This window comes from Mesoplodon mirus (genome assembly GCF_964341445.2).
Source record: "Mesoplodon mirus genome assembly, chromosome: 7".
In the NCBI taxonomy this organism is placed as follows: Eukaryota; Metazoa; Chordata; class Mammalia; order Artiodactyla; family Ziphiidae; genus Mesoplodon; species Mesoplodon mirus.
Genome location: NC_138983.1, coordinates 95,577,330 through 95,703,100, shown reverse-complemented (window position 1 = coordinate 95,703,100; position 125,771 = coordinate 95,577,330). Strand labels below are relative to the sequence as shown.

At 46.0% G+C, this 125,771-nt stretch overlaps 1 protein-coding gene across 1 annotated transcript; it reads right to left on the bottom strand.

Annotated features, from left to right (window-relative positions):
* Window positions 1-17,723: 17,723 nt before the first annotated feature.
* Window positions 17,724-97,990, bottom strand: LOC309808890 (forkhead-associated domain-containing protein 1-like; the record flags this gene model as incomplete). Its single annotated transcript, XM_082629462.1, has 15 exons — window positions 17,724-17,919; window positions 18,456-18,676; window positions 19,100-19,195; window positions 22,109-22,233; window positions 22,920-23,043; window positions 24,925-25,026; window positions 28,773-28,877; window positions 29,905-29,994; window positions 32,247-32,377; window positions 36,279-36,387; window positions 48,544-48,780; window positions 51,877-51,986; window positions 61,356-61,626; window positions 77,723-77,929; window positions 97,898-97,990. The coding sequence occupies 15 exons, from the start codon at window positions 97,988-97,990 to the stop codon at window positions 17,724-17,726; spliced, it is 2,217 nt and encodes a 738-aa protein (XP_082485588.1).
* Between the last annotated feature and the right edge of the window lie 27,781 nt (window positions 97,991-125,771).

Here is a 125,771-nt window from a genome sequence, read left to right as displayed (position 1 = left end):
TTTTGCGTTACGCGGGCCTCTCACTGTTGTGGCCTCTCCCGTTGCGGAGCACAGGCTCCGGACGCACCGGCTCAGAGGCCATGGCTCACGGGCCCAGCCGCTCCGCAGCATGTGGGATCCTCCAAGACCGGGGCACGAACCCGTGTCCCCTGCATCGGCAGGCAGACTCTCAACCACTGTGCCACCAGGGAAGCCCATATATACATGTTTTTTAAAACAAAAATTTCAGTGACTTCAGCTGGTTCCAAGATGTTGATGATAATTCACATGATATTGGAATTCTGATCCATCTCAGTGCCATGTCAAACATAGTCTCTTTTCTTTTTTTTCCTTTTTTTTTTTTTTGGCTCTGTTGGGTCTTCGTTGCTGCATGTGGGCTTTCTCTAGTTGCGGCGAGCGGAGGCTACTCTTCCTCACGGTGCGCAGGCTTCTCACTGCGGTGGCTTCTCCTGTTGTGGAGCATGGGCTCCTGGTGTGCAGGCTTCAGTAGTTGAAGCACGTGGGCTCAGTAGTTGCGGCACTAGGGCCCTAGTTGTGGCTCGCTGGCTCTAGAGTGCAGGCTCAGTAGTTGTGGTGCACTGGCTTAGTTGCTCCGAGGCATGTGGGATCTTCCTGGACCAGGGCTCGAACCCATGTCCCCTGCATTGGCAGGCGGATTCTTAACCGCTGAGCCACCAGGAAAGTCCCCAAAGTCTCTTTTCAACTGAAAGGTCACTGAAGTGTGAAGTTGTTAAACTGTGGATAAAAACAAAAATCTCTAGGTCTGACTGTCGAGGGTCTCCTGTCTGGCTCTGCTTTCCATCAACATCTCCATCATCATTCCATTACTGAATCCCTACTAAGTGCCAGGCACTGGGCTATCCTTTTACACACATGGCCTCTTTTCACCCTCAGAACCACCCTGCGAGGCAGGTGTCAGTATTGTCCCGCTTTACAAATGAGGAAACTGAGACTCAGAGAAGTTAAGGTCACACAGTAAGTAAGTGTGTGACAACTCTGAGCCTTTGCATGTAACCAGTGTACAAACCTCCATTGCTGCTGGTGGGGCAGAGTAGGGGTGGGGGAATTGCACTGTCTGCTGACACTTGGCACATGTAATAAAAGAAAGTCCTTGAAACCAGCATTCTATCCTCTGAAAGGAAGACGAGACCCTACCTGGGGGTAAGAGAAATAAAAATAAGCAGCATAGTTTATATTTGTAAACTTTGAGGCCTGTGGATGTCCCACAAATATTGATGCTTTCAGATAATGAGAAATACATTTGATTAAGTTCGCTGTCATGTATACAGGGGAAAAGACATTTCCTCTTCCCAAAGAACCATGCTCTGCTGCCTTCAGTTATTAATCTTCAATTGCAGAGGACCATGTTAGCACGCAACACATTCAAGTCTAATTAAGCTAAAATGGAAACTTCCAAGAAATGTCTCTTCTGCAGGAAAACCACAGGAAAAGCCACTAATCTAAAACTTAAACTTGGATTATGCACATATTTGTTTTTTAGCTCTCACCCCAGACGTCCCCAAGGCTGGGGTCTTCTCTCTGCTCAGACGTCCCCCCTCGGGGCAACCACCTGACCACTCTGGCTAAAGGCACCCTCAGTCATGTTATTCCCCTGCTAGTTTTCCCCTGCTGTGTTTCCTTCCTTGTACTTATCATTCTCTGACATGTTCTTGTTCCTTTCTTTAGTTATGCTTGCTGTTGGTTTCTCTTTCACTAACATATATGTTCCTGGAAAACCAGAACTGTGTTCATTTTGTTCAGAAGCAATTCTTCATGGGTATGTTGTGTTTGTACCCATCTTCAGAGCAAAGGCATTGAAAGATTTTGTCCTGCACTCACTTTCCGAGGATGCTTGTATGGCAAACAGCTTGGGAGGATACAGGTAATGTTTCTAATAAAGATAACGGCTCCTTCTGGGGCAAAAGTTGGGCAGGTTTGCTAGCAGCCCCTTTCAAAGATTGCAGTTTCCTGAGTTTGGAGTTCCTTACCTGGGACACAGACCCACTGTGCGCACAGCATCCACACTGGCTGCTCTGCACCACCCCGAGGGACTTTCAGGGCAACAGGAACCAATGCGCATATGCAGCTCTGCTGCCTGTTATGTCATCGGCTGTGCTGTGAGTAATCAAGTTCTTTGTTTCTGGCCCAGGAGTCTCTTGTCTTCTGCCAGGAACTATAAGCTGGGCAGGCTAACTTACTAACTTTCAAACAGGGTCAAATGTCAGACCCTTTGCAGTTCCTGCCAGTTCTGTGCATTACCCCTTCTCCAGGGTAGGGGGCGGCGGGGGGGCAGAACCTGACATATAGTAGGTGCTTGGGAAACACTTGCTGAGTGAATGAAAATACAAAGGACACCTCAAAGCAAGTCAGTATAGCCAGCTGGCTAGGAAGCTTTGATAGTAACTACCTTTCATTTTTCCTGTCAGTATCTAGCTTAGATGACTCCTTGGAAAACCTAAATTCTATCTCTTTAGCTTTTGGATTGGACAATATTTCTCCACCTTCATTTTGCCCTGTGCATCACTTCCTTGCGTGAAAACACTGTCAAAGTAATTTGAATGTGTGGAGCTCTGTGAATTCGTTCTTACTCAGTGCCATGGAGCACCAGCCACAGGAAAGAGCAAAAGGGCTTCAGTCATCTGCGTTCCCCGACCACTTTGGATGGCTCAGAATTGGGCTATAGGAGCAAACTTTCTTTTGAGGTTTACAGTGGCCTCAAAGTTCCTTAAAGAAGGGGAGTTCAGGTAAGGGGCGGGTGTGTGTGTGTGTGTGTGTCTGACCATTGGGTGGGTGTTGTCCATAAATCATGGGAAACAGGGGTTCCTCTCTTAATCCCAGCTATACCCACAGGACATCCAAGAGCTGGTGCCCAGGAGAGGCTTAAAGCTCCCGTGCCGCCTCCCTTGGGGGGCGAGGTAGGGGCTGCACTTAGGAAGGAACGGCTGGTGTTGGGGCACCTTTTCTGGGGTGCTCCTGGCGACCCGAGCCTGGATCAGAGAGTTCGGACTCGGCTGGCGCCGGGTCCCCTGCCCATCCCAACACCCTTGACCTCGCAGGGCTGGCCTCCTCCGGCCCAGGTTTCCTCCCGCCGCCTCCTCGCGCGCCGCTCTCACCTGGCCTGAGGAAGAAGCCCACGCCTCGTCCTCTGCCAAGAAGCCCTGACCTCCGCTCTGCCGCCCTCCCGCGGAGTCTCCAGGCGACAGCCCGCAGCCCGTGCGCCCGCCCGGCCTTTGTACGAACGTCGCCACGGCAACGCCATTCTGACGGCCGAGCTGGGGAGGGGCGTGGCGTGCGCGGCGCCCGAGGATGAGGGGGAGGTGCGCTGGCAGCACCCGGCCAATTACAGCCCGCTGCAGCGCTGCGAGCCCTCCCCGACCTGCCCCCTAGAGGTCCCCAGCCCCGTTTCCAGGATGGGGAAACAGGCTCAGTGTTCACAGAAGTAGCTCCAAGTCTTACAGCGGGGAAGGAGCAGACTCGAGAATCCTTCCTACTGACCTTAGCTCTAGGCTCGGTGCGTTGAGGAGGGGGTGGTCAGGCGTGGGAGGGTAATGGAGCTGAACCACGAGAAGCCTGGAGGTTGGTCCCCCCCGTCCCACCCGAATCTCTAGTTCTCTCTGTTGTGGAGGAGAAAACAGAGTAAGCTGGGGGACCATCACTTCTGGGGATGGGGGTGGAGATGGGAGATGGGTGCGGTGGAGGGAACGCTTCTGAAAGAATGGAAGATTCTCCCACGTGCTAGGGAAGGGGTATTTACAAGCCCACAGCCTTACTGTTCCTGTCCTTCCCTGTCAAAACTCGCGTTTATTCATTCATGTGTTCTTTACTTCTACAAACATCACCTGAGTCCCTACAAGGTCAGACGGTGGCCCCAGTGTTGACCTGGATCAGATCCTTAAGAAATCCCCCCGCACCCCCCATGGGCACGGGGCTGGGGGGATGGAGCGTGTGGAGAAGACATGCAAATGCCAACTATCTCCCCTCACCCCATGTCACCTCTTTTCAGATCAGCCCCTTCTGTCTGGGAGCAGAACAGACCTGCTGACTACCTACAGAATGCCTCATTTCCCTGCCAGGAAATGACTGACAAGGTGCCCCAAGACAAACTCAAAATATTCATCTGAGAAAGATGAAAGATGGCAGACTCCACTCTAGTCAATTAGAAGAAGATATAAGAGAGAAAAATCATGGAAATCGATATGGGATGGAATATATGGTAAAGATGCTCCCACATGCCTAGAGGCTCTTAGAAATGCACATTCCCTGGCACAGACCTCAGAGATTCTGATTAGGCAGCTCTGGAGCATGGTCCAGGAATGAATTTGTTGCATTCTTGCAAATTCCTTGTGCATTTGTTAAAAGCTTGGCAAAACCTCAGGACTTATTCAACCCTGCAGTTGAATCGCAGAGCCCTCCCAGCAATTTTCCCTAGAAATCTCTTCCAGGCCCTCAGTCAGCCTGGAAGGTTCTGCCTGGGTTAGTTCCCTTCGACCAGAAAGACCTTAGGAATGTATGAGGAGTGACCACAGAGGCCGGGGCCCTGAGTGGTAACTTCAGAGGAACAGAGAGGGTCAGGCTCAACTCTCCAGGCACATTTCTGCCTCAGGGCCTTTGCAGTTACTGTTTCTTCTCCCTACCAGGCACTTCCCCCAGGGATCTCCTTCAGCTCCTTTAGATTTTTACTCAAGTATCACCCTATTTAAAAGGGTCTTGGAATTCCCTGGCAATCCAGTGTTTAGGACTCAGTGCTTTCACTGCCCGGTTCGATCCCTGGTCGATCCTGCAAGCCCCATGATGCCACCCAAAAAAACAAAACAAAACAAAAAACACCCCCCCAAAAACATGAATAACAAAACAAACACCTCACTCTATTGCTCTTCCCTTCATCTTACCACTCCTCTAACATGCTATTTATTTAGTTTTCTTCTCTTATTTGTTGTCAGTCTCCCCACTCCCAACTCCCCCCTGCCCCCAACTTAAGCTCCATGAGGGCAGGGATTTTTTTCTCTTTTGTTCACTGCTGTATCACCAGTACCTAGAACAGTGCCTGAATGAACGAATGAGTGAATGAACAGGGGCAGCCCTTGCCACCTGCCCACAGCCTTGCCTCCTACTCTTGAGCTGCTGAGCTGAACTGTCCTTACCCCAGGACCTAGGCTTCTGTAGCCTTGGCCCTCCCCAGCCCCACCCCCATCTCCATGCTTGTCTTCAGTCTCATCAACATGAGCACAGAACAGCAACCCTGCTCACTGCCAGCCAGACCCTATGGAGCCCATTCAGGCCAGCCTGGAGCCGGAGCCGCTCATGGCCCCCTGATAGGCTTGGGAGAGCATATGTTGCCATTAGTCCATCTCTCGATGAGGAAATACTAAACGCAGAACAAAGCTGACATTCAGGCTCACTGGAGCAGAAATTGCCAAATCTTGATTGGATCCTGCCGCTCCCCACAGGATACCACAGTCATCTCAAAGGGTGTGTGAAAGTCTAAAAACCCAGTTCCATGTCATCCACTTAAATTTCAAAAACAGAAACTAAAATACCCCAATAACTCATGGCTTTATCATAGCATGTCCTGGGCTGAGTGAGAGTTGTACTTTGCAATGATAGGGTGATCAAAATACTGCACCTGGGGAATTCCCTGGCGGTCCACTGGTTCGGACTTGGTGCTTTCACTGCCATGGCCCGGGTTCAATCCCTGGTGGGGAAATTAAGATCCCGCAAGCCACACGGCATGGCCAAAAAAAAAAAAAGAGGTTTCTAGCTTATATGGGCTCCTTGGTGATGCCTGTAATCAATCAATCTTATTGAGCTCTGGGTGGCTACCAAGGCTGTACTGTATCTCAATCAACATCAGGATGCTGGTGTCTGAAAGGCCTGGGTCCATGTCCCAGCTTTGTCATTCCCAGCTGTCCTCCTAATACTGGAGCGAGTGATGTTAACTCCGGGCTTTCCACCCGCAGGGCACTGTCCCAGTCCTTCCTGTGGATCATCTCATTTAATCCTCACCATAACCTGGGGCAGTAGGTGTGTATGAAACACCTGGAACAGGGAGCTCTGCAGAGAAATGCTCAAAAATGTCGTGATGGGTAGTATTTCTATCACATCACTCCCACTTGAACAGGAAAATAAGGCTCAAGAGACATGGAGGTATGTGACCAAGGTGACACAGCCAGAAAAGGATTTGAATCTAGATGACTGTGATGGGAAGGTATTTTCCCCGGGGACCACAGGTGACAGGTGTCACAGCCACGAGACACCCATGCTCACCACCTGCTTTCCCTCAGCCCTGAACAATCTGGGCTTCTGGCTGTCCTGAAGTTTGGGCAGTGCCTGCAGCAAGAGGGGGAGGGAGCTGAGGCCAAGAGGGCGTAGCTGGGGCTTGCCAGGGACCTCTCCTGCCACCCACTGGGCTTCTTTCCTGCAGGAACTCTGCCCCATAAAATCTCATTGGGCCACAGTTACCTTCCCTGGGCTGTCCTTGACTGGGAGAGCCCATCCACTGTGCCCCCTCCTGAGATCTGCTTGTTGTCCCCTGCATTCCAACAAGAAATGAACGCTGGCCTCCTGCCTGGAAGAGGTAGGGAGCTTGCCCAGCCTTTAAGGGGTAAGAGAGAGCCAGGGAAAGAGCTGGAACAGGAGAAAGGGAGTGTAAAAGAGAGAGAGAGCTCTCGAAGATCAGGAAGTAGCTAAGCTGTTGAGTAGGTGTCAGATGGGAGAGCAAAGGGCCATTGGAGGCTCCACAGTCCATTCATAACCTGACGCTATGGGCTAAGGAAATGCAGGTTTTTATACACACACACACACACAGGTTCACAAAAATAAATTCAAACCACAAAATCACAGCTGGTCACTGAGGCCTTCTGCAGCCGTGCTCACCCCCTTCCCCTGTCAGAAAATGAGAAATCACCCAGGTGTTTTCTCAGATAGAGACAAGGCTGGTTGGGACATTCATCTCTTGCAAATCAGAGCTTTGCCGGGGGCTTCCCTGGTGGCGCAGTGGTTGAGAATCTGCCTGCCAATGCAGGGGACGTGGGTTCGAGCCCTTGTCCGGGAGGATCCCACATGCCGCGGAGCATCTAGGCCCGTGAGCCACAACTACTGAGCCTGCGCGTCTGGAGCTTGTGCTCTGCAACAAGAGAGGCCGCGATAGTGAGAGGCCTCTGCACCGTGATGAAGAGTGACCCCCGCTTGCCACAACTGGAGAAAGCCCTCGCACAGAAACGAAGACCCAACACAGCCAAAAATAAATAAATTAATTAATTTTAAAAAATTAAAACAAAAACAAAAAACTACTCTCTCTAAAAAAAAAACAACAACACAGAAAAAAAGCTTTGCCAGGGAGGTCAGTCTGTATGTTCTGTTTGAAAGCTGCAGATGAAGGGTGCTGATCCCACCTCTGATCGGCCTGGTTTCGTTTGTTTGTTTGTTTTATTCTGTCTGTACCTCACTTCTCTCACCTGTAAAATGGAGGTAATAACAGCATTGACTGTAAAGACCAAATGGGTTAATATGTGTGAAGTAGTAAACTGTGCCCGGTACCACAGACTCCTTCTGTGAATGTCCGCGTTGCTGTCTGTCTGTTTGCTTGTTTTTGTTGCTTTCTTGATGATGTGGGAGGACAGCACCATCTCAACCCGATCACAGCCATCCTGGGGAGAGCTTTGATTTGCATCATCTCAGTCCCAACCCAGAGCAAACTTGACCTCAGAACACTCGCATATCATCTTGCTTGTTGCCCAGGGACCTTTCTGGGTGTGGGTGTCAGAGGCAGGCTGAGCTCCCCTGATCGCTGCTAGAGGGATTCAGAGAATCCAGCTGGTCTCTGTGGGGTGGCACCTGCAGGACAACTCCATAAATTCGACTTCCAGGCATCCAGGCAAATCAACCTCCACTACTTCTTTTTTTTTGAGATTAACAATGAACCATTATGAATGAGGTGAACCAAACTAGCTAATATTTATTGAGGCTTGTTAGGTACCAGCTGCTATGCCATGCACTGTTTTATTTAATTCTTAGCCCAACCCATTTTACAGAAGCGGGCTCAGAAAAGTCAAGTAACTTGAGCAGTTACAAATCTTGTAAGTGATAGGTCCAAGATTCGAACCCTGGCTGTTTGACTCCAGCATATTGTCATTTTTGTAAACTTTTGTTTTCAAAACATAATCTACATCTCGAAAAGAGCACAACTGATAAGTGTACGCTTGAAGAATTTTCACAAAGTGTATGCACCCAACCTAACCAGAACCCAGAACAAGAAGCAGAACATTACCACCCGCCCCCACCCCTCCGAGAAGACTCCCTGTGCTCACTTCTGGTTAGCCCCTCCCGCTTGTCTGACTTCCAATCATAGATTAGTTCTGCTTGTTTTTGAACTTCATGGAAATGGAATCTTACAGATTCCATTCGCTGCCTGGTTTCTTTCACTCAACTATGTGAGGTTCGACCATGTTGTCTGATGTAGCTGTGGTTCATTCTTTCTCACTGCTGCATTGCTTTACACTCTGTTATCTATTCCTGCAGAACAAATTATGGCAAACTTAACGGATCCAAAAAACACACACTTATGTCACAGTTTGTGTGGGTCAGGAATCCGGGCACTGCTTAGCTGGGTTCTCTGCTCAGGGTCTCTCCCAGGCTGCAATGAGGGAGGTGGCCAGGGCTGGGGTCTCATCTGAGGCTCAGCTGGGGAAGGACCCTCTTTCCAGTTCATGTGGTGGTTGGCAGGATACAGTTTCCTGAGGGTTGTTAGTTAGTCTGAGGGCCTCACCTCCTTGCTGGCTGTTAGCCAGAGATCCTGCACTGTTTCTTGCCATGTGGGCCTCTCCATAAGGTGGCTTGCTTCATCAAAGCCAGTGAGAGTCCTTAGAGAGAGTCTCCAGGCAAGATGGAAGTTACAATCTTCTGTAACATAATCACAGAAATGACATGCCCATCACCTTTGCAGCATCTACTGATTAGAAATAAGGTACAGTCCTGCCTACTCGCAAGGGGAGGGGACACAGAGGTGTGAACACCAGGGATAATTGGGGGCCGTTGTGTATGCCTTTTGGTCTGCACATGTGCACATATCTCTTGGGTATATATCTAGGAGTAGAATTTCTGGGTCCCACATACGTCCTGCTTTACGAGATTCTGCCAAACATTTTTCCAAAGTGCAGGTACCCTCTACACTCCCTCAGCAGGCTATGAGCTTCCCAGTTAGAGCACATGCTTTCAATACACTCCTCCCCTCTCTCCTTACAGAAGGGGTGTTTGAGCTGGGGCTCTTCGGGACGACAGGTCCTAATTCTGGGCCCATGTCAGAATCACTGAATTCCCGGGCCGCTTCGCCAGACATTCTGATCATTTGAGGGCTCAGATACAAACTGGAAGGTCCACTCCATAAGGCGAGGATCCCTGTACCCTTGGTGCCCGGAGCAGTACCTGGCAGCAGTACCTGGCAGGTACCAGGGAGCTGGCACTCAATAAATGTTTTTTTGATTAAGTGAATGAGTTTAGGAACTATTGTTCAAGAGATGGGCCCCAGGGCGGGTATAAGCTGCTTAAACGGGAAGGAAACTTTGTTGTGACTGAGGCTGTGTTCATTTTTCTGGGAAGAGGGCTCAGAACCTCAACCAGGTATGTCCCCAACAAAGGTTAAAGGCCGCTGTGATTGGATACTGTCCGGCTTAGGTATTTTATCACATGAAGAAAGAATTGGTCCCGGGGTAGGTGGCATGGGAACTGTGGACAAGGTCCCATGGTCCTTAGAAGTAAAAAGCGAGACAGTGCTTGCCTGGGGTGGCTCATAAACTGAGACCTTGCTTGTTTTGACCTTTGACCCATGGTAGCTCTTTTGGTACATCTAGCCACTGCCTGGCCTCTTGGGACCCTCCCTGTGTCTGTCTGTTGAACAGAAAATTCCAGAAGGCCTCGGTGCCCTGAGTTTCCATCAGGGGCAAGCCAACATGAGCCCTAGCTTTTGAAAAACCCCTTTCAATCCATAGAAAGCCTCCCAGTTTATCTGGTTTGAGATGACCTCATCCTTTGTCACCTTCTCTCTTGTTTTCTGGAGGTTGCTCAGCGTCTTGCTGCTCTCTGCATTCTTTTCTCACGTGAACAGTGCACCTATTTTGGGCATTTTGTCGTTGTTGTTTTGGGTCATTCCCATCACACATTTTTTGTATTCCTTTCCAGTCAGATCAACCTCATGCCTCTCTAGACATTTCTTCTCAGGTTTCCTCTGAATCATTTCGTTCGGTCTAAATATGTCCAGTGTTTCCTCCTTCCTCACTGCACTCCACATAGACCCTCTCTTTTCCCCGGAATAACTGTTCTTTTCTTTCAAATCCCTGACCCAAATCCTCATCTTTCACCATGTTATCTGACTTCTCCTAAGAACTGATTGTTTTTTGAAACTTAAGCCTCAAATATCATCCCTTCTAATCTGCGTCTGAATTTGGATCACGGTCAAGAAGCAGGCGAGACAGGAATGTGGCTGGGTAATTAGGATCCTCAGCAGAAGGGCTGAGTGTTCATCGTGGGGTCAGAGGGGCCTGGGGATGGAGGGAGAGGTATCTTCTTCTGCCTCGGGTAGGGCTTAGGGTGGGGTGGTCAGGAAAGCGCTAAGAAAAAAGGACCCATTTGACTTGAGTTCTGAAGGAAGAGTAGGATTTCTGGAGGTAGAGCAGGGAGAGCAGAGGATAGTCCAGGGAAGGAGCAGTGGGAATGGAGGCTAGAAGATGAGTCATCAGAGATGCTAGGGACAGGAGTACAGAAGGAGAGGGGTGGCCAGGTGCTGAGACCGCACACTGAAGGTCCATGGTCAGCCCTCAGATATGTTTGTCTGGCTTTCCCAACGTGTTAAAAGACTTTTAATTAGTTGCTGAAGGAATAGGCCTCTTTCTGTGGAGTGACAGAGAAACCTATTCAAATTGGCTTCAGCATGAATGCAAATTCACTGGTTACCAAAAATGAAAATTCTAGAGGGAACCTCTGGGTTCAGGCTCAGATGATTTCATGAGGCCTTGGCCTCTCTCCAGCTCTCAGGGATTCTTTGTACCATGTGGACCCAACCTTAGACAGAATCTCTGTATAATGGTCACAAAAAGGCGGCCGAAGCTCCAACCCTTACATCTTCTCAGCTTTAAATTCCATAGGGAAGTATAGGAGTCTTTTTCCTAAGCTTCCCCCAATGGCCTCACTGCTTCTCATTTTCTCTGGGTGGGTCACAAGCCCATTGCTGAGCCAATTATTGTGGCCCAGGAGACTGCTCTGATTGGCTGAGCTTGAGCCAACATGCCCATCCCTGCAGCCAGAGGTGGAATCAACAGCGTCTCTGAGAAACTGGAATGAGACTAGGAGAAAGGTGTTGTCCCCAAAGGAGGATCATAACGCCATAATATTTTAGAAGAGGTGAATTGTTATTAGGTGACGAAAACCAGATGTCTACCACAGTAGCCAACATGTACAGATCATTAACATCTGGATTTATGCCTTTTTTTGCGAAAATGGGAATATCTGGCAATACCTGGACTCTCTTCTTGTATATAGATCAACAATCTGCTGGGGATGAGTAGAGGCTCCCTCTTTAGATACAGCCTATGTTCTGCCTGCCCAATGCACTGCTCATATTTCCTCTCTGGCTCCTGGAAGCACTTGAATTTTTATTGCCAGCATAATTTGATTCTGTAAAGAAATCTGTTTTTCCCACCAGAATGGAAGAGCCAAATGTACAGGGGTCAAATAGCTCTCCTGTGCTCCCACAAACTCCTGAGGACAAATGCCTGGCCATTTTTAATAGTCTCATTCCTTGCTCATTTTAAAAGCCTTCTTTAAAAAAAAATATTGAATACATAGTGATTTTAGAATCTGTTATCTGATAATTCCAACATCTGAAGTCTTTGGGTGGGAGTGGCAGAGGGGTGGTGTCTCAATGTCTTGTTTGTTGTGTCTGCTTACTCTGGCTCATACTGACTCATTGCTTGGATGTTTAGTAATTTGACTGTGATCTCATTCTTGATTGAACTTAATCTGTGGGAATCCTGAGGGGTCTGATTCCTGGCTGCTTTGCTCTCGGAAGTCTTTTTTGTTTGTTTCAGCTGGATGCCGGGGATGCTAATAACCTCTGAACACTGACATTTATTTCCTCAACTTGGAGTTTTCCCACTGAATACATGGAGTATAAACTTGAGCCCCAGACCCACGTGGTTACAAACCTTCAGGGTGATCATCATCATCACCAGTATTGTGGCCATTATTAGTTTTCCCCTCCAGAGCCACATTGAAAACTACAGGTTTTCATAGGCTCTCCTTTCTGAAAGTCCAGAAAAAAAATTTTTTTAAGCCCTCCTCTTGCCAGGGTGTGGAGCATCTTTGAGGGTGCCAGCTTAATACAGGCATCTTAGACTTGGTTAGCTCATCTTGCAAAGGCCCAAGGCTTAATCTCCCTTTTCCTGCACTTACTAAAGGCAAATGGCTTCCTCATTTGCTTATGCTTTGGTTGTAGCTCACTCTGTTTGTGTGTGTGTCTGTATGTTCCTTTGAGATTGCCTACATAAAAATTGTTTTTTATTCTGGGATTTTGGAAACACACACAAAACTAGAGAAGCCTGCGATTAACTCCATGTATTCATCATCCAGCTTCAACATTTTCCCAGTGTTCTCTCATTCTTTTTTCTCCCTTTTTGAGTTTTTTTCTAGGTTAATTTAAAGCAAGTTGTGTCATTTCACCCATAAAGACATCCTAACTGAAAGGACTTTTTGTTCCTTTACATTATCCCCGCCTTGACATGATCACAGCTAAAAATACTTATAATCATTCCTGAATATCATCTAATATTCAGTCCATGCTCACATTTCCTTGATTCTCTCAGAGATATCTTTTTTACTTTTATCTTTGTTAGAATCAGGATCCAGACAAGGTCCACACATTACACTTGGTTGTTATGTCTCTGAAATGTCTTTAATTCTGTAACAGCAACACCCCGCCCCTGACCTTTGTTATCCCCCAGCCACTGATTTGTTGGAGAAACTGGGTCTTTTGTCCTGGAGAACATTCACATCCTGGATTTGGCTGATCACTTCTTCTTGGTTTCAGTTAACTTGTTCCTCTTTTCCCCATGTTTACTGTAAACAAATAGTTAGATCTAGAGGTCTGAGGAGATCAAAGTCTTTTTGTTGTCCAGACGCCTTCATAGGCGGTACTGTGTGATCCATCCTGCATCACACAGTGAGCACATAATGTCTGGTCATCCTGTTTTTAACGATATTGAGATTGAATGGTAGGTCCAGTGCTAACAGACTGAGCCATCCATTACAAAGTCCCCAACGGCTTTTTTTCCCCCAATAATTAACATTTTTAATTATTCATTATGGTAAAATATACATAATATAACATTTACCATCTTAACCATTTAAAAATATACAGTTCGGGCTTCCCTGGTGGCACAGTGGTTGAGAGTCCGCTTGCCGATGCAGGGGACGCGTGTTCGTGCCCCGGTCCGGGAAGATGCCACATGCCGCAGAGCGGCTGGGCCCGTGAGACATGGCCGCTGAGCCTGCGCGTCCAGAGCCTGTGCTCCACAATGGGAGAGGCCACAACAGTGAGAGGCCTGCGTACCGCAAAAACAAACAAACAAACAAAACACACAAGTGGCACAGAGGAAGCCAGAATCTTGAGAATACCTGGGCCCAAGGAAATCTTGGAAGATAGTGAGTTAAAGAGAATAGTGAGGATAATGACGATGGTAGGAGAGCATGTATGCTTTGTGGGCCTATGTACTAAGGGTTTTGTATACAAGCTCCCATTGGGAAGGCTATGAGCTAGGTGCCATTTTTATTCTCATCTTAAAGAAGAGGGATCTGAGCTAATTAAGCAGAGGGAAGGTTAGGGGCTTTTCCTGGCTGAGACCACAAGACAAAGCGGTGGTCACGCCCCCTAGCCAGGACTTGATTGGCTGGAGATTTGATTGGCAGGAGAGCTGAGCGGCTTCTCCTGCCAGAAGCAGCCGCTGCCCTTCAGCCTTTCTTCCACTTCAAGCCCTGAGAAAGGGCTTGCGTGCTTCCCAAGTGGCAACTTCTGTGCATTTAAAAATTTCCTCTTGAAAATCCCAGCCTTAGCCCATTCACAAAAGGTATCTGGGTCCTTTCTTGGCCGTGGCCTAGTCGTATTCACCAAAGAGAAGAGCGCGTCCCATAAGAGCTGGCGGCTTTGGGAGGACCGGGGAAGGCGTCAGCTGGCAGGAAGCTCCCTGAAAGAAATAGAGGAATCCCCACCCATCCATGAGCTGCCTATTCTTCACCCTTAGAAACGGGGCTTGTGATGTGCCAGGCACTGCAGGCATTTTGCCATTTAACCCTCCCGCTGCCCCACGGAGTAGGCCCCTTGCTAACAGTTTTGGTTGCTTTTGTTGAGGAACCTGGGATACAGAGGTCAAGCCACTTACTCAGGGTCATTCGGGGCAGTGGTGGGGCTTGACCCCTATTTGTTTGACTCCAAATCTGGCCTCTGAACTCTGAGAGACACTGCCGGCTTCTCGAGTGATGTGGGAAGTGGATTCGAGTGAGCACGGCCTGGGCAGCGGTTCCCGTCCCTCTGCCACATGGACAGAGCCACAGACCCAGTTCGCTGTGAAGGCCCAGCATCTTATACCAAGTCTCATTTTCACAGCCAGAGATATTAGTGTGGAAATAGGACTTTTGATTCTTGAAAGGTCTGCTTGGTGAAGAGATGGTCAAACATTTAAACTACAAACTCCATTTTTTTTGGGGGGGGGCAATTCTGAAGCTTAAGATGTGTAATTTCATCTCAGTGCTTCAACCTTGCCACCTCTGTGAACGGGTGAAGAGTTTCAAAGTTTCATACAGGAGGCTAAAAAACTAAGGCTCCTTGTGAAAATACTAAGTGTAAAACTTAGGAAAGAGGAATTCTACTTTCTGTTCTTTTCTGCTTAAAGACAACGAAGATATACTCCCTGGAAGGAACGGATGCCAAGACAGATGTATACAAGTGCCCTTTAGGATCCAGCAAAACTTTCAAATGTATTATTGTTTTCTTCCCGACAAACAGGGATTTCTGACGACATATTAACAACAAGCATGAAATGCAAACCTGAGTCCTGGAGTGAAACCCCCAGGAGCAATGGTGCGATGTATCCAAGGGGGCCACCCTGGTAAGGGAGACACAGAAGGAGGGGGTGTGGAAAAGTGAACATGGGCGGGGGAGGGCAGCAGGTGGGGAGGGAATCCTGTTTCTGCCACTTAGTAGCCAGGGAACGGTACCCTCTGTCAACTCACCTTTCCCCTCTCTCTAAGGGGCTGACACTTGCCAGCATCCCTTGCGGGTTGATGGGAGAGATGAAGCATGTGCGGTGTGGAGCAGGTGCCTGTCCCTTGGTAAGTCTTTCCCCCAGTTGTGAACTCCACGAATTTGAAAGCTTCTAGCTGTAGCTCTTCTGGGGACCCTGACACAGGTTCAGCTTGGCCATTTCAGACCCTTCTCTGCTGAGGGATGTCCAGCGCCAAACAGGCTGGCATGTCCCTTGCGTTGTGTGTGAATGATGCAGCCCAGGAATAATGCATGTGAAACCTCATTATGTAAATCCTCAGGTTTTCAGTACATGACAATGGCTTTTTTGGGGCCCTTCTCTGTCCCATTCTGTGGTCTGGTGTCTCTGCTTTGGGACCTAGTCTGCCAAGCCCTGGGGGCGGGGGTGGGCACCTTGGGGAGGGGTGAGCTCTCCAGAGGGCACATCAAAGGGAAAGTCACAACTCTGTCACTGGCCCAGCTCTCCCTGGCATTGCTTGGTGTGAAAGGAAACTGTCCTCTGCCTGAGGCAGCCCCATGTCACACACAGACTAAGGCCTGTGATGTTTAATTCAGAGCAGTGAGCACTGGAAACACTGCATCCAGGCTCCCTCAGAGCAGGACAGCCACTTTTCATTTCTGGGGCTCTAAGCCAGAGAGCCTGCTGTCTGGAAACCTATTGCCTGGAAGGTTCGCAGGATGGAGGGCAGGCTTCTGCAAAGAACTATCTGACCATCACCTCCTGGTTGAGGAGAAGGGCACCCTTCTATGACCTTGGCCTCCTTAGAGCTCATGCAGGCAACAAACACACACATACAAATACACACACATGCCAACCCACAGCACATACTCACATGTACACACATACACGCAAGCATGCGTGTACAAATACACAGCCCCAAGTCAGAAAGACTGGAGTACTATTCTGGCTACTCAGAAGAGGAAACCCAAATCTTTATTCTCAGAGAGCTTATTCCTCGGTGTATCCCTGGCACCTGGCAGAACAATGAAAATCAGAAGCGCCGCCTTTAAAAACACTCGGGCTGTTCACTCAACTAATTGTGGTCATCTTTTCAGGAGGCAGGGAAGTCAGATCATGATGCTGGACACCCTTAAGCTCAGTACAGTGCTGTGTGTCAATTATGTCTCAATAAAACTGGTAGAAAAAACAGTTATCTGGATAGAAAGAACAAGATAAAATACACGAATTATCAAAAGTTAAAAAAATACAGACGAGCTAGACTATGAGTCTCACAAAGCACTGTTCACAACAGCCAGGACATGGAAGCAGCCTAAATGTCGATGGAGGAGTGGATAAAGAAGATGTGGTACAAATATACAGTGGAATACTACTCAGCCATAAAAAAGAATGAAGTAATGCCATTTGCAGCAACATGGATGGACCTAGAGACTATCATACGATGTGAAGTAAGTCAGACAAAGACAAGTATCATATGATATCACTTATATGTGGAATCTAAAAAAAAATGATACAAATGAGCTTATTTACAAAACAGAAACAGACTCACAGACTTTGAAAACAAACTTATGGTTACCAAAGTGGAAATGTGGTGGGGAGGGATAAATTAGGAGTTTGGGATTAACATATACACACTATTATATATAAAATATGTAATCAACAAGGACCTACTGTATAGCACAGGGAACTCTACTCAATATTCTGTAATAACTTATATGGGAAAAGAATCTGAAAAAGAATAGATATATGTGTATGTATAACTGAATCACTTTGCTGTACACCTGAAACTAACACAACACTGTAAATCAACTATACTCCAATATAAAATAAAAATTAACTTAAAAAAAAAGAAAGTTTAAAAAAATAGAGGCAAGCTAGACTATGAGTCTCAGAGAGGTTAAGCTGACATATATATATAGAATCTAAAAAAAAAAAAATGTTCTGATGAACCTAGGGGCAGGCCAGGAATAAAGACACAGATGTAGAGAATGGACTTGAGGACATGGGGAGGGGGAAGGGTAAGCTGGGACGAAGTGAGAGAGTGGCATGGACATATATACACTACCAAATGTAAAACAGATAGCTAGTGGGAAGCAGCTGCATGGCACAGGGAGATCAGCTCAGTGCTTTGCGACCATCTAGAGGGGTGGGATAAGGAGGGTGGGAGGGAGACACAAGAGGGAGGGATGTGAGGATATACGTATGCATATAGCTGATTCACTTTGTTATACAGCAGAAACGAACACCACACTGTAAAGCAATTATACTCCAATAAAGATGTTAAAAAAAAAAGCTGCCTGAAGCCACACAGTAAATGGCAGAACAAGAGTCTAAACCTAAGTCTGCCTAACGCTAAAGCTATTCTGCCACCTTCCTTTGCAATGAGCGAATGCATTCTGTGCTGCCTGGATCCCACTGGGACCTCAGTTGGCTGTTTCTAAAGGGAGCTGAGGGGCAGCCTCAGAGGCTCTGCTCCGAGCAGGGACCTCTCACCTTCTGCTGCCTGATCGCCCTGGTGACCCTCTTCTCCTGGTGCAGCCGCTCTTCCATGTGCGCCAGGGCCTCCTTCAGCGGCGCCTTTTCTTCGGCCTCTCTGAAGATGTCCTTCAGCTTTGCCACCTGTGACTGGTACATCTGAACCGACACTTTGCTCTGCCTGAGCACACAGGAGAGACAAAGTCTCTTTTCTCCTCAGCTTTCTCACTCACCACCAATGCTCCCGACCTGGGAGATCCTCAGAACACTTCCATATACGCTTGGCTTCGCGGTTTCCTTACAAGTTGGGGGAAGGCTGAAGATGTGGGGACTAGAGGGCAGAATAAATAGCCCATTGGCTGTGGACGTGCAGCATGAAGGGGGCACAGGTTATGCTACCAGCCCCTCCCAATTTCCCAGAGAGGGTGGGGGAACGGATACTACTGAAAATAGGATGGAATTATGAAAAGCACACACATGGTGAAACATCAGACACATTTATAAAAGGTGCACCTTATTCCTTAACAGTAGGGTACTCTAACTGCTGCTTTCTTGCCCAGAGACTTGGGTCCATCAGGCCCTGAGTCACCATCCCGCCTCCCCCCTCCACACCCAGGCCTCTGTCCTCTTGTCCTGGTCCCTACGGGTCTGCAGCTGCCCCGAGGTTTAGCCTGGAGAATGGAGGCCTGGGCCTTTTGCCGGGGACACGGGCCATACTTGAGCTGTTCAATGTCCTTCTCGTATCGTCTCAAAAGCTCCTCTTTCCTCTGCAGCTGGTTCTTGAGTAGGGTGATCTTATCAAACACCAGGTACAGGTCTCTTTGTCGAAGCTGGTGGACTCTCTCCCTCTCTTTTGGGGAGAGGTGTTTCATGGACACGTGACCTGACATATCTTTGATGTTCAGCATAGTCCCGAGGGTTTTGCTCATATCCAAGTACTACGAGAAAGCGTTTCACAGGTAAGAGGCCTGGCCCAAGACCGCTGGTGGCCACTTTGAGGAGGCAAACGTCTAATTCTGTTTCATTCATTTTCTGCAGTTGCAGAGAAGAAACACATGCTTTGCAAATGAGTGCATTTGGGGCTTTTAGTAGGACTTTCATTTTCCCCCGCATCCATTTACACTATGCCTTTTTGAGAATTGGGGGGAAGTGGGGAGGGGGAATGACAACAGACATAAACATTCATTCTTACTACCCAGTCTTCCAAGGAATTGGGCTCTGCAATTTCCAGCCCATGCTGGGATAGGAGATGGGTCTCGTGGAGCTACTGTAACAACTAAACATGTATGTGGCGTTGGTTTTAAACTATCTGCAGGGCACACAGGTTTGGACAGGAGGGGACTGATGCTGGGTATACCTACCAGCTTTTCACTAAGATCTAAAGCCTCAGCCACATCCGTTTTCCCTAACTTCTCAGTGGCCATGATGGACCCTGGGCTGGAAAGGCCATTTTGAGGCTGAAATAAAACAAAAGAAAAAAACTCACTTGGCATTCCATTATGATTTTCTACATCCAGAAGAATAACCCAAAGAATAATGCAAGAACTGGAAAAAATAATTTGAGAGAGTTGATTTTTTATATCATCTTTATTGGAGTATAATTGCTATACAATGGTGTATGTTCGTTTCTGCTGTATCAAAAAGTGAATCACCTATACGTATCCATATATCCCCATATCCCCTGCCTCTTGCGTCTCCCTCCCACCCTCCCTATCCCACCCCTCTAGGTAGACACACAGCACCGACCTGCTCTCCCTGTGCGATGCAGCTGCTTCCCACTAGCTATCTATTTTACCTTTGGTAGCGTGTGTGTGTATATATGTCCATGCCAAGAGAGTTGGTTTTAAATCCAGTCTGACTCTGTGAACTGCTTTCTATATGACTGTGTTCCTACCCCTTCAGAGCACGACTGCCTTTGAAATGATGCATCACTTATGCCGTTCTTTGGCCACCGTCTCGTCTGTCTTCCCTTTAGGCCAGTGGTTCTCAACCGGGGGTGACTCTGTCCACCCTACCCCCTCCAGGACATTTAGCAATGCCTGGGCACATTTGTGGTTGTCATAATTGCTGCTGGCGTCTAGTGGGTAGAGGACAAGGATGCTGCTAAACACCCCACGATGCATAGGGCAGTCTCCCAAACAAAGAGTTACCTGGCTCAAAAAATCAGTACCGCTGATGTTGAGAAGACAAGCTCCAGAAAAATGGGGACCATGCGGCTTTTGCTCACTATCTCCCTCCTTGTGCCCAGCATGGCACCTGGCACCGAGTGGTGCATAGTGGGCATGTTTGTGGAATGAACGAATGAAGGTTAAGTGGAAAATAGCCTCCCTCCTTTTTATTAAAGGAATCTCATTTCTGTGCAGCAGAAACCATACCCTCACAAAATTTGGCCCAACCTTCTCCTAGCTCTGGAACCTGGTGGGTGGGCATCCCTTCAGAACCTTTCCAGAGACAATGCAGATAGTGTTTGCAGCTGCATCTCCCTAAGACCCCAACCAGCCAGCTGGCTGTTGGAAGCCCAACTGACTGCATGGAAAGGCCACCAGACTGAATAGGGGACCTGATCTGAACGACCACAAATAACCATAATAAGACTCCTTAAAAAATAAATTGGCTTTTAATGCTTGCCATGAGCATCTCTTAGCCCTAGCATTTGTTGGCACTACCCTGAAAACCTCTGAGATTTTAAAAAAAACAACTACAAAAATATAAAGGCCCCCAAGTGACTGTGATAGACAAGAGTGGACATATTTGTCTATGTATCTATGGAGATGAGAATAAAAGAGGGTATCTGAAGATGAGAATAAACCGGGCAGATCTGCTGCAAAAAGAACCTGAGATGCTGCTCAGTGTCTTCAGCTACCCTGAGCTGCATCCTCTGTACCTCTCCAGACGCCCCCTCTTTTCCTGAGGGGAGGGTCACTAAGGAAGAGCCTGGGCTACAGGATCCAAGCACGCAGTCCCCACCCGGTCTCTGCAGGCTAGCAGACACACCACCAGGGACACACCCCTGGTGTGTCTTCAATCATTATTCTGTGACCTTGGGTGAGGTACTTGACCTCCTGAAGCCTTACTTTTTCTTATCTGTTAAATGGGGACAATAATAGTAACTATGACACAAGGCTGCTACGATGGTTCAATGACATAAGGCATGGAGCCGGCTGAGCTCAACGCCTGGCACACAGTAAGCAGTTCACAGATGTCAGCTATTCTTCCTCCTGCTCTTTCGTTTAATTACTGCCAACCTTGGAGGATTGAGAGTTAGGAGGTTTCCTGCTCTGTGGTGTCAGTGGTGGAATGAGGGCTTGTTGCCAAGGGGAAGGTCAATCTTGGAAGCAGGACCATCAGGACATGAGATCCAGCTGAGCTCCCCACCTGGAGACGGTCCCTCCACTCCCAGCCTCAGAGAAGGAAGGTTCGATTTTATCAGGAAAACCAACACATTTCTGAAGACTCACATCTCTAGAAGTGTGAGCAAATGTCTAGAAAAATTGTAGGAGAAAATGCTGGTACAGAGAGGATGGCTTTATTATGTTTTCCCAAAGCTGGTTTAGACCAGCTGCCGCAGCAAGCCACGCTGATCAGAGCTGTCCACTGTCATGTGTCAATCAAACACCCGATCAAACATCCATTTAGGATACAGGGCACCTTCAACCTAACAATCAAATTACTTCTGAAAATCCTGGAAAACACAAACTATGCTCCCTAAGAAAGGAAGGTTTTCTTGGATAATACTCTTTAAATACTGTTTGACAATAATAACTATCATCTATTAAAGTGCTCGCTATGAGCTAGGCACTGGGATAAGCACTTTACATAATGATCTCCTTTAATTTTTCCATCATCATTTTACAGCTGGGAAATTGAAGTCCCAGAAAGGTTAGGAGGCTGCCCAAGGTCACAGAGCTTGCAGAGCTGGGATTAGGACACAGGTCTCTGATTCTAGAACTTGTGTCTTCTTAATCATCATGGCTCCCTTCTGCTGCCCTTTATGTGTTCATGTTTTTCAGTTTATAGCAAAAAGCAAATGTTAGGCAAGCTCATGACATAATGTTGTACATTAGCTTGTTGAATCTTTTCTGCAGAATATAACATGTGATGTGAAAAGGAGGGCCCAGAGATTGTCCGGGCCAGCATCAGTGCAATGTTATATCATGCTGTACACGATGGGAAGCCGCCTTTCTATTCAAACATTGGATCACTGGTACGGCCAGGCACCAACCAGTCCATACAGGTGTTAGCCCATCAGGGAGGACCTGGCCTCGAACCAATGATGTATACAGTGGTGCCAGGGCACACGGCTCGTGTCTGTCCTCATGCCCACCCTCCCCACGTGTCAGTCAATGCAGAGACAAAGTTTCTTTGGTTACCGTTCGGATCTCTACTCTTGAAAAAGTTGGCAAGTCAGGTTTTGCATCCAATATTTTCCGAACATTTTTTTCCATCCCGAGGGTCTTTAAGTCTAGAAATGATTCATCCATGTGGTCCTTGTGATCTATAAAAGAAATAATTTACACTCAAAAGAAAGGCTCAGGAAGAAGTTACTGCATGTAAAAGTCACAGCTGCTATTTACTGGACACTTACCCCAGGCCAGTACTAATTAGCTCACCATCCTCCCTTGGCAGGTGAGGCATCGAGGCCCAGAGAGGTGACATGACTTGTCCAAGGCCACACAGCTCATATGAGGCTGCAGCCTCCCAGGGCGGGGGCACTGAGGGGGAACCTTCGGCCACAGGTGTGAGGATGGACTTGAACCCAGGCTTCTGTGTCCTAGCCCAGGGCTCCACCCAGCAGCAAGCTTGGTTTCTTGAAAGCCCTATTCCCTCTAAACAGGGTATTTATCCTGGGAAGTTCCCCAAGGTTGCTCCTTGCACAGCATGCGTCTATGAAAAAGTTTCCACTGGGCCACAGTGAAATAAGAAAAAGAAGGACAAGGTTCTGAGTTTTTCATGAAATCCTGTTTATTTAATATCAAGGCCTGCTCTTGACTCTGAGCTCATGCCTACACATCTATTTTTTTTCCTGCCCATCTTTTTTTTATAACTATGTTTTTTTAGTTATGAAATGATGGGGATAGAAGATGGTGGTCCTGGCAAATTGGTTAGTCCCTAAAGTGAACCCTCAAGTCTGGGGCCCATGGTTCTCAGCACAGAGGGATGACTAAGCAGGAGGAAACTTACTTGACAAGCTGGCCTTCTCAAGTTCTTTAATTCGCGCACGAAGCTCAGATAAGGCCTTTTTCTGACACTGAATGACTTCCTCATGTCGGGACCCTTTGCACTTGGCTCCTAGATCACTGAAGGACTGCTCCTGTGGCCAGAATGGTGAGGACAGCAGCTTTATCAGTGATCACAATCTCACTCTCTTGTATTTGAAGAAACATGAACAAATCATGGATTAGCAGAAACCCTGTCACTTACTTAGTACCTTGGAAAATATCATTACAGGGCTTCAGCAGAGAAGGAATTTAAAAATTTCATTTCGAATACAAAGTCACATCTAGGAAGATTTCCAACTTTCCTACCTACTTAGCATCATTATAAATAAGAGATCCCCCCTATGTTCCCTCCCCATGTTTTATTTCTTTTTTTCTTCTAATGTTCTTCTAAGCTTGGGTTTCCACTTGTTGTCATTCTGGTCTCATCTCTGAACAATCACATCAAATTTGCTCCTGGAGGGGCTTTTTTTTTTTGCCTGCACCATGAGGCATGCGGGATCTTAGTTCCCTGACCGGGGATCGAAACCGCGCCCCCTGCAGCGGAAGCACAGAGTCTTAATAACTGGAACACCAGGGAAGTCCCTGGAGGGGCTTTTATTTATTTATTTTTTTTCTGCGTTACGTGGGCCTCTCACTCTTGTGGCCTCTCCGGTTGCGGAGCACAGGCTCCGGACACGCAGGCTCAGTGGCCATGGCTCACGGGCCCAGCTGCTCCGCGGCATGTGGGATCCTCCCGGACCGAGGCATGAACCGGTGTCCCCTGCATCGGCAGGCAGACTCTCAACGCACTGCGCCACCAGGGAAGCCCCAGGTGGTTCTTATCGGCCAACTTGGGGAAAACCTTCTTCTCAGACTTTGTGGCTGAAAATGTAGTCTGCAGAGCTGTGCTATCGGTACCAGCTGGGAGCTGTTCAGAAATGCAGAATCCCAGGCTCCCCCCACCCGAGACCTGCTGAGTCACAATCTGCATTTCAACAACATCCCCATATGATCCGTGGACACCTTTGAGTTGAGAGGTGCCACTGTAAAGTATCCTCTAATTGGCTGGTTTCTGGAAAAGTAAGTAGCAGTTTTGGCCATGTGTTTCCCCTGATATGCATGAAGAGAAAGACTGAAATACTATTGGTTGGTCTTGCACACACTTAGACACAAACCAGGAGCCGCAGTAACGACTGGGATTTGTATCAATAAAATCAGCTGCGGTATATAAACAAAGTACCATTTCTAGACATTTCAATAACCTTGCCTCTTCAAGTTGATCTTCAAGTTGATCTCTGAGTTTTAGGATTCAAGCTTCATGTTAATTCCTCCTACATCATTCACCCTCTTTAATTAATTTAGTTCCCAACAAGGAGTTGCTGAGATTCCTCCATCTAAGTACATGCCCTCTGTTTCTCATAGGAAAGCCCATTTCATCAGTTTCCAGTAGTAAAGAGAAGGACGGGGACCACCTTACCGATTCCTCTGCCATTAGCCGCTTGACTCTGGCTTTCAGCTTCTCCTCTTGCTGCGGTCTTTCCTCGGTCAGCTTCTCCTTCTCTGCCAGATGCTGCTGTAACTCTTCTTGCAGCAAATACTGCTGAGTTTCCCGAGAACTGTTGATCTTCATCTGAAATGAGGGGAAGGGGAACTGCAGCTGATGGGGGACAGGACTAACACAGGAGTCATTTCCACTACCTTTGGGGGCGGGACAAAGGTTCACGAAACTTTCTTCAAAACACAGAAAAATGATGCTTAGCTTAGTAACTAATAGCGAAGTAGTAGAGCATCGTGGTTAAAAGCTCAGACTCTAGATCTAGATAGAATCTCAGCTCTAGTTCTTTCTAGACACTTCTTCGTATAGAAAATAAGCGGGTGAACTAAGGCAGGCCGTCTTCCTCCTCATTCATCCCTGCCGGCCGCTTGGGTGCGGGATTCCGTGGAGAGCATGGGCCCGTGAAGGGGCTCTGCAGCACGCCTACCTGACCTACTGCCCTTTCCAAATTGGCTTTAATGAGGTTTGCTCTGTTCCTCATTTCTTTCAGCTGAAGCAATTTCCTTCTGGAATCCTGCCGAAGCTTCTCTTCAACCTGAAAGGATGATGAAACCGAGGGCTTGCTGCTAATGTGATCATCATGCCCTCTGGGGAAACTCTTCTAGGGGGGCTAATGGCAGTGGGGGAGTCCCTGAGGGGTAGGGACAGCTGCAGCCCAGCAGCAGGGGTCACAGGCATGCACAGGGTGGAGGCAAACTCACAGGGAGTTGCCCCCTATGGGAAAGGGCCGAGCTCTGCACCCGGGCCTCAAGTATGTTCTACCGCACACTCCCATCCCAGCTCGGTCCCTAACCAGCCGTACGACACTCGGAAAGTTACTTCACTGCTCCGTGACTCAGTGTCCTCATCCATCAAATGGGGATGATGATACTAGTATCACTGCATAGAGTTATTGTGGGGATTCAATGTTTGGAATAGTGCTTAAGGGCTCTGTGAGTGTGTTAAGTACCGTTGTAACCTATGAAAGGTGGACGGGAATGTCCGCCGTACAGTCTCGTTCTAATAACTCGTGATGGGTACTTGGAAATGTTATGATTGGGTTTATTATCATAACTGTTTGTCGTCACCACTTTGAGCACACTCACTGGTGGTAACCGCTCTGGAGGCTTGCCAAAGCAATGTCTATTAAGAATTGCAGCCTGCCAAGGAAGGCCTTTAAAGTGGAGAAGCTTGCCTACTTTTCCCCCCTTGCTTGGGTAACAGTCAACACACGGTAAGCTTGGGCGTGCTCCACGCTACCCTTGGCTGGCCAGTGTAGGCCTCGCAGCTGCTCAGTTCTTGGATGCACCTGCTGAGCCCTGGGCCCTGGCACTAACAGGAAATGAGGCAAACTCTCGTAAATAAATGGAAAGTTTTTGTGCTGAAACAAATTCACAGGCTGTGTTTTTAGGGATCTGAAGAGGGGGATCACAGGGATGTAATAAAAGACCCAGAAAAGCCCTTAAGAGCTTTCTTCTGAGTAGTGTGGTCCAGTGGAAGAGCCTCTACCCAGCTCCGTTACCTTGGAAAAGTCATCTAAGCTCTCTGGGCCTTAGTTTTCTCCCAGGTCTAAACATGCTCTGACTTCTATGTCAGCAGCCTTTTTCATATGCTGCAAAAGCCAAGTCCAGCCTTGGACTCTGCCCTTATCTGTGCTCTGCATGAACAGCCCCCGTTCCCGTCCCCAAGCCTCAGAGTCACCTTCAACAGCCGCCCTGCTCCCTCTCTCACACTCGGGGGTCTCACGCCTGTCCTCCAACCCCTCTCACATGCAAGCTGGACTGTGACAAGTGGCCTCCTCGCCTCGAGTTTAGTTTCTTCCAGTGCAATCTTAACGGTACTGTGAGAGTTACCCAGCTGTAAGGCAGCTCTGTCCAACAGAACTTTCTGCAATGATACAGGTACTCTGAGCGAGGCTGTGTTGTCTAATATGGCAGCCACCAGGCACATCTGGGGATCGAGCACTCGAAATGGGGATGGTGTGATGGAGGAACTGAACTAAAAATTTTAGTTAATTTTCATTAATTTCAGTGTAAACAGTAGCATGTGGCTGTTTGCTACGCCAGGGTCACTGAAGTCAGACAAACCTGGAGTCAGACAAAACCGACTGTGCCATTGGGCTAGTTACTTTACTAGTAACTAGTAGCCTTGACTTTCTCATCTGTAAAATGGAGAGGATGATTTCTAGATCACAGCGCTGTTGTGAAGATGAAGAGATGAAATGTTCAAGGTAACTCCTAGTACGTGAGAAATTGTAACTACCATTTTCACCCTGATTACTGTCCACGAATGTCATTGCATCAGTCACTTGTTCAGAAGCCTTAGTAGCTCCCCACTGCCTGTGTGGTACAGAGCCCAAGCACCTGAACTAAGGCAAAACACCAAGCCAGGGATTCAAGAAGCCCCTACGAACTCAACGAGGTAAATAAAACTGAATCCACACCTAGATAAACCATAATAAAACTGCTGGAAATCAAGGGAAAAGACAATCTTAAAAGCAACCGGAGAAAAAGACAGATTATGCAAAGGTACAACAGTTAGGCTTACAGATGACTTCTAAATAGAAATAATAGGAGCCACAAGACAATAGTGACATATCTAATGCTGTATCTAATGTGCTGAAAGAAAAGAATTGCCATTGTAGAATTCAATACGCAGTCAAATGTGTTTTAAGAGTGAAGGTTAAATATACATCTCCAGACAGACACACAGGCACATTTGAGAATTTGTCATCAGCAGAGCCACAATGAGGGAAAACATTAAAGGGTATTCTTCAGACACAAGAAAAATGAACCCAGGTGGGTGATCAGAGATGCAGAAAAGACAAGCAACAGTAAGGGTAATGTGTGGATATGATACTGACTATAGAAAAACACTAATAATGTCTTGTGGGGTTTTAAGTATCAAGAGAAGTTTAGAAAATTACAGCAATGGCTTATAAATCTGGAGGGGGTAAGTGAAGTTAAGGTGTTTGAAACTCATTGCACTGTCAAGGAGAAGGGCATAATTATCAACTACTATTGCCTTTTGGTAAGTTAAGAATGCAGGGCTTCCCTGGTGGTGCAGTGGTTGAGAGTCCGCCTGCCGATGCAGGGGACATGGGTTCGTGTTCCGGTCCGGAAGGATCCCACATGCCACGGAGCGGCTGGGCCCGTGAGCCATGGCCGCTGAGCCTGTGCATCCGGAGCCTGTGCTCCACTACGGGAGAGGCCACAACAGTGAGAGGCCCGCGTACCGCAAAAAAAAAAAAAAAAAAAAAAAAGAATGCATATTGTAGTCTTCAGGATGACTACTAAGAGAATAGTAGAAGAGTGAAAAACTTAATTAATGTGTGATTTTGGTGAGTCAAGGATGAATGCTATTGTCTTACTATTACTAAAAGAATAGTAAAAAAGTGAAATATTTCCAAGCTAATAGAGGGGGAAAGTGGAATAAGAGAAAACCATCCACTCAGAAGGAGGCAAGAAAGGAGAGAAAAAGGAACATACCACAGATGGTACATCTGGTATTGAGCAAGAAGGTAGATTTAAACCCCAGTACACGAGTAATTACATAATATAAATGGACTAAAAGTCAAAGATTGTCAAACTGGATTTTGTAAAAATGATACGCTATCTGAAGGCATATGTCTAAACCTTAAGACAAAAATTGACAGAGAACATATGAAAAAGATATGGTATGAAAACTCTAACAAACAGAAAGCCAGTGGTGAAGCTAAATGACAAAGGAGACATTAAGGGAGAAACACTACTAGAGATGAAAAGGGATATTTCATGATGATCTAAAGTTTTGCTCTACAGGAAGTATTAGGATTCTAAATTTATATGCACCTAGTAACACAGCCTCAAAATATATAAAGCAAAAATCGTTCATATTAAAAGAAGAAACACACAAATTACAAACATGTTGAGATTTTTAAAAACATTCTCAATGATGGAACAAAAAGACAAAAAAAAATCAATATGAGAATTTAAGTTGGATCAACATCATTGGCAAACTTGATTTAATGGATCAATTCTTTCTTAGATAATTTCACAATTAAGATCTGAAGGCAGTCTAGGGTTGTGGTTACACACAGGAGCTTTGGAGTCAGGCAGACCTGGATTCAAGTTCTGCCACAACTACTTTATGCAAGTGAACTTGGATAACTTCCTTCACCTCTGTGAGCCCCAGTTTTCCCGACTGTAAAGTGGGGTTAATACCAGTATAGACCGCATGGGGTCATTGTGAGGATGAACAGAGATGATGCAGGTGGAGTGCTGGCCCCAGAGTGGTTCCCAGGCCGACCTGTCCCTGCCATACCTTGCTCTTTTCCCACAGCGTCATAGAGATCAGGCTCTGCTCGGTACTGCTCATTTTCAGCTCCACCCTGAGCTTCCTCATTTCTTTTTCCATGTCATGGATTTGCTGAAAGAGTTCCAACAACAGGGAAGTCAACTTCACAACTCATTTCATCCGGTTCATTAAGGCAGAAACCTAGTCTGGGATTCGCTTAACTCCTTCCCTTGGGGGACAATTCCACGTATTTGAGGCAAAGTAGACTTTCTTTCAACGGATGCAATGAAAGGGCTGGGTGAGGGAAAATTTGAGTTTCTTTTGAAGATCAGCATGGATCCTGGATTAAACAGTACAAGATACCTATCCACTCATTAGAGTCTCTTACCTTGGGGCACATTTTTGAGTTCAATCTAAATAAGGGCTGTTTGGAAGACACAATGGGCACAGTTTGGAAGAAAAGAACAATGACATTTTTCTTTTTTCTCATTTGAGGCAGAGAAGTGTGCTCCTGACAGAGAGAAGAACACATGTCTCCTGCTCCCGTCCCAGGCACCGTCCTTCCCAACGGATGGAAAACGTATGCCTGGTGATGTGCACGAGGGTTCGGGCCGGTACAGGGGGTGAACATTTACATTGAGTGGTCATCTTTTCATTGTATTCATTTTTATGTTCACCTTCCATACAAGGCCAGTGATACATTTGCTTTTTATTTTGTTTTTATGAATTGTTGTAAAATTGAATGTATTTAAGTAAAAATACTTCAAGAAGAGTTGTGTTAATAACAGTGCTCAGGGCCGTGATAAAACTTGTGACAGTGGATCATGAAAGTCTGGGCATCACAAGTCCAGGGGTAGGGACCACGGTGAATTTCTAGCAGCATATGGTGGCCACCTCCCATCCCTTTCCCCAGGGGAAACCTGATGAGGGGCCTTGAGCCAACTGCCCAGAAAATCTGGGGAGAGTGTGTTTTCCATGGTCTTTTCACCCATCTCTTTGAGGCCAGCAAATCAAAGAATTAGGAGACTACATTAACAGACAAACACCCAGAAAGCCCCAGAGCTTGTGCTAGCTAATGGGCCAAGGAACCCCTCCAAAACCCTCAAGGCCACAATCTAGGCTTTCAGTGGACACCTAGGGGTCAGGAGGTTCAACGCACGGTTTTGCAGAGTTTTAACTCTTTCTCTTGGGCTTCCCACTTCTCCTTCTGGGCATCTTCCTTCTGTAACTCTTCTTTCAGCACTGAGCACTGTGGAGAAAAAGGACAAGGCCACGGGGGCTTCGCTGGGGGTCCCAAGTACCTGTGTTCATGCCCAGGAGTGTTTCCTGTTGTATAACCCAATCACACCTCTGAATTCTGAGAGGCGAGACCATTTGTGTGATGGGAGCATGGGATCCTGCAGTCCTTCCCAGTTCACCCCTCTCCTGAGTTCTGAGGAATAGAGCATCTAAGTTCCTCTTCAAAAGCCAGCAAACTTCACTGCAGGGGAAATCCAGCTTTGTAGAGTCTGGGGACTTAGGGTGCAGGAATTGGGATGTTTTCACGCTGTGACCAGTGAGGGCGGAGGGGGCTGAGCCAGTGAGCTCAGGTCCATCTTAGGGCTATTGTGCAGGTTGCATCTCAAAGAAACAACTGCCCCGACTGGTGTGGAGGGGTAAACGGAGCTGTCTTGCCCGAGGGCGGCTTGGCAACAGGCATTAAGGGCATAAGGATGGATGTGCCTTCTTTTGACCCAGCAATTCCCACTTTAGGAATGTACCTTAAGGACAATGACTGGAGAAATAAGTAAATCTGTAGTTTCAAGGATGCTCTTCACAGAATTGTCAGTAACAGTGGAAGAAAAAAAAAAAAGAGGAAACAACCCAAGTGTTGTTTATAACAGCAGACCACTTTATAACACTGGGTACATCCAGGAGAAAGTATGTAGCTTTTAAGACGAATGATAAGAGCGTTGATTTATTAGCACGGGAAAATAGTAAGCATTTAAAAATTTAAAAAATGTGCATAGTATAAATTAACTATAAAATGATTGATTGATTGATTTCTAGGCAATATATAGAAATAAGACTGGAAGAACATACATGAAAATATTAACACTTATTTCTGAAGGTAGCATTTCCTCTCCTCTCTTTTTATTTTTTCTTCTCAATGTCATCTACTTATTTTTCTAAAATTAACACACATGATGTATGTCATTAAAAAAAAGGCATCTCAAATGTTCACAAGAGCAGTACCCTTGGTGATGACGAGCCCTTGTGCTATTGGCCAGCACAGTCTAGAGGAGAAGGGACCTCATTCCAAGGTCAACGAGGAAGGGGAAACGGGGACATAAATCATCCAAATGCACTTCAGGAGGTAGAAGAGCCAAGCAGGTGCTGTCTTTGCAGATTCCTTCTACTTAGCACCAGCTCTGCATCCCCTTCCCGTCCCCAACACACACACACACACACACACACACACACACACACACCACATTAAACAGCTATAGCACATGCCTGGGAAGTCACCCTGCTTGGGAGAAACGAATGCAGAGGGCTTGGCCAGGCAGCTGACCCGGGGCAGAGGCAGAAGAGCACAACGAAAACCAGCCTCCCACTTCTCAGAAAACGATTTTGTCATCCCCATTTCACAGTTGGGGAAATGGAGGCCAAATAAGTTACAATAAAAGAAAGCTCTGGGGTGGGACCCTGGTCTGTCTGATCCCAAAGCTCGTGCAGTGCCTTTCACCAGCTCCAAACTGGGTATGGTACTACGTACCAGGTATTACTTACTGTGCCTTTTCCTTGGAACCTCAAGATCTGTTCTCACCCCACCGCCATGCAGACCTAGCTATCGGGTAGCCTCTGGTAATCTCTGAGTTGCCACCTGAGATGAAAGCTTTGAGGTTTTACCTTGACTCACAGAAACAGGCACATCATGCAAATACTGAGAAATCTTATCCTATAGAGGCAGGATTCTAAAGTTAGCATTGAAGGCAAGATTTGCAAATAGTCAAAGTTACATGTAAAAAGCTCTTTGCTTGCCTACCACGTTCATCTTCCATAGAGACATTCCACACACTAAAGTCTAAGGAAGAAATGAGCGTCTGCGTGTTTGCATCTGGATCTTCAGACGTTCTGCTTTGAAGACAGTTATGAGAACCAGCGGTGCTGGGACCACGATGCAGCCGTGTGGTCATCCTTGCTCACAGGGAGATCGTATTCTGTTTAATGTTAAACTTTGTACTGGCAGTATATGCTCATAGGTGGGTTTGTTGCTGGGATTAAACAAACTCATTTATAATAGGGGTTAGAAAATGTTTGCTGGATTTGAAAATCTATTATGCTTCTTCTGAGCCACATACACGCTGTCCTTTGAAAGGCTTCAGAGAAGTTGGCCACCTGCCCAGCAGCTACCCTCCCTGTGTCCTTGGGCACTGGCCTCATCTCACCACCGTGTGTCATGTGACTCCACTGTGTCTGCTTTTCGCAGCTACAATTTGCTGATGACCCGACACTCACTCTGGAGCTGAGGGCTTCGAGCTGGTGATCCTTTTCTTTGTTCTCACTTTTCAGTTGATTCACCTCCTGTTGTAGTTGTTGAACTTGACCATCCTTTACTAACACGTCTCTTTGCAAAGATGACACCATCTCTGTAAAAGAACCAAACCAAACCAAAACAAAAGACTCATGGAGGTCAAAGAGGCAAGAAGGATTCTTGGCAACACCATGGCTCTCAGCCAACGTTCGGACAAGACGTTCCAAACCCGGGCCACCACCGGTGCCCGCCTAGAACTGGGGGGCTTTTTGCAAGGGTCCCAGAGCAGGAAAGGGAATGAGAGCAAAGTCCACGGAACAGGGTTTGAGGCTTCAGTGAGAATAAGGGGCAGTCAGCACCAGCGAGAGGAGAAGCCTTTGGGGGCCCCTTGTGGGCACAGGCCAGGCAAAGCCGGGAGGAGAGGCCACACCATGGGCCTGGGGAACAAAGGCCCAGCACAGGGAAGGTCCAGGAATTCTTCTCCAGAGGCCAGGAGACAGGCGTGTGGCAGAGGGAACTGCTGGACACTATTGATGGGGTGGGTGGTTGGTTTCACAGTCCTCTGAGTTTGGACCCCTCTCTACCACTTATTAGCTTGGTGGTCTTGGACAAGCTATTTCACCTCCCACTGTCTGTCCCACACAGAGTTATTGTAAGGGTCAAATGATGTGGTATGTCCCAAGAACACAAAGTGGCTAAATTATGTTTGTTCCATGGCGCCTATGATTTTTCTCGGCAGCCAGCTTCCAAAATGGGCCCAATGATCCCTACCACCTAGAATTCATGCCTTGTGTAGCCCCTCCCACCCTGAATAGGGCTGCCATGGGTAACCAATATGATACTGTGGAAATGACGGACTGTTTCCTCTCAGGCTGGGTCATAAAACACACTGTGGCCTCCTCTTTGCTCTCTCTCCAATCATTCACTCTGGGGGAAGCCAACTGCTGTGTCGTGACGACATTCAAGCAGCCCTAGAGAGAAGCATGTGTGCTGAGGGACTAAGGCCTCCAGCCAATAGCCACATGAGCAGCCATTTTGAAGGGGGATCCTCCGGCTCCCCCCGAGGCTTTAATTTTTTTTTTTTTTCTTTTTTTTTGCGGTATGCGGGCCTCTCACTGTTGTGGCCTCTCCCGTTGCGGAGCACAGGCTCCGGACGCGCAGGCCCAGCGGCCATGGCTCACGGGCCCAGCCGCTCCGCGGCATATGGGATCCTCCCAGACCGGGGCACGAACCCGTATCCCCTGCATCGGCAGGCGGACTCTCAACCACTGCGCCACCAGGGAGGCCCTCCCCCCGAGGCTTTAGATGACATGACTGATGCCCCAGCCGACATCTTGCCTGCAACTCATGAGAACTAAGTCACCCCCCCCTCAAATTCCTGAACTACAGAAACTGGGGGAGATAATAAATATTGGTTGGGGTTTTATCCATTACATTTTGGGGTAACTTGTTATGCAGCAATAGATAACTACTCCATTACTGTAGTATCATTTTTTTTTAACATCTTTATTGGAGTATAATTGCTTTACAATGGTGTGTTAGTTTCTGCTTTATAACCAAGTGAATCAGTTATGCATATACATATCTCCCCATATCTCTTCCCTCTTGCATTGTAGTATCATTTTGAATAAAAGTGGGAAGAAGGGTGCATAAATGCAGTGGTATTGGGTTATCTCCTACGGTTCTTTTCTTGAAAGAACATCAGGCCCAGTTTTAGTGGTAGGTTTCAATCAAGAATGTCTATGAAATAAAGCACAAAATGCTCCAGAATTTCATTTTAAGAATGAGCTTTGCCTCCAGGACACAGTTCAGTTACTTGGAAATCCCTCTGGGGCTTGCCACACTTTGAGTGGGTCCAGCCCATCTCAAGCATTATCCCAACCCAGGTCTGTCCGACTCCCTGATCGGAGAAGGTGGGATCTGAGACAGGCTTGATGCTTGGATGAGGTTTCACTGGCCGACATACGGGAGGAAGGTGAGGACCAGCGAGTTCATCCTTCCATTCCTGGTGCCCAGAACAGCACCTAGCCTGGGGGAGGTGCTCAGAAAATATCTGAGGACATCCCAAGTGAGGGAGGAGAATAAGCAGAGACCTGGGGGCAGCAGGGGGTGGGGCTGGGTGTGATTAAGTTGCAGAGTGAGGCAGAAGAAAAGCACAGATTCATACAGAGATGGGGATTCACGTGTGACTCAGTGCTGTGCCTGGCTTCTACAGCTGTGGGCATGTTTCCTGCTACGCGCTGGCTGCCTTCAGAGTGATGTGCCCCTCCGAGGCTCACTGCCTCCTCCCTGTCACCTGCTTCTCTCCCTCCCCTCGTCTGTGAGTGGTCCCATCCTCTTCAGGTCTCTAGGCATGTCAGTTTCGGCTTAAAAAACTCCACTGGATTCCCAACACCCTTGGAATAAAAACCCAGACCCCCCGACCCTGCCCAGCCCCACAATCCTCTGTTCACTCCACGCAGCCTCGCTTGCCCTTGGCTTGTCCTTGCCCACCTGAAACAGGTCCTCTCTAAAAGAAGGACATAGCCGTGGAGGATACAGCATAAACTGGTTAGAATCGGCTAGGTCCAACGGGGCGTAAGATTCGACTTCCAGGGGAACTGGAGCCCCATTACAGGCTCATTGTAATACATGAGCAAAATGACACACGCACCAGCACCAGGACTGTTCCGAGGCTGACCATAAAGGTCAAAAAGTGGGTGGTGGGGCTTCCCTGGTGGCGCGGTGGTTGACAGTCCGCCTGCCGATGCAGGGGACATGGGTTCGTGCCCCGGTCCGGGAAGATCCCACATGCCGTGGAGCGGATGGGCCCGTGAGCCATGGCCACTGAGCCTGCGTGTCCAGAGCCTGTACTCCGCAACGGGAGAGACCAAAACAGCGAGAGGCCCGCGTACAGAAAAAAAAAAAAAAAAAAAGTGGGTGGTGGCCCAATATCCTGGAAATCCCCGCCTCTTCCCCAAAATATTAGAGTTGTCCCAATCCTCCCACTCATTAGCCTATAAAATTACCCAGCCCATAAAAACTAACCGCCCCATATTTGGGGGCCTCTAGCCTTCTGAGATGGCCCACACTCTGTCTGTGGAGTGTGTTTCTCTCTAAAGAAATCCACTTCTTACTTTGTCTCTCACTGAATTCTTTCTGCAATGAGACATAAAGAACCTGAGCTTTAGTAAGTCCCGAGACCAGATGCATGATCTCGATTAAAAGATAGTGGGTTCTGACTGGGTTCGAGTCCCAGCCCACGGGTTCAAGTCCCACCTGAGTTCCATGGTTGCACACCCACTAAGCTGGTCCCCCTTGGCCTCCCCCCTTGAAGCGCTGGCCACCACGACACACAGTTTATTTTCTCCACAGCACCACTGCTCTCTGAAGTGGGCTTGTTTATTCATCCGTTTACTTTTATTGTCTGTCACCCCCTCCCAAATCTGTGAGTACAGGAATCTGACTGTCTTGCTTGGCTCTCCCTCCCCGGAGCCTGGAACGGGGCCTGACACCTAGAAGGAGCTCAAGAAACATGTGGAAGCAATGAAGGAATCCAGGGAATCAAAGCTCAGTCACAGCTGTGCATTGGCTGCCCCTCTCCCAACCCAAGCCCTTTATCAGGGAACCACCTCTGATCAAATTAGAAAATGGTTTCCTTTGGGCCCAAGTGCACTTGGCTGAAATGGGTGAGACTATGGGTGCCTTAAAGGAGTGACCCCATTTTGTCCATGCTCTAGTTTGCACTCAGGCTGCTTTGTGGAACCACCCAAGCCACAAGGCGACCTGTGTTCTCCCTGGTGGGGCCAGTGCTCAGGAGACCTTGTAGCCAAGAGATACCATTCTCTCAAATATTTACCAGGCCCTGCCCTCGGAACTGGGTGGCAAGAAACCTCCACTGAGGGAGAACTCTAATGCACCGACACGGGTGATCCCTGAGGCTGCACCCGTGTCACGGGCACAGGTGCGCTGGTTGACTGGTGATGTCTGCAGGGGGAGGGCAGAAGCTCTGGGGCCTGAATGCAGAAGGGCCTCACCTGACGTGATTGCGGCGTCCCTCCTTAAGTTCTCGGCCTCGTGCTTCAGGGAGGTGATTTCTAGGGTCTGGCTCAGCACCTGGTTGTAGCCTTGCTGTAGGGCACTGATCTGTGGAAGGAGGCAACACACAGTCAGAGGGGGTCAGCCAGGCCTGCAGGACACGCCGGTACTTCTCCAACGTTGGGCAAAGAGTCGGGCTGATCTTGGATCGGGGTGTTGGGGAAACCAAGGTTTTCAGTTGTCACTAGTGGAAGGGGCAGGAGGGGCCTGTTCCTTCAGTGACCACCATGTCATCGGTCCTCAAGACACGAACCTTATCTTTGTGGCCACCCAGGGGCTCCGGTGCTGCTGTCTTCCTATGACCTGTGGGTTTTCATCCATAAATAGACCAGCTGTTGGTTCCAGATCATCCAGCACTGACTGGATGCACAGCAAAGTTCAAGAGCCGGGAGCAGGTTATGAAATGAATTCCCTCTAATGAGAATAGAGGGTAGTTTATACCTCACAGAACACTCCAGAGTTTACAGAGCCCGTTCACACATGCTACACTGATACTCGTCACAGCGTTGCTGAAGGCTGACGTTCCCATTAATGTGCCCATTTTGCAAGGGAGCCAGGTTGAGACTCAGAGAGGCGAGGCCCCCTGCTCGGGATCACGCGGCTGGTCAGACGTGGAGTCTGATTCAAACCCAGTCTTTAGTTGCCTGGTTCCTCCTTCCCAGGTGGCTCTAGGAATGAGCGTGAGAAGTTGGAGGCTGTAAAGCATGGCATGGACTCGGGAGCCGGACTGTGGCCTTCAAGTCCTGTCTCTGCCAGTTAACGGGCTTTGTGAGCACAAGGAGGACACCATATTCTGTTTCCTTTTGTTCAGTCTGCACGCGGGGTGATGGTAGTCCCAACCTGATAGGATTGTTAGAAGTATTTTAATAAGTTAACATGTGTACAGGTGCTCAGATCAAGCCTGGCACACGGCACAGGGGGATGAGCTATGACGGTCCTCTCCTCTGACTACCCACGGGGTGTTTTCTTTCTTTTGTTTTGGGTTTATTTTGGTTTTTTTTTGCTGTATGCGGGCCTCTCACAGTTGTGGCCTCTCCCATTGCGGAGCACAGGCTCCGGTCGCGCAGGCTCAGCGACCATGGCTCAGGGGCCCAGCCACTCCGCGGCATGTGGTATCTTTCCAGACCGGGGCACGAACCCGTGTCCCCTGCATCGGCAGGTGGACTCTCGACCACTGCGCCACCAGGGAAGCCCTCACGGTGTGTTTTAGCTTCAACTTCCCTCGTCCGTCTCTGGGGAAGGTAGTTGGTAATCTTTATGTGTGCATTTGTAAGCCTTGCCAGGCTCACTTAAACGCCAGTGTGGTTGTTATTAAGAGGAAATACAGGGGCTTCCCTGGTGACGAGGTGGGTGACAGTCCGCCTGCCGATGCAGGTGACGCGGGTTCGTGACCCAGTCCGGGAAGATCCCACATGCCGCGGTGCGGCTGGGTCTGTGGGCCATGGCTGCCGAGCCTGCGCATCTGGAGCCTGTGCTCCGCAATGGGAGAGGCCACAACAGTGAGAGGCCCGCGTACCGCAAAAAAAAAAAATAATAAAAAAATAAAGGAAATACAGGAATCGTGGGTGGGAGCACCACAGGCCGGCTCTATCTATGGCTGCTGTGAGCACCCTCTAAGTCCATGGCTCAGAGCCCCCTCAAGGGCGGGCCCCCCTCCAGGGGTCTAGGTCTACACGTGGGGTGCGGAAGGCTCTCCATCAAATGCAACGTTGGTAAGGGCCCGAAAGTAGCTGCCAGGCCTCGGCCTCCACAGAGCAGGTACCCGAGAGGCCGGGAAAGAGAGCTGGGCCCAGAACCCCCTCCCTCTCGGTCTGATGTGGCCAGACTGCTTGTTCTGAGTGGCCCGGACATTCCCACCTCAAGGTGCACTGTGGGCCTTTGCCCTGTGATTTTTCAGATGTCAGGCCTCAGTACTCCCACAGGGACACGTTTATTGGGGCATAAATGTCAAGCAATCCGTAGACAGGACAAGAGCTAGCTTGTTTTGTTTTGTTTTGTTTTTTTTTTGCTGTACGCGGGCTTCTCACTGTTGTGGCCTCTCCCGTTGTGGAGCACAGGCTCCAGATGCGCAGGCTCAGTGGCCATGGCCCACGGGCCCAGCCGCTCTGCAGCATGTGGGATCTTCCCAGACCGGGGCACGAACCTGTGTCCCCTGCATCGGCAGGCGGACTGTCAACCACTGCACCACCAGGGAAGCCCCAGTAGCTTGTTTTGATAGATCAAAATGGAAGTGACAAGGAGAAGGATGCAATTTCTTTTCCTTTTTTAAAAATAAATTTTATTTATTTATTAATTTATTTTTGGCTGCGTTGCGTCTTTGTTGCGGTGCATAGGCTTATTGCGGCACCTTCTCTTGTTGCGGAGCCTGGGCTCTAAACACACGGGCTTCAGTAGTTGTGGCACGAGCGCTCAGTAGTTGTGGCGCACAGGCTTAGATGCTCCACGGCAGGTGGGATCTTCCCGGACCAGGGCTCGATCCCGTGTCCCCTGCACTGGCAGGCGGATCCCTAACCACTGTCCCACCAGGGAAGTCCTGGGTGCAATTTCTTTGTTCTCCTAAGGTAAGGTTGCCAGATTTAGGGGAGGAAAAAAGGATGTTCACTTAAAATAGGATTTCAGATAATGAATAATATTTCAGTGCAAATGTGTCCCATGCAATATTTGGGACACACACTACAACGAAATTCTAAAATTCAAATTTAACTGGGTGTCCTTACTTTATCTGGCAACCCCACCCGAAGAGAGTTCCTAAACTTCAGTCATTCATATACCACTTTCACTATTTTTCCCATGTCTCTTGGCTAGTCCCACTATAATTTCTTAGCGTTTTTCGTAGAAGCAGCTCCCTTTTTAAACTTAAAAACGTGCATTAAATTAAAAATAACTGTTATAAGAGTAAATAGAGACTCAGTGTCTTAAATAAAAATAATCCCTCCAAAAGAAGAAATACAGGAATTTCCCTGTTTACCATCAGACCAGGTTGCGGGCATCACGCTAAAAAAAAAAAAAAAAAAAAAGATTGGGGGGAGGTGTTGGGCATGCCCAGGTAATGGAGTTCGGGCGTGCTGATATGGCCACCAGATGGCGCTCACAGCCTTTGGTCTTGGTTTGTGTCCTTGGAAATCTTGTCATTATTACTCTGGTAGAATTAACAGAACCGTCAAGGTCTCACAAGTTTTCTGACTCGTTTCATACACCATCATGGTTCAGAGTCTAGGACATTTGGGGCAGTTACACTTACTTTTTCCCTGGGGCACCTGAGACATTAATGGGGGGGGGGGTCTATGCTAGAAGTTGCGGGGACACAGGCCACTCTGACCCCCACTCTCCCCAAGGCTATACTTTTGCATGTTTGTGCTTTGGAAACTTTGAGTGAAAAAATTCTTTCACATCTTACTTTTCTCTGTTGGGGGGAAATACAACTTTTCCATAAAAGGTCCTTGGAACACTGAAAGTGTTTGTAAGCTCTTCTCAGCTTAATGCTTTTATTTGCATGATACCAGAGATAGAACACACAGAGACAAACTTCCAGAAGGGAAAACATACGTTCCCCTCTAAGACTCCAGTGGTTTTGACAGATTGAAAATATTTCAATCTGAGTGTCAGAGTTTTAGGATTTCGGATTGCTGGAAAACTCCAAAGAGTCTTCAAACCTCTTTGATACTTTTACTATCAAAGTAAATATCCATATTGTTTGTAATGGCATAAATTCCAAGATGTTTAATGTCTGTTAAGCTGTGTAATAAAATGGGCACTGAATCATAAGAAAGTTAAGAGTGCTAGGAGGAGTGATTGTTTCAGGATGATAATTTGGTTTCTAATTAGCACAGGCGTATAAGAGCACATGGAGGTAAGAATTTTCTAGTGATACTGTAGCAGATCGAAGATCTCTGAGAGCAAATCATTATGCACACACCTTCGGGGACCAGGGAAAACACATAAAGTAATCAGAACCATAAATCAACCTGCCATGTGGCTTACACTTCTGGTGGAATGCTCTGCAGGCAGTAGAATAGTTAAGAAACTAAAATGTCAGTGGTTGAAACTCGATTTGAGTTCAAACCGATGGAGCCTCTGGTTCATATATGCCTTGCTATAAAATATTCTTCTTCAGTTATAAGTGAAGCTCCAGTGGTAGGGGAGGCAAGAGCATGATGCATCAGTGTAATTATTTCTAGATAATTTCTTTGTAAAAAAACATTTTTTCCCCCAGATATCGGCAGCCACTTTAAATAATACTCAAATTGGGACCGGCTGATATTCAAAGATATGTGGAAATTATATAATATTCTATGTCAAATATATTTCAATTATTTAAAAAAAGGTATGTGGGGAATTCCCTGGCAGTCCAGTGGTTAGGGCTCTGTGCTTCCACTGCTGGAGGCCTGGGTTTGATCCCTGGTCAGGGAACTAAGATCCTGCAAGCCGCGTGGTATGGCCAAAAATAAAAAAGGTATGTGGGAATAATTCAGCCTCATCCATGTACCTGAAAAAGACATGTCATTTTCTCAGGAAACCTGAAATGGGAGAATAACTGAAAGGAATATTTCAGCAAAATTGGGTTCAGTTCAAGAAAAAGATGCTCATTAATGTGTCAGCTACATGTCAAGGTAGCTGTTTGCACTAATAATTCCTACAGGACCTGTTACTTTCATTGTTTTTTCAAAACCAGGTTTGAAGGAGAGTCATTAGTTCATTTAAATATTAGAGCATGTATTTGTTAACTTGTTTTTTCTGTCTCCCTCACTAGAGCGTAACAGGGGGAAGGATCATGTCTGTCTTGTTCTCTGCTGAATTCTCAGAGCCTGGAAGAGGGCATGGCACGGGATAGGCCCCCCAAAATATTTCTTTGGATTAATGGACGGATGGGTGGATGGATGAATAAAGAACAGACAAACAGACACGGTCCTAACAGAGTTCTAGAAGGTTACTGGGCCCAACCTTTGCCTTCATGGAGCTTACAGTTTCCTGCTAGAATCTCCTAGGTTCACCATACACAATCTGTGTCCTTTCTAGAGCACCATTTCTAGGATTGAAACTGTGTACCTAGAATCGGTTACAGAGGGAAAGACAGTAAACAGAGAACAAGAGAACAAAGGCCCCCAAGCATTGACTATGATTTTTTTTTCCTCTCTCCTTTTTTAAAATGTTTATTTATTTATATTTTTCTTATTAGTCACCCATTTTATACACATCAGTGTATACATGTAAATCCCAATCTCTCAATTCATCATACCACCACCCCCACCCCCTGCCGCTTTCTCCCCTTGGTGTCCATACGTTTGTTCTCTACATGTGTGTCTCCATTTCTGCTCTGCAAACTGGTTCATCTTTACCATTTTTCTAGGTTCCACATATATGCGTTAATATAGGATATTTGTTCTTCTCTTTCTGACTTACTTCACTCTGTATGGCAGTCTCTAGATGCATCCACGTCTCTACAAATGACCCAATTTTGTTCCTTTTTATGGCTGAGTAATATTCCATTGTATATATGTACCACTTCCTCTTTAACCATTCGTCCGTCGATGGGCATTTAGGTTGCTTCCATGATCTGGCTGTTGTAAATAGTACTGCAATGAACATTGGGGTGCATGTGGCTTTTTGAATTATGGTTTTCTCTGGGTATATGCCCAGTAGTGGGATTGCTGGGTCCTATGGTAATTCTATTTTTCGTTTTGTAAGGAACCTCCATACTGTTCTCCATCGTGGCTGTATCAATTTACATTCCCACCAACAGTGCAAGACGGTCCCCTTTTCTCCACACCGTCTCCAGCATTTGTTGTTTGTAGATTTTCTGATGATGCCCATTCTAACTGGTGTGAGGTGATACCTCATTGCAGTTTTGATTTGCATTTCTCTAATAATTAATGATGTTGAGCAGCTTTTCATGTGCTTCTTGGCCAGCGGTATATCTTCTTTGGAGAAACGTCTATTTAGGTATTCTGCCCATTTTTGGATTGGGTTGTTTGTTTTTTTAATATTGAGCTGCATGAGCTCTTTATATATTTTGGATATTAATCATTTGTCAGTTGCTTCCTTTGCAAATATTTTCCCCCAGTCTGAGGGTTGTCTTTTCATCCTGTTTATGGTTTCCTTTGCTGTGCAAAAGCTTTGAAGTTTCATTAGGTCCCATTTGTTTATTTTGGTATTTATTTCCATTACTCTAGGAAGTGGATCAAAAAATATCTTGCTGTGATTTATGTCAAAGAGTGTTCTTCCTATGTTTTCCTCTAAGAATTTTAGAGTGTCTGGTCTTACATTTAGGTCTCTAATCCGTTTTGAGTTTACTTTTGTGTATGGCGTTAGGGAGTGTTCTAATTTCATTCTTTTACATGTAGCTGTCCAGTTTTCCCATCACCACTTATTGAAGAGACTGTCTTTTCTCCACTGTATATCCTTGACTCCTTTGTCATAGATTAGTTGACCATAGGTGTGTGGGTTTATCTCTGGGCTTTCTATTCTGTTCCATTGACCTATATTTCTGTTTTTGTGCCAGTACCATATTGTCTTGATTAGTGTGGCTTTGTAGTATAGGCTGAAGTTAGGGAGTCTGATTCCTCCAGCTCCATTTTTTTCCCTCAAGACTGCTTTGGCTATTCGGGGCCTTTTTTCTCTCCACACAAATTTTAAGCTTTTCTGTTCTAGTTCTCTAAAAAATGCCATTGGTAATTTGATAGGGATTGCATTGAATCTGTAGATTGCTTTGGGTAGTAGAGTCATTTTCACAATATTGATGCTTCCAATCCAAGAACATGGTATATCTCTCCATCTGTTGCTATCATCTTTAATTGCTTTCATCAGTGTCTTACAGTTTTCTGCATACAGGTCTTTGTCTCCCTAGGTAGGTTTATTCCTAGGTATTGTATTTTTTGGTTGCAGTGGTACATGAGAGTGTTTCCTTAATTTCTCTTTCAGATTTTTCATCATTAGTGTATAGGAATGCAAGAGATTTCTGTGCATTCATTTTGTGTCCTGCAACTTGACCAAGTTCATTGATTAGCTCTAGTAGATTTCTGGTGGCATCTTTAGGATTCTCTCTGTAGAGTATCCTGTCATCTGCAAACAGTGACAGTTTTACTTCTTCTTTTTCACTTTGGATACCTTTTATTGCTTTTTCTTCACTGATTGCTGTGGCTAGGACTTCCAAAACTATGTTGAAGAATAGTAGTGAGAGTGGACATCCTTGTCTTGTTCCTGATCTTAGAGGAAATGCTTTCAGTTTTTCACCATTGAGAATGATGTTTGCTGTGGCTTTGTCATATATGGCCTTTACTATGGTGAAGTAGGTTCCCTCTATGCCCACTTTCTGGAGAGTTTTTATCATAAATCAGAGTTGAATTTTGTCAAAAGCTTTTTCTGCATCCATTGAGCTGATCATATGGTTTTTCTTTTTCAATTTGTTAATATGGTGTATCACATTGATTGATTTGCATATATTGAAGAATCCTTGCCTCTTTGGGATAAATGCCACTTGATCATGGTGTATGATCCTTTTAATGTGTTGCTGGATTCTGTTTGCTAGTATTTTGTTGAGGATTTTTGCATCTATATTCATCAGTGATATTGGTCTGTAATTTTCTTTTTTTGTAGTATCTTTGTCTGGTTTTGGTATCAGGGTGATGGTGGCCTCAGAGAATGAGTTTGGGAGTGTTCCTTCCTCTGCAATTTTTTGGAAGAGTTTGAGAAAGATGGGTGTTAGCTCGTCTCTAAATGTTTGATAGCATTCACCTGTGAAGCCTTCTGGTCCTGGACTTCTGTTTGTTGGAAGATTTTTAATCACAGTTTCAATTTCATTACTTGTGATTGGTCTGTTCATATTTTCTATTTCTTCCTGGTTCAGACTTGAAAGGTTATAACTTTCTAAGAATTTGTTCATGTCTTCCAGGTTGTCCATTTTATTGGCAGAGAGTTGCTTGTAGTTGTCTCTTAGGATGCTTTGTATTTCTGCAGTGTCTGTTGTAACTTCTTTTTCCTTTCTAATTTTATTGATTTGAGTCCTCTCCCTCTTTTTCTTGATGAGTCTGGCTAATGGTTTATCAATTTTGTTTAACTCCTCAAAGAACCATCTTTTAGTTTTATTGATCTTTGCTATTGTTTTCTTTGTTTCTATTTCATTTATTTCTGCTCTGATCTTTATGATTTCTTGCCTTCTGCTCACTTTGGGTTTTGTTTGTTCTTCTTTCTCTAGTTCCTTTAGGTGTAACGTTAGATTGTTTATTTGAGATTTTTCTTGTTTCTTGAGGTAGGCTTGTATAGCTATGAACTTCCCTCTTAGAACTATGGGATGCTTTTGCTGCATCCCATAGGTTTTGGATAGTCGTGTTTTCATTGTCATTTATCTCAAGGTATTTTTTGATTTCCTCTTTGATTTCTTCAGTGATCTCTTGGTTATTTAGTAACATACTGTTTAGCCTCTATGTGTTTGTTTTTTTTACAGGTTTTTCCCTGTAATTCATTTCTAATCTCATAGCGTTGTGGTCAGAAAAGATGCTTGATATGATTTTAATTTTCTTAAATTTCCTGAGGCTTGATTTGTGACCCAAAACGTGACCTATCCTGGAAAATGTTCCGTGCGCACTTGAGAAGAAAGTGCAATCTGCTGTTTTTGGACGGAATGTCCTACAAATACCAATTAAATCTATCTGGTCTATTGTGTCATTTAAAGCTTGTGTTTCCTTATTAATTTTCTCTTTGGATGATCTGTCCATTGGTGTAAGTGAGGTGTTCAAGTCCCCCACTATTATTGTGTTACTGTTGATTTCCTCTTTTAGAGCTGTTAGCGATTGCCTTTTGTATTGAGGTGTTCCTATGTTGGGTGCATATATATTTATAATTGTTATATCTTCCTCTTGGATTGATGCCTTGATCATTACGTAGTGTCCTTCCTTGTCTCTTGTAACATTCTTTATTTTAAAGTGTATTTTACCTGATACGAGTATTGCTACTCCAGCTTTCCTTTGATTTCCATTTGCATGGAATATCTTTTTCCATCCCCTCACTTTCAGTCTGTATGTGTCCCTAGGTCTGAAGTGGGTCGCCTGGAGACAGCATATAGATGGGTCTTGTTTTTGTATCCTTTCAGCAACCCTGTGTCTTTTGGTTGGAGCATTTGATCCATTCACGTTTAAGGTAATTATCGATATGTATGTTTCTATGACCATTTTCTTAATTGTTTTGGGTTTGTTTCTGTAGGTCCTTTTCTTCTCTTGTGTTTCCCACTTAGAGAAGTTCCTTTAACATTTGTTGTAGAGCTGGTTTGGTGGTGCTCAATTCTCTTAGCTTTTGCTTGTCTGTCAAGCTTTTGATTTCTCCATCGAATCTCAATGAGATCCTTGCTGGGTAGAGTAATCTTGGTTGTAGGTTCTTCCCTTTCATCACTTTAAGTATATCATGCCACTCCCTTCTGGTTGGTAGAGTTTCTGCTGAGAAATCAGCTGTTAACCTTCTGGGAGTTCCCTTGTATGTTATTTGTCATTTTTCCCTTGCTGCTGTCAATAATTTTTCTTTAATTTTTGCCAAGTTGATTACGATGTGTCTCGGTGTGTTTCTCCTTGGGTTTCTCCTGTATGGGACTCTCTGTGCTTCCTGGACTTGGGTGGCTATTTCCTTTCCGATGTTAGGGAAGTTTTTGACTATAATCTCTTCAATATCTTCTCGGGTCCTTTCTCTCTCTCTTCTCCTTCTGGGACCCGTATAATGTGAACGTTGTTGTGTTTAATGTTGTCCCAGAGGTCTCTTAAGCTGTCTTCATTTCTTTTCATTCTTTTTTCTTTATTCTGTTCCGCAGCAGTGAATTCCACCATTCTGTCTTCCAGGTCACTTATCCGTTCTTTTGCCTCAGTTATTCTATTGATTCCTTCTAGTGTGTTTTTTTTTTCAGTTATTGTATTGTTCATCTCTGTTTGTTTGTTCTTGAATTCTTCTAGATCTTTGTTAAACATTTCTTGCATCTTCTCGATCTTTGCCTCCATTCTTTTTCTGAGGTCCAGGATCATCTTCACTATCATTATTCTGAATTCTTTTTCTGGAAGGTTGCCTATCTCCATTTCATTTAGTTGTTTTCTGGGGTTTTACCTTGTTCTTTCATCTGTTACATAGCCCTCTGCCTTTTCATCTTTTCTGTCTTTCTGTGAATATTGTTTTTGTTCCACAAGCTGCAGGATTGTAGTTCTTCTTGTTGCTGCTGTCTGCCCTCTGGTGGATGAGGCTATCTAAGAGGCTTGTGGAAGTTTCCTGATAGGAGGGACTGGTGGTGGGTAGAGCTGGCTGTGGCATTGGTAGGCAGAGCTCAGTAAAACTTTAATCTGCTTGTCTGCTGATGGGTGGGTCTGGGTTCCCTCCCTGTTAGTTGTTTGGCCTGAAGTGACCCAACACTGGAGCCTACCCGGGCTCTTTGGTGGGGTTAATGGCATACTCTGGGAGGGCTCATGCCAAGGAATACTTCCCAGAACTTCTGCTGCCAGTGTCCTTGTCCCTTGGTGAGCCACAGCTGCCCCCCGCCTCTGCAGGAGACCCACCAACACTAGCAGGTAGGTCAGGTTCAGTCTCCTATGGGGTCACTGCTCCTTCCCCTGGGTCCCAATGCACACACTACTTTGTGTGTGCCCTCCAAGAGTGGAATCGCTCTTTCCCCCAGTCCTGCCAAAGTCCTGCAATCAAATCCCACTAGCCTTCAAAGTCTGAGTCTCTAGGAATTCCTCCTCCCATTGCCGGACCCCCAGGTTGGGAAGCCCGACGTGGGGCTCAGAACCTTCACTCCAGTGGGTGGACTTCTGTGGTATAAGTGTTCTCCAGTTTGTGAGTCACCCACCCAGCAGTGATGGGATTTGATTTCATTGGGATTGCGCCCCTCCTACTGTCTCTTTGCGCCTTCTCCTTTGTCTTTGCATGTGGGGTATCTTTTTTGGTGAGTTCCAGTGTCTTCCTGTCGATGATTGTTCAGCAGTTAGTTGTGATTCCAGTGTTCTCGAAAGAGGGAGTGACAGCATGTCCTTCCACTCCGTCATGTTGAACCAAATCTGACTACGGTTTTAAGCAGAATTATGCACTGAGGCCAAAATTCATCAATTTCCAATTGCTTTTTTATCAACGTTGTTGAGATATAATTTATGTACCAGATCAGTGGCCAATTTTAAAGTAGTTCTTTAAAACTTAAGAAAAAAATTTTTTTTCTTTTGGATTTAGTTTCAGGAGGAAGGAAGTTGACTGGTAAATCCAGACATTCTGGGTGGAGAATTTTTGGTGAAATTCCCTATAAATGAACCAGCAGCTGCCTTCAGGGTTTGATAAAGGCCTCAGTGTTTGGAACACTGTGGGGTTCCTTCTCCCCATCTCCAGCTCTTTCTGGCTGGGTCCGGGTGGGTGTGAGAAGTGGTCACTGAAGCGACAGGAGTTGGGTGGAAATGCAAAGTGGGTGTGAAAGCATGAGGTGTACAAGGTGGCAGAGCTGAGCCCAAATCACATCACTGTCTCTCACTTGCTGTGCAAGCTGTAACAAGCTCCTGGGCATCGCTGAGCGTGCCTCAGTCTCCTCATCTGTAGAATGGCATGTGTCAGAAGACTGAGGTTTAAATAGCTAATGAGGGGACTTCCCTCATGGTGCAGTGTTTAAGAATCCCCCTGCCAATGCAGGGGACAGGAGTTCGAGCCCTGGTCCAGGAAGATCCCACATGCTGTGGAGAAACTATGCCCGTGGGCCACAACTACTGAGCCTACACTCTAGAGTCCGTGAGCCACAGCTACTGAAGCCCTCATGCTGCAACTACTGAAGCCCGCGTGCCTGGAGCCCATGGTCTGCAGCAAGAGAAGCCACTGAAATGAGAAGCCCATGCACCACAGTGAAGAGTAGACCCTGCTCACTGCAACTTGAGAAAGCCCGTGCACAGCAACGAAGACCCAATGCAGCCATAAATAAATAAATTAAATTAATAAATTAAATAAGTAAGTAAATAAATAAATAAGCTAATGCACCCAAAGCACCTGCACCGGGGCCTGAACATGGTAGGCACTTAATCAAATCTAATATTGTTCTTACAAGGCTAGAAACTTGCCAACCCTCCACTCCCTGGAACTGTACTCCTCACCATGCTGTGCTCACTGCCCATTTCTAACTACCCGGGTGGCTCCCCCCAGGCTCTACCTGAGAGCTGTCACCCTGTGTTGTGACCCCAAGGCCCCGACCCACTTGTCTCTGAGCCCTACCTGGTTTTTCAAGCTCTGGATCTCTCTCTGTTGGGCATCGTCCTCTTCATGCAGAACCTGAAACTTGGGCGGGATCACCCTCTCCTTCTGCCTGGAGGCAGCTGTTTCCAACAGCTTCTGGCTCAGGTTGGCCAATTGGTTCTGCAGGCTTGCTATCACGGTGTCTTTGTATTTAGATTCAAGTTCAAAATCGGAGAGACGGCTGACTTCTTTTCCCAGCAGCAGAATTATTTCATCCTGGGTGGAGGCCAGATGGGAAATTTACTAGGTGTGGGTCTGGGTGTAAGGCTGAGCTCATTTAAAGAAAGACAGGAAAAATATGGTATCATTCTTTGGGAAGGTGAGGGCAGGCAGGGAGGGAAAAAGCAGACTTTCAAGGCTATCTCTGTCACTTCGAAAATCTCATAGAGACAAGAATTGGGTTAAAATGAGGTAACTGTATATAGACTCTTGTAATGGATGTCTATACCTCACAGGTACGGAAACTTTCCTTTCCCCGAGAATTAGACTTTCATATTAAGAACAACCATCCCACTTGGGAACTTTTGTTGCTAGAAAGTTTACTTAGAGTGTTTTCATTTATAATATACAGCCTAGCACACTGGGGACCTAGGAAAGGTAGTTAGGAAAACAACATTCTGTTTGACCACATTCTGCCTATAATGAGGGTTATTTGTTTTAACTTAAAACATTCTGAACTATTTGTTTTCCCTTTCCTCTCTTCTAATATTTCCTGCCTCTTTTGGCTATTCATGTATGAATTTTTTCCAGGTAACTCAATCTGGAAAGTAAATGAGACAGGAATACTGATTTATTTGCATGGGCTCATGTCAACTTTCGGCTGGAAAAACAAAATTGCTGGTAGACTGTACCCACAGGTATAATTAACCCTGTCCTCCATCTCTCCAGTGATAAAGCTCTGCAGCCAAAGAATTGGTTAGGTTTTCCAAAAAAGGAAAAAAAAATTCCCCCAAACTTCTCACCAGACGTTATCAATAAAATGTCAGAAAAACTGAAGAAGAAGAAGAAGAAAAAATTCCCCAGAGGCCTTTTCCAAAGCAGTCACGGGAGGAGGTAAATGGGCAATTTCTGGGCCAGCTCATTCCCAGGAGAGCCGTCCAGTCAGCCTCACGACCTGCTAGCTCCGTGACCTGGGGAAGGACAGGGTCTTGCTCATGAGAAAGCCTGTCTGACATTGCCAGCTGCTGCCAGGGGCCTTCCTTTGGGTCCTTGTGAAAGTTGGTGGCAAAACTTCAAGAGAGAGCATCAGACATATTCCCTACTCCTGGGCAGTTTCCCCTGTTTCACCCTGTTATGATCAGCCAGGTGCTTATTCATTTTTCATGCAACAAACTTTCATCGGGCAGCAACTAAGTGCCAGGCCCCGTGCCAGTGCTGGAATATAAGAAGTTTGCAGAGGGCAGTGGACAGCTGTGGGTTCTGCTTTCCTGGTGAGGGTCCCCTTGCCCTTCTGGAGGGAGCGTTCCTCCTTCCATGGGGTCTGGGTAGGATTGTCAGTCATGTGCCCTGCTCCTTCCTGTCCCACCTCCCCATGTGCATGTGGCCCAAGCTGGTCAATCAGAGATTTCACACATCGATTACAGAGGGAGAGGATCTTGCCTTCTTTTGGATCATAAACTTTAAATATGTAGGCTTGTTTGCCTGAGTTTGTCTTTTCTGACACACAAAGCCAGCCTCATGTAGAAAGCCAGACTCTGAGGGAAACAGAGGGGAGAGGTTGGTAGTGAGGAGGTGTTCTGATGACATTATTCAAGCTCCTGGATCTAGCCATACCTGAAGCTAGTGGCCCTTTAAATTTTCCAATAAGTTGAGCTAATCGATGCTCCCCCTCAAGCTAATTTGTTTATTGTCACTTGAGGGAGTCCTGGCAAGTTAGGGTAGAAATGGCTTATAAAGAGAAAGAATTCTTTCTATTATAAATAGAAAAAATGATAAATGGCTTATAACAATTTTCTATAAATAGAAAAAATTATAGTGGTTGCACTATATTTCCGAGTTAAAATTGAGGCAGGTTGAAAAATGGCAACAAATACTTTGCAGTTTTGCCATCCAGTCTATTTCGCCACCCTCTAGTCTGGGCTGGCCCCGTGACTTGCTGTAACCAACGGAATGGAGTGGAAGTGATGCTGCATGATCTCCAGGCAAGTTCTTACAGGCTGTGCAGCTTCTGCTCTGGCCCCCTGGGAACCCCGAGACCACCGTGCTGTGATGAAAAACCACATGCACAAAGGGGCGCACCAGTCCAGGCGTCCTGGCTGAGGCCCTAGATGTGGGAAGGAGGCCAATGGAGACCGACCACCAAACTGGCCAAGCCAGCGGCTGACTGAGGCCGCATGAGTGAGGCCAGGGGACGCGAGCAAAGGAACCTTCCAGGTCAACCCATAGATTCTGGGGAATAATGAATTGCTGTTTGAAGCCGCTAAGTTTGGGGATGGCTTGTTACACAGCGATAAATACAGAATCTGAGCGTGGCTTCTCGCCTTTCTGCAACATTTTTCAGAGTCTGGTCCCAGGATGCCTGGGTTGGAACCCCCTGCCTCCTGAAGGTTTGGATTTCCGTGTCTGACAAGAACCCCAGGTAGGTCTGCTCCTCACAAACTCTGAGAATTGCTGCAGGAGCAGGCCCTGGCCCTGAAGGAAAGCGAGATATTATAGACTGCTTCTTTTAGAGTAACTTTCGAGTCGTGTCTAAGTGGGGAGAAATTGACCTGGGCCCTTCCCAGGATGGCTTGAATCCACCTGTTCTGCTTGCATCCCTGCTTTAAACCTCTCTGGTTCTTTAACGAGTCTCTTGGCCCAGGCCTCCCTGACTTCAGGGCTCAATTCCTCCTGCTAGGAACGTGTTTTTGCATCACTGTTCCATCACTGAAGGTTGACCAAGTGATTACTGTGTGGGAGTTAGAAGTACCCGCTGAGAAGCTAACCAGACCTCGCTTTGAATCCTAACACTGCTCCTTGCACTGGGCAGCCGTGAACACATCACTGAACCTCTCTGAGCTTCAGTTTCCTCATCTGCAAAGTGAGGCTGATAAAATCTATTTTGAAGTTGGTGAAGATTAACGAGCTAATAAATGTCAAGTGCACAGGACATGGCCCAGCACACAGTAGGTGCTCAGTACCTTGTAGTTGTAGATGTTATTTGGGATAAAATGAGCAGTGGCCAAAACTGGCTGAATGTCTTGGGAGGAAGAGGTGGTTTCTTGGAAGTAGGAAAAAGGGACAGTCCTTGAGACACAGAGAACAAGAGGCAGTGGCAATCTCTCCATGGTCCCTCTTGCTGCTGTAGCTCTGTGCTTCCCCAAGACCCCTCACCTTATCATGCTGGGACAGGTCCTGGTCCACAAAAATTTCTCTGTAGGGCTCTGCCCCAGGAATTTCCTCGGCCACTGATTGTTCCGACAGTTCCGCCGCGTTGGTCCACACTAACACACAAGATCAACAGAGAATGCAGAGGAGACTGTGAGTTTCCCCAAAGTCTTAAAGAATATTTTCAGATTAACCTTCACATTCATGAGACTTATGCACTGAAAGCATTACAGGAGGACTGGAAAGGGTAAGAGCTGCCTCATTTCTCTTCCCCAGCGTTAACTGCACTGATGCACTGTGGTGTGCCTCTTTCCAGACTTTTTTCTATGCTGCATAAGAGCTGATGACCTTGGGCAAGTCATTTGCTCTTTCTAAGCCTTCGTTTCCACATACATAATTCAGGATCCCTGATAGTCTCTGTTATAAAGGGCTATCTGGAGATTAAATAGAATAATGATATAGAGCAGGGGTTGGCAAACTATGGCCCTGCGGCCAAATCTGGCCTTCTGCCTATGTTTGTAAATAAAGTTTTATTGCAACACAGCCACAGTGATTCATTTACATATTATTTATGGCTGCTTTCCAGCTACAAAGGCAGAGCTGAGTAGTTGCAGCAGAGACCATGTGACCCACAAGTCCTAAAGTATTTACTATCTGGCTCTTTACAGGAAAAGTTTGCTGACCCCTCATGTAGCGCATTTAGCGCTAAACATTAGCTATATTTTTTATTGCAGTCATATCTTGTCAAAAAACAAAAATGCATTTACATGACAGAGATTCTTATCCAGCTTACTTTTCAGCTAACAATATCAAAAACATCTCCCCATGTCAGTATTTGTAGCTGTACTTGGTTCTTTTCCAGGGTAGCATTGTGGTCCATTGTCCAAGTGTGCCAAACGTGTTTAACTAGGATCCACTTGATAGACATTTAAGCTTTCCTATATTTTTTCTTATTTACCCCAGTATTACAAGGCCTTTTTATATGACTTTCAGGGATTATGGCATTGTGTTTGGGGACCCCACTCTGTATCACATCAGACATCTCGCAATTCACTCACATCAACACTGAATACATTTCTTTTTATTGGTGTAGAAACGTTTGTAAAGATTTCTATAATTCTACGTGTGAGATCACTTGGGCCCAAGCGGCATATTTTAAATTTCCAAGTGACTATGGTTTCTGGACAGTCACTGCACATTCTTATCTTCTTGTGAAGTGAGAAACTGAACAAATTGTTTTCAGTGGTGATGAAACTTTAATGAGTATTAACATTAATGATGAATGAAGCACGCACTGTCATGTTTGTGGACATTCATCATTTATTCATTTTGCTTCTGTATTTTTTATTTATGCATTTTAGAGTCAAAGATCCCTGCCCCCCAGCCAGGTCTCAAACCTCTTTGTGGACCCCAGAACCTCTAGTGGACATAGCTGATGGCCTGTGGTGCCCAGAGAATGCACAGCCTTGCGTGTTGAATGAGCAGCCCTGGCCACAGTGTTTCCTGGGGCACGAGGAACAGAAGGGCCTGGAACTTCAGCAGCTGCCCATTTTCTCTCCCTCCACCTCCCCAACTAGGTCCATGATTAGAAAACTTTTATTTGAAGCTCACTGCCCCCATCTGACTCTCTTGGATCCTGAGCAGCAAAGTCCTAACTGACTATAGCAGCAGTGCCTGATAGAGAACTAAGGGAGCTACAGAATGCAATTTTCAATTTTCTCGTAGTCACGTTAAAAAGGTAAAAAGAAGAGAGGAATTTTTAATGATCAATTTTATTTAACCCAATACATTAAAAAGCATCATTTCAACACGTAATCGACAAAAAATATGGAGATATTTTATATTCTTTTTCTTCGAGGCATGAAGCCTTTGAAATCTGGGGTTTATTTGACACTGATTGTGTATCTCAATTTGGAAACTGAGTTTTCAGGAGGAAGATTTCATCTGTTTTCAGATTCCTCAAGAAATCGGCTCCCACTGGAGGAAGGTACTGACTGGCCTGTGTCCCCAGGGAGGGCCTCGGGGTCTGACCCTAACTGGGCCCCTGTCCAGTCTCAGCTTAGAGTTCTGGCGTCTGATGCCATCTCTAGGGGTGACTCCGGCTGCCTCTACGACCGTGTCGTGGCTGTCTTGAGGGACGCTTCCCTGCAAGATGATGGCCGGAGGGGGGACTTCATCAATCTTACAGAACAGGCTGATCGATGGGGTCCCTTTACTGGGGAAGGTGTGTTTACTCAAAGTCTTTGTGGGGCTCGAATTTGCTCTGAGACTTGCTTTCCTTACACCCAGGCAGGGAGGTGCGGGAGCAGTTACCCCTCACCTGCCCCAAACTTCTTTACCGGCTACTGTTATTTATCAAAAAGAACCTAAGGGCCATGTATGACCAAACCGGCTTAACTCTAGATGCTGGATCCTTCGGAGGTCCCAGTGGGGAGAAGCCCCAGGGAGAGTCGGGAGGGCTGGGGCGGTGGGACGGCGGATATGGGGACGCAGGCACTTTAAGAATTTTCGGGCATGAGCTGTTGGCCAAAAGGCAGGGGAGTTACTTTAATATTTTAACAACCCCCAGCTGTCCTGGTGCGCTCCAATAATCACCAGTCTGCAGCAGGGGCAGTATGTGTGCACCTTAACTGTGTCTTTCAGACATTGTGAGTTGTAAATAAAAGTTAAATAACAATCATGGTTAGGTAATAACTTAATTTTTAAATTTTAATATTTAAAATTTAAATATTAAAATTTTAAAATATTTAAATTATTAAGATTGTAAAATTTAAAATTTAAATATTAAAATATTAAATATTTTAATATTTACTGAATGTTCGCTGTGCACCTGGCGCTGTGCTCAGCACTTACAGGCAGGATACGATTTCGTCTTCATAACAACCCAGTGAGATAGGCATTATTATTCCCATCTCCATTTTATACGTGAGAGATATGAGGCACAGAGACGGCAAGTCACCTGCTCAAGGACACACAGCTGGTAAGTGGTAGAGTCAAGGGATGAACCTAAGTTTGTTGGATTCAGAGCCTATGCTTTTAACCACTATGTAGTCAATGTATTGAAGTGGGAAGATGTTTATGACATATTACTGAATTTTAAAAATCAGGTAGGGAATTCCTTGGCAGTCCAGTGATTAGAATTCTGTGCTTCCACTGCAGGGGGCACAGGTTCCATCCCTGGCTGGGGAACAAAGATCCTGCAAGCTGAGCGGCACGGCCAAAAAAAGAAAAAAAAAGGTTACCTATGTTAGGTTCATATGATCCTATTATTGGGAAAAAAATATATATATATGAATCAAGATGCTATTTTAATAAGTCACTCCACATATTTTCTTTTCTCAGTAATTCTTCCCCACCTCCCATGAGCTCTTGCCATTAAGATTTGGCCTTGGAGCTGACGTTTTATTGCCTTGTGGTAAAGGAAGGATGAGTATTAACTAGAACAGGGTGAGTTTTCCCCCAGGCAAAATGACGTTTTCATTTTTGACAACGTCTGGAGACATTTTTGAGAACCACAGTTAGGGGTGGTGGTGGTGTTGCTACTGGTATCTCTGGTGGGTAGGAGTCAGGGATGCTGCTAAACACTCTACAGTGGACAGGACAGATCCTTCAACAAGGAGTTATGCGACCCACCTGTCACTGTGCCAAGATTGAGAAACCCTGACCTGATCTGCAGTAAATAAATCCTTGGCTTTGGGTTTTCAAATAGAATTTTTCAAGTCTAAAGCAAGGTGACAGTCTAACAGTAAACCAATTTAATTGGAAGAGCCCAGCTTTGCTAAGAGAGGAAAGAGCTTTCTCAGAACCCTTAAAAAGAGGTGTTTTCTGTCAAGAGACAGCATGGAGGACTGGAGCACAGAGTTTTCTCTAAAGCGTGCAGTAGAGAGGCCCAGACACAAAGGAACTCCCCATGACACGGGAAGATGAAAGTCCTTTTCTGAGGATGGCGAGAGTGTCAGGGGAACGAGGGCAAACGTTTGGAAACATGAGACCTGGCTGAGAGGCTGAGGAGATAGAGCCCAGGTAGATGTGAGGGACTCTAAGCCATACGACTCATCCTTCATTTCTCCAGGGGGAATCCAAGTCCTTCAGAGAAGCCCCAAGTTCAGCATGGCACTGGAGAAACCAGTGATTACAGTGGAAAAATTTAAATGGCGGAGTGGAAAAAAGAAAAGAAACAGCCCATGTGCCATGTGTCCAAAGGACACATTAAAAAAAAACCCCGGGCCTCCCTGGTGGCGCAGTGGTTGAGAGTCCGCCTGCCGATGCAGGGGATACGGGTTCGTGCCCCGGTCTGGGAGGATCCCATGTGCCGCGGAGCGGCTGGGCCCGTGAGCCATGGCCGCTGGGCCTGCGCTTCCGGAGCCTGTGCTCCGCAGCGGGAGAGGCCACAACAGTGAGAGGCCCGCATACCGCAAAAAAAAAAAAAAAAAAAACCCCAAAAACCCTGTATATATGTTCATAAGACAGAACATGATGCATACAACAAAATGAATGAATCTCAGAAATACTATGCTGAGTGAAAAAAGCCTTCCACAAAGGAACATGTACTACATGGTTCTGTGTACTTGAGATTCTAGAACAGGAATATCTAATCCATGGCGGGAAAAGAATTCAGAAGAGTGGGTGCCTCTGGGGCCTGGGGCTGGGAATTGACTGGGGAGGGACATGAGGGAACTTTCTGGGGTGATGGTAATGTTCTATATCTTGATAGGAATTTGGGTTACATAGGTGTGCACGACTGGCAAAACTCAGTGAGCACATTCAAGATCTACACCTTTCAGGGTGTGGTAGCCAGTCTCCCAGATGGCCCCACTGATTCTTGTCTCCTGGTATTCAGAGCCTTGCATCATCCTCTGCAATACTGGATGGACTTTATATTAGTTAGCTGGGGCTGCCATAACAAAACACCACAGGAGGTCTTAACAAAAGAAATTCATTTTCTCACAGTTCTGGAGGCTGGAAGTCCAAGATCAAGGTGTGGGCAGGGTTAGGCCTCTCTCCTTGGCTTGCAGACGGCCACCTTCCTGCTGTGTCCTCACATGCCCTTTTCTCTGTGCACGTGCATCCCTGGCGTCTCTCTCTCTCTTCTTACAAGGACACCAGCCCTTGGATTAGGGCCCACCCAATCATCTCATTTGAACTTACTCATCTATTTCAATACACTATCTCCAAATATGGTCACATTCTGCGATATTGGGATTGAGGCCTCAGCATATGAATTTTGGGGGAATGCAATTCAGTCCGTAACAAAGCTTCTCTATGTAACCAAGGATATTGCAGAAATGACACAGTTTGATTCCTGAGGTTAGATCATAAAAGACATTGCAGCTTCTGCCTCACTCGCTAGGACCACTTGTCTGGAGGAGCTGGCAGCTTGAGGATGCTCAAGCAACGTATGGAGAGGTGCACTTAGTGAAGAACTGAGGCCTCTTACCAAAAGCCATGGGAGTGACCCATCCTGGAGGTGGGTCCTCCAGCCCCAGACAAGCCCCCAGAGGACCACAGCCCAGCCACCACCATTACTGCCACCTCATGGACAAGCCTGAGCAAGAATCCCCCAGCTAAGCCATTCCCAACTTCCTGCCTCAGAGAAGCTATGAGATAATAAATGTTTACTGTTGTTTTAGGCCATTACATCCTGCAGTAATTTGTTATGCAACAATAAGTAGCAAATACAGGTTTGGGCACCAGGAGTGGTGCAAAATTTAACAAAAACCCTACAATGTGGAGTGGTTTGGGATGGAACAGTGGCCAGAAGCTGGAGGACTTTGGCCAAGAGTCTTTGAGAAAGCCTGAATAGTCTTAGTAGAAGCCCGATGGCCTTTGAGGAGGCCGTGAGGGAAGGGTTCCAGGAAAGTGAGGAAAATGTTACTGGGGTTAAGGGATCCTTGTCAGGTGGTGGCAGAAGGTTTCCTAACACGTTGCCTGTGGTCATGAGGAAGGTAGAAAATGTTTGTGATGAGGCTGAGTGGTCAAGCTAAAGAGAGTCCCAGACAGAGTCTTGGAAGGTGCTGCCTGGTTACTTCTTACTACTTATAGTGAAATGTGAGGGGGAGAGACAGTTAAAGGAAGGGCTGTTAAATCAGGGCAATGTTCTGGGCTTGAAAATTCCCTGCCTCTCCAGGTGGCAAATGAAATGTAAGAAACAGGTTCTGGGCAAAGATCAAATCAAGGGCGCTCTCAAGAAAACACAGTCCAGAGAAGAAGCTGAGGGTGTGGTTGTAAAATCCTTTGTTAAGAATACAGATCCAGGGCAGTGTCCAAGAGAACCCTTCGGTCAAAGAACTCGGCTTCTAAGAAGCTTCGGTCCTTTGTCAGTCTTTGCAGAAGCCCATGGTGGAAGGGCTTGTGACAAAAAAGTCTGTGGGCGTGGTTTTTGCCTGATAGGATGAACCCCAATAAGAAGCACTGCCAACTCAGACTGACAGAGACCCACAAAAGTCAAAGAAGTGTCTGGACCCCCAAGCTTCTACAGGCAGGAAGCAGGCTATAAAACTATGCAGCCACATCCATGGGACACCTTTCATAGGAAAGGGAGGACGACTCAGAAGGCGGAACTCACGGACCAGGGGCAGAGCCAAGAGCCCTGGAAAGTCATTTCTGGGCAAGAGTTGGACTGAAGCCCAGTCAAGGAACTGCCGATATTTTCCCAGCTGGACTTCAGAACTGCTTTGGGCCAGGGACTCCTGTGTGTTTCCTGTTTTTCTTCTTTTGGAACAAGAGGAGTGTATGTAGCAGTGATGCTATGTCTGTCCCACCAATATGTGCTGGGTGTGTGAGGGACAGACCCTTTGTTCAGAGGTCTTCAGATTTCTGGAAGTAGTACTTGATGAGCTGAACGTAACGTACTACACCCATGAGCCCCATCTGTACCTGGACTTGATTTAGACGAGATTCTGGAATTTGAGCCGATGCTGTTACTGGGGTGAGATTTTGGGGGGCCTCGGGAGAGAGGAGGAGGAGTGTGAATCATTGAGGACCCGAGGGCAGGCTGTGGTAGTCGGCCTCCAAGATGACTGCTGATAATCCCCACCTCCTGGTCTTCAGGCCCGTGTGTAGTCTTCTCCCACACTGGAGGGTGACGCCCTGGGTAACCAGCAGGATATTGCAACAATGACAGAGCATGACTTCTGAGGCTTAGTCACAAGAGATGTTGCCATTTCCATCTTGTCCTCCAGGATCACTTGCTCAGGAGGAGCAGCTGCCGTGTCATGGGAACGCTCGAGCCACTCTCTGGGGAGGCCCATGTGGTGAGGAACCGGGGCCTCCTGCTGACACCCATGTGAGCAGCCGTGTTCCAAGTGGATCCTCTGGCCCAGGTCAAGCCTTCAGATGACTGCAGCCTTACGAGGGACCCTGAGCCACAGCCGTCCTGCTAAGCTGCTGCCAAATTCCTGACCCACAGAAACTGTATAGATGATAACACATGTTTGATTTTGCTTTAGGCTGCTACGTTTGGGGAGAATTCGTTATGCAATCATGATAACTAATACACATTCTGTGTTCATTTTACATGAAGGAGACAAAACATGTTGAGTTCTAGTTAATGGTATATGTGCTAAAACATTTAGGGGGAGGACTACAGATGTGTGCTATTTATTTTGAAATGCATCCAAAAAATAAGATGGATTAATGCAGAACAAGAAGGATGGGTAGACAGAAATGTAATAAAGAGTACAGCAAAGTGTTAGTGGTAGAATTAGGAGGAGAGCTGTCTCTGTAAAATTCTTTTTGCTTTGCTGTATGTTTGAACGTTTTCACATTAAAATGCTGGGGTGGGGGCTTCCCTGGTGGCGCAGTGGTTGAGAGTCTGCCTGCCAATGCAGGGGACACTGGTTCGAACCCTGGTCTGGGAAGATCCCACATGCCACGGAGCAGCTGGACCCGTGAGCCACGACTACTGAGCCTGCACGGCTGGAACTTGTGCTCCGCAACAAGAGAGGCCGCGATGGTTAGAGGCCCGCGCACCGCGATGAAGAGTGGCCCCTGCTCGCCGCAGCTGGAGAAAGCCCTCACACAGAAGTGAAGACCCAACACAGCCATAAATAAAGAAATAAATAAAATTAAATTTAAAAAAATGCTGGGGGGAAATGGCTGAGTAATTTCTTAACTTGGGTGGTTGGTACATGAGCGTTCCTTAGATGATGATGATGATGATGTAAACTGCAGAGATACCTTTCATTTGCTCCTTAGTCTGTTTATTTCAGAATAATAACTATTATTTGAATGGCTGAGGGAAGTGACTAGGTGAGTGGTCCTGAGTGAGACCAGGGAAGGGTGTGGAGGCATCGAGAGACCTGGGGACTCAGAGGGGTCTGGGGCTGGGACACAGAAAACAGAGAATGGGACCTTCACACCAGTGGCCACAGAAGAAACCTGGGAATCATGCCAGGGACTAAGTCGACCCAGCTACTCTGCCAGTAAGCCTGGCAAGGCCAAGAGGATGGTGACAGACAGGAAGTCTCCTCCCCAAGTGCCATGAGGCCTTCTGGGGGGGAGGGGGGGAGAAGGAAACCCTGATGGCTGTGTGTCCCCAAAGTGACCAGGCTGTGAGTGACAGTCACTGAGATAACCAGCCTTAAATTTGACTGAAAAGCGTTATTTTAGATTAGATTGAATACATAACCTCCGGAGAAGTAATTTTCTCCATAAGCCTCAGTCTCCTCTTACCTGTAAAATGGTAATAAAATATTTAAAAACCTCCTAAGGCAAGAGGGATTTCAGTTACCAATATGTCTGTACATCTGAGTCGAAGTATATAAATTTAGATTCTGATACACATTCATATATATTCATATATATGTACAAACACACACACACACACACACACACACACTCACCACAGAGGTACTGATGTGTGCAGATGGGCAGAGCACAGTCTTGGAGGAGTTTGTACCAAAAAGTCAACAGGGAGAATTCTGGTGATAAGGGTGACAGCTTATCTTTTACTGTTTTCTAACTTTCTGCGTATCCCAATTTTTTCACATTTGATTATGTTCTACTTCAGAACCAGAGAACATAAGCAAAAGCCAGAGAAAGACAAATATCATACCATATTGCTTATATGTGGAATCTAAAAAAAGGTACAAATGAACTTATCTACAAAACAGAGATAGAGTTACAGATGTAGAAAATAAACTTATGGTTACCGGGAATAAGAGGGGGGAGGGATAAATTAGAAGAGAGGGATTGACATACACAATACTATACATAAAAGAGATAACTAACAAGGACCTACTGGATAGCACAGGGAACTCTCCTCAATACTCTGTAATGGTCTATATGGGAAAAGAATCTAAAAAAGAGTGGATACATGTATATGTTGAACAGATTCAGTGTGCTGCATACCTGAAACTAACACAACACTATAAATCAACTGCACCTCAATAAAAATTTTTTAAAAAAGGGGAAAGCAGAAACTGAGACCCATCCTCCTAGCAAAAGCCCCTCCCCTAAGCCGCCAAGGAAGCACCCATGAGTACCTTGCCTGATGATGGGAACGCTGTGGGCAGCTCTGTCCACCTTGAAGGAGAACATCTTCTCGCTGGCACTCACGGGCCGCCTGTGGGAGGCTGGTGGGACCATGGGGGGCTCGGGGGACCCCTGCGACCAGCTCCTCTGCACTGGCGCTGTCCAGATGCCCGGGTAGAAGGGGGTCTGTGGTGGTGAGGGTGACTGGTTCAGTTGCTGGGTGGCCCAAGGTGGCTGTGGCCTTGGCCAAGGTGCTGGGCCCCTCACCCATGGGAAGGAGACCTGCAGGGGCAGACAAGAGGGTCAGGGGAGGTTACGAGCAGCTGGGGTGGTCTTCACCTTTCTGTCCCGGCGACATAATTGCTGCCCTAGATTTTGGCGTATAAGTCACTTCTCCCAAGAATCCCTCCCACACTCTCCCCAAATTTGGGATGGCGGTCCCCACCATGGGTCACCTTGCACACTATCACACCACCATTTATTGGGTGCAGCCTTCGTGCCAGGCACCCAGTCAAGAGATTCACATGCATTACCTTATTTAATACCCCTGATGCTCTGTGATGAGCCCGAGGCTGAGCAAGACCTAGTGACTTTCCCAGGACCACAGATTTGGCAGTGAGCGTCTGAGCTGGTACAACGCCACCTCTGAGCTCTGAGAGGCTGACAGCTTTTTGTCTACCTTGCTCAGCACTGTATCCTCAGCTCCTAGAATAAACCCTTGGCACATACACAGTAGGTCCTTAAATACTGGTTGAAAGAATGAATGAACACATCTCCGAGATTCAAGCCCAGCTCTCCAGGACACACACATCCACACTGTGTGTCTCCCTGGCACTCCCATTCCACCTGTTCCCCGAAGCCGAGAGCTCTGGGGTGGAAGGCACCCCAACTGGCTCGAAACCCAGCTGGCTCATTAGCCTGTGATCCTCAACATCTGCCACATCTGATTCTTGGCAGACGCTCCATAAATATCTATCGAGGGAACCTTTTTTCATCTGACCCGGCGGAAGATGTCTGTAGCTACTTTCATTAGAGAGCACATCAAAATCCATCTACACCGGGAGAAGCAAATGCTGAGAGGTGCTGACACCTGGCTTTGTCTTGGTTAATGCTGTTGTGGCCGTTCCTCCCCGAGCCTAGTGGTTAAACCGTGACATCGTGAATGCTACCATTTATTGTAATTACTCACCGATTTCTCGCGATAGCCCTGAAGGGGAGGAGCTCTCCTTATTCCTAGCTTACAAATGAGGCTTGGAGAGGTTAAGGACTTCACCAAGCTCAGGTGGTGGTGGAGAGGGTGGTGGGACTGGGGTTCTGGAAAGCTCTTTCCCTCTCTGTCTCTCTCTCCCTTCTCTGCCCCGCCCCCAGTCTCTTGGCAGAAAAAAACACACTTTTCAAGGAAGAAGCTAAGTTCAAAGGTTTGCCGCCTGTGGCGGTCACGTTTCTCTTTCTGCAGACTGCAGACACGTAATGAGAAACAGGACAGAATGCTTCCGAAATAGGAGCACTGGCAGACAGAACTTCCTATAGCTCCAGCTGGATTGTATTCAAGAGGAAGGTTCTCCACTCACTCAGGTTCCCAAACCAGTCTTTTAGCTACAGTCTTTCCCAGCCAAGTCAAGAATCCGGTGAATTCCCCTGAAGACTTTTTTGGAGTCAGGGAGAACACTGTTCGGGAAAATCAAACTCCAATTGCCTGGCGACACCTGGCCCAGCATTTATGATGACACTGGCCCCGTTGAAACCTGTTTCAGGAACGGACTTGGCAGTGTTCCAGAACTCTGTTACCTTATGTGAAGATTCGAATTTCTCTCCACTGTGGGCACCTCGGTCTCCACCTAAGCTTTCTTCCTTTCTCTCCTTTCAGAAGCTGAGGTGTCCTGCTTCTGCCTTGCACTCACTTCTCCATCCATCCTATCCCTTCCCGTCCTCTCCTCTGGGGCTGTCTTGCCTCAATCATTCCTACAACCTTTCCTCATCGATTTAATAAAGATTTATCGAATGAAAGGGCTGAAGGTGGGAAGGGGGAAATTTGAATATGTTTTACCCCCGCCTGAGAGAAAACAAATCGAGAGACCACGGGTAGTATGGAGGAATTCCCTTTTGTGCTGGGATGCTCAGGTAGATGTGCCTCACTGCCCACTAACTGCCAGGGTGCTAAAGGGAGTGCTCATATCTCATGCCTCAAGTGGTTCACTGCCGTAGTGGACAGGCCGCAACCCACCTGGCTCTTCTGGAAATTCCAGGAATCTCCCTCCCAATCTGTCGGCCCATTGCTGTGGGTGGGGCTAAGCAATCAACCAATCACACTCCCTGGACATACTGATTGGTTCAGTGGTGGGGCAAGTGATCCAATCAGAGCCAAGGAGACCCAAGAAGACTTGGCTGGACACCAGGATCTGGAGTGACCTGGTGGGACTTCAGAATGCAGCCAGCATGAGGGAGTGGAGCCCAGACATGGAGAGAGGGAAGCTGTTTATTTATTTTTCAAATTGTGGTAAATAACCTGCAACATAAAATTTATCATCTTAGCCATTTTAAAGCATACAGTTCAGTGGTGTTAAGTATAGTCACATTTCTGTGAGATGGATCTCCAGAACTTTTTCGTCTTGCAAAACGTAAACTCTATTAACCAGTAGACAACTCCCCATTCCCTCCGCCACCCAGCCCGTGGTGACCAACATTCTGTCTCTATGAATTGGACTACTCTAAGTACCAAGTACCTCAAATAAGTGAAATCACATGGTACCTGTCTTTTTGTGACTGGCGTATTTCACTTAGCATAATGCCCTCAAGGTTCATCCATGTTGTAACATGTCAGAATTTCCTTCTTTTATTTTATTATTTTTTTGTGTGTGTGGTAGGCGGGCCTCTCACTGCTGTGGCCTCTCTCGTTGTGGAGCACAGGCTCCGGACGTGCAGGCTCAGCGGCCATGGCTCACGGGCCCGGCCGCTCCGCGGCATGCGGGATCCTCCCGGACTGGGGCATGAACCCGTGTCCCCTGCATCAGCAGGCGGACTCTCAACCACTGCGCCACCAGGGAAGCCCTTCCTTCATTTTTAAGGCTAAATAATATTCCACCATACAGTTTAGAGTGTATTTTTTTTATCCATTAAGCGTCATGGGCACTTGGGTGGTTTCTACCTCATGGCTATTATAACTATGCTGCTGTGAACATGGTGGGGAAAATAAGGAAGCTGGTTTTGAGCACTGGCTGGGGTGCTACCCTGAAGTGCTCCATCCCTGAGGCTGGCTAGAGCTGGTTTCTGTTGCTTGCAGCACACAGAGCCCGAACGATAGGGCCCCTAGTGGGAAGGAGCCAAAGATGTATAAACGCAGCAGAGACTCCAAGCTCTTCGGGTTTAAAAATTTAAAAATAAAGGTTTTTTTTTTTTTTTCCCTCTGAAGCATGTTGGTTGAGGGTAGCTTTAGTTGGATGGTTAAAGTTGGTTTTCTCTAGTTTCCCGGCTTGCTTTATCAAAGGGAAGGTCAAGGTTTTCTCAGAAATTGCTGCTGGCAACTACAACGATACAGGCAGGGAGAAAAGCAAACATAAGAAGAAGACTCACATTAAAAGCTAGCTCTGGGCTGTACAGGAAGCATGGGGTCAAGGTCAGTTATCAACAAGTTTGTTTTTATTATTTATTTATTTTAGATTTAATTCTATTTATTTTTGTCTGTGTTGGGTTTTCGTTGCTACGTGCAGGCTTTCTTTAGTTGCGGCGAGCGGGGGGCTACTCTTGTTGTGGTGCACAGGCTTCTCCTTGTGGTGGCTTCTCTTGTTTCGGAGTGTGGGCTCTAGGCGCATGGGCTGCAGTAGCTGGGGCACATGGGCTCAGCAGTTGTGGCACGTGGGCTCTAGAGCGCAGGCTCAGTAGTTGTGGCGCATGGGCTTAGTTCCTCCACGACATATGGGATCTTCCCAGACCAGGGCTCAAACCTGTGTCCCCTGCACTGGCAGGTGGATTCTTATCCACTGTGTCACCAGGGAAGTCTTCAAGTCTGTTTTTAGAAACTTTAGTTTAAAAATACACGCTAATGCCTTTTCTCTTTCTTTGTGTCTGTTCTCTGACCATATGGTATGTTGCCATGGTTGGGTTTTTTGTTTTGTTTTTGAGGTAGCATATGTGATAGTCCTGATTTCTTTTCCATACTACCTTTAAAATAGCAGGTTGGGGCTTCCCTGGTGGTGCAGTGGTTGAGAGTCCGCCTGCCGATGCAGGGAACACGGGTTCGTGCCCCGGTCCGGGAAGATCCCACATGCCACAGAGCGGCTAGGCCCGTGAGACATGGCCACTGAACCTGCGCGTCTGGAGCCTGTGCTCCGCAACGGGAGAGGCCACAACAGTGAGAGGCCCGTGTACCAAAAAAAAAAAAAAAAAAAGCAGGTTGTCAACCACCTGGATTAACCATGACCACATCCACGGCTGAATTTATATTAGCTTTAATAAACACAGGTCAATGATTTACTCAAGAAATCACTATCTATTTTTTTTCAAGTTATCTATTTGTTCTTTGTGTTATCTCCCCAATATCTGCTTCTAACCCTGAAAAGAGTATAAGTTGAACGGGAGACCCTAAAAAAAATTCGAAGTAGTTTGCACATCGAGTGCCTACAGTACACATGAACTCTGCCAGGAAGCCCTGGAGCCTGCAGAGAAGGTGGAAACTTAGACCTTGCCCTTGGAGAGCTTGTTATGTGCTCTGCCATTTGTAAGTAATTGTGGACAATACAACGGCTATGAGCCACTGTGTAGAGAAGCCACAGATGTGCCACAGACTGTGCTGGGCACTTAATGCATGTCGTCTCATCTGATCTCCAGAATAACCTTGCAGGAGGCATTTTACCCCTCATTGTGTGGATTAAGAAACTGAAGCTCAGAGAGGTTAAATGACTTGCCCAAGGTCTCACAGCCAGGAAGTGGTGACACTATTGGACTCCAATACCTGTGCTCTTAGGACTTCTAGGTTACTCGAAGTCATGATTTATTACCTGCCTTCCATACTCACAAACGGATCTTAGACGATTGGTTAGTGAATGATAGGATATTTTCCAAGTTAAAAAAAGGAAATGAACATTAGATGGTGTGAAAAACCACAAGACATCGCATGGGCTACTTAGAAATGGGATTTTCTAGGAACACTGACAACTGTCTTATGGAAGTGTTATTCATCTGGTACATGCCACGCCCTGGAAGCAGCTCAGAGGACCCCAGCCTCCATCCGGGAAGACCTGTGGTATGTTCACTGCTGTACCAGAGGAGTGCTGGGGCCAGCTGGTACCCGCCCACGAGAACTGATTGTTAAATGTCCAGGAATTTTGCCAACTGGTTGATAAACACAGCCATTAATAAGAATTAACTTACATAAATTTACAATTAAATTATATCAGAAACAATTGGTATACAAACTTAAAAGTCACCCCTTCCTAATTATTTTACTCTATTTTATTATTACCTATGCTCTTGAGGTTATTTCACTCTACTATATGTTTCTGTTGGAAATGTTACATAGTAATGTGTTACCACACCTCTCTTTCCTTCTCTGTATTCAGGGATGTGTCATTGGGAGCTTGAAATTGACCGTGGAGGGCGTATTACACCATACAAATCAGGAAATGTTATAAATGAGGGCTTGGTTTTTAAAAAGTTTTATAAATATGTTTGATAATGGTGGTTCATGTAGAGCTTGATTTTGTTTGTTTGTTTGTTTTGTTGATTGCCTAGACTTAAGACGGTAATGGAGAAAATGTTAACAATGCAGATTATACAAAAGCATGTTGTGTCTTAGCCGTTATGTTATGAATAGAGCAAAAAATTGGGGAAACGTTCTTCCAGTATTTAAAAATTATTATCTGATGCAGCAACAAAGTCACTCATGTCACTGATGAACATGTGAAGTTCTAACGTCTTTCTTTTTTCACTTGTATTATTCATAAATCCAAAATATCCAAAAATACCCACGAGTGCTCAGGTTGGGAACTCTCTCATTCGTCAACTGCAATGAGAAATTGGCTATGGATACAAGAATTCACCTAAAGTCAATGAAAGCATTCTGTGAGACTCAGCTGGCTATATAGAATTTACAAGAAAGAGTACTGCATTTCTTGTTACATGGAAAGACTGTGCTACACATTCTTTATATCAGTAAACCTTATGCTATGCACCCATGTACTTTACTTTTTCCAGAGAGCTGGTCATTAAATATTTACCAGCAATTTCTGGCTGTGCTGGCACCCAGCAGAGTGCCTACTACTCATGGTAGGTGTTCGCTGACTGAGCTGAACAGTTGGCAAATGGAGTGTAAATAAAAAGCACTTTGATTCTGGGGCTGGGATGGGGAAAACACATGTTAAGCCTGGTGCATCTTGTAACAGCAGAGAGTAAGCAAGTGCCCAAAACGAAAAGGTGGGGAGATGCTCAAGGACACAGCAAGCAATCTGAAAGAGCTCCCAGTGGCCAAGGCTGGAAGAATTTGAGCGAAGAAATATTTAATGAGTATTGGATTATAATTCAAAGTGTAAAATCAGTATACATGGATCCATACTGACATAGATACATTAGTGAGTAAATACATAAAGGAGGGAGAAGAGACCGGCTTCCTTACAGAAAAATTTAACATACATAGATGTGGAGCTTAATTCCCATGGTCTGGAAGGGCCTGGGGGGTAGGGGTGATGGTGGCGAGCAGGGACACTGACCGCAGCATGGAGGAGCCATGGACCTGGAAAGACAGAATGGAGACTAGAAAACATGGCCAGTAGATCTCAGAAGCCAGGAGAGGGGGCTTCTTGGTGCCAGGACAAATGGCCTTTATCTCAACAGCTACCGGGGTGTCACCGTAACTCAGAGACGGGTAATAATTCTATGTCCCCAAGAAAAGGGTAAATCACGTACGGGGCTTCAGTGTGAGAAATCAGGGTTATACATTTAGAACACAGAACCGCCAAGTTATACATTATTTTTAGGTTTTGGAACTTAAAAGAATTAAGTCCCTTTGAGCTGTTCAGAAAAGCCATTCGTTTGGGTTTTTCCCAGCTGTGTTAAAGGAGATCTGGCCCATCTAATTTTCCCATTTTCTTGTAAATCTTCAATCTTACGGTTTTTCCTTTCCTTTCAAGTTCTAATCAGCTTCCTGGTCAGTCCATAAAATGGGAAATAGAATCTAATGAGAAAACAGCCGGATTTTTGCAAATAGCTTTTGCTACCCCTAGACTTGGCCTGCTTCAATTGGGTCTTGCCAGATAGAGAGACGGAATGAATGAATGAATGAATGATCATCAACTAAGTTCAGAGAAGGAGCAACGTGGTTCTGATTTGGTAACAAAGGGTGTGGTCTGCCAGAGGAAGCAGGACGCGGCCTGGTTCCTGACCGAGTCTGGGTTCTGTCTCAGCAGGATGCTAAGGGTTCAGCCCGCGCTCCCGTCTCCACCTCCCCCGATGTCATCTGCATCGCCTGTAGACATCTGGTGATAACACAGCCTCAGGGGTCCTTTTGTGTGAGTTTCTGCTGCAGAGGCCGAGCCTGAGGCTGTCTGCTGCCCCGTGCCCTCCACTTCACTGGTCTCGGGAAATCGCCTTTGATATAAAACACCCAGCCTCAGGAGTTCTCATCACATAAGTAAGTCCCCACGGGACCTGTAAGAGCACAGGGTAGAGGAAATCCTACAAGGTCAGGTAGGAGATGACAAAGCTTGACCAGAAAGAGGCTTTGTTCTGAAGGGCACCATACTCTCTGGTCATTCACTCAGTTGCCGGCTTCTCAACTCCCGGTACAGTAAAGCCACATCCTCCTCAACAACGGGCCCTATTCAGAGGTCCCAGGAATGTGGAAACATCACCCTTCTTGGGGATGGACAACTAAGGCCCTGACTCTGAGCTTCTCATCACACCAGTTCACCACAGGAGAGAAATGAGCAACTATGCTTCCTTGGAGACTGGCCTGGGACTTTTCCAATGGAAAAGTGGATTATTCGTCATTTTCCTCCCCCCAGATCCTTAGTGGCAAATCCTGTTAGGAAGGCTCCACTTAGGCAATAGGAATGCTTCCTAATGTCATGGACATCTTCTTTGTTTTTGCCTCCCCTGCATCCATTTCTTCCATCTTCTGGATGGGCACCTTAATTTTTTTTCAGGGAAGACACCCTTTCCCTGACAATCCTGAGTCCATAGAACTCTGACCCTTCCACCCCAGGGGTGAGACCATAAACCAGGCCTGGCCAATCAGAGCATTCCTGGCCCATGGCCTCAGTGATTGGTTCAGGGGAAGCCACGTGATCCAAGCCACTGTCAATGAAGATGCTGGCTCTATCCCTGGAACTGCTACTTTGTAGGGTGCTGGGGCTGCTGGTGGCCACTTTCCTACAGGTGAGGCAAGAGTCTGTCTGAGATTGGGAAGCTAACAGGGAAGAAAGAGTCAGATTCCTGACCATGATTTGGGCGCCTGGATCCAGCTGGGCCTAAGCTGCAGCTTTTGGCCTTTTCAGTTCCATGAGCTTTTTTTTTTTTTTTTTTTTTTTTTGCCTAGGCTAGTTTTAGTTGGTTTTCTGATACTTGCAAACAATCAAATTTCCTGGACAGTATGCTTACTGAGACTTTAGCATAAGCATCACTATGTACTCAGAGTGAAAGTTGTTTTAAAGGTTATGACATGCTCAAATAAAACCCACCAGACTGTCATCATGCACCAAATTTACCTTTCAACTTTTAAAAGTAAAGCAGCATCTCCAGAGAAGAATGATTTAAGACCAAGGAATCAATCATAAGACAAGTAGTAAAACGCTGCTTAGAGAAACTTTGATAGATAAATAGTTCTCTAGCTACAGCAGGCTTCAGACTACAAATCCCAAATTTCTGCTTCAAAAGTGACTCAGGGAAGACATTCCATAGTTTTATTTATTTAGCTTTTTGGCCTCGCCGTGCACTTGTGGGATCTTAGTTACCTGACCAGAAATTGAACCCAGGCCCTCAGCAGTGAGAGCACTGAGAGCACTGAGTCCTAACCACTGGACCACCAGGGAATTCCCAACAGTCCACAGTTTTAAAAGAAAACTTTCCAGTTGAAGAAACAGGCAAAATTTGTAATATGCATCTGTTGTATATATAATATGTTAATGTCTAGTACATTTATCAGATCCATGTCAATGTAATTATATTATTACTATATTTGCAAATGCATATATATGTGTATGTATATTTAGAACCACATATTTCCAGCTCTCTTTTAAAGAGGTATTGAAAAGACTGTTCAAAATTTAGTTTTCCAGCTTGTCTGTTTTTTCTTATTCCTCAGTAAACTTAAGCAATTAACCAGCACATTTCCTGGCACACAGTAAGGCTCAATCTGAGTGAGTTCTTTCTCCCCAGCTCCCCCCTCTATTTTAAGTTCTTCTTTTAGAAACCAAGTCAAATGAAAGAGGCAGTACTGCATAATGTTACAAGCAGAGGCTGGTAAACGTTTTCTGTAGAGCCAGACAGTAAGCATTTCCAGCCCTGTGGGCCATATGATCTGCCCAGCTTACTCTGCCGTTGTAGCCGACAACACAGGCAATACTGAAATGAATGGGATGGCTGTGTTCCCAGGAAACTTTACAAAAGCAGGCGATGGCCCGCATTGGCCTTGGGCCATAACGTGCCGACCTCGGGTTAAGACCTTGGGATCCGGCGTAACACAGACTCTGGTCCGGCTCCCGGCTCTGCTCCTTCTCTGGGACCCTGACGAGTGTGTCATTTCTGTGCCTTGTCTGTAAGACATAGGGATACTAACAGCCATTTCTTAGTCTGTGAGAAGTGGGTGAGATAGTACACGTGAAATGCTGGGAACACTTCCTGATCCATAATAAATGAGCATAAAACATTAGCCATCAGGTATGATCACCATCGTCAAAAAAGAAGAAGAAAGGGGGCAACTGAATTTGTCCAGGAACGGCAGCAATATCCCTGGTAAAGAGTTAGTGGATGGACTTCCCTGGGGGCGCAGTGGTTAAGAATCCGCCTGCCAATGCAGGGGACAGGGATTCGAGCCCTGGTCCAGGAAGATCCCACATGCCGCGGAGCAACTAAGCCCATGGGCCACAACTACTGAGCCTGTGCTCTAGAGCCCGCGAGCCACAACAACTGAGCCCGCATGCCACAACTACTGAAGCGCATGCACCTAGAGCCCATGCTCCGCAACAAGAGAGGCCACCGCAATGAGAAACCCACGCACTGCAATGAAGGGTAGCCCCCGCTCGCCGCAACTAGAGAAAGACCGCGCGCATCAATGAAGACCCAACACAGCCAAAAATAAATAAATAAAATAAATAAAATAATTAAAGAAAAAAAGTTAGTGGAGCCAGGGACTTCCCTGGCCGTCCAGTGGTTAAGATTCCACGCTTCCAATGCAGGGGGTGCAGGTTTGATCCCCGGTTGAGGAACTAAGATCCTGCATTGGTGCAGCCAAAAAATAAGTTAGTGGAGCCAAACAAGCAAGGAAGCCAGATAACTGAAAATGCATTTTCTTCTATTATCAGTGGCTTTCGTTTTTACCCACATAATGAATCATCCCCTGTCAGAGTGTGAAATTGCAGGTTGGACTGGGAATTGCAAGACCTTCCTTAACCGCTGGGCAGTGAAGGACCTGCCTGGGCTCTCACGGCCCCACGATGCTTCGTGCTATTAGGAAAAGCCTCCAAGGGACTCAGGAGAGCTGGCTTTTAATCCTGTCTCTGGATCTATATGACTGATGCCTAACCTTGGGGAAGTCGCTGAAACTCTCTGAGCCTCAGTTTATGCCATGATAGGGGTGGTCCCAGGGACCTCTATAAAAACAACTGAAGGGGGAAAGGGGACCTGGGATTAATGAGTAGCTCCTTGGCAGAAATTGGAAATTGAAGCTCAGAAAGGTAAAGTCAGTTGCAGCTGGCATTTCAACTTGGGTCCATCTAACTCCAAAGGCCTTGCTTTCTCGATTGTGTTCTGCAGAGCTTCCCCATTAAAGCAGCAAGGAATATTGGCCGACAGAGGGCGCTCTTCTCGCAAGACAGGACGTCATGACATTGCAGGGACAGAGGACAGTATCCAGGAGCCACGTGGGAGAGTCTGGCTGGACTGGGAACAGGGCAGAGCAGGCAACAGGGAAGGCCAGACACAGGCCGTCATGGGGATGGGGGCTGCCGCCAAGGAGCTGTCAACCCCCTCATGGAACAACTCGGCACGTCATTTGTGGCGCCTGGCTTCCTTTTTCATTCTGGCCATTTCCATCCGTTTTGCCGTATTTCAGAACAGAGAAAGATATGATGGATACATACGGGTGACGTGGGTTTCCTTACTCAGCTGCCTTGTAAGAACGGCGCCACTGTGACTAGCACAGCTTGTTTCCACACCTCCTTTCCCAGAGCTCAGAAAGCACGAGTAAAGGCAACAACCAACAAAACCCACAACACGGCAGCACACCTGACTCTGGGACTTCAATTTCCCACACCTGGTGCCAAGACTCTATGGGATTAATTAACGGTTGCTTCAGGGCATTGCAGATGGCCCTGCGGGTTTTGTCCTGCACAGCTTCAGTGGGCGCCATCCACATGGACTACGTTGTGAATGGTGACCCTGGAGTTGTGCAACATGGCAGCCCTAGGTAATACTTTGATGAGAGAGCTCTAATTTACAAAGTATGGTCCTGGGGGCTTCCGTGGTGGCGCAGTGGTTGAGAGTCCACCTGCCGATGCAGGGGACACGGGTTTGTGACCCGGTCCGGGAAGATCCCACATGCCGCAGAGCGGCTGGGCGTGTGAGCCTTGGCCTCTGAGCCTGCACGTACGGAGCCTGTGTTCTGCAACGGGAGAGGCCACAACAGTGAGAGGCACGCGACCGCAAAAAAAAAAAAAAAAAAAAAGGATGGTCCTGGGCACAACCTGCCTGCCAATGCACTTTGTCAAACAAGAGTTTTTCTTTATATTTTTCCATCTTGTATGTTATTCTATGGGTAATTTATCTGCAAATATATTTATCTGCTAGCGGGGGCAGGTCTTGGGAAGTTTCCCTGTCCAAAAGGACACTTACAAAGGAGGCATCTTGGCTGCTCCATGCTGGTTTGCTTGACTCTAAAGCTGAGGGTTATCATGTGCTTATTAGGTGCCAGATGCTGGACTAAGCAATTTACGCACTTTGCCCACTTAATACCACAGTCACTCAAGGTGGTAGGAACTACTGTTACAGGAGTGGGGACCGAGGCCCTGAGAGGTAGATGATTTGTGCACGTCCAGTATAAAAGCCGGTCAAGAGCAGGGCTGGGACGGCGCTGGAGTCAGCCTGACCTCAGGGCACGTGCTCTAACCACTGTGACACCTGCAAACACATCTGGATTCCTAAGCGCCCCGCACCTCACCCCCCTCCCCCAGTAAAATGCTGTCACACCCTCCTCTATTGGTTAGGGTCACCACAAAACCTGAACTAAATGCTTTCATTTGGGAACTCTTTGTCGGGAGAAGAACAGTTCTCATCATACTTAATCTGTATGATATCAGGGCAGTCCTCCGTGGAAACTCCATCCAAGGAGGAAACACAGCGCCCTCACCAGGGACCCCAAAATCAATTGGAAACAAGAATAGGCCGGAAGCAAGACGGCCACGAATTTTTTAGAAAAACTGGGCTTCAAAATATTTGATGACAGATGCTCTTCAATACCTCTCCCTTTTCCCCTCTTCCTTTCTCTTCTTTTAAATAGCCAGCAGGTTGGGGTCATCAGGAAATGGAATTTGTAGGAAGGTGTCAGTCAGTCCACAGGCTGCCCTCACACGGACGCTGCAAAGGACCCCTGCATGAATATGAGCATCATGGATGGAAGCTTCTCAAGCTGGGGACGCCCCGGCAGAGAGCACTTTTGAGAAGATGGGGTTGGGGAGAGTCCTGCAAAGTGCCCTGGGCACAGGCCAGGGGAACACTTGTGCAGCTGCCTGCAGTCAACCAAGGAATGAAGCAAGGTGCAAGTGCGTGTAGGAATAAGAATTGAAAAAATCCGTGTATATTCGAGTGACCGTGAGAGTATGCTTTCCTCGGTGTGAAAACCAGTCAAGGCTACTGCTCCAGCTAGCATCAGACTAAATGGTTTTCTCCCCTCCTTTTTCCGCAAGTGGGGGTAGTGTTTAATTTGCACTGACAAGCTGTGTGGCCCTGGGGAAATTACTTAACCTCTCTGAGTTTCGGATTCCTTGTCTGTAAAATGGGGATCACGGGAGAACCCATCTCATAGGTTGCTGTGAGCGTGAAATAAGGGAGAGCAGGTGAATTGCTTAGCACAGTGCTGTTCACGTCAGTGATTCCTCCTGCTGCTCTCCTGGTTTCTCTTCTTACAAAACATCTTCTTCCGTCTTATCTGCTCAAGGTTAGAGGTCGTCATCACTGTTTCCCACAATTATATAAGAAGCACCTTGTAAAATAAAGTCCCCATTCCATAGTTGTACACCCGTGTTCATAACAAACTTACTCAAAATGGCCAAAAGGTGGAAGCAACCCAAGTGGCCATGGATGGATGAGCAGATAAACAAAATGTGGTGAATCCATACAATGAAATATTCAACTGGAATGAACCATGAGGATATCATACTAAGTGAAATAAGATGATCGCAAAAGGACAAACAATGTAAGATTCCATTTATATGAGGAACCTAGAATAGTCCAATTCACAGACACAGCATGGTGGGAGGGGAGGAAGGAAGCAGGGGGTTTGATTTGATGGGCTTAGAGTTTCAGTTTGGGAAGATGAACAAAGTTCTGATGATGGATGGGGATGATGGCTGCACAACAGTGTGAATAGATTTAATGCCACTGTGAACTGTACACTTAAACATGGTTAAGATGGTAAATTTTATGTGTATTTTACCATAATTTTGAAAATTAAAAGTTAAAAACAAACCCCAAAATGAAATACCTCCAAGGTTTCTCCAAGGTTTGGGGTGATAGAAATGGATGAAAGTGTTCTGAAAGCAGGTTGTGGTGATGGCTGCACAACTCCATCAATATATTCAAATTGATTGAATTGGACACTTAAAATGGGTGAAGTTACTGTTATGTAAATTGTACTTCAGTGAAGCTGTTAAGAGCAAGCAAGCAAACAAACACTTGCTGTGATCCGGAGGAAACTTTGGAGGATGAAGGAGCTGTTCACTGTCTTGATTGTGGCTATGGTTTCACAGGTGTACCCATATGTCAAAGCCCATCCACTTACAGACTTTAAACATGTGCCGTTTATGGCATGTCAATTATATCTCAAGAAAGCTGTGTTTTAAAAAGGCAGAACAGTATTCCATATATAAACAAACTCCTTATAATATATTAAACTCCTTAGAATATATTAAACAATATAATTTATTAAACAATGCCTCCTTTGGATGGAAATTTAGGTTTCAAATTTTATGCCCCTATCAATAATATTTCAATAAATATCTTTGTAGGAAAAAAAAAGAAAAAAATGCAGATATTATTTGCTGCTCCCCTATTCTTCTCCCCACAGGCAAGCCACAGAGTCAGAATTTCCCAGGGAGGGGGCCTGGGAACCTGTAATTTTACTGAACATTCCTGAAAATTCCTTGGAATCAGACATGTTGGGGCACATTGATTCAAACTTCATGAACTTGGATTTTCAGGCTTGGGAGTGTGAAATCCCCTTTTCTTTGATCCCTAAAAAATTCTGTAAGTGTTCCATACAAATGATTCTAAATTTCGGTTTCCCTCCTATTGGCGGTGCATCAGAATCATCAGGGAGCTTGTGAGAATGCATATTCCCAGGCCCTACTCCCAGGGAGGATGTGTATGGTTGCCAGATTTCGCATAAATAAAGAAATGAATAAATCAATATATAATAAACTATAGGGTGTCCGTTAAATCTGAATTTCAGATAAACACCAAATAATTTTTTTAGCATAAGTGGTTCCTTGCAATAGTTGGGCCACACCTGTACATAACAATGATTTGTTGCTTCTCTGAAATTCAGATTTAACTGCGTGTCCTGTATTTCATCTGGGAATCCTAAGTATGAGTCCTCAGGCCTGGGGTGAAGCCCACATCTGCACTGTGGGTCTGCTCCCCACGTGCTTCTGACGAGGCGGATCCTTAGAACCCATGTTGAGAACCCCTGATCAGGTCAACACCTTCTGGGTCAGGAGCCCCTCCTCAGGGCGGCCAGTGGATCCCAGTGCATCCCACAAGTGAGCACACTTTAATGTTGGTCCAAGGAGGAAAAGGGGGCTGAGAAGCAGCAGGAGAAAACTGTCCCAGGTTTTCAAAGCCAAACGTGGTGGATGCGGTGTCACGGGCCCTGCAGCCTGAGGGACGGTGCTCATCTTCTCTGAGTGGGTATTTAGGGCTGCCTAGGGGACCCACACCCAGGATTCTGCCTAGATTCTCTAAACTTTATTTATTTATACCCAGCCTCGTCCCCGAAAGGACTTTAAGCCTCGGAGGTCTCAGTCCATGCAGCGTTCTTGGTGCTGGGGAGTGAGGTTAACACGCCGTCTCTCTGGGACACACACGACAGGTATTAATTGTGTGCTCACCACGAATGGGCATTATTCTGGGAGTTTTACAATTAGAACCATCTCATTTAGCCCTCGAGATAAGCCTGCAAGGTCATTGCTGTCGTTGGCCCCATTTTGTAGATGAGGAAACCGAGGTTCCGAGGGGTCCAATGGTTTGTGCAAGAGTGCACCGAGTAGGCCAGTGGCAGAGCTGGGGTTCTGACCCAGGACTGTGTTGCTAACCAGCCCCCATCCTGCCTCCCTACTGAACCAGATACTTCTGGTCACTGAGCTTTGCTGGGCGAATTTTGGCTTACGTTCCGCTTAACCTGGGGCCATACCTTAGGTCCTGATCCCGGGAACATTTCTGATCCGGTGTGATAACAGCTGGCAGGCCTTGAGCGTCTACTCTGGCCAGAGACTTTGACTTTTTATACATAGATACTCTCTCAACGCCCTGCACCGCTGAGAAGACCCAGACCCAGGCATACAGAGAAGCCTGGCCGAGGTCACAAAGCTAGGAAGTTGCAGAGCACTGATCTGCCTAAAAAGGAAGCATCCATCTCTGCATCTTCAAAAGCACACACTTGCTTTCCACCTCCCCTCGCCAAGCTTCACTTTTCAGGAAAACGCTCTCCCTCGGGGCTGGTCGCTAGGCAACCCTTGCATGTAATTCCACGAAATGCCCAGAAGAGGGCGCGAGGACTCGCTCTCCCCGGGCACCCACGCGATGGGGCTGAACTTCGCAGAATCGCGAAAGGAAGAGTGACGCGCTCCAGACGAACTCCACCTGTGGCCGTACCCGAGCCCTAGGCTGCACGGAAGGTGACACAACACGGCACCTCTGCACCCCACCCCACCCCAACCCCGCAGGGGCCTGGACTCACCGAGGCTGGGTTTTCGATGACCAGTTCGTAGGTCAGCCCTCTGGACCCAAACCTCAGGGTGTCTCCGGGTAGGAGCTTCACAGCCACGTTCTGAATGTGGCACTCATTGACGAACGTGCCGTTGCAGGAATTGAAGTCGTGGAGAACAAAGCTGCTTTCGGCCTCATTATATTCAATGAGTGCGTGATGGTTGTCGACGTCTGCAGACTGAAATGCAGAAGGGGGACAGTCAGAGCCAGGAATAACAGGAATAACAAGGAATAACTAGTGCCACTGACACTGGGGGCCCCAATGTGCTAACCACTTCATCTGGCTGGACAGTCACTGCAATCCTCATTTTAAGAGGAGGATGCTGAGGGTCAGAGAGGTTAAGTGACTTGCCTAAGGCCACACAGCTAGTGAGTGGAGGGTCACCAGACCCTGACAGCAGACCCAGAATAGATGCCCAGTTTTGGGGTAGGGCGTCAGGCAACACAGAGGCAAGAGGGAACTCGGGGGGAATTGGCCAGGAATTGGCCACGTGATAGTTCTCTGATCCCATGCAAGTATCCTTTTGGTTGTCCCGAGTGGCAAGACAGCAGAAATGGTCCAACACAAACCAGAAAGGTCAGTTGGCAAGTGACAACTGTCCATTTACTGCAAGTGTTAAAGTTCAGGGGAGGTTTTGTAATAATTGTTGTTTTCATTTGTTTGTTCTATTCATTTTTAAAATAACATGTTTTTTCTAATAATGCAGAAAATGAGAACTAGAGAAAAACACAAAGAAGACATTAAAATCACTTAGACTCCCGTCCCCCAGAGGCAGGCACTGAGAACACGGTGGTTCACATCATTCCAGTCTTTTCTCTATGCTTACAATCTTTTTAAAAAGTTTAAACACGGGCCTCCCTGGTGGCGCAGTGGTTGAGAGTCCGCCTGCCGATGCAGGGGACACGGGTTCGTGCCCCGGTCTGGGAGGATCCCATATGCCGCGGAGCGGCTGGGCCCGTGAGCCATGGCCGCTGAGCCTGCGCATCCGGAGCCTGCGCGTCCGGAGCCTGTGCTCCGCAACGGGAGAGGCCACAGCAGTGACAGGCCCGCATACGCAAAAAGAAAAAAAAAAAAAAAAGTTTAAACACAATTGAGCTCACACCACAAAACATAGTTTTATAACTACCTTTTAAAAGCCTTGGTGTATAATGAAAGTTTATCCCATGTGATTAATTATTACTGTTGCTTCTTAAAAGCTACTCAGAATTACCAAAGATGATCTATTTTTCAATAGGGGCCCTGGTGTGACCACATTTCCCTCAAAAGAGAGAGACCCCAGACAGTGATTTGTCAGTGGCGTCAGAAACCTCCTGTGTAACCACTTTAATAAGAAGAATGAGCAAAACTCGGCACCAAGGAGGAAATATCACATCCCCCCCTGGCCCCGGCGCCCTGGACTATGGGCTGCAGGGCACGTGCGAAGTCCTCTGTCTTCTCAGGACACTGCCTATGAGCCATCCACTCCAGCCTGAGACTTTGCAAATATTTTCTAAGTCAGTCTTCTCAGAGTGCCTCATCCAACTTTCATAGAGAGTACTTGGACTTAGAAATCTATACTAATGTCCCACCATATAATTATAACCAATAGCTTTTATTAATAATAGCTTATAGTATATGAATAGATAATAATATAACTGCATATATTAGTAGAATATATTAATGACACATTATGTGTAATTACACAAATGCCAGGAAATTTGCTAAGTGCTTTACTGCATTATCCCGTTTCATCTTCACAATAATTCAAAGGGATACTTCCTCATTTCAAAAAAAATTTAATTTTTTATTGAAGTCTAGTTGATTTACAATGTTGTGTTAGTTTCAGGTGTACAGCAAAGTGATTCAGTTATACATATATATAATATCTATTCTTTTTCAGATTCTTTTCTATCACAGGTTACTGCAAGATATTGAATATAGTTCCCTGTGCTGTACAGTAGGTCCGATAGTTACTCATTTCTTAGATGAGGAAACTGAGGCATAGAACGATTAAGTGTGCCCACAGTCAGCCACTTTGACTTGCTTGGCTTGTTCCCAGGTTTGCCTGATTCAAATGACTGTGCCTTTACCCACTTTTCAAATTCCTACCAAACACTTTGGCACTTAAAATACTGAAACACAAGAAGAAAGCAGGAGTAGCTCTATTAATTTCAGGCAGAGCCAACTTCAGAGGAAGGAAAGTTATCAGGGATAAAGAGAGGCGATACATAGTGATAAAGGGGTCGATTCTCCAAGCAGACATAACAGTCCTTCATTGTATGTACCCAACAATAGAGCATCAAAGTATGGAAGGCAAAAACTGATAGGACTGCAAGGAGAAGCAGATGAATCCATCATGGTAGCTGGAGACCTCAACAGCCCTCTGTCAGTGACGGGCAGACCCACCAGGCAGAAAATTAGGAAGAATGAAGTTGAACTGAACAGCACTACCATCATCTGGATCTAACTGGCAACCACACAGCTTCATCCCACAGCAACAAAACACACATCCTTCTCAAGCTCCCATGGAACATTCACCAAGCAGACCACATTCCAGGCCACAAAATATACCTCAACAAATGTAAAAGAATAGAAATTATGCAAAGTACGTTTTCAGAACACAATGGAATTAGGCTAGAAACCAATACCAGAAAGACAGCTGGAAAATCCCCAAATATTTGGAGATTAAACAACATACCTCTAAATAACAGATGGGTCAAGGAGGGAGTCTCATGGGAAATAAAAATTTATCTTGAGCTAAATGAAAATGAAAATACAACCTATGAAAATTTGCAAGATGCAGTGAAAGCAGTGCTTGGAGGGAAGTTTATGGCATTGAAGGCATACATTTGAAAAGATCTAAGCTTCCACCTTATGAAACTAGAGAAAGAAGAGCAATATGAGCCTACCACAAGCAGAAGAAAAGAAGCAATACATGAAATAAAAAGCAGGAAAACAAGAGAGAAAAGTCAGCAAAATAAAGAGCTGTTTGGTCTTTTTTTTTTTTTTTTTGTAAAGATCAATAAAATTGACAAACCTCTAGCAGGATAACCAAGAAAAAAAGAGAGAAGATACAAATTACTCAAATCAGAAATGAGGGCTTCCCTGGTGGCGCAGTTGTTGAGAATCCGCCTGCCAATGCAGGGGACACGGGTTCGTGCCCCGGTCTGGGAAAATCCCACATGCCGCAGAGCAGCTAGGCCCATGAGCCATGGCCGCTGAGCCTGCGCGTCTGGAGCCTGCGCTCCACAACAGGAGAGGCCACAACAGTGAGAGGCCCGCGTACCGCAAAAAAAAAAAAAAAAAAAGAAATGAAAGCGATGGCATCACTACTGATCTCATGGACACTGAAGGGATACTAAAGGAATATTATGAATAATTCTATGCCCACAGATTTTATAAGTTAATGAAGTGGACCATTTCCTTGAAAGACACAATCTACTGAAACTCACACAAGGAGAAATAAATACTCTGAATAGACTCATATCTAGTAAAGAATTTGAATCAATAATGAATAACCTTCCAAAATGGAAAGCACCAGGCCTGGATGGGTTCACTGGTCAACTCTATCAAACATTAAGGAAAGAATGATACCAGTTCTCAATAATCTCTTCCAGAAAATAGAAGAAGAGAGAACACTTCCCAGCTCATTCTGTGAGGCCAAGCTTATTCTAATAGCAAAACCAGATAAAGATATTGCAAAACAGGAAAATTGCAGACCAATACCTCCCATGAACATAGATGCAAAATCCTCAACAAAATATTAGCAAATTGAATCCAGTGATGTATAAAAAGACTTATACACCACAGTCAAGTGGGATTTATTCCAGGTATGCAAGGCTGGTTCAACATTTGGAAATCAATTAATGTAATCCATCACATCAACAGCGTAGAAAAGAGAAATCGCATTATCATAACAGTAGATGCAAAAAGAGCATTTGACAAAATTAAACACCATCCATGATAAACTAACAAACCACCGAACCACCACAACAACTCTTGGCAAATTAGGGATGGAGGGGAACTTCCTCAACCTGATAAAGTACATCTATAAAAACCCTAAAGCTAACGTCATATTTAATGGTGAGAAACTAGAAACTTTCCAATTAAGATCAGGAATAAGGTGAAGATGTCCCCTTTCACCACGCATTTTCAACATTGTACTGTATCTCCTAGCTAATGCAACAAGGCAAGAAAAGAGAATAAAAGATAGATTGGGAAGGAAAAAGAAATCTTCTTTGGTGAGGTGTTTGTTCAGATCTTTTGCCCATTTTGCAGATGGCATGATTGTCTATGCAGAAAATCCCAAAGAACCGACAGAAAGCCCTCCTGGAACTAATGAGCAATTGTACCCAGGTTGCAGAATACATGATTAATATACAAAAGTCAATTGCTTTCCTATATACCAACAATGAACAAGTGGAATATGAAATTAAAAACACAACACCATTTACATTAGCACCAAAAAAAAAATGAAGTACTTAGGAATAAATCTAACAAAATACTTAGCTATATGAAGAGGTATATGAAGAAAACTACAAAATGTTGATGAAAGAAATCAAAGTAGTCTAAATAAATGAAGAGATATTTCATGTTTATTTGAAATTCCTTAATGATATATGATGTTTAACATCTTTTCATATGCTTATTTGACATCTGTAGATTTTCTTTGGTGAGGTGTCTGTTGAGCTCTTTTGCCCATTTTTAAGTTGGGTTGTTTGGTTTCTTATTGTTGATTTTTAAGACTCATTTATATTGTTTATTTATTTATTTTATTGAAATGTAGTCGATTTACAATGTTGTATTAATTTCTGCTGTACAGCAAAGTGATTCAGTTATACATATATATACATTCTTTTTAAAATATTCTTTTCCATTATGGTTTATCACAGGATATTGAATATAGTTCCCTGTGCTCTACAGTAGGACCTTGTTGTTTCTCCATCCTGGATGTAACAGCTCACATCTGCTAACCTCAACCCCCCACTCCATCTCTCCCTCAACCCCCTCCCCCTTGGCAACCACAGTCTGTTCTCTATATCCATGAAGACTCATTGATTTTGGATACATGCTTACAGCATCTTTATTCATAACTGCCAAAAACTGGAAGCAACCAAGATGTCCTTTAAAAGGTAAATGGATAGACAAATTGTGGTACATCCATACAATGAAATACTAGTGATAAAAATAAATGAGTTATCAAATAACAAAAAAGACATGGAGGAATCTTAAATGCATATTGCTTAGTGAAAGAACCTAGTCTGAAAAGGTTACATACCATATGATTCCAACTGTATTAAATTCTGGAAAAAGTAAAACTATAAGGAGAGTAAAAGATCAGTGCTTGCCAGGGGCACGGGGGCTCTGGGGCTCAGAATGAAGAGGAGGGGCACAGAGGATTTCAGGGCAGTGAAAATATTTTTTATGATACTGTAATGGTGGATACTTGTCACTATACATTTGTCAAAAGGAAAGAACGTACAACGCAAAGAGTGAACCCTAATGTAAACTATGGACTTAGTTAATAATAGCATATCAATATTGGTTCATCAGTTGTAACAAATGTACCGCACTAATGCATGATGTTAATAATAGGGGAAACTGTGTGTATTGGAGGGGTGGATATATGGGAACTCTCTGTATTCTCTGCTCAATTTCCTGTAAACCTAAAACTGTTCAAAAAATAAAGTATTTAAAAAAATGAAAACACATTAGTTCTTTGGAAAATGTCACCCACATCATCTTCATCACCATTGCCATTGATCTTTGTGTCCTTTGAACCTTTGATAACCCATGAATGAGAGAAATTCTGTGTGTTACATTTTGTTTGTCTCTTGCCAGGCTTCACTGCTTTCAGTTCCTCAAAACCTGTCAAGCCATTATTAAGAAATCAAAGCAAGCAGGAAGTTTTAAATGACTCCACAAATTTGGGTGAGCCTCTACCACATGTTAGGCCAGGAGACAGCTTCCTAGTTTGGCCCTATAATATCACTCGCTCCCTTTACTTGGAAAATTGCTAAATGCTGCTACTGTACAGACGCCCTGCTGCTAATACAGACTGACTCTATAAGCCCCAGCCTACTGAGCTGTCCAACTATGAGATGAACTGTTATTTATTTATTATTATTTTTATTATTATCCTTATCATCCTCTAACATATTTTGAGGGCTTCCTGTGAACTGGGCCCTGCTGAAGCATTTTGTGTGCATTTTTATCATTTAATCTGCATGACAGCCCTAAACAGGGACTCTATTATTATCTCCATCTTAGAGATGAAGAAGCTGAGACTCAAAAGGTGAAGTGAGAGGACAGCATTACCTTGATACCAAACCCAGACAAAGACACTACAAGAAAACTACAGACCAATATCTCTTATGAACACTGATACCACAATCCTCAACAAAATAGGAGGAAACCGAATTCAACAGTACATTAAAAGGATCATACACTATGACCAAGTGGGATTTATTCTTGGAATGCAGACTTGATGGTTCAACATATGAAAATTAATCCACGTAATACATCACATTAACAGAAAGAAGGAAAAAAATGATCATCTCGATTGATGTACAAAAAGCATTTGACAAAATGCAACACTCTTTCATGATAAAAGCACTCAACAAACAGGGAATAGAGGGAAATTACCTCAACATAATAAAGGTCAAATATGAAAGGCCCACAGGTAGCATCATACTCAAAGGTGAAAGACGGAAAGCTTTTCCTCTAATTTCAAGAATAAGATAAGGATACCTGCTTTTGCCACTTCTATTCAACAAAGTACTGGAAGTCCTAGCCAGAGCAATTAGGCAAGACAAAGAAATAAAGGCATCCAAATTCGAAAGGAAGAAGTAAAATTATCTCTGTTCACAGGCAACATGATCTTACATGTACAAAATCCTAAAGAGTCCATGAAAAACCACAACCCTCCTAGAACTAATAAATAACATTCACTAGCAAAATCGTAGGACACAAAATCAACACACAAACATCAGTTGTGTTTCTATATGCTCACAATGAACAATCTGAAAAGGAAGTTAAGAAAATAATTTCATTTACAATAGCATCAAAATGAATAACATATTTTGGGATAAATTTAACCAAGGTGGTAAAAGATGTGTACACTGAAAACTACCAAGTGCTGCTGAAAGAAATTAAAGACACAAATAAATGGAAAGACACCCTGTATTCGTGGGTTGGAAGACTTAATATTGTTAAGATGTCATTACTACACAGCAGGATCTACAGATTCAAAATCCCAACAGCAGTTTTGGCAGAAATAGAAAAATCCATCCTAAAATTCATATGGAATCTCAGTGGGCCCCAAATAGCCAAAAGAATCTTGAGAAAGAAAAGCAAAGCTGGAGGTCTCACACTTCCTGATTTCAAAACTTACTGCATACAAAGGTACAGTAATCAAAACAGTGTGATACTGACATAAGGTCAGGCACATAGGCCAATAGAATAGAATAGAGAGCACAGAAATAAAACTTTGCATGTATGGTCCAATGATTTTTGACAAGGGTGCCAAGATTATTCAATGGGGAAAGAGCAGTATTTTCAACAAATGATGCTGGGAAAGACTGCAAAAGAATTAAGTTGAACTCTTACCTTACACCATGTATAAAAATTAACTCAAAGTGGATCAAAGGCTTAAACATAGTCTAAAACTATAAAACTTTTAGAGGAAAGCACAGGAGGAAAGCTTTATGACATTGGATTTGGCAATGCATTATTGGATATGATACCAAAAGCATAGGCAGCAAAAGTAAAAATAGATAAATTCAACTATATCAAAAATTAAAACTTCTGTGAATCAAAGGACACAATAAACAGGGTGAAAGGCCATCTAGAGAATGGGAGAAAATAGTTGCAAAACACAAATCTGAAAAAGGGTTAATATGAAGAATATATAGAGAACTATAACTCAACAACAACAACAAAAAAGAACCCCCAAATAACTTGATCAAATATGGGCATAGAACTGGAATAGACATTTCTCCAAAGAAGATATATAAATGTCCAACAAGCATATAAAAAGATGCTCAACATTACTAGTCATTAGGGAAATTCAAATCAAAACCACAGTGAGATACCACCTCATACCCATTAGGATGGCTACTATCAAAAACAAACAAACAGCAACAGAAAATAACAAGTGTTGGCAAGGATGTAGAGTAGGGGAACACTTATGCACCGCTGAGAATGTAAAATGGTGCAGCTGATATGGAAAACAGTAGAGCGGCTTCTCAAACAATTTAGAATAAAATTATCATATGATCCAGCAAGTCCACTTCCGGGTATATACCCCAAAGAATTGAAAGCAGGAACTTAAAGAGTTATTTGTACACTCATGTTTATAGTAGCATTATTCACAATTGCCAAAAGGTGGAAGCCACCCAAGTGCCCACTGACTGATGATTGGATAAGCAAAATGTGGTCCATCCATACAGTGGAATATTATTCAGTGTAGGAGGAAGGAAATTCTGACACATGCTACAACATGGATGAACCGTGAGGACATTATGTGAAATAAGTGTCACAAAAAGGCAAATTTTGTATGATTCCACTGTGTGAGGTACATAAAGTAGTCAAGCTCATAGAAACAAAATAGAACGGGGGTTGCCAGGAGCTGGGGAAGCGGAAACGGGGAATTGTTGTTTAATGGGTACAGTTTCAGTTTTGCAAGATGAAAAATTCTGAGGCTGGTTGCACAACAATGTGAATAACTTACAACTACTGATCTGTACACTTAAAAGCGGTTAAGACCGTAAACTTTATAGGTATTTTACCATGATTTAAAAAATGGCTAAGATGAAGGGACTCACTCAACATCAGGATGCTGGCACAGGGCAATGTCAGGGTTTGAACCCAAGGCTAATTCCAAAACTTGTACCTTTGATTTGTACCCTGTGATTTTCAGAGTAGAGAGTGATTTAATAATGAGAGAGGAGACAGGCAGGACCTAATATACAAAACAAGTGCATTTTTTAAGGCTCCTGCATTGAAAATGTCTTTAAAATGTATATAGTGAGTCCATAAAATATTGAGACGTTTAAACTTCTATTAACAATGACCATCTGCTCTGATGACCCCTGTGCTTTAAGGAAGCCTCCTCAGGAAGCTGACTTAGTTATGACATTGCCCTGAGGTTCACTGACATTGTCGCTGAGGTTCGACGTGTACCTGGAACCGTCCTTTGGAGCTAGGTTTCAACCTTGCATCACCTGGCACTGGGAAGCCCCATCTCAGACCATAACCTCCCACTCCCGGCCTTCCTTATCCTCTGTCTCGTCCTCTCCTTGAGTCACGTAGCCTTTGCTCCCTGTTTGCTCCCTATGGGTAATGCCCTATACTCACCCAGCCTGGGCCCTGCTCAAGCTCACCAGCTCCTTCAAGTCCATCCCGGCCCCTAAACCCTCCTGCCACCCTCACACTTCTGTCCTGAGGCTGGCCCAGTGCCCTTTGGGCACCCCAGACAGCAGGTCCCTGCTCTCAGGCTTTTCATTCTACTTTGACAACAGCCTCCTAGGTCTTCACCTCCTGCACCTGCCTGCATCCTCTGTCTGCTTCTCCCGACCCTCCTCCATCCCTTTACACGGCGCCTTCTGCCCAGCAGGCCCACCTGTGCGGCTACATCCATGGGCTGATGGGCTCCTTGTGTCTGGTTTCTTGTTGGGTTTGGCCAATGGGGGGGTTAGATATCAGAGCAGGGAGGAGAGAGCTTGGGGTACTTACTCCCCTGGCTTCCATTCTCTGGGGCCACACAGCTTCCCTCAGAGGACTCTACCCAGCCCTCGGGGTCTCCGGGTCCCAGGAAATGCCCCTGCCCCTCACCCCTCAGCTCTGGGGGTGGGAACAGTCCTCACTCATACTAGCTCTGGGCCCTGCACTATCCTTTGAGGTTTCTCTGAGCCCTGCCCACTCCCTATGGAGTCCCTTCAGGAAACTCCCCTCCATCACTCCACACCCCTTTGAATGTGCCTTCAGCTCCCTGCCAGGACCTGGACTTCCCAGGCATGGAGAAGCTCCTAGATGGGACCTTCAAGGCTTCTCCTAGCTGCCAAGGGCCTCTGGGTGGTCCTGCCTTCATCCCACCCTGGTCTGGTCCCTCTCCTCAACCATCTCCTCTTCTGCATCCTCACCTTGACAGTGTAACTTCCGTCTAACCTGTGAACATGCTCACCACCCCCTCGGCCTGGAAACACCGCCTCTTCCCCCTTCCTTTCCTTTATTGTCAAATGGCTTCAAGAGGGTCCTCTCCCACTGGGTCCTCAACCCACTGCCATTGCCCTCGGGGGCCTCCTCGGGCTCTCGGCCTCCCTGTGACATGTGACACAGTTGTCAGAGAGAGGCACATGGCCTGGTGGTTCAGGGGTTGGGGGAGCAGGGCAACGTGGTGGTTATTAGACTGGGCTCGAGTCCAGCTCTCCTACTTCCTAGCAGGGTGACCTTGGGCAAGTGATACCTCAGCTTCCTCATCTGTAAGGTAACAAAAGGACAGTCTTATAAGCTACTGGTGATGTATAAATGATATAATACATACAAAAGCACTTAGAAGAGAACATAGGGCAAATGGGAAATGTTCTCTATTATGAGCAAGAGGATGGGCTCTGGAGTTAGAAAGCCTTGAGTTCAAGTCCCACCTCTGCTACCTTCCAGCTGTGCAGCCTGGGGCACGGTTCTTTGCTTCTCTTTGGTTGCTCCCTGAGCAGCAAAAATGAGTTTGATAAGCTGGGCTTCGTAGGATTGACAAAAGGTACTGCTTGGTGACATGTTCAAAGGAGTGGGATAACATTTTTGAAATTAACTTGTGTGTGTGTGTTTGTGTGTGTGTGTGTGTGTGTGTTTTATCTATTTCTTTTAACCTTTTGGTTCTAGGCTATCCCATCCCCCAGCCCCATCCCCCCACTGCCTCCAGAAAGGGATGTAGTGCAGAAATAGTAAAAAAAAAAATGGGGTTTTCAAAAGAATAAGGATATGAGGAAACGGCCAGGCGCTGGTGAGACGACGAGTCTGGGATTGGAAGGAAAGAAGAAGCTTCTCTGCTTCCCCGTCAGCTGGATCCTTCCTCCCCGGTCTCCCCGGGAGAGCCCTGTGGACCGGCAAGGCCTCAGGAGAGGCTGGTCCTGAAATCAGACTGCCCGAGCGTGGTGCCCAGTGCCCCAGCCTCCCTCTGTGACCTCAGGCAGGATACTCAGCCTATCTGTGCCTCAACGCCCTCATCTGTAAAGTGGGGCAAACAACACTAACCTCCTAAGGATGAAATGAGTTAATACACTCGAAAGTGCCCAGAACAGTACCTGGCACAAAGCAAGCTGTCTCTGTGATGAATACCCTCAGCCTGGAAGCAGCTCTCTGGCTCCCTCACCTCTCTGACTGCTTCCAGGTCTCCACGCCGGGCTCCTCTCCCCTCAAATGTCCGTTTCCTCCGCACTCTGTCCATGGGCTGGGGCCACTGTGCCACCCCGTCGATTCGCAGGTGTGTATTTCCAACCCCTGGCTCATCTCCAGGCCCCAAACTGCCTGGCTGCTTCCGGGATGTTGAGGTGCTCACTCAACCAGTCCTGCTTCCTCCCCTCTTGGTAACGGTATTATCACCTGCCAGCTCATCCAGCCATCTTTCTCCGTGGCCTGTGGCATTGATTCTACTGATTCTTCCAGAAAGCTCTCAGACCAGTCCCAAAGCAACGGTCCAGTCAGGTGGTAGTATTAATGTGGTGGGCAGAATGGTCTCCCAAAGATGCCCATGCCCTGATCCCCAGAACCTGGGAATATGCTCCATGACGTGGCCAAAGGGACTGTGCCGATGTCAAGGTTACTAATCAGTGCTCTTAAAAGAGGGAGACTAAGGACTTCCCTGGTGTTGCAGTGGTTAAGAATCCGCCTGCCAATGCAAGAGACACGGGTTCGAGCCCTGGTCCGGGAAGATCCCACATGCCATGGAGCAACGAAGCCCGTGTGCCACAACTACTGAGCCTGCGCTCCAGAGCCCACGAGCCACAACTACTGAGCCCACGTGCCACAACTACTGAATCTGCGTGCCTAGAGCCCGTGCTCTACAACAAGAAAAGCCACTGCAATGAGAAGCCCGTGCACCGCAACAAAGAGTAACCCTCACTCGCTGCAACTAGAGAAAGCCTGTGCTCAGCAACGAAGACCAAACCCAGCCAAAAACTTTTTAAAAATTTTTTTAAAAGTGGGAGGCTATCCTGGGTTATCCAGGTGGGACTAATTGAACTCCACCAGTCCTTATAAGCAGAGAACTTACTCTGGCTGGATTGGAGAGATAAGTGGTGTTTCTTGCTGGGCCCCCACTTAACAGCCCCAATGCTCCTCTTCCTGGGAAAGCACCAGGTCAACGTTTCCTCTTTACCCAAATCCCCCCCTAGATGGCAACACCTCAGTCTGTTGCATGAATGAGGATCACTAGAACATTGATCTCACATTTCACTGACAACCCCCATTCTCCATTCCACAGGGTGGAATTTCCCTAGCTTACTCAATTCTCTTGTTATCTCAGTTAACTGAGAATTTCCCATTTAGATATTAGATGTTCCCAAAGCTAAATTTACACTCAAAAAGTGAAGCTTCTGTTTTTAGAAGCTTGAGTCAGCTCAGTCTGAAACTCAGCCCCACCTCCCCCGTCTAGCTGTGTGATTTGGGCCAGTTCCTTAACCTTTCTGAGTCCCATGTCCATGTCATCAAATGAGGATAATAATGATAATAGTAGTTCTCACCTGCACAGGATTTGTTTTGTGGATATAATTCTATAAATATATATACAGAACATACATAGATGATGTATAAAGCCATGTGAGATACAGTAAGTAGTCCATAAATGTATGCTGTAGCTGTTTGCATTATGTATGCTATTCAAAAGATTATGATCGAAAATTTCTTTCATCTCACATCCATCAGAATGGCTACTATAAAAAAAAAAAGGGAAATAACAAGTGTTGGTGAGGACGCAGGGAAAGTGGAACCCTTGTGCCCTGTTGTGAGAATGTAACTTGGTGCAGCCACTATGGAAAACAGCATGGCAGTTCCTCAAACAATTAAAAATAAAATTATCATATGATCCAGCAAGTCTACTTTTGGGTATATATCCCAAAGAACTGAAAGCAGGGCCTTGAAGAGATATTTATACACCCATGTTCATAGCATTGTTTGCAACAGCCAAAAGGTGGAAACAACCCAAGTGTCCATCAGTAGATGAATGAATAAACAAAATGTGGTGAATCCACACAATGGAATATTATTCAGCCTTAAAAAAGGAAGGAAATTCAGACACATGCTGCAGCATGGATGAACATGGACATTATACTCAGTGAAAGCATATTATACTCAGTGAAAGAAGCCAGTCATGAAAAGACAAATACTGTTATGATTCTACTTATATGAGATACCCAGAGTAGCCAAGGTCATAGAGACAGAAAGCAGAACGGTGGTTGCTGGGGGCTGGGATGGGGGGACAAGGGGAGTTGTTGTTTCATGGGTGCAGTTTCAGTTCTGCAAGATTCAAAGAGTTCTGGAGATGGATGGGGGTGATGGCTGCACAACAGTGTGAATATATTTAATGCCACTGCACTGCACACTTAATAAAAGTGGTTAAGATGGTAAATTTTATGTTATGCATATCTTACCACAATAAAAAAAAATGAGAAAAATGAGATCACGATCTAGCCCTTTCCTCTGAACTTTTTCCTCTTGGAAGCCCTCCATCTGCTGGTGAGAAACTAGTCCCATCAGTTGCTGTGGTGGGTACTGACCAATGAAACCAGCCGCCAGTTCCCAAACAGGGGACAAAACATTCCCTGAGGACTGGTGAGACCAAACAGGTGAACCCCCAGAGCAAGGAGCACTTGGGGAGAAGCCAAGGGTGAGGTGGGGGTGAGGGGGGAGGATGGGAGCACGACCCAGGCAGGAGGACAAGCGCGATGCAGATGGGGAGCCAGCAAGTGCACCCTCCCAGGCCTGTTTCATTCCGTGGATTTCCCCACAGAGAGTCCACCTGTCACCTTCTGTCTCAAAATGCAGGTGTTCGCTTAGAATAACAGAAATGTGAATTAAAATGACACAGGTACCATACTTCACCCCGTAGATCAGTGAAGATCCAATGGGGGGTCAGCACCCTAGGCTGGGGAGGGAGTGGGAGACGGGCGTCCACTGCTGGCAGGACACCACATCCGGAAACCTCTGGTGGGCAATTTGGCCATGCCCATCAGAGTTACAGCTGTATGTGTCCTTTGACAGAGCAGACATACCTGCACGTCCGTGAAATGATGCAAATAATAGGAGAATCCCAGCAGCCTTGTTTAATAATAATAAACAAGATTATGGTGTAGGCTCTGGTTCTTTTCTGAGAGGGAGCCCAGAACTGGCAGGGGCCAGGAAAAGGGACGAGAGTCATCCGGCTGGATGGGATCTGGGGTGTGTGTATGAGATCAGTCTGGCTTCACGACCCTCAGATCCCACGCTAGAAGGGCTGACACAGGCTGGAGAGATGGCTCCACCCATGAGAAAGGAGATGGCTGGCAGGACACTGATCACCGAGGGTGAGGGGTGGACACCAGCATTTCATCCCCCTGTCATGTCTGTTCTTTCTTTTTCTCTTCCATCTCCACCCTCGTAGCTGCAGCCCTGCGCTGACTTGGGCTGTCCTAGAGCTCAGTCTTCTAGGGATCCTGGGACTTCCCCAGGGTGGGACTGAGGGAGTCCCTGGGGAGGGGTAGGGTCAGTCAGCCCTTCATTGTTTACCCTTCGCTTCTCTTTTCCTCAAAACAAAGTTTATTGAAAGAATACACACACACACACACACACACACACACAAAAGCAGGAGCTCTGCTGATCAAGAACGGAGAGGGAGGGAGCACTGATGGTGGGGTTCTCAAAGTGTGGTCCTGGAGCCAACTCCAGGGGACTCCATTCCCCCCACCTGAACCTGGGGAGCATATAAATGTGAAGATTCCTGGGCCTTACCCCAAACCCACGGGGTCAGAATGCCTAGGAGTTCATGTTGAACAACCACTCTTAAACATGCGGAAAATCCAAAAACCACTGGCTTTGGTGTTTCTTCATTCTGGAAGAACTGAGTCCCTTTCTCAGCAGAGTTTAAATAACAGCCACATCCAACTCTAAAGATTACAGTTTACAAGGCACAACAAATCATATAAATTATAACTTGCAATGTTTAGCTGTGAAATGAGCAAGGCTGAGGCTTTTGAGCCATGTAAAATGGGAGAGGGGAGATTGTGAATAGAGCTCCTGATGGCTCGCCTGCACACAGCAGCTGGGATGTTCACTGGCAGGTCTCCCCCTTGTTTACAATCCTTCAAGCCTTCTTCCCACTGCTTTTCAGATAAAGATCCAAACCCTTATGGTGACATGAAGGAGGCCGACTTGTCCCTTAGCCCTCCTCCTTCCCACTCTGACTTCTGGACGCCCTGGTTTTCTCTCAGTCCCTTGGGTTCACAATATGCTCTTCCACCCCAGGGCCCTTGCACATGCCATTCCCTTCTCCTTTTGTCTAGTTAAGTCCTCCTTGTCTTCCATATTCCTTTCCTTTACAGCCCCAATGTTGGAATGGAATTAGTCACACCTTTGTGGGATCATTTGACTTATTTCTCTCTCTCCTGGCAGCTTCCTGATGGCAGGGACCATGTCCAGTTCTGACATCACTGTACCCCTAGACTTGGCTCGGTGCTGAGGCTCTGGGTAAATACTGGGCAATGAATGAGTGATAGCAACAGTTATCACTGTTGACTATAAACAGTTCTCACTAGCCTGGCTATAAACAGGCTTCCTATTGCCTTAGGGAACCAAACTCCTTACAGGATATAGAAAAAAGTCTGGAAGGTAAAACCCTGCAAATATCAATATTGATATTTCCCTGAGCCAAATGATTACAAGTGACTTTTATTTTCTTCCTTATATTTTCCTTTCTCCCAATTTTTAAAAACAAGAAGCATGTAACTACCTTCCATTATCGGAAAGAGTAAATGATGTCGAAATACTACGATACCAATAGTCAAAACAACATGTCAGCCTTGCTGATGAGTAGAAATCTTTAGAAGCATGACTGCCTATTCTTTAGGATTGATCCAAGCAAATAAAACAATCTTTTTTATTTGCTAGATGTAACCTCTGGGTAAATGCAATGATGACTTTTTAGTAATATAAATCCCTGAATTTTTTTATTTATTTATTTTTTTTTTTTCGGTACGCGGGCCTCTCACTGTTGTGGCCTCTCCCGTTGCAGAGCTCAGGCTCCGGACACGCTGGCTCAGCGGCCATGGCTCACGGGCCCAGCCGCTCCGCGGCATGTGGGATATTCCCGGAACGGGCACGAACCCGTGTCCCTTGCATCGGCAGGCGGAATCTCAACCACTTCGCCACCAGGGAAGCCTAGTGACGTATTTCTTAAGCTAAGTCCGAGGACCAGTCAGCAGTGAATTATTTATATACAATGAACGCAACTCAATTTCTGTCTAGTTAATAACTGTCCTCATTAGTTCCCTTTTCCAAATGGCTTATTAATGTCAGTGGATCCTCATCTCAACCCTGTGCACCTCTGAGGATTCTTCTCAGTCTCTGTTTTAGGAGACCATAATAATGATCATTGTGTCATTCACTGAGCACCACATGCCAGGCTCTTTATATGCATTTCTCACTTAATCCTCAGAATAACCCTGTGAGGTAAGAGGTTTACAGACAGGGAAAAGGAGCTCAGAGTGATTAAGTAATTTGGTTGAAGTCACTCAGCCACAAAGTAGCCTAATGAGATTCAAACCCAGGTCTGTCTATCTCCAAAGCCTGTGCTTTTAAAAATTACTACAGTTTTCTAATATCATAGTCCGGTTCAAAACAGAGATCTCTGTCTCTACTTTAGCCAGACAGGAAATAAAACTACCCCAAATCTATGCCTTGTTAGGATAAAGAAGAAACTACAGTTCTTCTTCTTCTTCTTTTTCCTCCCACTTTGCACACTGAACAGATGTTCTGTGTCCTTGAAGGGAGACCATATCATGGAGGAGAATCTCACGGGGACGTTCATGGAGTTATCTTTAAATCTGTTGCGTTTACAATAAACATTCTCAGAAAACTAGGAATAAAGGGGGAAATTTCTCACTTGGTAAGAACATGTATAAATACCCTACAGCTAACCTCGTACTTAACGGTTAAAGACTGACTTTTTTCCCCTAAGGTCAGGAACAAGTGAATATAAGGATTTATACACTGCTCTTGTTCAGCAGAGTCCTGGAAGTCTTAACCAGGGAAATAAAGCAAGGAAAAGAAGATTCAAGGCATTCACATCTCCTTTTCTGAAAGGAGAAATAAAATTGTTCTTATTTGCAGATGACATGATTGTTTAGATATAAAATCCCAAGAAATCTACAAAAGCCCTTATATAAGAAAGTGCAGGGCCTCCCTGGTGGCGCAGTGGTTGAGAGTCCGCCTGCCGATGCAGGGGATACGGGTTCGTGCCCCGGTCTGGGAGGATCCCATATGCCGCGGAGCGGCTGGGCCCGTGAGCCATGGCCGCTGAGCCTGCGCATCCGGAGCCTGTGCTCCGCAACGGGAGAGGCCACAACAGTGAGAGGCCCGCGTACGGAAAAAAAAAAAAAAAAAAAGAAAGTGCAGTTAAGGTTCCAAGATACCAAGAAGCATACAAAAATCAACTGTATTTCTATATACTGTCAATTAACATGTGGACACCAAAATTAAAAATATAATACCATTTACAATCACTCAAAAAAAAAAAGAGAGATATACTTAAGTGTAAATCTAACAAAACATGTTCAGGACTCGTATGCTGAAAACTACAAAACACTCATGAGAGACACTGAATAAATGGAGAAATATACCATGATCATGAATTGGAAGACAATGTAGGAGTATATCAATTATTCTCACATTGTTATATAGGATTAAACACAATTCCAATCAAAATTACAGCATGATATTTTGTATATACAGACAGGCTTACACTAAAATGTAAATGGAAAGGCAAAGGAACTAGAATAGGTTAAAAAATTTTTTTAAAGAAAAGTGGGAGGAATCACACTACCTGATTTAAGAGTTACATAGCGACAGTAATCAAGGCTATCTCATAATGGTAGATCCATTATGACAAATAGATCCATGAAACATAATAGGGAACTAAGAAGTAGCCCCCATAGAAAGTATGGCCAGATTATTTTTGACAAACTTGCAAAAGCAATTCAATGGAGAAAGGATAGTCTTTTCAACAAATGGTTCTGGAACAACTAAATATCCACATGGAAGAAAAATGAACTTTGACCTAAATCTCACATCATAAACGACAGTGAACCCAAAATGGTTCATAGATTTAAACATAAAACTATAAAACACTTAGAAGAAAACATAAGAGAAAATCCTCAGGGTCAGGGACCTGGTGGCATGTTCTTAGACATGACACTAAAAGCATGATCTATAAAAGAAAAAATAACTACCTGGACTTCATCAAAAGTTAAAGCTTTTGCTCTGTGAAATACTCTGCTAAGAGAATGAAAAGACAAGCTACGGATGGGAGAAAATATTTGCAAACCATCTATCTGACAAGGGACTCATATCTAAAATACAGAAAGAATTCTCAAAACTCAATGGTAAAAAAATTAACAATTCGATTAGAAATACTTAAAAGATATGAAGAGATATTTCACTGAAGAGGATATGCAGAAGGCAAACACGTACATGAAAAGACATTTAACATCACTATCGATTTGGGAAATGCAAGTTAAGACTATGATGAGATACCACTACACACTTACTAAAACAGCTAAAATGAAAAACAGTGTTTAGGCTAATTGCTGGTGAGGATGTGTCTCACACATTGCTGGTGGAAATGAAAAATGGTACAGCCACGCTGGATAAGCCTGGCAGTTTCTTTACAAACCGAATCTATATAAACACATATGTTAATCCATGCAATCATACTCCTGAGCATTTATCACAGAGAAATAAAAACTTATGTTCACACAAAAACCTGTACACAAATGTTTATGGTACATTTATTTGTAATAGCCCCAAATGGAAACAAAATGTCCTTCAAAAAGTGAATGGTTAAACATAGGTGATACGTCCATACCGTGGACTATTACTCAGCAATAAAAGAACAAGCTAATAACCTAAATGGATGTCAAGGGCATTACAATGACTAAAAAAAAAAAAAAAAAAATCAATCGCAAAGGTCATAGATAAATGATGAAAATTATAGAGACGGAGAACAGATTAGTGCTTTTCGGAGCGTGGGGACGATGGTGGGAGGAGGAATTGTGACTATAAAAGGAGCATCTCAAGGGACATCTCTGATGATGGAATACTCCTATATCCTGAGGGCCACACCCAAATCCACACGTGGTAAAATGGCACAGGACTCCACACATGCTTCGTGCCATTCTCTCTACCATTTGTGCATCTATAATTATTTCAAAATAAAGTTTAAAAAACTCTGTTGAGTGAAGTCTGAGAGTGGTCTGCCTTTCACAGTCCTAAAGGGATTCCATTGCATTTCTCTTTCTGCTTCAATATTTTAATCCCTTTCAAAATGTTAAAAGGCTCAAAGCCACTGTTTTTATAATTCCTTACTTACAATTTCTTCCAACTTCCTTGGCTGTCAATGAGCTGGGACTGTGGACCAAGCCACAGCTAATTCAGAGAATGGAATGAAATGAAGTGAGAGAGCGCTGAGGCCATGCGCAGGGCTTACCCTGATTTACTACTTGGAGGTACGTGGGCGGGGGAGGGCTCTGAGGGGCCCATAGTCTCCAGAAGCTCTGGAAAGGGCGAGAGGCCATTGCTCAAGCTGGGCACTTCAGGTGGCCGTGGCTGCCACACGCGGAGCAGGTGAAGGTCAAGCATCAGCTCTAAGCCCACCTTCCAAACCACGCCATCAGGGTGGGACACTGCACACACAGTCAGCAAAGGACACAGGGCCCATCGCACTTTGCACTGTGCTCATTCTTACCACATGTGCCAGGGAGACCCAGCACATGCCGGGATTGGTTATTGGTGGCACACCGAGGAAGGCTGGGACTGTTAGCCAGAGGCTGTGCTTTACAAGAGACTGGAGTCCACAGAACAGTAAGGACTTTTGGTGGTGTGAGGGGTAGGGAGGGTCGGGGACTGGCTAGGAAGAGGTCTTACCTCTAAAACAAGGTCTGAATTTTCATGCCTTCCAATCGTAGTGCTTTTATTCAGGACAAAATAGCCTTCTGCACTCTTTAGATAGGCTTTCATATTCTCTGCTTTCCCTATAAAAGGTTTTCAGAAAACAATTTTGTTAGAAAAATACAGTCCTCTAATTATTCAATGTCATATTTAGAATGAATGGAATACACCATAATGTCCACAGGAGAAGTCAGCAGAGGTAGGAGTGGATAGCTGGATTTAACAATGATCACAATGATAATTCCGCACATTTTTAAGACTGTCCTTTTAACAGTGATAGCCGGCATAGATGAGCTTGCTTCTGATCACAAGAGGACATCCTTTATGTAACTCAGAGCACAAACAAGCAATAGCAAAAAAAAAAAAACCAAACAAATCTGAATTCCACTGATAACCGCTCTCCACCTCCCGTTAAGTTTAGTTTGGGGTTAGTTATCTGACAGAATCAAATACTCAGTGTTACTAACCCACCACTTACTAGCTCTGTGACTCTGAGTGAGTTACTTATTCTCTCTCTATGCCTCTGTTTCCTCATCTGTAAAATGGGGCTAATGATACTCTGTATCCCAAAGAGTTTTGTGAGGATTAAATGTGAAGCATCTAGAATGGTGATTGCTACACTAAACACCCATTTGTCCTACTGTGATTGTGACTGTTATTAATCTTGGGCTTCTGAACTTTGACTCAAGAAACTCCAACTTCTACAGAGCTTCTTAAAGTGTGGAAGAGTCAGTCATCAAGGAAATGGGAATTAGAAGATACTTTCTTTTTAAGTCACCGCATTCCTTCATATATTTAGGTTGAAAAAAAAATGATTTCCAAAGACAAAATATCAAGATTATAGCTTGGCTGTACGGTCAAGACTCTGTACGTATCTTTTCCTGGCATTTTATTAGGAAAATGTCAAACACACAGAAAAGTTGAAAGAAGTGGATGGTGAACTTGTATAGAACCACCACTCAGATTCTACAATCAACATTTTGTTCTATTTGCTTTATCACATATCTACCCATCTATACATTTTATATTTTAATGCATTTCAAAGTAAACCCTATACATGTTTTTAAATTTTATTTATTTATTTTTGGCTGTGTTGGGTCTTCGTTCCTGTGCGAGGGCTTTCTCTAGTTGTGGCAAGCGGGGGCCACTCTTCATCGCGGTGCACGGGACTCTCACTATCGCGGCCTCTCTTGTTGTGGAGCACAGGCTCCAGATGCGCAGGCTCAGTAGTTGTGGCTCGCGGGCCTAGCTGCTCCGCGGCACGTGGGATCTTCCCAGACCAGGGCTCGAACCCATGTCCCCTGTATTAGCAGGCAGATTCTCAACCACTGCGCCACCAGGGAAGCCCTATACATGTTTTTTATTTTTTATTTATTTATTTATTTATTTATTTTAATTTTTTTTTTTTTTTTTGCGTTACGCGGGCCTCTCACTGTTGTGGCCTCTCCCGTTGCGGAGCACAGGCTCCGGACGCACAGGCTCAGAGGCCATGGCTCACGGGCCCAGCCGCTCCGCAGCATGTGGGATCCTCCAAGACCGGGGCACGAACCCGTGTCCCCTGCATCGGCAGGCGGACTCTCAACCACTGTGCCACCAGGGAAGCCCATATATACATGTTTTTTAAAACATAAAAATTTCAGTGACTTCAGCTGGTTCCAAGATATTGATGATAATTCACATGATATTGGAATTCTGATCCATCTCAGTGCCATGTCAAACATAGTCTCTTTTCTTTTTTTTCCTTTTTTTTTTTTTTTTTTGGCTCTGTTGGGTCTTCGTTGCTGCATGCGGGCTTTCTCTAGTTGCGGCGAGCGGAGGCTACTCTTCCTCACGGTGCGCAGGCTTCTCACTGCGGTGGCTTCTCCTGTTGGGGAGCATGGGCTCTAGGTGTGCAGGCTTCAGTACTTGCAGCACGTGGGCTCAGTAGTTGTGGCACACAGGCCTTACTTGTGGCTCGCTGGCTCTAGAGTGCAGGCTCAGTTGTGGTGCACTGGCTTAGTTGCTCCGAGGCATGTGGGATCTTCCTGGACCAGGGCTCGAACCCGTGTCCCCTGCATTGGCAGGTGGATTCTTAACCGCTGAGCCACCAGGAAAGTCCCCAAAGTCTCTTTTCAACTGAAAGGTCACTGAAGTGTGAAGTTGTTAAACTGTGGATAAAAACAAAAATCTCTAGGTCTGACCGTAGAGGGTCTCCGGTCTGGCTCTGCTTTCCATCAACATCTCCATCATCATTCCATCACTGAATCCCTACTAAGTGCCAGGCACTGGGCTATCCTTTTACACACATGGCCTCTTTTCATCCTCAGAACCACCCTGCGAGGCAGGTGTCAGTATTGTCCCGCTTTACAAATGAGGAAACTGAGACTCAGAGAAGTTAAGGTCACACAGTAGTAAGTGTGTGACAACTCTGGGCCTTTGCATGTAACCAGTGTACAAACCTCCATTGCTGCTGGTGGGGCAGAGTAGGGGTGGGGGAATTGCACTGTCTGCTGACACTTGGCACATGTAATAAAAGAAAGTCCTTGAAACCAGCATTCTATCCTCTGAAAGGAAGACGAGACCCTACCTGGGGGTAAGAGAAATAAAAATAAGCTGGATAGTTTATATTTGTAAACTTTGAGGCCTGTGGATGTCCCACAAATATTGATGCTTTCATATAATGAGAAATACATTTGATTAAGTTCGCTGTCATGTATACAGGGGAAAAGACATTTCCTCTTCCCAAAGAACCATGCTCTGCTGCCTTCAGTTATTAATCTTCAATTGCAGAGGACCATGTTAGCACGCAACACATTCAAGTCTAATTAAGCTAAAATGGAAACTTCCAAGAAATGTCTCTTCTGCAGGAAAACCACAGGAAAAGCCACTAATCTAAAACTTAAACTTGGATTATGCACATATTTGTTTTTTAGCTCTCACCCCAGACGTCCCCAAGGCTGGGGTCTTCTCTCTGCTCAGACGTCCCCCCTCGGGGCAACCACCTGACCACTCTGGCTAAAGGCACCCTCAGTCATGTTATTCCCCTGCTAGTTTTCCCCTGCTGTGTTTCCTTCCTTGTACTTATCATTCTCTGACATGTTCTTGTTCCTTTCTTTAGTTATGCTTGCTGTTGGTTTCTCTTTCACTAACATATATGTTCCTGGAAAACCAGAACTGTGTTCATTTTGTTCAGAAGCAATTCTTCATGGGTATGTTGTGTTTGTACCCATCTTCAGAGCAAAGGCATTGAAAGATTTTGTCCTGCACTCACTTTCCGAGGATGCTTGTATGGCAAACAGCTTGGGAGGATACAGGTAATGTTTCTAATAAAGATAACGGCTCCTTCTGGGGCAAAAGTTGGGCAGGTTTGCTAGCAGCCCCTTTCAAAGATTGCAGTTTCCTGAGTTTGGAGTTCCTTACCTGGGACACAGACCCACTGTGCGCACAGCATCCACACTGGCTGCTCTGCACCACCCCGAGGGACTTTCAGGGCAACAGGAACCAATGCGCATATGCAGCTCTGCTGCCTGTTATGTCGGCTGTGCTGTGAATAATCAAGTTCTTTGTTTCTGGCCCAGGAGTCTCTTGTCTTCTGCCAGGAACTATAAGCTGGGCAGGCTAACTTACTAACTTTCAAACAGGGTCAAATGTCAGACCCTTTGCAGTTCCTGCCAGTTCTGTGCATTACCCCTTCTCCAGGGTAGGGGGCGGCGGGGGGGCAGAACCTGACACATAGTAGGTGCTTGGGAAACACTTGCTGAGTGAATGAAAATACAAAGGGCACCTCAAAGCAAGTCAGTACAGCCAGCTGGCTAGGAAGCTTTGATAGTAACTACCTTTCATTTTTCCTGTCAGTATCTAGCTTAGATGACTCCTTGGAAAACCTAAATTCTATCTCTTTAGCTTTTGGATTGGACAATATTTCTCCACCTTCATTTTGCCCTGTGCATCACTTCCTTGCGTGAAAACACTGTCAAAGTAATTTGAATGTGTGGAGCTCTGTGAATTCGTTCTTACTCAGTGCCATGGAGCACCAGCCACAGGAAAGAGCAAAAGGGCTTCAGTCATCTGCGTTCCCCCGACCACTTTGGATGGCTCAGAATTGGGCTATAGGAGCAAACTTTCTTTTGAGGTTTACAGTGGCCTCAAAGTTCCTTAAAGAAGGGGAGTTCAGGTAAGGGGCGGGTGTGTGTGTGTGTGTGTGTCTCTGACCATTGGGTGGGTGTTGTCCATAAATCAGGGGAAACAGGGGTTCCTCTCTTAATCCCAGCTATACCCACAGGACATCCAAGAGCTGGTGCCCAGGAGAGGCTTAAAGCTCCCGTGCCGCCTCCCTTGGGGGGCGAGGTAGGGGCTGCACTTAGGAAGGAACGGCTGGTGTTGGGGCACCTTTTCTGGGGTGCTCCTGGCGACCCGAGCCTGGATCAGAGAGTTCGGACTCGGCTGGCGCCGGGTCCCCTGCCTACCCCAACGCCCTTGACCTCGCAGGGCTGGCCTCCTCCGGCCCAGGTTTCCGCCCGCCGCCTCCTCGCGCGCCGCTCTCACCTGGCCTGAGGAAGAAGCCCACGCCTCGTCCTCTGCCAAGAAGCCCTGACCTCCGCCCTGCCGCCCTCCCGCGGAGTCTCCAGGCGACAGCCCGCAGCCCGCGCGCCCGCCTGGCCTTTGTACGAACGTCGCCACGGCAACGCCATTCTGACGGCCGAGCTGGGGAGGGGCGTGGCGTGCGCGGCGCCCGAGGATGAGGGGGAGGTGCGCTGGCAGCACCCGGCCAATTACAGCCCGCTGCAGCGCTGCGAGCCCTCCCCGACCTGCCCCCTAGAGGTCCCCAGCCCCGTTTCCAGGATGGGGAAACAGGCTCAGTGTTCACAGAAGTAGCTCCAAGTCTTACAGCGGGGAAGGAGCAGACTCGAGAATCCTTCCTACTGACCTTAGCTCTAGGCTCGGTGCGTTGAGGAGGGGGTGGTCAGGCGTGGGAGGGTAATGGAGCTGAACCACGAGAAGCCTGGAGGTTAGTCCCCCCGTCCCACCCGAATCTCTAGTTCTCTCTGTTGTGGAGGAGAAAACAGAGTAAGCTGGGGGACCATCACTTCTGGGGATGGGGGTGGAGATGGGAGATAGGTGCGGTGGAAGGAACACTTCTGAAAGAATGGAAGATTCTCCCACGTGCTAGGAAAAGGGTATTTACAAGCCCACAACCTTACTGTTCCTGTCCTTCCCTGTCAAAACTCGCGTTTATTCATTCATGTGTTCTTTACTTCTACAAACATCACCTGAGTCCCTACAAGGTCAGACGGTGGCCCCAGTGTTGACCTGGATCAGATCCTTAAGAAACCCCCCCGCACTCCCCATGGGCACGGGGCTGGGGGGATGGAGCGTGTGGAGAAGACATGCAAATGCTAACTATCTCCCCTCACCCCATGTCACCTCTTTTCAGATCAGCCCCTTCTGTCTGGGAGCAGAACAGCCCCGCTGACTACCTACAGAATGCCTCATTTCCCTGCCAGGAAATGACTGACAAGGTGCCCCAAGACAAACTCAAAATATTCATCTGAGAAAGATGAAAGATGGCAGACTCCACTCTAGTCAATTAGAAGAAGATATAAGAGAGAAAAATCATGGAAATCGATATGGGATGGAATATATGGTAAAGATGCTCCCACATGCCTAGAGGCTCTTGGAAATGCACATTCCCTGGCACAGACCTCAGAGATTCTGATTAAGCAGCTCTGGAGCATGGTCCAGGAATGAATTTGTTGCATTCTTGCAAATTCCTTGTGCATTTGTTAAAAGCTTGGCAAAACCTCAGGACTTATTCAACCCTGCAGTTGAATGGCAGAGCCCTCCCAGAACTTTTCCCTAGAAATCTCTTCCAGGCCCTCAGTCAGCCTGGAAGGTTCTGCCATTCGACCAGAAAGACCTTAGGAATGTATGAGGAGTGACCACAGAGGCCGGGGCCCTGAGTGGTAACTTCAGAGGAACAGAGAGGGTCGGGCTCAACTCTCCAGGCACATTTCTGCCTCAGGGCCTTTGCAGTTAATGTTTCTTCTCCCTACAGGGCAATTCCCCCAGGGATCTCCTTCAGCTCCTTTAGATTTTTACTCAAATATCACCCTATTTAAAATGGTCTTGGAATTCCCTGGTGGTCCAGTGTTTAGGACTCGGTGCTTTCACTGCCTGGTTCGATCCCTGGTCGATCCTGCAAGCCCCATGATGCCACCCAAAAAAACAAAACAAAACAAAAAACACCCCCCAAAAAACATGAAGAACAAAACAAACACCTCACTCTATTGCTCTTCCCTTCATCTTACCACTCCTCTAACATGCTATTTATTTAGTTTCCTTCTCTTATTTTTTGTCAGTCTCCTCACTCCCAACTCCCCCCTGCCCCCCAACTTAAGCTCCATGAGGGCAGGGATTTCTTTTCTCTTTTGTTCACTGCTGTATCACCAGTACCTAGAACAGTGCCTGAATGAACGAATGAGTGAATGAACAGGGCCAACCCTTGCCACCCGCCCACAGCCTTGCCTACTACTCTTGAGCTGCTGAGCTGAACTGTCCTTACCCCAGGACCTAGGCTTCTGTAGCCTTGGCCCTCCCCAGCCCCACCCCCATCTCCATGCTTGTCTTCAGTCTCATCAACATGAGCACAGAATGCAACCCTGCTCACTGTCAGTCAGACCCTATGGAGCCCATCCAGGCCAGCCTGGAGCCGGAGCTGCCCATGGCCCCCTGATAGGCTTGGGAGAGCATCTGTTACCATTAGTCCATCTCTCGATGAGGAAATACTAAACGGAGAACAAAGCTGACATTCAGGCTCACTGGAGCAGAAATTGCCAAATCTTGATTGGATCCTGCCGCTCCCCACAGGATGCCACAGTCATCTGAAAGGGTGTGTGAAAGTCTAAAAACCCAGTTCAATGTCATCCACTTAAATTTCAAAAACAGAAACTAAAATACCCCAATAACTCATGGCTTTATCATAGCATGTCCTGGGCTGAGTGAGAGTTGTACTTTGCGATGATAGGGTGATCAAAATACTGCACCTGGGGAATTCCCTGGCGGTCCACTGGTTCGGACTTGGTGCTTTCACTGCCATGGCCCGGGTTCAATCCCTGGTGGGGAAATTAAGATCCCGCAAGCCACACGGCATGGCCAAAAAAAAAAAAGAGGTTTCTAGCTAATATGGGCTCCTTGGTGATGCCTGTAATCAATCAATCTTATTGAGCTCTGGGTGGCTACCAAGGCTGTACTGTATCTCCATCAACATCAGGATGTTGGTGTCTGAAAGGCCTGGGTCCATGTCCCAGCTTTGTCATTCCCAGCTGTCCTCCTAATACTGGAGCGAGTGATGTTAACTCCGGGCTTTCCACCCGCAGGGCACTGTCCCAGTCCTTCCTGTAGATCATCTCATTTAATCCTCACCATAACCTGGGGCAGTAGGTGTGTGTGAAACACCTGGAACAGGGAGCTCTGCAGAGAAACGCTCAAAAATGTCGTGATGGGTATTATTTCTATCACATCACTCCCACTTGAACAGGAAAATAAGGCTCAAGAGACATGGAGGTATGTGACCAAGGTGACACAGCCAGAAAAGGATTTCAATCTAGATGACTGTGCTGGGAAGGTATTTTCCCCGGGGACCACAGGTGACAGGTGTCACAGCCACGAGACACCCATGCTCACCACCTGCTTTCCCTCAGCCCTGAACAATCTGGGCTTCTGGCTGTCCTGAAGTTTGGGCAGTGCCTGCAGCAAGAGGGGGAGGGAGCTGAGGCCAAGAGGGCGTAGCTGGAGCTTGCCAGGGACCTCTCCTGCCACCCACTGGGCTTCTTTCCTGCAGGACCTCTGCCCCATAAAATCTCATTGGGCCGCAGTTACCTTCCCTGGGCTGTCCTTGACTGGGAGAGCCCATTCACTGTGCCCCCTCCCCAGATCTGCTTGTTGTCCCCTGCATTCCAACAAGAAATGAATGCTGGCCTCCTGCCTGGAAGAGGTAGGGAGCTTGCCCAGCCTTTAAGGGGTAAGAGAGAGCCAGGGAAAGAGCTAGAACAGGAGAAAGGGAGTGTAAAAGAGAGAGAGAGCGCTCGAAGATCAGGAAGTAGCTAAGCTGTTGAGTAGGTGTCAGATGGGAGAGCAAAGGGCCATTGGAGGCTCCACAGTCCATTCATAACCTGACGCTATGGGCTAAGGAAATGCAGGTTTTTATACACACACACACACACAGGTTCACAAAAATAAATTCAAACCACAAAATCACAGCTGGTCACTGAGGCCTTCTGCAGCCGTGCTCACCCCCTTCCCCTGTCAGAAAATGAGAAATCACCCAGGTGTTTTCTCAGATAGAGACAAGGCTGGTTGGGACCTTCATCTCTTGCAAATCAGAGCTTTGCCAGGGGGCTTCCCTGGTGGCGCAGTGGTTGAGAATCTGCCTGCCAATGCAGGGGACGTGGGTTCGAGCCCTTGTCTGGGAGGATCCCACATGCCGCGGAGCAACTAGGCCCGTGAGCCACAACTACTGAGCCTGCGCGTCTGGAGCTTGTGCTCTGCAACAAGAGAGGCCACGATAGTGAGAGGCCTGTGCACCGTGATGAAGAGTGACCCCCGCTTGCCACAACTGGAGAAAGCCCTCGCACAGAAACGAAGACCCAACACAGCCAAAAATAAATAAATTAATTAATTTTTAAAAATTAAAACAAAAACAAAATACTACTCTCTCTAAAAAACAACAACACAGAAAAAAAGGTTTGCCAGGGAGGTCAGTCTGTATGTTCTGTTTGAAAGCTGCAGATGAAGGGTGCTGATCCCACCTCTGATCGGCCTGGTTTCGTTTGTTTGTTTGTTTTATTCTGTCTGTACCTCACTTCTCTCACCTGTAAAATGGAGGTAATAACAGCATTGACTGTAAAGACCAAATGGGTTAATATGTGTGAAGTAGTAAACTGTGCCCGGTACCACAGACTCCTTCTGTGAATGTCCGCGTTGCTGTCTGTCTCTTTGCTTGTTTTTGTTGCTTTCTTGATGATGTGGGAGGACAGCACCATCTCAACCCGATCACAGCCATCCTGGGGAGAGCTTTGATTTGCATCGTCTCAGTCCCAACCCAGAGCAAAGTTGACCTCAGAACACTCGCATATCATCTTGCTTGTTGCCCAGGGACCTTTCTGGGTGTGGGTGTCAGAGGCAGGCTGAGCTCCCCTGATCGCTGCTAGAGGGATTCTGAGAATCCAGCTGGTCTCTGTGGGGTGGCACCTGCAGGACAACTCCATAAATTCGACTTGCAGGCATCCAGGCAAATCAACCTCCACTACTTCTTTTTTTTTGAGATTAACAATGAACCATTATGAATGAGGTGAACCAAACTAGCTAATATTTATTGAGGCTTGTTAGGTACCAGCCACTATGCCATGCACTGTTTTATTTAATTCTTAGCCCAACCCATTTTACAGAGGCGGGCTCAGAAAAGTCAAGTAACTTGCCCAGTTACAAATCTTGTAAGTGATAGGTCCAAGATTCGAACCCTAGCTGTTGGACTCCAGCATATTGTCTTTTTTGTAAACTTTTGTTTTCAAAACATAATATACATCTCGAAAAGAACACAACTGATAAGTGTACGCTTGAAGAATTTTCACAAAGTGTATGCACCCACCCTAACCAGAACCCAGAACAAGAAGCAGAACATCACCACCCGCCCCGGCCCCTCTGAGAAGACTCCCTGTGCTCACTTCTGGTTACCCCCTCCCGCTTGTCTGACTTCCAATCATAGATTAGTTCTGCTTGTTTTTGAACTTCATGGAAATGGAATCTTACAGATTCCATTTGCTGCCTGGTTTCTTTCACTCAAGTATGTGAGGTTCGACCACGTTGTCTGATGTAGCTGTGGTTCATTCATTCTCACTGCTGCATTGCTTTACACTCTGTTATCTATTCCTGCAGAACAAATTATGGCAAACTTAACGGATCCAAAAAAACACACACTTATGTCACAGTTTGTGTGGGTCAGGAATCCGGGCACTGCTTAGCTGGGTTCTCTGCTCAGGGTCTCTCCCAGGCTGCAATGAGGGAGGTGGCCAGGGCTGGGGTCTCATCTGAGGGTCAGCTGGGGAAGGACCCTCTTTCCAGTTCATGTGGTGGTTGGCAGGATACAGTTTCCTGAGGGTTGTTAGTTAGTCTGAGGGCCTCACCTCCTTGCTGGCTGTTAGCCAGAGATCCTGCACTGTTTCTTGCCATGTGGGCCTCTCCATAAGGTGTCTTGCTTCATCAAAGCCAGTGAGAGTCCATAGAGAGAGTCTCCAGGCAAGATGGAAGTTACAATCTTCTGTAACATAGTCACAGAAATGACATGCCCATCACCTTTGCAGCATCTACTGATTAGAAATAAGGTACAGTCCTGCCTACTCTCAAGGGGAGGGGACACAGAGGTGTGAACACCAGGGATAATTGGGGGCCGTTGTGTATGCCTTTTGGTCTGCACATGTGCACATATCTCTTGGGTATATATCTAGGAGTAGAATTTCTGGGTCCCACATACGTCCCGCTTTACGAGATTCTGCCAAACATTTTTCCAAAGTGCAGGTACCCTCTACACTCCCTCAGCAGGCTATGAGCTTCCCAGTTAGAGCACATGCTTTCAATACACTCCTCCCCTCTCTCCTTACAGAAGGGGTGTTTGAGCTGGGGCTCTTTGGGACGACAGGTCCTAATTCTAGCCCCTTGTCAGAATCACTGAATTCCCGGGCCGCTTCGCCAGACATTCTGATCATTTGAGGGCTCAGATACAAACTGGAAGGTCCACTCCATGAGGCGAGGATCCCTGTACCCTTGGTGCCCGGAGCAGTACCTGGCAGCAGTGCCTGGCAGGTACCAGGGAGCTGGCACTCAATAAATGTTTTTTTGATTAAGTGAATGAGTTTAGGAAATATTGTTCAAGAGATGGGCCCCAGGGCGGGTATAAGCTGCTTAAACGGGAAGGAAACTTTGTTGTGACTGAGGCTGTGTGCATTTTTCTGGGAAGAGGGCTCAGAACCTCAACCAGGTATGTCCCCAACAAAGGTTAAAGGCCGCTGTGATTGGATACTGTCCGGCTTAGGTATTTTATCACATGAAGAAACAACTGGTCCCACGGTAGGAGGCATGGGAACTGTGGACAAGGTCCCATGGTCCTTAGAAGTAAAAAGCGAGACAGTGCTTGCCTGGGGTGGCTCATAAACTGAGACCTTGCTTGTTTTGATCTTTGACCCATGGTAGGTCTTTTGGTACATCTAGCAACTGCCTGGCCTCCTGGGACCCTCCCTGTGTCTGTCTGTTGAACAGAAAATTCCAGAAGGCCTCGGTGCCCTGAGTTTCCATCAGGGGCAAGCCAACATGAGCCCTAGCTTTTGAAAAACCCCTTTCAATCCATAGAAAGCCTCCCAGTTTATCTGGTTTGAAATGACCTCATCCTTTGTCACCTTCTCTCTTGTTTTCTGGAGGTTTCTCAGCGTCTTGTTGCTGTCTGCATTCTTTTCTCATGTGAACAGTGCACCTATTTTGGGCATTTTGTCGTTGTTGTTTTGGGTCATTCCCGTCACACATTTTTTGTATTCCTTTACAGTCAGATCAATCTCATGCCTCTCTAGACATTTCTTCTCAGGTTTCCTCTGAATCATTTCGTTTGGTCTAAATATGTCCAGTGGTTCCTCCTTCCTCACTGCACTCCACATAGACCCTCTCTTTTCCCCGGAACAACTGTTCTTTTCTTTCGAATCCCTGACCCAAATCCTCATCTTTCACCATGTTTTCTTTTTTTTTTTTTTTTTTTTTTTATTTTATTTTTTTGCTTTATAACAAATTTAATCAGTTATACATATACATATGTTTCCATATCCCCTCCCATTTGCATCTCCCTCCCACCCTCCATATCCCACCCCTCCAGGCGGTCACAAGGCACCAAGCTGATCTCCCTGTGCTATGCGGCTGCTTCCCACTAGCTATCTACCTTACGTTTGGTAGTGTATATATGTCCATGCCGCTCTTTCACTTTGTCACAGCTTACCCTTCCCCCTCCCCATATCCTCAAGTCCATTCTCTAGTAGGTCTGTGTCTTTATTCCTGTCTTACCCCTAGGTTCTTCATGACACTTTTTTTTTCTTCTTAAATTCCATATATATGTGTTAGCATACAGTATTTGTCTTTCTCTTTCTGACTTACTTCACTCTGTATGACAGACTCTAGGTCTATCCACCTCATTACAAATAGCTCAATTTCATTTCTTTTTTCACCATGTTTTCTGACTTCTCCTAAGAACTGATTGTTTTTTGAAACTTAAGCCTCAAATATCATCCCTTCTAATCTGCGTCTGAATTTGGATCACGGTCAAGAAGCAGGGGAGACAGGAACGTGGCTGCGTAATTAGGATCCTCAGCAGAAGGGCTGAGTGTTCATCGGGGGGGTCACAGGGGCCTGGGGATGGAGGGAGAGGTATCTTCTTCTGCCTCGGGTAGGGCTTAGGGTGGGGTGGTCAGGAAAGCGCTAAGAAAAAAGGACCCATTTGACTTGAGTTCTGAAGGATGAGTAGGATTTCCAGAGGCAGAGCAGGGAGAGAAGAGGATGGTCCAGGGCAGGAGCAGTGGGAATGGAGGCTAGAAGATGAGTCATCAGAGAAGCTAGGGACAGGAGTACAGAAGGAGAGGGTTGGCCAGGTGCTGAGACCGCAGACTGAAGGTCCATGGTCAGCCCTCAGATATGTTTGTCTAGCTTTCCCAGCGTGTTAAAAGACTTTTAATTAGTTGCTGAATGGAGAGGCCTCTTTCTGTGGAGTGACAGAGAAACCTATTCAAATTGTCTTTAGCACGAATGCAAATTCACTGGTTACCAAAAATGAAAAGTCTAGAGGGAAACTCTGGGTTCAGGCTCAGATGATTTCATGAGGCCTTGGCCTCTCTCCAGCTCTCAGGGTATCTTTGAACCACGTGGATCCAACCTTAGACAGAATATCTGTATAATGGTCACAAAAAGCTCCAGCCCTTACATCTTCTCAGCTTTGAATTCCATAGGGAAGGATAAGAGTCTTTTTCCTAAGCTTCCCCCAATGGCCTCACTTCTTCTCATTTTCTCTGGGTGGGTCACAAGCCCATTCCTGAGCCAATTATTGTGGCCCAGGAGACTGCTCTGATTAGCCAACGTGCCCATCCCTGAAGCCAGAGGTGGAATCAACACCATCTCTGAGAAACTGGACTGAGACTAGGAGAAAGGTGTTGTCCCCAAAGGGGGATGATAACACCATAATATTTTAGAAGAGAGGTGAATTGTTATTAGGTGACAAAAACCAGATGTCTACCACAGTAGCCAACATGTACAGATCATTGACATCTGGATTTATGCCTTTTTTTGCGAAAATGGGAATATCTGGCAATACCTGGACTCTCTTCTTGTATATAGATCAACAATCTGCTGGGGTTGAGAAGAGGCTCCCTCTTTAGATACAGCCTATGTTCTGCCTGCCCAATGCACTGCTCATATTTCCTCTCTGGCTCCTGGAAGCACTTGAATATTTATTGCCAGCATAATTTGATTCTGTAAAGAAATCTGTTTTCCCCACCAGAATGGAAGAGCCAAATGTACAGGGGTCAAATAGCTCTCCTGTGCTCCCACAAACTCCTGAGGACAAATGTCTGGCCATTTTGATAGTCTCATTCCTTGCTCATTTTAAAAGCCTTCTTTAAAAAAAATATTGAATACATAGTGATTTTAGAATCTGTTATCTGATAATTCCAACATCTGAAGTCTTTGGGTGGGAGTGGCGGGGGCGGGGTCTCAATGTCTTGTTTGTTGTGTCTGCTTACTCTGGCTCATACTGACTTATTGCTTGGATGTTTAGTAATTTGACTGTGATCTCATTCTTGATTGAACTTAATCTGTGGGAATCCTGAGGGGTCTGATTCCTGGCTGCTTTGCTCTCGGAAGTCTTTTTTGTTTGTTTCAACTGGATGCCAGGGATGCTAATAACCTCTGAACACTGACATTTATTTCCTCAACTTGGAGTTTTCCCACTGAATACATGGAGTGTAAACTTGAGCCCCAGACCCACGTGGTTACAAACCTTCAGGGTGATCATCATCATCATCAGTATTGTGGCCATTATTAGTTTTCCCCTCCAGAGCCACATTGAAAACTTCAGGTTTTCATAGGCTGCGCTTTCTGAAAGACCAGAAAAAAAAATTTTAAGCCCTCCTCTTGCCAGGGTGTGGAGCATCTTTGAGGGTGCCAGCTTAATACAGGCATCTTAGACTTGGTTAGCTCACTTTGCAAGGCCCAAGGCTTAATCTACCGTTTCCTGCACTTATTAAACGCAAATGGCTTCCTCATTTGCTTACGCTTTGGTTGTAGCTCACTCTGTTTGTGTGTGTGTCTGTATGTTCCTTTGAGATTGCCTACATAAAAATTGTTTTTTATGATGGGATTTTGGAAACACACACAAAACTAGAGAAGCCTGCGATTAACTCCATGTATTCATCATCCAGCTTCAACATTTTCCCAGTGTTCTTTCATTCTTTTTTCTTCCTTTTTGAGTTTTTTTCTAGGTTAATTTAAAGCAAGTTGTGTCATTTCACCCATAAAGACATCCTAACTGAAAGGACTTTTTTTTCTTTTACATTATCCCCGCCTGGACATGATCACAGCTAAAAATACTTATAATCATTCCTGAATATCATCTAATATTCAGTCCATGCTCACATTTCCTTGATTCTCTCAGAAATATCTTTTTTACTGTTGGTTTGTTAGAATTAGGATCCAGACAATGTCCACACATTACACTTTGTTGTTATGTCTCTGAAATGTCTTTAATTCTGTAACAGCAACTCCCCGCCTCTGACCTTTTTTATCCCCCAGCCACTGATTTGTTGGAGAAACTGGGTCTTGTGTCCTGGAGAATATTCACATCCTGGATTTGGCTGATCACTTCCTCTTGGTTTCAGTTAACTTGTTCTTCTTTTCCCCATGTTTCCTGTAAACTAATAGTTAGATCTAGAGGACTGAGGAGATCAAAGTCTTTTTGTTGTCCAGACGCCTTCATAGGCGGTACTGTGTGATCCATCCTGCATCACACAGTGAGCACATAATGTCTGGTCATCCTGTTTTTAACGATATTGAGATTGAATGGTAGGTCCAATGCTAACAGACTGAGCCATCCATTACAACGTCTCCAACGGCTCTTTTTCCCCCAATAATTGACATTTTTAATTTTTCATTATGGTAAAATATACATAACATAACATTTACCATCTTAACCATTTAAAAATATACAGTTCACTAATGTTAAGGATATTCACATTGTTGCTTAACCAACCTCCAAAAACTTTTCATCATGTTAAACCGAAACTGTGTACCCCTTAAACAACTACTCTCCATTTTCCCCTTACTGCAGCCCCTGGCAACCACCCATCTCTTTTCTACTTCTATGAATCTGGCTACGCTAGGGACCTCATATAAGTGGAATCATACGGTATTTGTCTTTTTAGTGACCGGCTTCTTTCACTTAGCATAATATCCTCAAGGTTCATCCATGTTGTAGCATGTGTCAGAATTTCCTTCCTTTTTAAGGCCGAATAATATTTCCTTGTGTGTATATACCTTGTTTTATCCATTCATTTGTAAATGGGCACTGGAGCTCATCCATCAACTTTTTACCTAATAGTTTTAGCATCCTTTGAGGATCATTCCCTGGATCCGTATTTCTTGTGGGGTCGCAGAGTTGTGATTTTTTTCTGATTGTTATTCCTTTGGTAATTATTAGCTAGAATCCTTCATCAACCATTTGTTTATTTGTTTATCATAAAATACAGTTGGTTCAGGGAAGGCAGAATAAGAGATTGGTTCTTTCCTCCTATGTGTCATTATTCAAAGAAGCAACTGCCAAAGTGACCAGTGAGTTTTAAAAAATATCATTAGGAGTCTTTGATTTAAACAGTGTAGATGTGTTTTAATCCACTGAACTCATTATGTGGTTTGAGGCTCGTACTATGCCACCTCAGGGGTTCATGCAGTTTGGCTCCCGTGTTTTTGTTTTTCCAGGTGGAAACTACGCAGTATTTACTGGTAACCACCTATGTTTGTATTGCATTGGTGTGGTCTTTAGACAAACAACTCTGCCTCTCAGTTTTCCTTCGCTGTACAAGGAAGTTGGACAAAATGAGCTCGAGCACCATTCCTGTTCAAAACTCTCCCTTTTGTAGCATTTTCATTACATAGAACAGTATGATTGAGTCATTGGATTCTTCCAGTCCTGTGACTGAATGCAGTTACCAACACCTTCCTTTCAGAAACATGAAAATTGCCACCCTGCTGATACTGTTTTTAGTCTACTTCTCCATACTGCATTTCCCCCCAGTAGACTTAAAGCTGTACCTCTCAGTTAGGGATATTTTGCCTCCCAGGGGACTTTTGACAATGTCTAGAGACATGTTGGATTGTCACACCAGGGAGGAGCTACTGGTATCCAGTAGGTAGAGGCCAGGGATGCTGCTAAACATCCTACAGTGCACAGGACGGCCCCCCTCACGTAAATGCTCTCTGGCACCAAATATCATTAGTGGCAAAGCTGAGAAACCCTGACTTGAAGAAATCCATAGAGATAAAATCATATTCCTCTTACTTATATGTTTCAGTGAAAGGAAGTACATATAAAAATGTATACATCACAGAATTCGGCTATACATGACGTAGGACAATGATATCGTCTGTTTTTAACCTACCCATAGAATTTAGTCATTTGATGTGCATCTCCTTACTGTTTCCCATTCAATCTTATTTCTGGCTCCTATTCTACCCCTTGAGACCTTTCTATTATTGGCCTGAGGGAAGGTTAATGGACAATTTTTACTGCTTTCAGGTCAATGGAAAAATCTTAGGTCTTAAATTTTTTTTTTAGACTCGGGAAATAAACATCAAAATCAACTTTTATCGTAAATAGCACTTAGATATTTTTGGTCCCAATTCCTCTTTGCCATTTTAATTCATTGAGTGGATATTTTCAATAAACTTAGCATTACCTTTCAAATTATTGCTCTCTTCTGCTCACAGCATCTCCTGTGAGATGTGTATTCCTGATTCTTTCTCTCTCATGCTTTTGTGCTGATTTGAAAGAACCCACTTGGTGCTAAAATGAATTTATCATTGGCAACTGCTAGAATGGTGTTTCCTTTCCTAATCAAAAAGTCAATTCGTGGGCTCATACTTTGACTCTGATTTTCAAAACAGACAACTAATTTGTCAGAAACAAAAAAAAATGCAGCTTTTATCTTTTTTGTGGTTGTTGTTCAGCTTTGAAAGAGGCAGCATTTAGATAAGGCAGGTACATTTATTTTTATTTTTGGCTGCGTTGGGTCTTTTTTGCTACGCACTGGCTTTCTCTAGTTGCGGCGAGCGGGGGCTACTATTCGTTGCGGTGCGCGGGCTTCTCATTGCAGTGGCTTCTCTTGTTGCAAAGCACGGGCTCTAGGCACATGGGCTTCAGTAGTTGTGGCACGCGGGCTCAGTAGTTGTGGCTCACGCACTCTAGAGCACAGGCTCGGTAGTTGTCGCACATGGGCTTAGTTGCTCCGCGGCATGTGAGATCTTCCCAGACCAGGGCTCGAACCCATGCCCCCTGCATTGGCAGGCGGATTCTTAACCACTGTGCCACCAGGGAAGCCCAGGTAGGTACATTTACTCACTTGTTTATATCAAGTATTCACACAATTTCTCTTACCAACACATATATTCACAGCTTGTCAAGTTTTACCCAAAAAGTGAAGGAAAAAGCTTGCTATCCCATTATTATATGATTTTTCTCTCTTTTGTGTTTTGTTAAAGTAGATGCTGATGATTTTTCTTGACTGGACATATCATCAAGGATGCTTTCTGAAATAAGTCATCTTGATGATAAACACTAAGGACATTTTCTTGCATTTAAAGTTCCCATGCACTTCTCCAATTTTATACAGTATTGAGCCTAGGTGATCTCTGAGATGCATGCTGTATTGTTTGACATTGGTTCTTTTTTCTGATAAGGAACACCTATAGCCCAGAAGGCTTTTTGCCATAACTTTTGCTTCCCAAATTGTATTCTAGTTGGTTTTGTTGTGGTTATTCACCCTCCATTAGTTCCAAGTATGCTTTTAAATAATCTAAAATTTCTCCCAATCAATTTGAGTTTCTAACTACTACTGACTCTTTTCTTTCCCACATTTTTTATATTACAATTAAATTCCAGGTTTTAATGCACAGAGTTGGGACTGGAGATAGAGAAAAGGAGAAAGGGAAGAGAAGTCTGTTTATATCATGCCATGGAGAATTTGATTTATAGTTCTGGACCGGGGAGGGATAGGAAAACAGTCTTTGTAAAAGACTGTTTCTTTAAAGGAAAATGGTAAGTACCACACTCAGACTGGTCTCCAAGGATGATTGTTTCCTGCTTCTTTCTTATGGAACTGACACCGGGTGGCCAGGCTCTCTGCTGGGAATCCTCACTGCCCAAGAGAATGGATTTTCCTTTGTTCAGGGCAGCGTTTTTCAAACTCGGCCCCATTGACTGTGGGGTAGAACAGTTCTTTGTTGTGGGGACTGTCCTATGCATTGGTGGATGTTTAGCAGAATCCCTGCTCTCCTAGATGCCAGCAGCAGCTCCCCCTCCGGCCACTGTGACTTTGCCAAATGTCCACTGGGGGCAAACCCAATCCTGGTTGAGAACCACTGATCTGAGGTGAGAACATTCAGTTCTGGCGTTGGCTTGAATCCTTAACAGTGTCACTGCAAGCTGAGAACGTTTTGTCACATGTTGCATCTGGGAGCTGGTCGGCTTGTATCAGCATGTCATCCACCTAACTGCCTTCCTGGAAAGTGCAGAGTTCCAGGGGTCTGATGAGACACATGGCAGTCAGGCGGGTTGGTCCCAAGGAAACTCCTGTTGCCAGGGCTACGTTTTAAAGGTGTCTGGTGCACGTGTATACATGTTCTCTCTAGTGGCTTTTCTGGAGAAATTTGCATCTGTGTATTGTGTGCTCGTATTTCCCTATCTTTCCCTCCCTCTCTGGGTCAGCTTGCTTCGCAATGTCCAAGGAGAGCAGGTTTCCTGACCACTACTCTCCTTCAGTTATTGGAGGATCTGAGCCTGATGTGCTGTGGCTCGCTGTCACGTACCATCCCATCTTCAGGCACTCTGGGACATCGCTTCCTAGGCCAGCTGCATTGCTACAAAGACACCGGGGAATGGCTTTCTCCTGTCGGCTCAGCATGAAAGGTGCTTCTGAATGGTCTGACGGTGCCTTGCGAACCACCACCCACACAGGTGGCAAGAACTTTGGAAAGCATCCACCCCTCTGCCATGAGGCTGTCATGAGGGGGTGCAGGCTTCCCATCAGAGGCACACGCTTCCCTGTCGGGGAGTGGACACAGGGGGGTCTGAGCTGGAGGTTCCAGGCGCCTGTGCCTGGCTCATCCTGCACCCATGAACTTGGTTCTACCCCGCTGCCCACCGCCACCACTGCCAGGCGCTGCTGGGCCATCTTAGTGGCTTGCCCTTACTGGTGATCTGCGATCTGAATGCCACCTAGCGAGAAAGCTGATGGACGACTTCATCAATGAGCTGTAGGACTATGGGCAACCCTTGTCTGCTCTGGGCCCATTTCTCCCCCTGCAGAATATCACATGTGGCTGCATCACCATTCCCTGCAGGGTGTTCTGTGAAAGCTGACCCTGGAAGATGCTCTGTGGGGAAAAAGAGTTTTGTGGCCAAATGGGTTTGGGAAATGTGACGTCATACAGCATCTGTTTGGAGATTCATAATGCGCACAAACATTTGAGAGATTTTCCGGAATTCTCTGCACCCAGGTGTCCATGTGGCTCACTCGTCACTTTTCTGCAATGTGATTTCCCTCGAGACTTTTCCTGATCACCCAGATCTGTGATCCCTTCTCATCTGTCCTTTACCCTGCCTCATTTGTCTTCACAGCACTTCTCATTTTCTGACATTGCATCATATTTTTATTTATTGGTTTATTTTATGTCCCCCCTCCACCCAAGATGTGCCCTCTGTGTCAGCAGGGACTTGATCCATTTGTTTGCAGATTATCCCTAGCATGTGACCCATAGTAGGTGCTCAATAAAAATGTGTTGAATGAATAGACTGTTTAACTTGGAGATTCCCAAATGGAGCTCATCAGGGACGTTTTCCCATGAAAATCCTGGGAAATGTGCTTGGGGACTCACCAGGAAGAGGGTGGCTAAACTCCTGATGGCTGTGGTTCCTAGTACCAGCCACTTAGTTCTGAGTACACAGACAACTTGGCGTTAGACTGAAAACAAACAAAACGGACGTCATGAGAGTTGCCATCACGTGCCTTGAGGAACCAAGCCTTGTGCAAGGCTGACCCCAGGGCTGCCTCAACTGGTCTTACCTACGTGGCCCTGCTGCCGTTTTCCTGAGATGGCTTTATATGAAGATCCCTTGCAAACTATTGGTGGCGCCTGGTGAATTTTCCCAAAACACGTTTTCAGAAATGAGTGTGAGGCTCACACTTGGAGAAGTGCTTGAATCTTCAAGTTCTCCATCAGGAGACTGTGGTCTAGTCACAGCCACCACGTGGCAACTCCCCCACACACCCCCGCCTCCACTCTGTGTCAGGTGTAGCTTTGGCACTTTGCCTGTGGTTTCCTCAGGTGCTCAAAAGTAGGAAACTCCAAGGCTTCCCTGGTGGTGCAGTGGTTGGGAGTCCGCCTGCCGATGCAGGGGACGCGGGTTCGTGCCCTGGTCCAGGAGGTTCCCACATGCCACGGAGCGGCTGGGCCCATGAGCCATGGCTGCTGGACCTGTGCATCTGGAGCCTGTGCTCCACAACGGGAGAGACCACAACAGTGAGAGGCCTGCGTCCCACAAAAAAAAAAAAAAAAAAAAAATTAGGAAACTCCATATTGGTGGTGTAGAGAGGAAGGCTCAGAGGGATCCAATTATTTGCTCACGATCATCCTTCTAGGAAGCAGCAGTGCTTGGATTAAAACAAAGTCCTCCCCAGTTGAAAGCCCATCTCTCGCCCTCTGCGCTTGCATACAGAACAGGGGCTGTCCTTTTGTACCTCCACACTTAAATACTCAGCACAATTTGTCCTAGGAGCTAAATGGGCATGGCCAGGGCCCTTAAGGCAACAAATGAGACCAGTAATCCTCAGAAGGGCTCTTCGTGTACTGCCCATTTATGGCCTGTGGTTTGATTGATCCATCCATTTCCAGGGATAAAGCTGTGTCCCATTTTCAGTTTTGCTCCACAGTTGTGGGTTTAGTTTAGAGTTCCCATCTCACACGTGTTCATCCAGAGCCAAGGCGTCTCAGAACATTGGGCATCAAGCAACAGAAACCCACTGCAACTCGTTTAAGCATAAGATAGGACTTTATTGAAAGTAGCCTGGGGCATCCTATAGGACAGTGAGTGAGGCCAGGCTAAGGAGAGCCCAGAACTGCCTCTTTCTCTGAAGGACTGTTTTCTCCGTGAACCTCTGCTTCGTGAGTCTCCTCTTGCAGAGCAGCTTTCTCTGTGCACGTGGCTCCCTGGTGGCTTTCAAGTTGATTAGATCCAGTGCAAGTAGCCAGTCCACAATGACCATGGTCATGGTCACCCAAGGCCACGGGACCCACTTTGGGAAACACTGTTCAAGCAAGGACCCTTCCCATGGAGAGCGGGGCTTCATGCTTTGTCCCCAGAGCCCAGAACAGTACCCTGGCACATATCTGTGGAGCTCCATACTTACCTGTGGGTGGAAGCAGCTGACTTAGCTGCACACACACACCAGGCAGCGCTCTGCACTGCAGTCACAGTTGTGCTCCAACACGATCTTTATCTCAATCATCTGCCTGTGGCTCCCCTTTTCAGAACTGTAACTGGTCTGAGAAAAGTGAAAATCAAAATTGAGGCCAGGTGGAGTATCCACTGTGGGCCCAGCACTGCCTGATATGATGCAAAGGCAGGGCGCGCCTTCAAGGACATGGACTACATTTAGGATCCGACCTTAAAAGGGGAATTTATTGGGAGGACACAGCATTTCTTGTGGAACCCAGGGGCAGAAGTACAGCTGGGCTTTCCAAGGCATCAGGACCAAAGACCAGAAAGTCACCAGGACACAGCTATGTCTGAGGTCTCATCCTCATGTCGGCCTCTTTCAGCAATCAGCTTCTCTCTGTGCTGAGGTACGTCCCCTGCTTCACTCACCTGTGGCCCCTTAATCCCTGATACCACATTGCCCAACCCAGGACCTGGGAGAGATGAGCCTAGCACAGCCCAGCTTCTGATTGGTTCTCCTGGGTCAGGTGAACACATACCTATCAGCTGTGACTTGAGAGGGTGGAGGTCACATGGCACCAATATGGCTGCTGAGATTCCTCCTTTTGGGTGGGGTGGGAGTGCTGGGGGGAATTTTCTTTGCTCTTTCATAGCCCTGGGGCCAGTTAGGGCCCAAGAACAGGTGAGGTGGGTGGCTTTTGATTTTTCTCCCGTCTCAGCCTTTCTTATATTTAGTCTAAGAACAAAAACACGGCGGAGAGGAAAGGAAGGGCCAGGGTCTTCTGGTTTTTACCTTTTTAGCTTTTTCTGTAGTGAAAAGATAGAGAGCTCTGAGAAGTCTGAACCAGTGAACAAGCAGGACGAGTGTGCCTTCGGGAATTTTGAGGTGAAAGTGACCTCCTGCTTTGGTTTTAATTTACTCTTGCAGATAACTTCCTTGTCTTCCTAGGCACTATTCAGGGCTCCAGCCTATTGCTACCATTCCCAGCTAACATTCTCCCTGCCTTCCTTTTAGACGGAGGTGCATCCATGCTCCATATTTTACGTACTAAACATCCATGAGCTAGTCTCTGAACAACGTGAATAATTTTCTACTTGATTGTTTCCACACATACAAAACAACTAAGGTCCTTTGTGCAATTCCCACAGCACTCCTGCCGTGTAGGAAGAGTCCAGAAGTGTTCAGATCAAAGTGGGGGGCTGGTCTCTAATGAGTTGAAGATTGAGCCCCGTGTTGGTTTGCTAAACACAGTGATGAATTCCCACAAGCTTAGTGGCCTAAAACAACAAACGTATTCTCTCATGGGTCTGGGGGCTGGAAGCCCCAAATCAGCATCAGCTGGGCTGCAATCAAGGTTTTTCAGAAGGACCAAACTCCCTTGGATGCTCTAGGGAGGAGTCCATCCCTTGCCTCTTCCAGCTCTGGTGGCTGCTGGCATCCCTTTTTTCTTTTTCTTTTTTTTCTCGCTATGTAGGATTCCTATCTAGGGAAATACAATAATTTATATGTGCATTTTCCTGTTGATGGACATTTAAATTGTTTCCAATTTTCAATATGATTTCTTTTAAAAAATTTTTTATATACTTTTTCAAGGTTACTTTACATTTACAGTTATTACAAAATATTGGCTATATTCCCTGTGTTGTACAATACATCCTTGAGCCTATCGTACACCCAGAAGTTTACATCTCTCACCTCCCCACCCTGTATTGTACCCTCCTCCCCCTCCGCGCTGGCAACCATTAGTTTGTTCTCTATATCTGTGACTCTCCTTCTTTTTTGGTATATTCGGTAGTTTGTTGTATTTTTTACATTCCATATATAGGTGATATCCTACAGTATTTGTTTTTGTTTGACTTATTTCACTTACCACAATGCCCTCCAAGTCCACCCATGTTGCTGCAAATGGCAAAATTTCGTTCTTTTTTAAGGCTGAGTAGTATTCCATTGGTTATATGTACCACATCTTCTTGATCCATTCATCTCTTTTAATTTTTTTTTTTTTTTTTTGCGGTACACGGGCCTCTCACTGTTGTGGCCTCCCCCGTTGCAGAGCACAGGCTCCAGATGCACAGGCTCAACGGCCATGGCTCACGGGCCCAGCCTCACCGCAGCATGTGGGATCTTCCTGGACCGGGGCACAAACCCGTGTCCCCTGCATCGGCAGGTGGACTGTCAACCACTGCGCCACCAGGGAAGCCCCTATCCATTCATCTCTTGATGACACTTAGGTTGCTTCCATATCTGGGTAATTGTAAATAATGATGCTCTGAACATTGGGGTGCATGTATCTTTTCAAATACATGTTTTTGAAAACACGTGTTTTTGTTTTTTTCGGATTTATACCCAGGAGTTGAGTTTCGAGGTCATATGGTAGTTCTATTTTTAGTTTTCTGAGAACCCTCCATACTGTTTTCCACAGTGGCTGTGCCAGTTTACATTCCTACCAACACTGTACCAGGGTTCCATTTTCTCTAAAAATTGTAAATTTTCTTCCTAGGGGTAATTGAGATGGTAGTTCAATAATAACATAAGATCAGGCGAAGTCTAAAGAAATTTTAGAAAACCTGGATAAAGTAAGAAAACATCTGTTCGCTGGCATCTGAATGTTAGAGAGACACCAAGACATGTGGGCCAAGTTCTGGAGAGAAGGGAAACACAGACGCAAGCTTGACATTTGGTGCAGCTTTTCTCCTTGGGGCATTTGCTGATTCAAATCTTACAGCCTAGGAGCTGAAAAGTCAAGGAGTTCAAAAGACTCTAACCACAGAAGCTGCTGGCATCCCTTGACTTGTAGGTGCAGCACTCTAGTCCTGCCTCTGTGGTCACTGCCTCCGCCTCTTCTTTGTATATAATCTCCTCCTGTCTCTCACTTATAAGTACACTTACAGATGGCACTTAGGGCGAGGATAGTCTCAACTCAAAATCCTTATATCTGCAAAACTTTACCTTGTAAGGTAACATTCTCAGGTCCCAGGGATTAGAGCCTGAGATCTTTGGGGCCACCAGTCAGCCCACTGTAAGCCCTAAACGTCTTGTCTCCTGAGGAGGGTCTAGGCTGGGCAGAAACCCCGACAGACATCTACCAGAGGCCAGATTGAGAGCCCTTTTAGAAGGTCAATTCTCAGCTCATTTGGAACCTTGCTATTGCCCTTTTTTTTTTTTCTTTTCTTTTCGGTACGTGGGTCTCTCACTGTTGCGGCCTCTACCGCTGCGGAGCACAGGCTCTGGACGCACAGGCTCAGCAGCCATGGCTCACGGGCCCAGCCGCTTGGTGGCATGTGGGATCCTCCCGGACCGGAGCACGAACCCGTGTCCCCTGCACTGGCAGGCAGACTCTCAACCACTGTGCCACCAAGGAAGCCCTGCCCTTTCTTTTTTCCTCCCGTTTGTCCTCAACAGGGGGAAGCATTAAGAGTAAATGAGGGGCTTCCCTGGTGGTGCAATGGTTAAGAATCCGCCTGCCAATGCAGGGGACACAGGCTCGAGCCCTGGTCCAGGAAGATCCCACATGCCGCGGAGCAACTAAGCCCGTGCCCCACAACTACTGAGCCTGCGTTCTTGAGCCTGCGAGCCACAACTACTGAAGCCTCCATGCCTAGAGCCTGTGCTCCGCAACAAGAGAAGGCCATGGAATGAGAAGCCCGCACAACACAACAAAGAGTAACCCCTGCTCGCCACAACTAGAGAAAGCCCGGGCGCAGCAACGAAGACCCAATGCAGCCATAACTTTAAAAAAAATAATAATAAAAAAAAATAAATGCATTAGCAGATTTTGGGTTTCCTCTCATCGTTAGTGTATTGCTTTCATTCCTAAGACCCTAAAAAATTGGAAACCACTCCACTTACCAGGAACACACTTTGCAACACGGATCCAGGGGAAGCTGTTTTCTTCCGTAGACACTTCATGACCCCGGTTTCCACAACAGCAGGCACTGCTGGCTCTGCCAAGTTGCTGGAGAAGGGCACCTTATCTGCAAAGTCACGAATCCAAATGGGCCCCCACTGGCAAGGGTGGAAGGAAGTTGTTTGGCTTAGCTTCTTGGGGGATCAGAAGATTGGGAGTTCTGGGGGGGAACTGCAGGTACCTTGCTGTCCCTTGGTACAACGTCAGGGGAAAGAAAGGTCGCTGGTAGCTTCTCAGAGCTACCAGTTGGGGCTGTGCAGAGCGTCTTAGTAAATGCCATTTTGGTTGCAAATAACAGAAACTCAAACCGGCTGAAGCAAAAAAGGGGACATCTACGGGGAAGAAAAGATGGCTCCTGCCTGTCCAGACTCCTCAGCTTTGCTTGCCCTTTGATTCTCTAACCTTCCGCATTTCCTTTCAGTAAACTCCTTTTCTGTTTAAGTTAGCCACAGGAGATTTCTGTTGGTTGCAACCAGAGAATCTTGAGTGATACAAAAAGTCCTAGTGGAACCCAAGGGCAGGCACTGGAATGGGCCTTTCCAAGGAAAGAAACCAGGAACCAGAAAGTCATCAGGAATCAGGGCAACTTTCTGCATCAGTTGGAATGCCTTCAGCTTTTTTTTTTTTTTTCCTTCATGGAGCTCATAATCCATTCATTTATTCAATAAGCAATTATTGAGTATCTATCCTGTGCCAGGCAACCTGGTAGGTCTTAGAGTTCCATACAGGTATAAAATATGCCAAGACCCCTGCCCTCAAGTAGCTCACATTCTAGTGAAGATAAGACATGGAGCACATAGAGTATATTCACAACACAGAATAAGAAGAGCTATGCCATGGGCACATATACACCAGCAAACATCAAATAGATAGCTAGTGGGAAGCAGCCGCACAGCACAGGGAGATCAGCTCGACGCCCCGCGACCACCTAGAGGTTTGGGACAGGGAGGGCGGGAGGGAGGGAGACGCAGGAGGGAAGAGACATGGGAACACATGCACATGCATAACTGATTCACCCTGCCACAATGCAGAAACCGACACACCATTGTAAAGCAACTACACTCCAACAAAGATGCAAAAAAAACAAAAAACAAAACAAGAGCTATGCCAGAGGGATGAAGCATGACTGTCTTCAGAGACCTAGAAAGCACAGATGCAATATCCTGGTAGAGAGGGCCTGGGCAGAGAATCGCAGGTAGGTGAACCTGTGTGCACAGAGAACATGGTATGTATGAGAAGCTGCAAGTTTTCAACATCCGTGGAGCAAAAGAGTTCTTGCAAAAGTAGTGGGAGACGTGGCTGAAGAAATTGGTTGAGGATGAAGCATAAAAAACCCACTGAAGTGTGATCTTTTTTTCCTGAGGAGGCATGGGGGAGCCATGGAAGATTTTTAAGCTGTTTGAGGACATGGTCAATTCTCTGGGTTTCAGAAAAGTCCCTCTGGAGTCTGGGATGTGGTGAAAGCTGGGCTGGAGCTTTCACCACCGGGCATGCTCAGTCGCTCAGGAAAGGTTTTCGCTCTGCCTTGGGAAATTTTTCACGCCTCTCTGGCAGCGGAGCTCGCCCCGCCCGCGGCTTCTCCTCACTGGATTGGTTGAACTCAGGGAGGCTACCAGGAGGCCCAGTTGACCTCCCAACTCCACACCCCCGCCCCCGCCCGTTAACGCTCTGGGCGCGCGCTGCCTTCAGCTTTAAATAACAGAAACCTGGATGTGGGTAGATGGTAAAAATTTGGAGCCACTCCCAAATGAACTCTAGCCATGTGGCTTGCTTTGTCTGATGAGATGTTGGCAAACACATGGCAGGTGGAGACTTGAAAAGTGTGCTTTGGGGCTTTCTCTCTCCTCTTGCTCTTGGAAACCTGTACCCACCACAAGTGGCCTGGTCTGGCCTGCTGGGTGATGAGGGACCACACCAGGCAGAATCAGACGTCCCAGATGAGGCCTTTCTAGACCAGGGTTTCTCATTCTCGGTACTATTGACATATTGGATCAAATAAGTCTTGGTTGTGGGCAGCTGTTCTGTGCACTGCAGGATGTTTAGCAGCATCCCTGGCCTCTACCCCGAGATGATAGTATCATCCCCACCCCAGTTTAACAACCAAAGTGTGTCCAGACATTGCCAAATGCCCCCTGGGTGGCAAAATGCCCCCAGTTGAGAACCACTGTCCTAACCCAGC